This window comes from Ixodes scapularis, unplaced genomic scaffold (assembly GCF_016920785.2).
Source record: "Ixodes scapularis isolate PalLabHiFi unplaced genomic scaffold, ASM1692078v2 PGA_scaffold39__5_contigs__length_11793443, whole genome shotgun sequence".
Lineage (NCBI taxonomy): Eukaryota > Metazoa > Arthropoda > Arachnida > Ixodida > Ixodidae > Ixodes > Ixodes scapularis.
In genome coordinates, this window is record NW_024609867.1 from 170,967 (window position 1) to 315,145 (window position 144,179).

General features: G+C 54.6%; 1 protein-coding gene and 1 pseudogene across 1 annotated transcript; both read left to right on the forward strand.

Annotated features, from left to right (window-relative positions):
* The first annotated feature begins 33,697 nt into the window (after positions 1–33,697).
* On the forward strand, positions 33,698–36,864 carry LOC121836997. Its single transcript, XM_042292199.1, has 5 exons — positions 33,698–33,734; positions 33,878–34,056; positions 35,322–35,555; positions 36,377–36,612; positions 36,714–36,864. The coding sequence occupies exons 1-5, from the start codon at positions 33,698–33,700 to the stop codon at positions 36,862–36,864; spliced, it is 837 nt and encodes a 278-aa protein (XP_042148133.1).
* A 14-nt stretch (positions 36,865–36,878) lies between these two features.
* On the forward strand, positions 36,879–115,820 carry LOC121836998 (annotated as a pseudogene).
* Positions 115,821–144,179: the final 28,359 nt, after the last annotated feature.

The following is a 144,179-nucleotide window of genomic DNA, read 5'->3' on the forward strand; positions in this document are numbered from 1 at the left end:
CGTTGGACACGGAAACAGGCGAAGAGGACATCATGGAAAAAATATATATCTTCTCTAAATAGCTTTGTCCCAGGTAAAGAAGTTTGGGATCGCCTGCGGAAAGTTCGAGGAGATTACCAATCTTTCCGAACTCCTCTGTTTTCTTCCCCCTCTGTATCGCTAAAACATCATGCAAATGTTCTCGGGGAGCATTTCCATCTTATTAGTAGTTCCTCTAATCTTAGCGAAAAATTCAAGAAGTTCCAGTCGACAGTTTAAAAGCAGCCGATCTCGATGTCGGAGGGTGGTTCATATTTTTGCAATAGACCATTCAGAATGTGTGAACTCAAGGTCGCTCTTAGTTCAAAGAAGCAGTCTGCACCTGGGCCAGACAGACTCCACTATAAAATGTTGAGGAAACTGTCCCCTGAATCTATGAACGGTCTGTTAACTTTTTTTAATCATCTATGGCAAGCCGCTGCCTTTCCTCGTTGCTGGAAACACGCCCACATAATCCCTTTTTTAGAGCGCAGCTCTTAGGCGCCCGTTTCCGGCTTGAGCGGCGTCGACATCGCCGTCGGCGTAGCCAAGGTCACCCCAAGGTCACGCGACCCCCAGGTCACGTGATCCCTTCCAGGGTCACCTCAAGGTCACGTGACCCCCAAGGTGACCCCCACGTGACCCCCAATGTCACTTCAAGGTCACGTGACCCCCAGGTCACGTGATCCCCCCAAGTTCACGTGATCCCCCGAGGTCACGTGGCCCCCTCCCCGAGGTCACGTGACCCCCTCCCCCCCCCCCCCGAAGTCACGTGACACACACCCTACCCGAGGTCACGTGCCCCCTCCCCCCGAGGTCAGGTTATCCCCCCGGAGCATATTAAGGAATAAGGGTAGGAGGAGGAGGAGGGGTCTACCCTCCCCTCAGTACCCTTCCCTCCTCCTGCTCAAGAGCTGCGCTCCAATTCGGCGTTACAAGGAGTTGTGAACGGCTTTCACTTTTTGAAACCTGGGAAAGACCCTTCCATTCCTACGAACTTCGTCCCATCGCACTCACAAGTTGCTTAGGGAAGACTTATGAGCGGCTTGTGAACCGTTGTCTTGTTCATTTCTTAGAGGCTGATCATTTTTTTTATGTAAACCAGTCCGGCTTTCGGGAGGGACGAGCGACCATCGGCAGCATTGTGTCTGTGTTTTTTTATTTGCACAAAGCATATAATACCACATGGAGGTATGCAATACCTCGTGACTTATACAACTGTGGTGTGCGGGGCCGCATGCTTCAGTGCATACAGAGCTTTCTCAGCGAAAGAACCTTTCAAGTCCGATTGGGCTCCACACTGTCAGATGTTTTCTCTCAAGAAAATGGTGTTCCTCAAGGAGGAATGTTGAGCGTTGCACTCTTTGCTGTAAAGATTAACAGTCAAGCTAAGGTTATGCCATCATCAGTTACTTACTCTCTATATGTGGATGATGTGTAAATCTCTTTCTTCCTGTAACCTCTTCAGTTGTGAACGACAGTTGCAACTTACAATCAATAGAATGTGTAAGTGGGCAGACGGAAGTGGCTTGAAATTTTCCCCTGAAAAAAAAGTCTGCGTTCCTTTTTCATTACGCCGGGGATTGTCTCTTGATCCTTCCTTGCATCTTAATAGCATTGAGATATCAGTCCAACAACAACACAAATTTTTGGGTGTTATTTTTGACAAGAAGCGTACCTTTGTGCCCCATCTGAAGAATTTGAAACGGAAATGCTTGATGTCATCAAGCATCGTAAAGGTGCTATCGCATATGTCGTGGGGTGCTGATAGGCGCTGTCTCCTACGACTGTATAACTCCTTAGTTTGATCTCGCCTCGACTATGGTGCAGTAGTATATGGGTCAGCGAAGCCATCCGTTCTTAACATGCTTGACCCAATACATCACCTTGGACTACGACTTTCTACAGGTGCATTTCGCACATCTCCTGTGAAAAGTCTGTATGCTGACACGCATGAAATGTCCTTTGAGAAACGGAGGGATGTTTTCGATTTTCAAATCCAAAACATCCCTCCTACAGTGCCCTCTATACTTGCAGAAGTTCACACCTTTTCGAAAACAAGCCGAACATTGTTAGACCATTAAGCCTCCGTTTGCTAGGTACTTGTCAGTCCCTTAATATACCCCTCCATGAGATTCCCTTGGTTAAAAAAACTCATGGGGTAGCTCCATGGGATGTTCTGCCGATTTTCTGTGACTGGTCACTCGCAAAATACAGTAAGAGGGTCATTTCACCACAAATCCTCCGGCAGGAGTTCCTCTCCTTGCAACAAAAATATGCAGAGTACCTGGAGTTTTATACAGATTTGTCCAAATCGTCGTCTTTTGTAGGGTTTGCTTTCTATTCCGCCTCCTACAGCGAAGCCACACAAGTTGACTGTAGGAAAAGCATCTTCACCGCAGAGCTTTATGCTCTTTTACTAGCGGTCAAACATATACTCCACAATAGTATAATGAAAGCTGTAATTTTTGTCGTCTCACAAAGTGCCTTATTGGCTGTGTCCTCCCTGATGCCCACAATGAACCGCCTTGCACAACATCTACATAGTAAGATCAATAGCGCCCTGCGACGCGGTCGGGACATTAAGTTCTGCTGGGTGCCAAGCCACGTTAGGATTTTGGGTAATGAAGAGGCGGATAAATGTGCCGTGTCTGCCGGAGGCTCGTCTATAATATTCAATTGCTTACCTTACCAAGATTTGAAAGCCCTTCTGAGGAAATCTATTTTTCTTAAATGGCAGCTGGAATGGGATAGATAGAGCAACAACAAACTTCACATTATCAAGCCCGTTCTGGGCGTTTGGGAGAGCTCTTACAACAGGGAACGTCGTGTGGAGGTTCTTCTGTGCCGTCTAAGAATAGGTCACTCCCGCGTGACACATCAGTATCTGCTTCGTGGTGAGGATGTTACACTATGTGAACATTGTGGAGAGCTTCGGACCGTGTTGCATATTTTGTGGCATTGTACGTCCCATCAACCACTCCGTCAATTATATTTTCTCGAACTTTTTAGGGATCATCTCCCGTTTCATCCCTCTTTTTTGCTTGGTGATAAATCTTTGGTTCCATTCAGCCGTGTCTTAGACTTTTTAAAACCAACTGGATACTTATACCATTTATAAATATGTAGCCTCAAAGTAAACTTTTGTTATAATATGCTCGAAATACGTTAAGTTTAGCGCATTATGGCCCTCGTTGCTGCTGCGCCAATAAACTCATAATCATCATCATCATCAACTCCCCCCTATTTTTTTTACATAAGCTTAGCGCAACGGCGGTATTTAAGAAAGCTGCTGTTGAAACAGGCAGTAGAGGCAGTACATACACGCGAATTTCTTCTGGAATTCACGTCCAAGTTCATTTGTACGAAGCGCTCAGAAGAGCATTTTCTAATTGTTTTCTATGGTAAAACCTGTCAATATTCTCTGATCGGCAATCTACCGTTCGATAAAATTGTACTCTATTTCGGTTTAGAGAAACCTTTCGGAACACTAATTGATGTTTGACTTTCCAATTCATGGAGTATACTGACCAGCGTACTTGCGGAGTTAAAATACTAATGTTTTTTCTTTCATCAAAAAAGCAGGCGGTACACTAACAGATTCAATGTCATGCACTGTTGCCAGCTATACTCTTGGAATTATTGAACTTATGATTCATCAGTTGCATGCTTTTTTGTAGTCCCTAGAGTTAGAAACTCAGAGACATATAACATTTACCTTCAGGATTTGATCTTCTGGGTGGAGTGAGCGTCGAGTATATGCACGCCGTTCTTCAAGGAGCAGCAAAGCGGTTTACAGAAAGGCTGCTTTCTTCATCATACTCTAAAAAACGGTTCTACATAAGTATGTCGTACAGTACCAAAATGTCTCATTTCCAGTTACAAGTTGGCGCATAAGTTGCTCTTTTCATAATTTGTGGCATCTCTTCGACCTCTTTTTACCTTAATGGTGTTTACCAGGCCAATTCATGACTTAAATCTTCACATGCTAGTACTATTCGCGTTTCCTGCTCGTTACTTGCCCACTCAGCAGAAGCAGGGAGTTCTCCAGTGAGGGTCCCCCCTGGTTACTAGCTCCACAGTAAGGGCAAACCTAGAGGTGTTGCAAACCTCCCAAGGTTCGAGTGCGAAAGTTTGAAGATATTGAATACTTTGAACCTTGCGACCTCGAACTTCCAGTCCGAGCTCGCAAGGTACAAATTTTATGGGTTCTGAGTTTCGCAGTCTCAAATTCATCTTCACGTTAATAATACTTTTTATCAGAACATCTTCTAGGCGTAACCCTATATATATATCAGCATTTTCGTCCACTTTAACGCTGACACGATAGCCATTAGTGATTGGCCAAGGTTTTGCGAAATCTCCAGATCCAGAAAATCAGAATTTTAGCTTAACCTTCAAGAATATTAGGCATAGATTTGGCAAAATAGAATTCCCAGGCTGGTTGACCGATTTTGATTAGCTCTACAGCTGATTGTCACATTTTTTAATGTGTATATAAAACTAAGTATATTTACAGATACATATTAACATAACAATCCCTAAGCAAAATGTTACCCATACGGGTGTCTTTGTTAGCTGCTCCAATTTTAAAAAAAAAATAGAACGAGCAATAGGGCAATATGAGCCCTAAGGCAGTGTTAATAGCCGTAGTGGCTACTAGAAAAAAGGCGAAATTAAATAACAGGTTAGCTGATTAACTCAAATCTTTCTATTAACTTTTCAGTTTTTCACTTGAGTGCACCTAATATGTCTAGATGATGGAGGCTTGACCTCAATATGGTCTAACGGTGCCATTAAATTTTGATTAAAGAATTTGTGGTAGGCACTATGGGGTCGAGAAACGTCACGGTACTGAGCACAAATTCTTTAATCAACATTTAATGTGCCATTAAATTTTGATTAAAGAATTTGTGGTAGGCACTATGGGGTCGAGAAATGTCACGGTATTGAGCATCGGACTGAAACTAAGTGGACAATCGCACCGGTGGTGTCATCGATTTGCATGACACTGCTGACGTCACCTGTGACGGGGCACGTGAATCGACGTTATTGCAGCCGGCTTCACTTTAACAAGCCAAGCCGGCCGCGATAGCTCCAACCCACGTACCCACACTGCAGCTGACATCAGCAGTGTGACACAAAGTAATGAAGTTGGCGGCGCTTTTGCTCGCTTAGTTTCAATTTGGCACCGTGTACCAGTGTGACATTTCTCGACCCTGTAGCGTTCACAAATTTTTAACGAGAATTTGACGGCACGGCTAAACCATTACAAGGTCAAGCTTGAGTTCTCCAAATACATTATGTGCCCTGAAGTGAAAAAATAAAAGGATAATTGAAAAGTTTTAGTTCATTAGCTAACTAATTACCCAACTTTGCCTTTTTTCTAGTGGCCACCATGCCCCGTGCCCAATTTACCCTACCTCCAATTTTCTTCTTTTTTTTAAAATTTTGTTGCAGCTAAGAAAAACATTACGTATAGTAATGGTAACAGTGTCATTTTAGCGTGTTTATTTACAAAACGACGGTGATTTTCTTTAAAATGGTCACGGCATTCAATTTTAGTTTGCGGATTGCAAAATCGTAACATGGGTGCCCATCTTTGATGGCCAGAGAGCATGCAATATATACTTTATGTCCACTGTATTTTGCTGTTTTTAATAAGAAAACGTTTAGCGGAAATGTGTTTTCGCATTTGTCACTATTTGTACTTGCACGGCGCACTGCAGATGCTTGATCTGTGGCTTTTGAAACCACCCACAACCACACTCGCAGAAGCTGACAAACATACAGTGCTGTCGCGACTTGTTAACCTGTAGCGTAAGCTTCTACTCCGCTGTGAAATGGACTTCCTATACCACGTCGCTTTGGCCATGGCGAAATCAGATCAAACATCGAGCTGACCTGTCGTCTGATGTGCTTGTTCCTATGTTCGTATAGTCTGCATGCATGAACATACAGGTACAATTCTTTGCGAAAGCTTTGCCCAATCGAAACGGGTAAAACTGATTTCATTACAGCCTGGCGTGGGAGAAATTCGACTGACCTTCAAGGTTCATTGAGCTTTTTAAATTCAAAAGTTTGAAAATTGTCAAATTTTTTAGCGTTTTTGATTCTTAAATTTCTCAGACCCCTTTAAACCTCGGGGTTTGACTTTTCACTTTTGAACCTCGGGTTTCAGCCTCAACATTCTGGGGAAGCGAACTTTCATGAATGCATTTTTGAGTGGTTGTACTTTTTGTACACAGCCTCATATATGGTTGTTAAAGCAAGATAAATTAATCATGTGCCCAGTCACTTATGTTGCTTACGGGAGCACCATCTGCGTGGCACGGGTCAACGGCCGCCTCCTCCAGATCAACCCACCACACTGTGTGACAATGCTGCCTCGTTCACTCAGGGAACGCAGTTTCTGCAAAGCGTCAGAGTGGAGACTCCGGCTTCTGTTCTACGCTGTTCCTTGCCTCATGGACGTTCTGCCTCTGGAGTATTGGAAACACCTCTCCAAGCTCTCGCAAGCAATACACATCTTTCTACGTGAGACCATCACTGCCGACGAGATCAAGCGTGCAGGTAAGCTTCATACTTTCTTTTTCCTATTTGCCTCATAAAGGTCTTTTTTATACCGTATGACAGTCTCATGGGAGTGTCAAGATCTCCCGGCACTGATTAGACAGAATGTTCTGTGTAAATTCTCGGAGCATGCAAATTAGGTAACTGTGGTAGGAAATCACACCCAAAATCACCCGATGAGCTGCACGGCATTTGAAATTTCAGTTAATGTTATGCATTAATTTTATAGTCTGAGATTGTATCCTGTGCATGCTTATTTTTTTGTTTTCAGAAAATCTGCTGATCGACTGCGTTGGTCACTGTGAGGCCTTGTATGGAGTGACTTCGCTTACGTTCAACGTGCACCAGCTCCTCCCCCTGCCAAACTCCGTGCGCCAGTTGGGACCACTTTGGGCGCAATCCGCATTTGTTTTCGAGGGCAGATACGGAAAGTTGGTGAAGGTGGTCTCTGTAGCTAGAGGACTTCCGGATCAAATCGTAGAGCGAGCCGTAATGACGCAGCAGCTTGAATGCCTTCTGGCAGATAGCAACGTGGCAATCACTGCCAATGAGCGGTCTGTGTGTGAAAGATTTCTTGATTATTCACAGCTTCCAGAATGCCTGCTATGTTGATGAAGCATGCTTGCTGGGACGTGAAAAAGCTGCCGTTCTAACAGCTATCGAGGAACGTGCGCTAGAGGTCTACGGTGGGACAGGCACAGTTGGCAGCGCTTTGGAATACCAGCGTTTTGTGTACAAGGGGCAGGTGTTCCATAGCACTGCCTACACAAGAGCTTCAAAGAGTGACACCACTGTAGTGTCAACTGCTGATGGGGAGTATTTCAGAATTAAGAGAATTCTTCATGTCGCTGGTCTCGGGTGCACGCTCCTTTCAAGGGGGCTGGTATTACGGGAGACACCACTCTTTCCTGAGCATATAAAGGAATGTTTTGCTTCGCAGGTAGACATCTGTAAGGTGCTGAAACCCGAGGGCATTAAGGCCAATTGCCTTTTCATGGTGTTTCCGGCTGACAGCAAGTGCTTTGTATGCGACATGCCGAACAAAATTGAGAGGGACTAAAGTTCTTTAACATGTATACACGGCTTTTTTTTTCCCTCATTTTTTACAGAATTTAAAAAAGCAAGTGTTGGGTACATAGATTCCGTCTTCTCTGTATACTTCTGGGGCTCGGCAGACATTAGATGAGTGGATAAACGTCACAATATTTTAACTAATTAATCAAAATGTGTTGATTAATGTTTTAATTAACAGCTTAATAGGCCACATACACTATCAGTTTTAAAGAGCGCAATGTCTATCTGCCATTTAAGTGATGCGACAGGTCTCTACGCTGTAGATGAGCAATTTAGCCAGTGCAGTACAACCGCTAGACTCGGGTCTTTAATGTGCATCATGCAGTAATAATACACGAACATGTGCCAGCACGTTGCTCATCCAGATCGAAATGGGTAGGGGTTGTGGATAGAACCCAAGAATATTACCGCTTGCATGTGGACGCACAAACTTCAATACTTTTCTCCTTCAAACTTAAAATGCATTTGGTGGTGCATATTTGTGAACTTTTTGGCTTGAGCTTGCTGTGTTGTGCTTGAGCAGACTTCTGAAGAGGGTAATACCTTCTTTTGGGTAATGATGCAGACTCGTTGCATTTCATGCTTGGTCATTGTTGAACTTCACTGTCATCAACCATGTTCTATTTATGTCCTTTGCTGCTTGTTTTCGATGCTATATTCTGTCAAAATGGTTTTATTATGTAAAGCACTGCATATTATCAAATGCACTAAAGTGGAAAGAAAAATAAAGCACTACTGCCTGATTGCACAAGGGATAAAGACCACTACCGGGTGGTCTGTGTGTCGGGCCCAGACTTAAATAGACCTAAAAAGTTTGATTTTTGAGGTACAACACTGTAATTTACCACACAAGTTGAGCTAGGTGGTGGAAATTTCATATCTGATAATAGTGATGAAACTTGCTCGAGTCAAAAGTTACAAATAAAAACATAAAAAGTTGCACGGGCTGACATGTGGTTAAGCCTTTTTCTCTCAAAGCTAGAAAACGTTCTGGTCCACTGGAACGCTTGATGAACAAAAACGGGGAACAGCAGTAAGAGGAGAGCTTTTTCTTTCCCTTGCACTTTTTTTTAAATAAAACGTCACAATGGCCCACGATGATGCTTTTTTGGTTTCGGAATGCTTAAGAGTATTCTTGTGTATTCCTTCGTAACTTTTGATTGAGCCAAGTATTTTTTATCATATCACTAATGAAATCCACGACCTTGCCAAACGTATGCAGATAAGTACAGTGCCATAGTTTACAGGTCCGATTTTTGCTAAAGGTCTCGGATCGACATATGCTGTTATATGAAAGTATTGATGTTGGGTAGCTCAAAGTATGGTAATTAAGTGAGTGATTTATTTTCACTTAAATTGGTGCGTACACGGCGGCGTGCCAGGTAAAGCAGATATGCAAAAACCCTTAGGCGTGTGCGTCTGCTGCCGCTGTATGCGTTGGGAGTTATAGTACTACCCAGCTTTAGAAGCATTAAAATTATGATGGCAGCGATGATGGAGGTGGTGGTGATGACGATGATGTAGCTGATGGCGGTGCCAATGGTGATGATTCAAGAGGAAGAGGGGGTGAGGGAGTGAAGATCATGATGGCAGCAGACGCGAAGGCATTCGTCTCGCTAATACCTTGCAAAGTTCCCGGGATTCATTGTGTGTTGTGGGCAGAGGGCTACGAGAAGCTAATGGGATGGTCAAAAAGTCTCTAATGGCGGCGGGCAGTAGAGATTCGCTGTGACGAACGGTCCTGCCTCGAAGAAGTTCGGGCTGACCGATCTTCTACCGAGACGCACGGCGGCCGATAGGCGAGTCCCCGAAAGAGATCCGTCGAGCAATCGGCACAGCACGCGAACTCGAGAAATCATTCGTCTCTGATCGCGAGGGGCCGCCAGCCAAGGGTTATGAGCCGTGCGTGGTACGGCAAGTCGGTCGTGCCAGGGGACCATATTCCAATGAAGGCAGGACTAAGGATGTATATAGTGCCTGCAGAACCGCCGGCCCACCTGGCCTTGCGACGCGGGTGATGAAGCCAAGCGTCCTGCGGGACTTCGCAATAACACCGGCAATATGTGCGGAAAAATACAAGTTTTGGAAAAACGTGACACCCAAGATAGACAGGTGGTCTGATGTGTGTAATGGAGTGCCTTCTAAAGTATATACAGGGCAATTGTCTGTTTTTTGCAGTTTGAGAAACGTATCACGGAACTCTTGGAAGCGCTCAGGCTTAGGTGTTGTCTCAAAATCCATCTCTCTGTGTCTTCTAGATAGTTTTGCAAGTGACGTGCGGCTGACTGGGACGAAATTGTCGTCGCGATCGATGTATCGTCTGCGTATTGCACTAGGATGCACTTGTCGTTGCGTGGCATGTCGTTCACGTTAATGAGAAAGAGCGTCGGAGCGAGGACAGAGCCCTGTGGCACTCCTGATGAAATGACCCTCTCTGTAGAGCGTGCCCCACACTACACAACTTGTTGGCTGCTATTCCGCAGAAAGCTTGATATCCTGGTGAATAGGAAGCCGTGTATGCCTGCGTGTGTGAGCTTCTCATGTAGGAGGTTAATGTCGAGCATATCGAACGCATTGCTTAGGTCAAGTTGGATTAGATCTGTCATCGTTCGCTTATCCATGTAATCACTGATAACATGGGTCATAGTTGCCAGTGCTGATTCGCAGCTGCAACCTGTTCGAAAGCCGTGCTGACTGTCGGAGATATAGCCGGATTCTTCAACGTGGTTGACAAACTGACTGTTAACTATCCTTTCAAATGTTCGACAGACAATCGAGGTGATTGACACAGGACGGTAATGTTTTGGTTCATTCGTCGGCTTCCCTTTTCCCTTGTGTAGCGGAGTGACCAAAGCTCGTTGCCACGTTCCTGGCACAGCACCACTGTCGAACAGACCTTGCAGAATCTGGCAGGTGATCGGCAGCATTAGCGGACAGAGCCTTTTGAACCACGTCGGCGGGGTTCAAAGTTCAAAGAAAGTAATGCAATTGTGAAATTGCATTACTTTCTAAATGTAATCTAAATTGCAATGAATTACTTTTTGTCCAGTTGTTCTAATTGCAACAACCTTATTTCGGACAAAGGTATAGTTTTGTTTGTTTAGACCACAGCTCTGGGAAGCTGGAGCAAATGGCGGCAAACGTTGTAACTATAATTCAATTACATTTACGAAGTAATTTACCAAAGTGTGCTGCTAGGCAGATTATAAAAAAAACCTTTCTTCGGTATACATACACGATTTTGAACAGTTCCACTGCATGTTAGAGTAGCTCAATTTCCAATTTGAACAGTTTGACTACCAGTTTGAGCAGTTAGCTACAAGTTTGAACAGTTGATTTGATTATCAGTTGTAACCAGTTCAGTCACCATTTTTAACAGTTTGAATACCAGTTCTGCTATCACCACCTGTCTAGCACTCAGTTTAGCCTGTTTGGCAACTTCAGCTGTCTGTTTCCCCAGTTTGGCTGCCTGTTTGGCAAGTTTTGCTTCCTATTTGGCAAGTTCGGCTACCTGTTTCGCAAGTTTGCTTCCTCTTTGGCAAATTCGGCAGCCTGTTTTGCCAGTTTTGTTTCCTGTTTGGCCTGTTCGGGGACCTGTTTTGCATGTTTGGCTGCCTGTTTGGCACATTGTCTGCATGTTTGGCAAGTTTGGCTGCCTGTTTGGCAGGCTAAGGTGCCAGTTTGCCTTGTTAATGTTCCAATGCGGCCAGTTTGTTTCCTATATCGCCAGTTTAACCAGTTCGATTTACATATTGCCCAGCTCAAATTCGGGTATACCGGGTTCAGGATCATACTTTTTTTCAATAGGGTCGCAGTCTAATGTTTTTCTAAAAAAAGATAACCCTACTGAAAAAAACCATTTGAAATTCAAACGGGTGGAAAACTGGTCGCCCGTTTGAATCAAACTTGTCGATCCGTTTGGATCAAACGTGATTATGGGATACGGGTACCCGTTTGGAAACGGTACCCGTTCGAAACGGTACCCGTTTGATACAGGTGCCCGTTTGATACGGGTGCCGTATGGTACGAGTACCCGTTCGACATGGCACGTGACCACACGTTTGAACGTGCCATTCGAATTGGCAAATTATGCGCTAGCCCTAAATGGGTATCGTCTGGGAGGTTGGTTATCTTAAACATATTTAAGACGTCCCGAAACTCATAAACGTATTTATAACATGGAGAAAACACGTAGAACAAATGCACTCGCGTAGGTGTTTGTAAGTGGACAGGAAAACCGACACAAAAGATTGTTTTCAATTCTCCTCGAAGTTTATTACCTCTTCTGTAGACAAGTACAAACGTGCAAGCGATCTGTGAACACTATACAGGTAGACTTTCGGGGAAATTATTCTCCTGGCTGCCGCGCGAATAGGCGCTGCATAATTCTTTAGATAATCTAGAAGAGTACGCGTAGAAGAACGGTCAATCGTTGCCAACACGTAGGTTGCAGTGCACTTACCATAACAATAGCGGACTTGAAAGATGTAATCCGTGATATTTGTCGACACGGTCAAAGCAGGACAACGACACAAACACAAACGAGAGGGAACGGCTCCTTGGAAGTTTTAACACGATGCGGCGCACAAGCTGTCATTTGCCGAACCCAACCAAACCGCGAGAATTTGCGACTTCTTTGAAGAATCGCTCGTTGCCGACATACACGTGGGTCTTTTCGAACACTGATAGCTTTGGTGCACATCCAATACGTTGTCGAGAGACATCCCAATAAGACCGCAGGGTTAGGCGACAGATTGAAGCAGGTAGGACGAGCGAACTTCGATCAGCAACTGACAACAAGCAGACAAAGAAAAAAGCGGCTGCAAGGCGCGCCCTTCCGGATCTCGATGCTTATCAGCGTGTGGCTCACGCGCTGCTGTGGGTCACGTGACAGCGGTGACAAGAGAGGAGGGAGGGGGCGAGGTCAAGGCGCTGGGACCACCGGCACAGCCCCTCTCCCTCTCCCCAGGCACTCCAGGGAGATGCGTTTTTGTAGTCCCGAAGAACAAACGCGCGCGCGCGCGCGCGCGCTCGAACTGTGGAAATGGCGGCGGGGCGGCCAGAAGCTCGGCTTGCGCCCGAGCGAAGAAAGTACGCAGCGCAAGCTCGTAGTTTGAGTGCTGCAACGGCGGGCGTGCTGTCGCAATGCTCGATGTTCTTGCAGCCGCGTGTACGCGTGCTACCTTCGCTGCGTCTTGAATTAAAATGAAACGGAGTCTAGACGTACATTCTTTCACGCGGTCGCGTCTTATGCGAGAGAGATTCGAGCTGAATAAGTAAATAGAGGCAACAAAGATGGACAAAGTATTAAAGGTCTGTCGAAAATATCGGCTCACCAACGTCGCGCGTTTACGTAAAACAAAAAAAAAAGGTGTTAGTTTTAGTTGCAGTATAATCGAAAATCAGCGCAATTGAAATATAAATATAATTACTTGCATTACGCGGACGATCTGAAATCGATGAACCGGCGCTCCTAGCCTTCCGGAAAACATTGGCTGCCACGGCTGAAACGCTAGGCGTGCCCACGCCGCCGATCTGTACTTTCAATATCAAACGGGCTCCGGAGAGCCGTTTGATTAAACCGGTGCAGTTTGCAACATGGTCGCAGGTTTGAGCAAACGTGCGACAACTTTGCCCAAACGAGTCGCCCATTTGCCCAGACGAGCGACCCGTTTGCCAAATAGCTGACCGTTATGGCTCATACGGGCGACCCCTTTGACAAACTGGTGACCAGTATGGTTAAACGGTTACCGGTATGGAACCGTTTATTTTCATATGGGCGCCAAATGGTTTTTTCAGTAGGGAAGAGGAGCCCACAGTTAGTCTGGAAGCACGCAGAAGGTCCTGCGGGCGGTCCTGCGAGCGGGCCTGCGAGTGGAGCCTCCCCCAAAACTTGCGGGGATTAGCAGACATTTTTGACGGGGAGCATGTTACTGTAGAACCTCCATAGTGTGAATATATCAGAAACCACCAAGGGCGCTAGGTGACCGTAACAAGATCACTTTTTATTTTTTCATATATTAAAAACAATGAGGGAGATAGGGCCTCTTCATTTCAGTTTTGCGCTCGGAGCTTCACATTCTTAAAGCTCGAGCTAGTCGAACTGTGACCCCTCAACAGCCTATAGCACTGAAAATTTCGAAAGCCTTGGAATATTTTATTCTATTAATTTTGTCTTAGCAGATTGCAACTTCGGAAGCCATCAGGCTCGAATGTATCGCCAAGCATGAGGTATCTGTGAGAAGTGGGCTCTTAGCGCTGACTGCTGCCAACTTATAGTCCGTTGCAACCTAAGAATGAAGGGCGAGGGTAAGACGGGCCTGGGAGGAGGAAGCAGACGGAACGCTAAAGAGAGAAGGAGGTTTCCCCCTCTCTTCTCCAGCGTTCCGTCCGCTTCCTCCTCCCTGGCCCGTCTTACCCTCGGCCTTCGTTCTTAGGTTGCAACGGACTATAGGTGCATTCAGGGCCCTCTTGGCCACGGCGCCCTAGAAGCGCCGGCATGGCACCCCAGTCATACTTCGACCATGCAGGTTCTCCCGGGCGAAGACCACCTTTTTGGCCTTTTTAACGAACATAGAGTCTTTCCGGGCTCCCATGACTTAAGACAGCTTGTCCTTTTGCACCAAGATACCATGACCAAGATGGACCTAGAAATAGATTCATGAATAGGTTAAATAGCATATACACTCTAAGAAAAAAAGGAGGAGAAAGGTAGCAACAGCGACCGTTCCTCCTTGTTGCGGACAAGTTGCCCAGAGAAGGGAGGAACGGCAGTTCAGATGAAAGGAGGAGGGCGAGTTCCTCCTTGTTCAGTTGGCGCAGGGGTAAAACATCGCGCTACTGACCCAAGTGGTCAAAGGTTCAATCCCCAGAAAAGCGTTTTTTTTTTCTTTTTCGTAAAGTGCTTTTTTATTTTTATTTACCAAAACACACATAAACAAACCCAGACCGATGAAAGGAAAATTAAAGTCCTTATTATTCACCGAGACGTTTTACTCCTTCTCCAGGCAGACCGGAGAAAGCTTTCGCCCTCCCGACTCATCTTCTTTCGGTTTCGTTTTTCGAGCACATCGCGCACGTTGTTTAGTAAATTAATGTTGAGTTGATTGAGCTTCAGCGGCAGCGAAGGCCGCCTGTAATGCCGTCTTCTAGTCCAAACGTGCAGAACATTTCGGTTGTATTGACGTTTTTATCACTAAATTTATCAAACGAGATAGCGAAGCCGCTAGAAACAGCGAAGTTCCGGAGCAATGCCAGCAGCGCTACATACACTGGTAAGACGGCCGTCTCCGATTTGCTGGACACACGCGGAACTACAGCAGCGAAACCACGAGGAACTGTGTCGACGTTTTCGACGTTATGGAAATCGCGGGAACTGCGTCCAAGGCAGGCAGGTTTTCCTGCCGGCTGCCTGGGTGCCTTTCGTGCTGAGTTTGGTTCTGTTGTCCCGTGCTGAGTGCCAACCGGCGTTCAACGTGATTTTGTATTTATGCGTGTCAGCAACATCGTCAACGTGGTTCTGTATTTCTGCGTGTCAGCGACATCGTGATGGCAGTGTTGTGGGTTGTGAACAGAAGACTGAAATTATCGCCGATGTGACCGTGTGTTCGCGTATCAATGGTGTAACAACAAAATGAGATGACGTAAACTGTCGGGCATTGATGCCGCTGGTCGGGCCGTTATCGGAGGGGCGGGGTGTCGCGGGATGACATTCCGCTTTACATTAAAGAGTTTAATACCACTCGAGGGATTAGGTGCAGTCGATCGACGTGTGGATAGTCATGTTGGAACGCTGATCTGAACGGTAAGCTCCTATCGTACAGTGGCCAATGTGACTGTCGGTCCCCGAGAGCGATTGCGCTCTGGGAAAAAGACTGAGCAGTACTAAAGTATGACGGAAAGTACGTATATTTACAGTGGAAGTTTAGCATAGAAAAAAAAAAAGACAGGTAAAATCGAGAAAAAAAACGCTATGGTTTATTTTACTGTTTAAATACATTACGGTTCCTGTAGAAACTGCTCTCCAAGTGGCGCGCTGGGATGAGCGCTAGAAGTTTTCGAGCTCGCAACGGCGTAGCTCCGTACACTTAACAGTTGCCGCAAGTCGCGGCTTTGACTGCATTCAAGTTGATCGAAAAGCGATTTCTCTGCCCGTGAAGCATCACTTCCAGCTGAGTGAATATCCGCTCTACAGAGATTAATTCAAGACGGCAATTGCAGCCGTGCGCGAACAGTACAAATAGAAAAACAAAGCCTACAATATAAACACTGGCTACGAAGGGCCGTGCGGGAAAATAAACTCATGGCTTGGAACCACATTGGAGCGGCTCGATTTATTGGCTTTCAAATAATTACAGCATGATCGAGCGTTTTCTTTTTAATAAGAGATTCATCCCCAGAGCCATTAAAAATAGTCTCAGATGTATGACATTGCTGGGAAAAAATGAACATGTTCGGAATATTTTTTATTGCTTAGGGAGTCACCGAAAAATTCCGCAAGTTCAAAACGACCAGTATAAAAGACGGAAACGCAGGGCTTGGGAGTAGCGATCGGGTTAGTATGTTGTTGTATTGATGTTTGTATGTGCGATGCCTGTATATGCGCTTCAATGTATGTTCACCTGATGCTTGTAGTGTGCCTAACGTGTCTACATGTGTCAGAGATTCCCGCAGTAAAGGAAACGTAATTGTGGCGTAAGAAAATAAAAAATATTTTTTTGTAAAACATGAATTGGGCGGTACCTAGCGCCACCTAGCCTAGCTACTTGCGATTACTCTGATTGACCCTGCCATCTGGTGGCAAGCGATTTAACATCCTTTTACGCTACGCGGCTACGCCATAGAGTAATATACACAAGGTAAAGAGCGGACACTGCCATAGGCCCCAGCGGCCCAGATAGACCAGTGACAGGTAGCGCTCCTAGCGGGCGGTATTAAGTATAATCTGATTCCGTTTCCGGTCAAGTTAGTTTCGGTTTCGATTTGGGCGTTTTTGCTCCGGTTCTCCAATACCCTTCTCTCTCTCTTTCCTCCCCGCCTCGCTCATCTCTCGGGAGCACATTGACTCTCGAAACCGCTGTTTTTTTTTTTTTTTTTCGTTTTCAATACTGACGCATTTTTGCTTTATTTTTTACGATAGAGTCCGTGCAAAATGTGTCAAACAATATTTCAACTTACTTCACAAAGAAGCAGAAGTATATATATTTCTTGTTCTTTTTATATTGTAAAGCATTGAAGTTACACAATCACCGCATTGACTCCTGGGTGGTGGAGCATTTTGGGGTCAACAACAGTAAGTGGTTCGAACACATTTTATTGGACCACATTCATGTACACATGATTTACTTCAGAAGCTCTGTATGTTTTATACGAAAAAGATCGATACTCACAAAAATAAATGAATATGAAGGACTTCGGCGTTCGTACACTTCGTAATAGATTCTTAGCAGAACCAAGTTAACAAAACCCTTCCACGGAGAACATGCTGTATGATACATTCACTTTCACGCCGACTCGGGTACGGAAAGTAAGTGCAAAAATAAATAAGACATCGCTATCATTACCAGTCATAAGAGTATTATAACAGTGCGAAGCACATGCCGGATAGTACAAAGTCCCGATTTCCGGCAAATATAAAAAAACACCAATTTGCTTAGCCTCAACCTCACTGCGGGCGAGCCATTACCAAAAAATTAGAACTCTATTCGAACTCTGACAAGATTCAACGTCCCTAAATATTCCCCGAAATTGTTCAGAAAAGAAATATGGCTTCAGAAAAAAGCGGCTAAAAAACTATGGACAGTGGATACAAAAGTGGATACATTTCCTTTCAGATATTGTTAGCCTCTATACACTATTTTCTATCGAATTTTTTTAGAAAGTGGACAAATATTTTTGCTAGGGAGCCGTGATACACATTCGCTGGAAAAAGGGGAAACAAATATTTGGAAAGCAAGCTGCACCACCCGCTTAATCATTTTTTGTTTTTGGTTAACATTTATTTTATTAACAAATTTTTTTATTAACAAAGGCGCAACCGCCTTTGTTAATACGCTATTAACAATTAAACCTGTCTCGTTCTTACTAGCCACTGAAGAGTGCAACCGAACTTTGTACGAATTCCGGTTAAGAAATCAAACATGTCAACACAAGCGTATTGTGCAAAACAATTTTAAAAACCCTTTGTGGTACTCCTCTGGGCAAAGGTGAAAACCACCCAGACCTCAAAGTGCGCTATACAAGGCGGCACACACTCCTCGAACATGTGTCACACTCTCTATTATGGGAAGAAAGTGATTTTTTAGTTGCTGAATGAAATGAAAGGCAGCCTGTGATGGTACTACTAAGTTCCCGAAGAATTTTCCAGGCACGTGGTATGCTTTAGGAACAAGACAGTACTGGTGAGGCCTGGTCAAGTTATTAGACTCATCCGATAGCAGCTGAGAACAGCCACAGCTGTAAGTTGTCTGTTCAAGCAAAGGCTTGATCAAATAGCCCCAAACGTAATAAAAACGTGGACGAGTAATCAATTATGTTAGACCTGATGTCTGATGCCAGCTCAGAAATATCCTCTAGTGGCGGGAAGTTATCAATTGGAAGACATTCCACAATGTCTGAAATTAAACTTTCATGGTGCGAAGATATTTGCAACTCCTTTAGAAGGTCAGCCTTTTTCATGTTCTACGTTTTCATTGTCCGACAGTTTGAACAGTTTCTTTATCCAGAGGTGTTTTAGTCCTGAGGTGAACTGATGCACATTTGGGTTTGTGTTGCAGCCCAGCATTTGTCGTATATAGCTCCAAAAACGTTCTCAAGTGTGTCTTGCTGCAGGCGTTGTGTAAGTAAGAACTTAAAAGTCATGGCTGCTTGAAAGCTCATCCTAGAGCATGAGGACACTTTTTATAGTAACTTGCCACCCAATGATGCCTTATGGCTGCCTCCTACTTTGGAACTGCCATGCTGAAATCCATCCGAGTTACTGGTGGAGAAAATCAAGTATTTGAGATTCTCCCTTCAGAATGGCATGACGCAACTTCTGCCCTGTCTACTTGAATTTTTTAGCTATTTAGACAATCAAAAAGTATGCACATCCTATCACAGAAATAGGCTGTTGCCATGGCTGCCTCAGGAAGTTCCTTTTCATAAACAAGAGATAGGATTACAAGAAAGATTGAGGCACTCAGTACCTGTGGGGCACAATTTTCTTCCATGTTACAGAAAGGTTTTTGAATAAATGTGTCTCTCAGTAAGTTTCGGAGTCAATTGCAAGCTCATCTCATGGATAGAACAATGAAGTTCAACAATAGAAGGCCGCTCAATGACCTCATTTCCAATGCAAAGTTTGTGGGCTTGGAGATTGCTCTTGGTTGTTTTGGGAAGGTGCGGAACATCAAAGACAAAGTAAACCTGTTCGTTGTCAACTTCAAAAAAATGGCTTATCACCACACACGCCAAGCTTACGTTTGAAGCCCCCAAACCACAGACCACAGCCTTTACTGTGAAGCCAACAGTCTTAAAGGGGCGATGCACTGATGTTTGTATTTTGCGCAAATACCGCTTAGAACGAATCCCTGACGTTAATGATCTGTAAAATATACCCGTTCGTTTTCACCACACGCAATCGAAGTCGCAGAAAAAAATAAAGAAAAACGAGCAGAGTTCACTCCCTCAACTCGCAGCCAGAACAAGCAGCCCCGTGATCTGGAGCCGATTATATGCCGCCAATGTTGATCATAGTCATGCGCTGGGGTTGGCAAGGCACAGGACATGCGCTGAGTTCCAGACATTGTTATGGTTCGGCTGTTGTCGTCATTGCAGCGATTTGACGCAGGACACTACCCGAATGTTTCTCGAGCTATCGATTATCACGAGCCCAAATCGAGTGTCCCTGCCATGCTCGGGTCCAATCTATGAGCCGTATTCAAATATCGTCACTGGGCGGTACTGATACCGTCCAACTATGTCATCAGGTTTTCCGAAGGAGAGATTGAATAAAAACACTGGGTTTTGTCCTCGAAATTACAGCGCAACAGAGGAGTTTCTTGGTCAGTGGCGTTGCGTGCGAGTACCCTTGAGTCCCACTTGTGCCAGTAAGCTCGTGTAAAGTGAAAAACATTCCAATTAAATATCATTGCACCGCCCCTTTAAGCTCCCGAATGAGAGAAATGAGGAGACTGCGTTAAACAGAAGACGTTGTTGGAGTGTGCACAACAGTGTGTGCAAACGCACCTCCTGGAAATTTCAGACAGCATAACAACCAATTAAGGCTCTATCTGCAATGTTAGAGGTTCGTTCAACACCGTCATCTGTTAGCCCATGGACAATGTCGTGTGCAAGGTCGTAAGTTAAATTCTTTTTTTTTAAACAACCTCATCGAAAATTAACATGCACACACGTTCAAGTGCAGCCAGACAGCCCGGCAGAAACAACAGCGCGAGAAGCTCGAACCGATCGGCTTCACGAATTCACGCCGAGCATGCGAGCACGCGGGCGCTCATGCGTCACCTTGATTGATGCAAAGTCGACCGAACATGATGCAGCAGAAAGCACAGATGGACGGCACGCACGGCACAGACGAACGACGCAGGGACGAGCAGAGGCCATGCAGAATGATGCAGAGGCGACGGCGTGCAGGCAGGCAGGCCATGGCAGGCGCCTTTAAAATTGCTTAAAATTGCTTTAAAATTGTTTAAAGTACTTAAAACGACTAAATAGATTAAATCAAATACGTCGCAAAAACCACGTGATGAATTCACGTGGTTTTTGCGACGTATTTGATTTAATCTATTTAGTCGTTTTAGGTACTTTAAACAATTTTAAAGCATTGCCATTTAAAAAATAAATACTTTTCACAGAAAGAGTTTTAATTAATTTTAACCAAATTGTAGAAAAGCGCCACGTAGCGGAGGCTATGAAACGCACTATCTGGGCCGTGAATCGGCTCCTGTGTCCTCTCTTTACGTTTACTATATTACTCTATGGCTACGCCATAATTTCGTGTTACCGTGCTGAGGTAAGCCAAGAGGTTGCTTCGGATTTGCTTTTTTTTTTTTAGAGCGGCTTTTGGTTTTGCGGGCGAATGATTTTCACTCCTGCGTGATGTGCGCTTGACGCAACGGTTGACGAAGGAATTGTTTCTCAAGGAATAGCAAAGGTAAGGCATAAAGTGCGCGAACTGGGTGCCGGTTGTCTCCGTTGAACATCGCAGCGCTGACGATGAGAAGACTGAGTGACTGCATGCTTTCGAAACGTAAGTTTCTTTGCCTGCAGGGGTAAAGAAACTTCGGAAATAAATACAGTTCGCGGAAAGCTCGTGTTACGTTTTTATTTGCTGCTACTCTCGCTCCGTACAATAGACTTAGTCTTCTCGTTAAGCCTTATTGAGCTCGATTTGCTCGATTCGTGGCCGCCGTAATGATATGCAGTCGACGGAGGAACTTTTGCTCCCCTGCTTAAGGGACGAAAGTTTCTCCCTTTTCTGAAGGAACATATGTGTCAAGAGCGTTCCTCCCTTTAGGGTGGGCTATACTGACCTTTTTTTCTAAGAGTGTACCACATCAATCTGTTGCTGTGATGGACATTTGGATGGAGGAACTGGATGAATCAATTTCCTAACAGATTGATTGTGATTAATTCTAGTGCACTTTTTCCTTATAGTTTGGATGCAAACACCTTACGACATAGGTCAAAGGTCTCCAAACCAATACCGCCCCCGAAAGTCTTTCGACTGGCCCGAAAATGGACTCGGTATTTCAATTAAAGCCCGGCTTGCGGCCCGCTTCCGGCAGACCCGCTGCTAGCGGCACAGAAAACAGTGGGCGTTAAGAAATGACGGCGCGACGCACTCTTAATGCACAAACTAAGATACCAGAAAGAACGAAAGAAACTGCATTGCAACAAGGGTCCTCTCACCATATGATAATTTAACATTGTCATCACTAGCATTACCGTTTTTAGCCCCCGCTTGCCACTTTGTGCCACTTTGTTGAAACTCCATTGCACTCTCATATATATTGTGGTTAGCTTCCTCTGCCAGAACTATTGCATATTCTCAACATTAGTTCTATCGTTCTTCTTAGTCTCCAGCACTGCGTGAATGTGCCAACGTTCCCGTGCACTTTGATGTATGCCTGATGAGCTTTCATGGTCACAACTGCTGTGTAATATAATAATTAGCTAAATATTAAATGGTAATTTGATGTATGCTTACTCACCATCAACCTTAAAGTTTTTTTAACATTTACTCTAACAGTAAATTGTGTGTTTAAATTTCTATCTAGGTTTATTTACCTAAATTTTCTTCGATTGTAAGTAGTATTTTCTTCGAGCCCTCCAGACTGCGACAGATTGCTAATCCGGCACCTTAACTTAAAGGATTTTGACACCACTGACGTAGACAAAGGGGAGAAACTGTCAGTCAATTGAATTTCAAACATTGGAAGAACAACAAAAAGGGCCGACAAACAACTTTTTGTGGCTTTGTGATTGTCAGTCTTTTTTAATTCTCCTCCTCATGTTTGATTCTCGATATCCACAGGCTCGTCCTGTCCAATTGCATTTCATTTGCATCCCATGCAATTTTCAGTCACAATAAATGCCAAAATGCTATTTAATGGTTTTACTAAAAATAAGCTTAGATGTTCGTTCTTCCGTAAGAAAAAGCCTTCTTTTCTTTCTTTCGGGTGAGATAATTTTTTTATAATCTTTAACTCCATATCAAAGTTTACCTCAGTTAAAAATTGGAAGTCCCAGCGGGAGTCCATAGATCCACGCGTGCGCTTGTTTTTTTTTTAAGGGGCATTCATATGGGCAGCATATGCAATTGCAAGCTTGCCAGGTATATTCCCCTGCATGTGAGACCAGTTGTGACATGTTTTCCCGACCTTTTTGAAAATATAGAGAGTGTGTTTGCATAGCTTTGATGGGTGCAAACGGGGTGCGAGAGTGGGGATTCTGAGATCTCTGGGTATGACGTCACGCTCGGGGGAAAGAGGGCTTCAACGCTATTTTGAAAACAATTTTCTAGACACTCCCTGCACCAACATAAATTTTTTTTTTTATTTTTGTTTTTTTGGAGGTTAAATACACATAGATGACGTGTGTGTTTCTTCTGTTGGGTACAGAACCACTGTGTCTTCCTTTTAAGCGAGTTCAAAGTAAAGAGGGCGAGCGAAAGAAAAAAAAAGAGAACATTAATAAAAAGAAACCAGTGCCCCAGATAGCGCATTGAAAAGCTCGCTCAAATACGGATGCCCCATGGTACAAGCTTTGCTCTGAAAGCACAAGGTGCCAGGTTTACGCTAATGTTTATGCGTGATTACTGTGCCACAACGCGGTTCTGAAACGAAGCTTCGGAGTTGTGGTACTCAGGGAACGTAGCTGGTGCCACATCACTCTGACCCCCGCCCCTCTCCCCTCTCCCCCCCTCCCTCACACACCTCCCTGGTGAAATAAAACAGATGAGAAACTTCCAGGTTTACTGCTCTTCTCACCAACTTTGCATGTGCTAAAAGTAGGAAGAGTTTTGGGCGGGGCACATTTTCTCAGTCATTTCAGTCCAGCGTTCTTGACCTATTAATGACCACAGTTTTATTGCAAGCTGCCGGTGAAGTATCACTACGAAAAAATAAATGCAGTCGTGTGGAGCTATTAACTTCCATTGCAACTGTACATTGTTAAGTGCATAGTTTTGTTGTTTCTCAAATTGTATACCTGAACAATCATTGAAAGCAATTCAAGGATTCAGCAATTGACTGAAAGGTACTAATTATACCATAATTTAACAATTGGCTATTGGGTACATGATTTATGAAAAAGCTAAAAATAAAACGAAAACACCAAATCGAAAACGTCACAGAAAAGCGCCAATTAATTAAGAAGAAATATCTTATCGATGGCTTTTTACATTCATCGGCATTTTGAAGCAGAATGATTGTTCAATTTAATGAAGCATACAAATAACCAAATTCAAGGACATGGGGAAACCACAAAATTCAGTCACTTGCCCAATATCTGGACTGAATATTCCATTAAATTCTTAACTTACCTCGCCATCGACCTCTGCAAGCACTGGCACAAACACAGGAGGTGCCCCCGGTGGGCCTGCTGCAAGATCCGCTGCTGGAGCAGCAGCATCAGCGGCCGGTACGGGTCGAGCGTGAGCCACACCAGCTCGCACAACGTGAACTGGAGCAGGAGCACCAGCTGCAGGAACTGCTGCTGGGCAAGCCGGAAAAGCTGGCCCAAGATCGCCAGGCGGGACATTGTCCTTTGCAACATAATAAAACTGCTTAAAAACAAGACCATTTCTCCTGCAAGCCAAAGCTCCGCAAATGGACTAAACACGGAACAGTAGTCGACTGATTTTTCGGGCGCCGAAAATTCAGATATGCTTGGTTATTCGGACTTCAACACTTTCCTCGCGCGTTGACGGCATGAGGGCTTAAAGGTCAGATCCAAAGAATTTTTTTTTAAACATCTTAGATGGAAAAAGGATGTCATAAAATAATTTTACAACGAAGAAAAAAAATTTAGAGCTATATTTCCGGCGCTATACGAATTTGTAGTTGGCGCCCGCGGGTGCCGCGGAAAAGTGGTCCATATTTATCATGTGACTGGTCTTTATTTATCACGCCGTGCTTGAGCTCTTTCACAAGCTTCCTATGGCCTCCAAAAGTAACTTATTCATCTTTGAAATATAACAAAATATTAAGATTAATAAGCAACCTTAAAAGCCAAAAGGAAACTCCTGAAAAAGCGCAAGCAGACGTGATGGACTTGTGCGCCCCGAAGCAGACGAACTTGTGCGGCGGCGGCGACGGCGGAGTGGAGAAATGCGTTTAAGCGGCGTCGCACAACGCTCAGCGTGCCAAACCAACGTTTCTCTTTGCGGCTGTAGGTCGTGCGCGCCCCGGATGTGACGTATTTCGTGACGTCGCGCCGGTTCTTCGCTCCTTCCGGGCGCGCATAAAAAAGTTGGTTGATTTCAACTTCTTTCTCAACGCGCACAAAAACGCGCGGTGACGTAGTAGGGCGCTCCTGTCTCCCGGCCAATCGGTGGAGGGCATGCTCCGCGTATCTCCACCGTCCTGGCGAAGCCAGCGCAGCGGCGGAGCCGCCGTAGCCGAAGCAGATCTGCGAGTATGGCGGTATGGCCCGTATTGCTGCATCTATGAACTTCCTCCTTTTCCGACGCGATGAAGGTGACCGAAAAGAAGGCTGCTACGGACGCGCAGAGGCAAGAAGAAGCTGCGCAGAAGGCCGTAGACACTGCCGTCTTTGATGACCAAAGCAAGTGCTTTCAGTTGCTCGAGCTCGTCCAGAACTACCCTTGGCTGTACGGGAAGCTTCGGCGCGACGACAAAGACAACCCGAAACGGGACAACGTCTCGGAGGAGATCGCCCGTCTGTTCGACATCGTGCGCTGTAAGTGCAATTTTGCATCCCCTGACATCGTGTTTTCGCACTTTTTGTTGCGCGTATGGTTTACTTGATATGTGATGATGTTGAGTTGATTTTGTAACAATATTGCGAAAAAACAAATCATTCAAAAATCGACAGACGAAGACGGTAATATTCGTAAATACACAAATGTTGTTTTGTTCTTTTAGAACAAGTTTAAAAGTACTTGCAACGAAGTACTTCTAAATACGATGCAATTTTTTAGCAAACTCTATGCACTTTAGGCGTCCGTTGGTTGGTGGATTTGTAACTGCTTTTGAGATGAGCATGGGCTGGCACATTATAATTCAGAAAAGTGCCTAGGACACTTCGGAACAATATGAAATAGGTTTGTTGAAAGCTAGAGAGGCAAGTAGCAACACGAGGACCATCGAAGCGAATGAAAAGATTCAAGAGAGGAAACTTCGGCTGCAACGTAAGCAGAACGCCAAACAGATGAGGACGTTTGCGATACTGGAAAAGAGATGCAAGTTCGAGTACAGCGAGACTGAAAAGCAGGTAAGGACGTCTTGTAAGACTAAAGAGGGTCACCTTCACATATGATGTGATTGAGACACTAAGCAGAAGAGAATGTCTCTTGAAACTGAAGAGGGACAACTTCAGCTACAGCACAATCGAGATCAGGAGTGGCCAAGCTGCGGCTCTTTGTGTATTAAAGTGCCGCTTGCGGTTCGCTTTGATCCTTTTATAGAGCGTATCTACCCTCCGCACGTGTGCACCAGAATAGCAAGCAATTAAAAAAAATGTCTATACAAATAGTTCTGACCAGCCATCATGAATGGACACAGTTAGTCATGAAGCAAGCAAAATGCAAGGTATTCTTGAGCACAACCGAGGAATTTTACCCACAATTACTGCTCAGTGGCGCCCTATGTTGGGCTTTTGTGTCCCCTTTTCTAAAGATAATGGAAGTGCAGTATGCTGCCGATTTGAAAAAGGGACACAAAAGACAAACATAATGCCCCTGGTTTTGAACAGAGTCCAAGGATGAGGTAAGAAAGACAGTACAAGGCGCACATATACCTCGGACCTTGAGTTCAATATCAGGGGTACGGCCACGTGCTGCTTCTTCAAGGCTGCAGCCATCTCTCGTATTTCTGTAAAACAAAACATGCACATTGAGTTACGTCTCAAAGTCCTTGTGTTTGTCCCTCTTCTCACCCCCCTGTATCGGGGTTTATAACTATGACCGTCCACCAGCTAGCCTGCGCTATAACCCTTATCTCAACAAGTCTTTTTTATATACTTTTTCAAATTAAATGCGCCACCTAGTCGAACTTATGTGGTAAATTTGTCGTAGCTTACAAACCCGATGTGTTAAGATTTATTTTATGTGTCGCGGCTGCCATCTGGACCACCCTGTAGTTCAACGATGTAAAACCCTTTGCTTTCGCCACCCATTCCTTTGCAAATAGGGCGCAAGGACACTTCGTGCCCACCGAATTTCGCGAATTCTAGTCGCCGGAACGGGGGACGTCGGAACGGGGGCCCACCGAATTTCCGCTATCCATCTGTCCTTTAATTTCGCTGATTTTCGGACGCTTGAAATTCGCCAAAAAATTAAGGGCTTGCGAACATTAACGGTTTGCAGTGAACGTTGTGCTTCGAGCCCGTGATGCATAGGAAACAACTTCTTACCACAAAGCATCTGGATCTTGGCTTTGTTGTAGCCTTCCCCAGCGCACGCTCCAGTAGCCTTCCAGGGACGCTTTTTGGCACGTCGGGGTCAACATAGTCAACACTCGCGGGCTTGGGCTTCTTAATACAGTTCACGCTGACGATTGCCTTCGCGCCATCAACATAAATCACGTACGCGTAGTACATATCGAAACCAATACACACCGGTCGAGATAGTCCTAACGCCCAGGCGGCTTTGGCAGCTTTGGTCCAGAGCACTGGTCAGCTGGCGTGGACGGCGTGGGTACGTAAAGGTTGAATTGGATTAAGTTAACATTCTCCCCTAGTTTATATTAGTACTATTAATACTCAAATATTTTTTACATTCAAAATGATAAAAGGAATTCGCCATGTTTAGTTTATTTCTTATTAAAAAGAGCATTGTTTGTCCGGCGTTTCTTGTTTTTAGGGGTGTTGCGAACCGGCCGACGTACGAATTCGACCATGTTCGACTTTTTTTTTAATTTTCGCTGGAAAGTTTTTCGAACCTTGTGTGGTAAGAAGTGCTATCTGCACCGGATAAGTTGAAGAAGCTCTGTCCGAAGATCAACAACACGCAGATACTACATGCACAATGTGGAGTAAACCATCGACACAAATACGTGGACTGCAGCTGTGGCGTAATCTACGAGATACCGTTAACATGCGGAAATGTGTATGTGGGCCAGACAGGGAGATGTGTTAATGACCGTCTTCGAGAACATGCTCTTGCACTAAAGTCTACACCAGCAGGACACCTAGCCGTGCATGTACGAGACTGTCACTGCTCGCCTTTGCTGAACAACACCAAAGTGCTGAGACGTTACGGCGAAAAAAGAGCTTGAGACATTTTCGAGGCGCAAGCCGTCATCACGCGCGGGAACTCCTGCATCAGTGCCCCTTCGGTGACCCTTTCACCAAAAGAACTTCACTATCTTGGACTCCACCAGTAACGATCCATACGCCACAAGAAGTGTGTAGTGTACATGAAGATAGAATTTTAACTTTTGTTTCACATTAGGTCCGACGAAGTGTTCAACATCTGAACGTTCTAGCTTTGTATCGGGGTTCGAATTCTGTGCGCATGCGTGACAGGCTGACCAGTTGGCTTCGGATTGGATGGTGATGGCCAAGGGATCAATTAAGGACAGCGCTGATTGGTTATGTGAGTTAATACACTACAAAAATTAAGCTATTAACTTCTTCAATGATTAAAATTAGTTTCTTTTAATTGCAGCTGTTCACAAAATTAAAATAACCCTTTGCATAAAAAAAAAAATTCTCCAAACCTAGATATGCTGCTGTCAATGTCTGGCCACACTGTCCACAAAGTCAAACCGGTCGAATCTGGTGAAAAGTCGAAGGTTCGTCGAACCGGTGCGACCCAGTCGAACCCCGAAAGTTCGGCCAAGAAATCCGGTTCTACAAAAGTTCGCGACACCCCTAGTTGTTATCGTAGAGCCGATTCGTATACATGCCTTGCAAGTGACGTCACGCTAGGGAAGAACGGGGCCCCGCACCATATTGGTGGTTTACTTCACACCGCGCGGATGCGCTTACCAAGGCGTAGGATGCCGCTAACTGCCCGGACATGCGCTGACATGCACCATATTTTCAACAAAGGTACCCGTTGTGTTCTGTGTGAACTTGAAAAAACTTGCCGAGCTTGCGATGATGACGTTTAGCCAGTACGTGCAGAAATCTTCAGCATTGGTGCGATCGCGCTACGAGCGGAAAGTTTTAAAACCAAAAAAAAAACCAAAAAAACAACTGTCGTGTCGCAAAAAGAAAAAAAAGCAAAGCTGAATTGCGTGCTTCAACATTTGACGAGCAACCCTAGGAGTCGCTTGTAGAAAAATTGTTACGATTTGGCGAAATACTGGTAAACAACGCAAGGCTACCGTCATAATCCAAACCCTGAGGCAAGGACCAATCAAATAAGGAAGAGTTTACAATATGATGTTTCCTAACCGACTCGCCTGGATACTTTCGCTCCGTGCAGTTGTTACCGTCTCGCGGACGGCACGAACCGATGTCCCGATGGCGGTGTCTCGGCGAGCTTGCACACGGGGGCCGCCGCCGACCGATCGCCGTCTGGCCGGGCTCGCTTTGCGAGAATCGCCCGTACCCAGCCGGGATCCCCGAAGGTGCGCTTGAAGCGTGGAAACGATGTTATATAACGAAAGCCAAAGGCCATCTACACCACGAGCGGGCAACAGCCGATGCAACGGCGTGCGTGAACGTAAACAACGATAGAAAAGTGCCGTCGCCCGCCGTTATGAACTGCATCCCGAAAATTCGGTAATCCGCGGCCGCATCCCCTTCCTGCCGCTCGTACTTTCGCCAACTTCACAGCAACTCTGTTTCGCGGGACAAGCCGACTATTCAATGGGACGATCGTCTGGATAAGTAGTAATTGCTACTGCCGAGCGCGGCGTAGTTTACCATTGCTCTCGCTGCGAAAGGCCGTTGAGTCAACCACCAGCATGGTGGATACCGGTGTTCGACGTCATCATGTGACGTAGATGCAAGGCATGCATATGGAGAGAGTTTTGCCAGTCTAAGATCTCGCCGCCGTAACGCCCTTCTCCCCAGTGAGCCAATCAGCTCGCGGCGCAGAGCGAGAGGCGTGAGCGCATGCTCCTGAACTCGGCTGCTCCTAGCCGAGTGTAGAGGGCCACCATTTTCCTTCATTCGCCCGGCGGAATGCATGGGATCGACATCCAAATTTCGATTCTTTACTTTTATTTGGCAGGCTCTGGGTAGAAAATCATATAGTGGTATTCCTCGGTGGCTCAAAAAGCTAATGAATTAAGTTTCTTCACTTTTAAACTCAAATTTTAATTCAAGCGAAAAAGGAATAAGCCCGTAGCAGACGACGCGTGGCCTCAACAGTGCTCCGCGCCGACAGAGTTGCGACAAAATGGCGGTCGTCTCCTCGTTGTTCCCTTCTTTCTCTCTCGCTCCTTCGGCGCTCTCCTCCCTTTCCTTCACCTTTCTCCTCTCCGGCGCCTTCTTCGCCACAGCCACGGGTCAAACTCTCCTAATATATGGCTCTGTCATAGAGTTATTATAATGTACGCTAGAGGGTCAACTCCTTACTGATTACCACCTGAACGTTAGGAAAAGCTATGAACAGAGAAAGAAACACACTTCTTGACTATCAAGCCTTTTAATAAACTTCCTTTTCCTCAACCCAATCCTAAAAGGGTAGCTTCTTCTTCTTCAGTCAGAGCTTAGACATAAACTTCCTTTTTCTCCTCAAGAACCGTGGAGTTCTCTTCTTCGACTTTCGGATCTTGAAAAACTTCCTTCTTTTTGTCTTTTATACTTCCGGTGGTGTCACCCTCGTTTTACTCGGTCGGATCTTGGAGTCACAAGGTCCGACCTTGGTTCATCCGAGGTGCCGCTTTCCTCAGATACATTTTTTCTTTGGGCAAGAGCGCAATGGAGGCAACACTCACGCATTCTCTCTCCCCCTTCTCAATGGCCAACGCCTCAAGGAGCTCCCTTCCAAGCTGCTTTCGGTGTTTTGCTAAGACGGTAAGGCTTGTGAAATCAGGAGCACATTTGGAGGCCAGACAGTGCGACGAAAGGAGGCCCGCCGACGTTAGTGCGGTCACAGAGGCTGCATGTTCTATGGTGCGGTCGTTGATGCACCTCCCTGTTTGTCCTATATAGCTTTTGCCACATGACATAGGGATCTTGTAAACAACTCCTTTTTCGCATGGGGCGTAGGGTGTTCGATGCGCAGTGCTGCAGGTCGTCGTCCCGTTCTGGGCGGTTTTCCGGTTCACCCTACGGCACATGGCGTACGCCTTGTGGGGGGCGGAGCACACAACGTTGATGCCTTGTCGGCCGGCGATCTTTTTTAACCGATGAGTAATGCCGTGAACATACGGGACCACTGCGAAAGGCTTTGGGGGCTTCTTTTGCGTTGTTTGATTCTGCTCAAGATTTTGTCGCACTTGCTTACAAAGCTTTTCACATACCGGTATGAGGAGGGTACTCGAGTACCCAGAATCCTGGAGTCGACCCAGCTGTCCTTGAAAGCAGCGCCCCACCTTATGGGGGCAGGACTTCTGTAGCGCCGAGACTAAAGCTTTGGTGACCAGCCCCCGTTTCACGTTTTGGAATGCTCCGAGGTAAACGGAAGGAACCGCTTACATGTACGGGGTTCATAACTCCAGCACACGTGGGAAAGTTGAAACTCCAATGAGAGGTCTAAAAACCGTATGGAATTGTTGACGGGAAGTTCATGGGTAAAAGCCAATCCGTGGCAGCTGTGTTTGAAGCTGCGCATGACCACGTCTAAGCACCCGTTACTCTCCTCATTTGCATCAGAGTTGCTGAGTATGAGGAAGTCGTCAACATACCGAAAGATGGCCTCGATCCTTTAACTGGTCTTGAATGTCCTTCCCGCACTCTGCTAGGAACAAATCGCTCAAGTAGGGGGCCACTCGAGAAGCTATGCACACCCCGGTTTTCTGTAAGAATTGCTGATCCTGGTGCGACACCACCGTCGCAGAAAGATATGCCGTCAGGAGTTCCAATAAGCTGTCGAGGCTCATCCCTGGTGAATTTTGAAACCCTTGAAGACCCTGCTCCTCAATGGTTTCTCGGAGTACTTTGAGGAGAGCCGCGTGGGGAATGGAATAGTAGAGGTCTTGGATGTTTAAGGAAAAGCCTGATACAATATCAGAACCTTTCTTCTGAAGAAGCCGAATCACTGCTTCGGAGTTTGGTATCCGGAAAGGATCTTTTACTTAAACTTGTGATAGGTATTTCGCCAACCAAAGTGAAACCTGCCCTTGCCAGGTGTGTTGCTCTGAGACAATGGCACGAAAAGGGACCCCATCTTTATGTGTGTTTGCCGAGAAGAAGACACTTAGGTCCCCTCGTTGGGCTCCTCTGATTTTTGTGACTAGCCCACGGCTTTGTTCTTTTTTGACTATCTTGAGTGTGGCTCGTTTGGCTGGTTTGACTTGAACTGGATTCAGTTGTTTGAAGTTCTTCGCTAAAGTTTGTGTTGCTCTGTCTCCATACGACCCAGAGTCCAGAACTACAAACCCTCCCTCCTTGTCCGAGAGACATAATCGAAGGTCCTTGCGACGCAATCCCTCCACCGTTGAGGCAAAACTCAACTGTGGAGGTCCCGGGCTCTTTATGCCTGCCGAACACTCAAGACGCTCGTTGATGATTTGTGAGGTTGCTTACTGAAACGCCTTAGATGCGATTTCTCGTACCATTAGGACCTTATTGACATCACTTAGCCTTGGTGGAAGGGCGAACTTCGGACGCTGCTCAAGCACCCTCCGGGCTGATGCTGAAAGGGACACATCTCCGATGATCTGGAGTGGCGTGCTTTTGGGTTCTGTCGTAACCCCTCGGGCGAGATGGTGTTTCCAAACTGGGAGAAAACAAACCTTCCACAGGTGCTCTGTGAGGGATCTTGCTACGTTCAATTTGCAGCAGCACTAGTGTGCTGCTGCAAATTGAAGCAGACAGCAACCCGTCTAAAACTGGCTTCCGGTAATGTCATTCTAGGGAATAAAGCGCACTCATTTTGTCTCTCCGCTCGGTTATATGAGAAAATATTAAAAAGAAATCAAACCTGATAAATAGTTTATAAGCATATCTCAATCACATACACAAATAAATGTCATTTACAGATGTTTTTTCTGTTGATTTCATGGCATAAAGCAGAGTGCTAAAGAAGCTAAGTATACGTGTATACTAGACCATTATTTTCGAGATTTTTGCCGCAGCCTCCAGATTTACCGTGGTATTTACCTATGAAAACGGAACCAAAAATCGTATATAGTTAAATAAACTGCTGATAATCCCCAGGCGAAAGCGACGCTAATGTGTCATGTCGGTAGACTCAGATGGCAAAAACGAAAACAGCTCCAATGGCTCAACGTATCAACTCTGCAAATAAGTATGTTTTTTTCTTTATCGGATGCACGAATGCAAGCATAGTCTTGTGGTATCGTTCAATATATCTTCATATATTCCAAAACATTCAAAAATACCGGGAGGCACCTGCACTGTGCTCCTTGCCCGGTGGCTACCGGTGCGCGGTACGGCGGGGGTGGTCAATGGCGGCCGCAGCTTATGAAATAAGAATAATATTAATACCGTCTGTTAGTACGCATACGTTTTTTGTTTTGCCTTTTTTTCTTTCACTGATTGCAGATTTGTCCAAGGAGAACAGATCAAATAAAAATTACATGAGGTCTGATATGTCGCCTGCTTTCTGCTTTCCCGCTCGCGCGGTTAAATTTAAGAGTAAAGCTATACGCACTCCGGAGTGCGCTTCGCGCGGAAATGCCTATACGCACTCCTCCGAGAGATCATGCCGCTCGGGCCACCCTTTTTGAACGGCGCGTGAATCACTGGGGCGCTCGTTAACACAGCCCCCCGCCTGCGTTCACGCCGCTTCGCGGCGACAGTATCGGCTGCTAATTACTAAGAGTAACCAGTACACGCCGCGAACCAGCCGGCAATCCAAGCCCCGCTGTCCCCGATCGCACCTCCGGAAAGGGAGCCCGATACCATTTAGTTCTGCAAAATTTCTCGACAACATTCGATTTTTTTTTTTTTTTACTGTTGATTGCAAAAAAGGAAATGTCGTAAATATCGCCAAGTGCCTCAACAAAACAAAATGTTTGAGAAAAAGAAAAAAAAAAAAGTAGGCCAACCGCGGATCGAACCCGCGTCCACTTGCGTATGAAGCGGACACCCTAACCACTACGCCATGGCACCGCTTAGGAAACTCGTTGTGTGCACTCTTTTTATACGAGAAAAGCGGAGTGCGTATAGCCATTTCCGTCCGAAGCGCACTCCGGAGTGCGTATAGCTTTACTCTAAATTTAATCGAGGCGCAAACGCTTTACGTCGCTAAAATACAGGAATGCCGAGGTTGTGCGCAGCGCTGAATTGCAAGAACCGTGAGGGAAGAACCTCAGGATTATCATGTCACACGTAAGTAGCAATCACACGTGATTACTACATATCACTAAGAATCAAATTATAGAGCGCGACCCCTCGTACGTATATGGCCAGCATTGGAGCATTTCGTTTGATATTCCAGGTTCCCTAAAAAATGACAATCTTCTGCAGAAGTGGTTGAAAGTTTGTCCCGACAACTTTACTCCTGCTCCCCATCGTGTCCTTTGCTCACGGCACTTCGAGCTCCAGTGCTTTAAGGATGAGTTGTATGTGAAAGCAAGACTGAAGGAAGATGCAGCACCCACCGTTTGCTCTGTCAAGGTATGTACATATATACTGAAGTGAAAATAGGTTGAATTCAGTAGCAACTGTTATGCATGATTTCCTTGTAAACTTTGAGTTCATCCGTCATTGTGCTAAGTGCAAAGATAATATATAGACGCTTTACACACGCGCCAAATTACAGCCGCCATTGCTGACCTTCTCTTGTCTTACCGAGATGCCGAGCAACTGAAACGGTAGTTGACGATCCTCTAAAAAGGCCGATGCCTTAGAAAAGGACACAGTTGAACCTAATATGGCAATATCCTGGCCAGCTATGGTAATGATGAAGTGAAATGAACGAAATAAAAGGAAACCAAAACTGAAGGTCAGTTATGGCGGCGTCCATGCACAGCTGCTGCAAAGCGTCTATAGCAGCAAAAAAGTTTGTAATGTCACTTTTATTTCCAGTCCTTAGATCATATACATTAGAACAAAATGTATGCGTTAATCCATACCAACTGGTCTCTTTCTTATAGGCACCGAGGAAGCGTCCAGCACCACGGATCGCCGATGACGCAGCACCAAGACCATGCTCCAGCAACCACACCTATTTCGATGGAGAGTCCCCAAAAGGTAAACGACGTCGTATGAACAAGAGAATAGATTTGGCCAAAAAGACAATTCACTCAGTGCAACGGACCCTGCAAAGAAACAAACAAAAAGCTAGAAATCTCCAATCACTTTTAAAATGACTAAATGAGAAGCATGCACTGAAAGATGAGCTCCAACTAAGGATGGAAGCACTTGGGGAAATCCCGCAACAACTACTAAAAGGCTTAAAAAAATCGCCAGCAGGAATATGATTGGCAGAAGGTACAGCAAAATAACAAAAAAATTCGCACCCACCCTGCACTACTAGCCCCTAGCCTATGTCTGCATTAGCACGCTCTTCCCCCTTCCTTCTGTGAGCTGCCTCAGGTGTTGGTTGAAAGTTTTTGGAGCATCGCCTGGATTCACCAAGGAAGCACTAGGAGAGCTGGAGTGACGACATGCAAACTCTTCTGAACGAAAGAGGCTGTGTGTCGTGATGCTGGACGGGATGTGCATAAAAAAGAAGTAAGCTTGGATGTCCCAAAGGGTAGGTTCATCGGGTACGTCGATTTCGGCTAATGACTTGGCTCGGTCGGGACTGACGAAGTGCCCATGGCAACAGAGATCTTGCTTCACCCTGGAAGATACCGTTTGGCTATTTCCTGACAAATGAAGTGTCAGGGTTGTTCCTTAAGAGCCTTTTTGAAAACAGCATCGTCGCCTTTCAATAGTGCGGTCTCCACGTTAAGGCCGTAATGTGCGATGGACTGGGTGCAAACGTCACCATGGCAGAGCTGCTGGGCTGCCATGTTCACGAAATCAGCTATGAAGACACAAAGACGACGTTCGAGCACCCGACTCGACCCACCGAGAAGGTGCATTTCATTTTCGATGCCTCGCACGCCCTCAAGCTTCTCCATAACCTGCTTGGAGACAAGAAGGTGCTGCACTCAGCTGCCTATGCGGTAAATAGTAGCTAATGGCTTTTTAAAACATAGAAGTACCACTAAATCAGAAAAAAAAAAAGACGGACTATGAACCCCGTGAACTGTGAAAAAGCACACACAGCCACTAAACTGAGTGTAGTTTGGGACCTCATTCCTTATGTCCCAGTCTTGAGGTTCCAAATTCAGTTGTAAAGTAACTATCGTAAAACACGAGGTAAAACAAGAACCAATTGACAATTTTTCATTGCTTGTGTCTATTCCATGCAGTTCTTAATGGGATGCTAAGCAGCACCGTAATGTCAACCGCGCAGACTCTTTGAGCCGAACATCATAATGTAAAAAAACAAAACTTAATGTACAGTCATAAAAAGAGCAATCTGAAACAACCAAGCAGCAACTAAGAAGTACCAGTGTCGTGTTCCTAGATGACAAGCTGAACTAGTTCAAAAATAACTTGTGGCACATCAGAACAGATCATCGGTATCAATACTACCACACAAATAGTTCAGTAGTTGTGCAGTAGGCCATTTTTAAAATCTTGAAATGCTTAGAGGCATGCTGGGAGTCAGGATCCACCTGCTCTGTGTGCTAGCCACTTGAGACGTAGTAAACCTTTAAAGAAGGAATCTGCAAAAAAAATAAATAAAAGCTTTTTGCAAGCATTGCATCAGTTACAAAGTGATATAGAATATATATTCCTGAAGATTAGAAGAGCCCAGAGCACTTCACATGTGGGCACCTACTCCAAATGTGCCTATACACCTTCAAGCTAATGTTACCAGATAAAGTACTTCAATTGATACAATTATGTTCCTTCCAATGGTTCCAATTTGCGGCAGATCCAGTGGCACTTCATTAAGCAGTTGCACCAGCTGCAAATGTTTGAAGGCCTCCGCGCTGCCAACAAGCTCACACAGGCCCACATCGAATTCTGTCGACAGAGGATGAAGGTCAAGCTGGCTGCTCAAACCCTCAGCAGTTCCGTCGCCAAGGCCCTTCTGTTTGCCAAACAGCTTGGGCTCCCAGAGTTCAGCAACTGCGAGGTAACATGCAAGTTCATTCAGGACACTGATAGGTAAGTTTTGAAGCTCATTATTGGTGTTTATGGTATAGTGAGGCAGCACTTAATGTTCCATGTGTTAACTGCAGAAAACAATGGTTTTGCATGTCATGTAGGTGTTTTGAACTGCCGAGCTCACGGAGTCCTGTGGCCCGCACCTACAAGCGTCCCTTCAACCAGGCGAACATCCAGGGGAGTAGCCAGATGATCAAGGGGGTCGGCCAGAACCTCATGCAGCTGGAGCTATCCAGCGCCAACCTGCAGTGACGGACGGCAGGCGCATGCCTGTCATTGCGTTTGCTTTCGCCCTGAAGAGCGTGGCAAGCCTCGCAACTCAACTGCTCACCAGTGGTGAAGTTAGGTTAGTGCAAGTGCAGAACGGAACTATACCCGATCGCATTTATTGTCTGCTGTAGGTTAAGGAAAGCAGGAAAATTCCCTTCGAGAAGCTCTGCGCTCACCGCGATTGCCGGTTTTCTCTTCTCCACTCACCCTCTCCTCCAACATTATTTTGCTAATTTGAAAAATGTGGCGGGCTTTCCCTGGAAAAAGCTTGTTCTGCATTCCTTAATCTGCAGCAGACTATTGACTACACGACTTCTCTTTCTAAACAAAATGTCTTCTCTGGTGTCTTTCTTTTTTAGCTATCTGTGTTCCTACCGGGCAAGCCAGGACCACCTGGAGATGTTCTTCAGATGTGCGCGGCAAAGGGGCGGCTGGAACAATAACCAGTCAGCTACCCAGTTTCAGCAGGCCTACAGGAAGCAGCTGGTACACGCTGGTGTTCAAGCCCCCAACTCCGACAACGTGGCTGCTGACCTTGAAAGGGAAATCCTAACGGTCAGCCAGGGTGACGATCTGGCCGCGGTGTATGGGTTGGGCGAGGATACCCTGTCAGAGTTCACCTCTGAAGTTGTGAAGTACATTGGGGGCTTTGGCAGACACCAGATCAAAGACGCTGAGCTGCGCATCCTGTGTGAGTATGCTCCTGATTGATATCGTGACAGGAGTCCTCTTTAGCATCAGGGACAATGGCAAAATACGATAGTAATGCCAATGAATTACTTGAAAAGCTTAACATACCGCTCAACAGGCTATACCTCAATAAACTTGGACCGCTAGTTCATGCAAAAGGAATAAATAGCTTTGGTTTAACTCCCTCAAATCTAACGGGCTATAACCTAAGGGCAATGTCAGCTAATAAACTCTACTACGAACTAGAACGAATTATGGCAACCAAAAGATCAGCTTCCAAGTACCCCAGCTCTTAAACGCTCTAGGCTACAACGTATCGCTTGCCGGCCCCACAGGGGCTTTTAATCAAAAGCTTCGCTCCTTCTTGGTCAAACATGAGATACGTATTATATAATTGTATTATTGGTTTTTAATCTTGACTGCATATGTTGCCCTTATTGTGTTCAAGATGAATTATGGGCAAGGAGGTTTTTCCTGACCGTTTTTTATTTGTCACTGTTTTAGATTGTCCTTTTGACTGACGACCGTAGAATATATGGTATTTTTTTAATCGTGTAATCCCTATTGAAAAATATTTTTTACCGGAATGTCATTTCCAGTAAAAGTCTATTTTACTGGATTATGGGACTGTTTTCACTTCCAGTAAAGCCGTAGTTTACCGGAACGTCACCGGGTTCTTTACTGGAATGTTACCGGTTGATTTACAGGAATGTTACAGGATTTTTATGATGATGGCACCAGATTTTTTACCAAAATGTCACCGGATTTTACCGGAAGTATATTTCCAGTAAAAATCTATTTTACTGGATTATGGGACTCTTTTCACTTCCAGTAAAGCCACAATTTAGCAGAAGATCACCAGATTGGCCGGGATTTACCGTGTTTTTTTGTCTTTTTTCGGACGTCAACGGAAGGCACTTAGGAGGAAGCTGGTGAACTGTGGTTGGTGTACCCTACCTAAAAATCCGGTATAACTTTTCGCTATCCGGATTATGGAACCGGAAAGCTATCTGGACTCTATCCGGATTCTATCTGGAGTTTAGGTTTTCAGAAATTATTCCTTTGTCTACAATCTGGATTTTGGGTATCCAGAAACAAATTTCCGGTTCCATAATCCGGATAGGGAAAAGTTATACCGGATTTTTCGGTAGGGTATGTTTGCCAGATGCTGGACGATTCGCTAACAATTAAAGTGGTTAGTCCATATAGACCTGAGGGTTCTATGCATTTATTTAACAGGGTCGATACCAGTGAAACAATTTGCAGAGCTGTAGGCAAAACCAATCAGACCAAATAGGAACAACCAAGTCCTTTGCCGCAAAAGATATCTTTCAAGGTACTCACAATGCCGCTGGGTAAATTCCTAGACGCACGGTAGTTCAACTAATAAAACCGCGCAGGTGCACCACACGGACACACACACGTATACTGTCAGTAGCACGCTTAGCGAAAAACCGCGCGGAACGAACATCCGCCGCCGTAGAGAAATCCCGGGCACACTCACGATGTCGTCCCTGATGCCGTCGCCGCGGGTGCGCCAGGCGTCAGTAGCACGCTTAGCGAAAACCACGACCGCGCGGAACGAACATCCGCTGCCGTAGAGAAATCCCGGGCACAACACTCACGATGTCGTCCCTGATGCCGTCGCCACGGGTGCAGCAGGCGTCAGTTGCACGCTTAGCGAAAACCACGACCGCGCGGAACCAACATCCGCTGCCGTAGAGAAATCCCGGGCACAACACTCACGATGTCGTCCCTGATGCCGTCGCCACGGGTGCGCCAGGCGTCAGTAGCACGCTTAGCGAAAACCACGACCGCGCGGAACGAACATCCGCTGCCGTAGAGAAATCCCGGGCACAACACTCACGATGTCGTCCCTGATGCCGTCGCCACGGGTGCAGCAGGCGTCAGTAGCACGCTTAGCGAAAACCACGACCGCGCGGAGCGAACATCCGCTGCCGTAGAGAAATCCCGGGCACAACACTCACGATGTCGTCCCTGATGCCGTCGCCACGGGTGCAGCAGGCGTCAGTAGCACGCTTAGCGAAAACCACGACCGCGCGGAGCGAACATCCGCTGCCGTAGAGAAATCCCGGGCACAACACTCACGATGTCGTCCCTGATGCCGTCGCCACGGGTGCAGCAGGCGTCAGTAGCACGCTTAGCGAAAACCACGACCGCGCGGAGCGAACATCCGCTGCCGTAGAGAAATCCCGGGCACAACACTCACGATGTCGTCCCTGATGCCGTCGCCACGGGTGCACCAGGCGTCAGTAGCACGCTTAGCGAAAACCACGACCGCGCGGAGCGAACATCCGCTGCCGTAGAGAAATCCCGGGCACAACACTCACGATGTCGTCCCTGATGCCGTCGCCACGGGTGCACCAGGCGTCAGTAGCACGCTTAGCGAAAACCACGACCGCGCGGAACGAACATCCGCTGCCGTGGAGAAATCCCGGGCACAACACTCACGATGTCGTCCCTGATGCCGTCGCCACGGGTGCGCCAGGCGTCAGTAGCACGCTTAGCGAAAACCACGACCGCGCGGAACGAACATCCGCTGCCGTAGAGAAATCCCGGGCACAACACTCACGATGTCGTCCCTGATGCCGTCGCCACGGGTGCGCCAGGCGTCAGTAGCACGCTTAGCGAAAACCACGACCGCGCGGAACGAACATCCGCTGCCGTAGAGAAATCCCGGGCACAACACTCACGATGTCGTCCCTGATGCCGTCGCCACGGGTGCAGCAGGCGTCAGTAGCACGCTTAGCGAAAACCACGACCGCGCGGAGCGAACATCCGCTGCCGTAGAGAAATCCCGGGCACAACACTCACGATGTCGTCCCTGATGCCGTCGCCACGGGTGCAGCAGGCGTCAGTAGCACGCTTAGCGAAAACCACGACCGCGCGGAGCGAACATCCGCTGCCGTAGAGAAATCCCGGGCACAACACTCACGATGTCGTCCCTGATGCCGTCGCCACGGGTGCAGCAGGCGTCAGTAGCACGCTTAGCGAAAACCACGACCGCGCGGAACGAACATCCGCTGCCGTAGAGAAATCCCGGGCACAACACTCACGATGTCGTCCCTGATGCCGTCGCCACGGGTGCAGCAGGCGTCAGTAGCACGCTTAGCGAAAACCACGACCGCGCGGAGCGAACATCCGCTGCCGTAGAGAAATCCCGGGCACAACACTCACGATGTCGTCCCTGATGCCGTCGCCACGGGTGCAGCAGGCGTCAGTAGCACGCTTAGCGAAAACCACGACCGCGCGGAGCGAACATCCGCTGCCGTAGAGAAATCCCGGGCACAACACTCACGATGTCGTCCCTGATGCCGTCGCCACGGGTGCAGCAGGCGTCAGTAGCACGCTTAGCGAAAACCACGACCGCGCGGAGCGAACATCCGCTGCCGTAGAGAAATCCCGGGCACAACACTCACGATGTCGTCCCTGATGCCGTCGCCACGGGTGCAGCAGGCGTCAGTAGCACGCTTAGCGAAAACCACGACCGCGCGGAGCGAACATCCGCTGCCGTAGAGAAATCCCGGGCACAACACTCACGATGTCGTCCCTGATGCCGTCGCCACGGGTGCAGCAGGCGTCAGTAGCACGCTTAGCGAAAACCACGACCGCGCGGAGCGAACATCCGCTGCCGTAGAGAAATCCCGGGCACAACACTCACGATGTCGTCCCTGATGCCGTCGCCAGGGGTGCAGCAGGCGTCAGTAGCACGCTTAGCGAAAACCACGACCGCGCGGAGCGAACATCCGCTACCGTAGAGAAATCCCGGGCACAACACTCACGATGTCGTCCCCGATGCCGTCGCCACGGGTGCGGCAGGCGTCAGTAGCACGCTTAGCGAAAACCACGACCGCGCGGAGCGAACATCCGCTGCCGTAGAGAAATTCCGGGCACAACACTCACGATGTCGTCCCTGATGCCGTCGCCACGGGTGCAGCAGGCGTCAGTAGCACGCTTAGCGAAAACCACGACCGCGCGGAGCGAACATCCGCTGCCGTAGAGAAATCCCGGGCACAACACTCACGATGTCGTCCCTGATGCCGTCGCCACGGGTGCAGCAGGCGTCAGTAGCACGCTTAGCGAAAACCACGACCGCGCGGAGCGAACATCCGCTGCCGTAGAGAAATCCCGGGCACAACACTCACGATGTCGTCCCTGATACCGTCGCCACGGGTGCAGCAGGCGTCAGTAGCACGCTTAGCGAAAACCACGACCGCGCGGAGCGAACATCCGCTGCCGTAGAGAAATCCCGGGCACAACACTCACGATGTCGTCCCTGATGCCGTCGCCACGGGTGCAGCAGGCGTCAGTAGCACGCTTAGCGAAAACCACGACCGCGCGGAGCGAACATCCGCTGCCGTAGAGAAATCCCGGGCACAACACTCACGATGTCGTCCCTGATGCCGTCGCCACGGGTGCAGCAGGCGTCAGTAGCACGCTTAGCGAAAACCACGACCGCGCGGAGCGAACATCCGCTGCCGTAGAGAAATCCCGGGCACAACACTCACGATGTCGTCCCTGATGCCGTCGCCACGGGTGCAGCAGGCGTCAGTAGCACGCTTAGCGAAAACCACGACCGCGCGGAGCGAACATCCGCTGCCGTAGAGAAATCCCGGGCACAACACTCACGATGTCGTCCCTGATGCCGTCGCCACGGGTGCAGCAGGCGTCAGTAGCACGCTTAGCGAAAACCACGACCGCGCGGAGCGAACATCCGCTGCCGTAGAGAAATCCCGGGCACAACACTCACGATGTCGTCCCTGATGCCGTCGCCACGGGTGCAGCAGGCGTCAGTAGCACGCTTAGCGAAAACCACGACCGCGCGGAGCGAACATCCGCTGCCGTAGAGAAATCCCGGGCACAACACTCACGATGTCGTCCCTGATGCCGTCGCCACGGGTGCAGCAGGCGTCAGTAGCACGCTTAGCGAAAACCACGACCGCGCGGAGCGAACATCCGCTGCCGTAGAGAAATCCCGGGCACAACACTCACGATGTCGTCCCTGATGCCGTCGCCACGGGTGCAGCAGGCGTCAGTAGCACGCTTAGCGAAAACCACGACCGCGCGGAGCGAACATCCGCTGCCGTAGAGAAATCCCGGGCACAACACTCACGATGTCGTCCCTGATGCCGTCGCCACGGGTGCAGCAGGCGTCAGTAGCACGCTTAGCGAAAACCACGACCGCGCGGAACGAACATCCGCTGCCGTAGAGAAATCCCGGGCACAACACTCACGATGTCGTCCCTGATGCCGTCGCCACGGGTGCAGCAGGCGTCAGTAGCACGCTTAGCGAAAACCACGACCGCGCGGAACGAACATCCGCTGCCGTAGAGAAATCCCGGGCACAACACTCACGATGTCGTCCCTGATGCCGTCGCCACGGGTGCAGCAGGCGTCAGTAGCACGCTTAGCGAAAACCACGACCGCGCGGAGCGAACATCCGCTGCCGTAGAGAAATCCCGGGCACAACACTCACGATGTCGTCCCTGATGCCGTCGCCACGGGTGCAGCAGGCGTCAGTAGCACGCTTAGCGAAAACCACGACCGCGCGGAACGAACATCCGCTGCCGTAGAGAAATCCCGGGCACAACACTCACGATGTCGTCCCTGATGCCGTCGCCACGGGTGCGCCAGGCGTCAGTAGCACGCTTAGCGAAAACCACGACCGCGCGGAACGAACATCCGCTGCCGTAGAGAAATCCCGGGCACAACACTCACGATGTCGTCCCTGATGCCGTCGCCACGGGTGCGCCAGGCGTCAGTAGCACGCTTAGCGAAAACCACGACCGCGCGGAACGAACATCCGCTGCCGTAGAGAAATCCCGGGCACAACACTCACGATGTCGTCCCTGATGCCGTCGCCACGGGTGCAGCAGGCGTCAGTAGCACGCTTAGCGAAAACTACGACCGCGCGGAGCGAACATCCGCTGCCGTAGAGAAATCCCGGGCACAACACTCACGATGTCGTCCCTGATGCCGTCGCCACGGGTGCAGCAGGCGTCAGTAGCACGCTTAGCGAAAACCACGACCGCGCGGAACGAACATCCGCTGCCGTAGAGAAATCCCGGGCACAACACTCACGATGTCGTCCCTGATGCCGTCGCCACGGGTGCGCCAGGCGTCAGTAGCACGCTTAGCGAAAACCACGACCGCGCGGAACGAACATCCGCTGCCGTAGAGAAATCCCGGGCACAACACTCACGATGTCGTCCCTGATGCCGTCGCCACGGGTGCAGCAGGCGTCAGTAGCACGCTTAGCGAAAACCACGACCGCGCGGAGCGAACATCCGCTGCCGTAGAGAAATCCCGGGCACAACACTCACGATGTCGTCCCTGATGCCGTCGCCACGGGTGCAGCAGGCGTCAGTAGCACGCTTAGCGAAAACCACGACCGCGCGGAACGAACATCCGCTGCCGTAGAGAAATCCCGGGCACAACACTCACGATGTCGTCCCTGATGCCGTCGCCACGGGTGCGCCAGGCGTCAGTAGCACGCTTAGCGAAAACCACGACCGCGCGGAACGAACATCCGCTGCCGTAGAGAAATCCCGGGCACAACACTCACGATGTCGTCCCTGATGCCGTCGCCACGGGTGCGCCAGGCGTCAGTAGCACGCTTAGCGAAAACCACGACCGCGCGGAACGAACATCCGCTGCCGTAGAGAAATCCCGGGCACAACACTCACGATGTCGTCCCTGATGCCGTCGCCACGGGTGCAGCAGGCGTCAGTAGCACGCTTAGCGAAAACCACGACCGCGCGGAGCGAACATCCGCTGCCGTAGAGAAATCCCGGGCACAACACTCACGATGTCGTCCCTGATGTCGTCGCCACGGGTGCACCAGGCGTCAGTAGCACGCTTAGCGAAAACCACGACCGCGCGGAACGAACATCCGCTGCCGTAGAGAAATCCCGGGCACAACACTCACGATGTCGTCCCTGATGCCGTCGCCACGGGTGCGCCAGGCGTCAGTAGCACGCTTAGCGAAAACCACGACCGCGCGGAACGAACATCCGCTGCCGTAGAGAAATCCCGGGCACAACACTCACGATGTCGTCCCTGATGCCGTCGCCACGGGTGCGCCAGGCGTCAGTAGCACGCTTAGCGAAAACCACGACCGCGCGGAACGAACATCCGCTGCCGTAGAGAAATCCCGGGCACAACACTCACGATGTCGTCCCTGATGCCGTCGCCACGGGTGCAGCAGGCGTCAGTAGCACGCTTAGCGAAAACCACGACCGCGCGGAGCGAACATCCGCTGCCGTAGAGAAATCCCGGGCACAACACTCACGATGTCGTCCCTGATGCCGTCGCCACGGGTGCAGCAGGCGTCAGTAGCACGCTTAGCGAAAACCACGACCGCGCGGAGCGAACATCCGCTGCCGTAGAGAAATCCCGGGCACAACACTCACGATGTCGTCCCTGATGCCGTCGCCACGGGTGCAGCAGGCGTCAGTAGCACGCTTAGCGAAAACCACGACCGCGCGGAACGAACATCCGCTGCCGTAGAGAAATCCCGGGCACAACACTCACGATGTCGTCCCTGATGCCGTCGCCACGGGTGCGCCAGGCGTCAGTAGCACGCTTAGCGAAAACCACGACCGCGCGGAACGAACATCCGCTGCCGTAGAGAAATCCCGGGCACAACACTCACGATGTCGTCCCTGATGCCGTCGCCACGGGTGCGCCAGGCGTCAGTAGCACGCTTAGCGAAAACCACGACCGCGCGGAGCGAACATCCGCTGCCGTAGAGAAATCCCGGGCACAACACTCACGATGTCGTCCCTGATGCCGTCGCCACGGGTGCAGCAGGCGTCAGTAGCACGCTTAGCGAAAACCACGACCGCGCGGAGCGAACATCCGCTGCCGTAGAGAAATCCCGGGCACAACACTCACGATGTCGTCCCTGATGCCGTCGCCACGGGTGCAGCAGGCGTCAGTAGTACGCTTAGCGAAAACCACGACCGCGCGGAACGAACATCCGCTGCCGTAGAGAAATCCCGGGCACAACACTCACGATGTCGTCCCTGATGCCGTCGCCACGGGTGCGCCAGGCGTCAGTAGCACGCTTAGCGAAAACCACGACCGCGCGGAACGAACATCCGCTGCCGTAGAGAAATCCCGGGCACAACACTCACGATGTCGTCCCTGATGCCGTCGCCACGGGTGCAGCAGGCGTCAGTAGCACGCTTAGCGAAATCCACGACCGCGCGGAGCGAACATCCGCTGCCGTAGAGAAATCCCGGGCACAACACTCACGATGTCGTCCCTGATGCCGTCGCCACGGGTGCAGCAGGCGTCAGTAGCACGCTTAGCGAAAACCACGACCGCGCGGAACGAACATCCGCTGCCGTAGAGAAATCCCGGGCACAACACTCACGATGTCGTCCCTGATGCCGTCGCCACGGGTGCGCCAGGCGTCAGTAGCACGCTTAGCGAAAACCACGACCGCGCGGAACGAACATCCGCTGCCGTAGAGAAATCCCGGGCACAACACTCACGATGTCGTCCCTGATGCCGTCGCCACGGGTGCAGCAGGCGTCAGTAGCACGCTTAGCGAAAACCACGACCGCGCGGAACGAACATCCGCTGCCGTAGAGAAATCCCGGGCACAACACTCACGATGTCGTCCCTGATGCCGTCGCCACGGGTGCGCCAGGCGTCAGTAGCACGCTTAGCGAAAACCACGACCGCGCGGAACGAACATCCGCTGCCGTAGAGAAATCCCGGGCACAACACTCACGATGTCGTCCCTGATGCCGTCGCCACGGGTGCGCCAGGCGTCAGTAGCACGCTTAGCGAAAACCACGACCGCGCGGAACGAACATCCGCTGCCGTAGAGAAATCCCGGGCACAACACTCACGATGTCGTCCCTGATGCCGTCGCCACGGTTGCAGCAGGCGTCAGTAGCACGCTTAGCGAAAACCACGACCGCGCGGAGCGAACATCCGCTGCCGTAGAGAAATCCCGGGCACAACACTCACGATGTCGTCCCTGATGCCGTCGCCACGGGTGCACCAGGCGTCAGTAGCACGCTTAGCGAAAACCACGACCGCGCGGAGCGAACATCCGCTGCCGTAGAGAAATCCCGGGCACAACACTCACGATGTCGTCCCTGATGCCGTCGCCACGGGTGCGCCAGGCGTCAGTAGCACGCTTAGCGAAAACCACGACCGCGCGGAACGAACATCCGCTGCCGTAGAGAAATCCCGGGCACAACACTCACGATGTCGTCCCTGATGCCGTCGCCACGGGTGCGCCAGGCGTCAGTAGCACGCTTAGCGAAAACCACGACCGCGCGGAACGAACATCCGCTGCCGTAGAGAAATCCCGGGCACAACACTCACGATGTCGTCCCTGATGCCGTCGCCACGGGTGCAGCAGGCGTCAGTAGCACGCTTAGCGAAAACCACGACCGCGCGGAGCGAACATCCGCTGCCGTAGAGAAATCCCGGGCACAACACTCACGATGTCGTCCCTGATGCCGTCGCCACGGGTGCAGCAGGCGTCAGTAGCACGCTTAGCGAAAACCACGACCGCGCGGAGCGAACATCCGCTGCCGTAGAGAAATCCCGGGCACAACACTCACGATGTCGTCCCTGATGCCGTCGCCACGGGTGCAGCAGGCGTCAGTAGCACGCTTAGCGAAAACCACGACCGCGCGGAACGAACATCCGCTGCCGTAGAGAAATCCCGGGCACAACACTCACGATGTCGTCCCTGATGCCGTCGCCACGGGTGCGCCAGGCGTCAGTAGCACGCTTAGCGAAAACCACGACCGCGCGGAGCGAACATCCGCTGCCGTAGAGAAATCCCGGGCACAACACTCACGATGTCGTCCCTGATGCCGTCGCCACGGGTGCGCCAGGCGTCAGTAGCACGCTTAGCGAAAACCACGACCGCGCGGAGCGAACATCCGCTGCCGTAGAGAAATCCCGGGCACAACACTCACGATGTCGTCCCTGATGCCGTCGCCACGGGTGCGCCAGGCGTCAGTAGCACGCTTAGCGAAATCCACGACCGCGCGGAGCGAACATCCGCTGCCGTAGAGAAATGCCGGGCACAACACTCACGATGTCGTCCCTGATGCCGTCGCCACGGGTGCGCCAGGCGTCAGTAGCACGCTTAGCGAAAACCACGACCGCGCGGAGCGAACATCCGCTGCCGTAGAGAAATCCCGGGCACAACACTCACGATGTCGTCCCTGATGCCGTCGCCACGGGTGCGCCAGGCGTCAGTAGCACGCTTAGCGAAAACCACGACCGCGCGGAGCGAACATCCGCTGCCGTAGAGAAATCCCGGGCACAACACTCACGATGTCGTCCCTGATGCCGTCGCCACGGGTGCGCCAGGCGTCAGTAGCACGCTTAGCGAAAACCACGACCGCGCGGAGCGAACATCCGCTGCCGTAGAGAAATCCCGGGCACAACACTCACGATGTCGTCCCTGATGCCGTCGCCACGGGTGCGCCAGGCGTCAGTAGCACGCTTAGCGAAATCCACGACCGCGCGGAGCGAACATCCGCTGCCGTAGAGAAATCCCGGGCACAACACTCACGATGTCGTCCCTGATGCCGTCGCCACGGGTGCGCCAGGCGTCAGTAGCACGCTTAGCGAAATCCACGACCGCGCGGAGCGAACATCCGCTGCCGTAGAGAAATCCCGGGCACAAGACTCACGATGTCGTCCCTGATGCCGTCGCCACGGGTGCGCCAGGCGTCAGTAGCACGCTTAGCGAAATCCACGACCGCGCGGAGCGAACATCCGCTGCCGTAGAGAAATCCCGGGCACAACACTCACGATGTCGTCCCTGATGCCGTCGCCACGGGTGCGCCAGGCGTCAGTAGCACGCTTAGCGAAAACCACGACCGCGCGGAGCGAACATCCGCTGCCGTAGAGAAATCCCGGGCACAACACTCACGATGTCGTCCCTGATGCCGTCGCCACGGGTGCGCCAGGCGTCAGTAGCACGCTTAGCGAAAACCACGACCGCGCGGAGCGAACATCCGCTGCCGTAGAGAAATCCCGGGCACAACACTCACGATGTCGTCCCTGATGCCGTCGCCACGGGTGCGCCAGGCGTCAGTAGCACGCTTAGCGAAAACCACGACCGCGCGGAGCGAACATCCGCTGCCGTAGAGAAATCCAGGGCACAACACTCACGATGTCGTCCCTGATGCCGTCGCCACGGGTGCGCCAGGCGTCAGTAGCACGCTTAGCGAAATCCACGACCGCGCGGAGCGAACATCCGCTGCCGTAGAGAAATCCCGGGCACAACACTCACGATGTCGTCCCTGATGCCGTCGCCACGGGTGCGCCAGGCGTCAGTAGCACGCTTAGCGAAATCCACGACCGCGCGGAGCGAACATCCGCTGCCGTAGAGAAATCCCGGGCACAACACTCACGATGTCGTCCCTGATGCCGTCGCCACGGGTGCGCCAGGCGTCAGTAGCACGCTTAGCGAAATCCACGACCGCGCGGAGCGAACATCCGCTGCCGTAGAGAAATCCCGGGCACAACACTCACGATGTCGTCCCTGATGCCGTCGCCACGGGTGCGCCAGGCGTCAGTAGCACGCTTAGCGAAAACCACGACCGCGCGGAGCGAACATCCGCTGCCGTAGAGAAATCCCGGGCACAACACTCACGATGTCGTCCCTGATGCCGTCGCCACGGGTGCGCCAGGCGTCAGTAGCACGCTTAGCGAAAACCACGACCGCGCGGAGCGAACATCCGCTGCCGTAGAGAAATCCCGGGCACAACACTCACGATGTCGTCCCTGATGCCGTCGCCACGGGTGCGCCAGGCGTCAGTAGCACGCTTAGCGAAAACCACGACCGCGCGGAGCGAACATCCGCTGCCGTAGAGAAATCCCGGGCACAACACTCACGATGTCGTCCCTGATGCCGTCGCCACGGGTGCGTTAGGCGTCAGTAGCACGCTTAGCGAAATCCACGACCGCGCGGAGCGAACATCCGCTGCCGTAGAGAAATCCCGGGCACAACACTCACGATGTCGTCCCTGATGCCGTCGCCACGGGTGCGCCAGGCGTCAGTAGCACGCTTAGCGAAATCCACGACCGCGCGGAGCGAACATCCGCTGCCGTAGAGAAATCCCGGGCACAACACTCACGATGTCGTCCCTGATGCCGTCGCCACGGGTGCGCCAGGCGTCAGTAGCACGCTTAGCGAAAACCACGACCGCGCGGAGCGAACATCCGCTGCCGTAGAGAAATCCCGGGCACAACACTCACGATGTCGTCCCTGATGCCGTCGCCACGGGTGCAGCAGGCGTCAGTAGCACGCTTAGCGAAAACCACGACCGCGCGGAGCGAACATCCGCTGCCGTAGAGAAATCCCGGGCACAACACTCACGATGTCGTCCCTGATGCCGTCGCCACGGGTGCAGCAGGCGTCAGTAGCACGCTTAGCGAAAACCACGACCGCGCGGAACGAACATCCGCTGCCGTAGAGAAATCCCGGGCACAACACTCACGATGTCGTCCCTGATGCCGTCGCCACGGGTGCGCCAGGCGTCAGTAGCACGCTTAGCGAAAACCACGACCGCGCGGAGCGAACATCCGCTGCCGTAGAGAAATCCCGGGCACAACACTCACGATGTCGTCCCTGATGCCGTCGCCACGGGTGCAGCAGGCGTCAGTAGCACGCTTAGCGAAATCCACGACCGCGCGGAGCGAACATCCGCTGCCGTAGAGAAATCCCGGGCACAACACTCACGATGTCGTCCCTGATGCCGTCGCCACGGGTGCAGCAGGCGTCAGTAGCACGCTTAGCGAAAACCACGACCGCGCGGAACGAACATCCGCTGCCGTAGAGAAATCCCGGGCACAACACTCACGATGTCGTCCCTGATGCCGTCGCCACGGGTGCGCCAGGCGTCAGTAGCACGCTTAGCGAAAACCACGACCGCGCGGAACGAACATCCGCTGCCGTAGAGAAATCCCGGGCACAACACTCACGATGTCGTCCCTGATGCCGTCGCCACGGGTGCAGCAGGCGTCAGTAGCACGCTTAGCGAAAACCACGACCGCGCGGAACGAACATCCGCTGCCGTAGAGAAATCCCGGGCACAACACTCACGATGTCGTCCCTGATGCCGTCGCCACGGGTGCGCCAGGCGTCAGTAGCACGCTTAGCGAAAACCACGACCGCGCGGAACGAACATCCGCTGCCGTAGAGAAATCCCGGGCACAACACTCACGATGTCGTCCCTGATGCCGTCGCCACGGGTGCGCCAGGCGTCAGTAGCACGCTTAGCGAAAACCACGACCGCGCGGAACGAACATCCGCTGCCGTAGAGAAATCCCGGGCACAACACTCACGATGTCGTCCCTGATGCCGTCGCCACGGTTGCAGCAGGCGTCAGTAGCACGCTTAGCGAAAACCACGACCGCGCGGAGCGAACATCCGCTGCCGTAGAGAAATCCCGGGCACAACACTCACGATGTCGTCCCTGATGCCGTCGCCACGGGTGCACCAGGCGTCAGTAGCACGCTTAGCGAAAACCACGACCGCGCGGAGCGAACATCCGCTGCCGTAGAGAAATCCCGGGCACAACACTCACGATGTCGTCCCTGATGCCGTCGCCACGGGTGCGCCAGGCGTCAGTAGCACGCTTAGCGAAAACCACGACCGCGCGGAACGAACATCCGCTGCCGTAGAGAAATCCCGGGCACAACACTCACGATGTCGTCCCTGATGCCGTCGCCACGGGTGCGCCAGGCGTCAGTAGCACGCTTAGCGAAAACCACGACCGCGCGGAACGAACATCCGCTGCCGTAGAGAAATCCCGGGCACAACACTCACGATGTCGTCCCTGATGCCGTCGCCACGGGTGCAGCAGGCGTCAGTAGCACGCTTAGCGAAAACCACGACCGCGCGGAGCGAACATCCGCTGCCGTAGAGAAATCCCGGGCACAACACTCACGATGTCGTCCCTGATGCCGTCGCCACGGGTGCAGCAGGCGTCAGTAGCACGCTTAGCGAAAACCACGACCGCGCGGAGCGAACATCCGCTGCCGTAGAGAAATCCCGGGCACAACACTCACGATGTCGTCCCTGATGCCGTCGCCACGGGTGCAGCAGGCGTCAGTAGCACGCTTAGCGAAAACCACGACCGCGCGGAACGAACATCCGCTGCCGTAGAGAAATCCCGGGCACAACACTCACGATGTCGTCCCTGATGCCGTCGCCACGGGTGCACCAGGCGTCAGTAGCACGCTTAGCGAAAACCACGACCGCGCGGAACGAACATCCGCTGCCGTAGAGAAATCCCGGGCACAACACTCACGATGTCGTCCCTGATGCCGTCGCCACGGGTGCACCAGGCGTCAGTAGCACGCTTAGCGAAAACCACGACCGCGCGGAACGAACATCCGCTGCCGTAGAGAAATCCCGGGCACAACACTCACGATGTCGTCCCTGATGCCTTCGCCACGGGTGCGCCAGGCGTCAGTACCACGCTTAGCGAAAACCACGACCGCGCGGAACGAACATCCGCTGCCGTAGAGAAATCCCGGGCACAACACTCACGATGTCGTCCCTGATGCCGTCGCCACGGGTGCAGCAGGCGTCAGTAGCACGCTTAGCGAAAACCACGACCGCGCGGAGCGAACATCCGCTGCCGTAGAGAAATCCCGGGCACAACACTCACGATGTCGTCCCTGATGCCGTCGCCACGGGTGCAGCAGGCGTCAGTAGCACGCTTAGCGAAAACCACGACCGCGCGGAGCGAACATCCGCTGCCGTAGAGAAATCCCGGGCACAACACTCACGATGTCGTCCCTGATGCCGTCGCCACGGGTGCAGCAGGCGTCAGTAGCACGCTTAGCGAAAACCACGACCGCGCGGAACGAACATCCGCTGCCGTAGAGAAATCCCGGGCACAACACTCACGATGTCGTCCCTGATGCCGTCGCCACGGGTGCGCCAGGCGTCAGTAGCACGCTTAGCGAAAACCACGACCGCGCGGAGCGAACATCCGCTGCCGTAGAGAAATCCCGGGCACAACACTCACGATGTCGTCCCTGATGCCGTCGCCACGGGTGCAGCAGGCGTCAGTAGCACGCTTAGCGAAAACCACGACCGCGCGGAACGAACATCCGCTGCCGTAGAGAAATCCCGGGCACAACACTCACGATGTCGTCCCTGATGCCGTCGCCACGGGTGCAGCAGGCGTCAGTAGCACGCTTAGCGAAAACCACGACCGCGCGGAGGGAACATCCGCTGCCGTAGAGAAATCCCGGGCACAACACTCACGATGTCGTCCCTGATGCCGTCGCCACGGGTGCAGCAGGCGTCAGTAGCACGCTTGGCGAAAACCACGACCGCGCGGAGCGAACATCCGCTGCCGTAGAGAAATCCCGGGCACAACACTCACGATGTCGTCCCTGATGCCGTCGCCACGGGTGCGCCAGGCGTCAGTAGCACGCTTAGCGAAAACCACGACCGCGCGGAACGAACATCCGCTGCCGTAGAGAAATCCCGGGCACAACACTCACGATGTCGTCTCTGATGCCGTCGCCACGGGTGCACCAGGCGTCAGTAGCACGCTTAGCGAAAACCACGACCGCGCGGAGCGAACATCCGCTGCCGTAGAGAAATCCCGGGCACAACACTCACGATGTCGTCCCTGATGCCGTCGCCACGGGTGCAGCAGGCGTCAGTAGCACGCTTAGCGAAAACCACGACCGCGCGGAGCGAACATCCGCTGCCGTAGAGAAATCCCGGGCACAACACTCACGATGTCGTCCCTGATGCCGTCGCCACGGGTGCGCCAGGCGTCAGTAGCACGCTTAGCGAAAACCACGACCGCGCGGAACGAACATCCGCTGCCGTAGAGAAATCCCGGGCACAACACTCACGATGTCGTCCCTGATGCCGTCGCCACGGGTGCAGCAGGCGTCAGTAGCACGCTTAGCGAAAACCACGACCGCGCGGAGCGAACATCCGCTGCCGTAGAGAAATCCCGGGCACAACACTCACGATGTCGTCCCTGATGCCGTCGCCACGGGTGCAGCAGGCGTCAGTAGCACGCTTAGCGAAAACCACGACCGCGCGGAACGAACATCCGCTGCCGTAGAGAAGTCCCGGGCACAACACTCACGACGTCGTCCCTGATGCCGTCGCCACGGGTGCAGCAGGCGTCAGTAGCACGCTTAGCGAAAACCACGACCGCGCGGAACGAACATCCGCTGCCGTAGAGAAATCCCGGGCACAACACTCACGATGTCGTCCCTGATGCCGTCGCCACGGGTGCGCCAGGCGTCAGTAGCACGCTTAGCGTAAACCACGACCGCACGGAACGAACATCCGCTGCCGTAGAGAAATCCCGGGCACAACACTCACGATGTCGTCCCTGATGCCGTCGCCACGGGTGCAGCAGGCGTCAGTAGCACGCTTAGCGAAAACCACGACCGCGCGGAGCGAACATCCGCTGCCGTAGAGAAATCCCGGGCACAACACTCACGATGTCGTCCCTGATGCCGTCGCCACGGGTGCAGCAGGCGTCAGTAGCACGCTTAGCGAAAACCACGACCGCGCGGAACGAACATCCGCTGCCGTAGAGAAATCCCGGGCACAACACTCACGATGTCGTCCCTGATGCCGTCGCCACGGGTGCGCCAGGCGTCAGTAGCACGCTTAGCGAAAACCACGACCGCGCGGAACGAACATCCGCTGCCGTAGAGAAATCCCGGGCACAACACTCACGATGTCGTCCCTGATGCCGTCGCCACGGGTGCAGCAGGCGTCAGTAGCACGCTTAGCGAAAACCACGACCGCGCGGAACGAACATCCGCTGCCGTAGAGAAATCCCGGACACAACACTCACGATGTCGTCCCTGATGCCGTCGCCACGGGTGCAGCAGGCGTCAGTAGCACGCTTAGCGAAAACCACGACCGCGCGGAACGAACATCCGCTGCCGTAGAGAAATCCCGGGCACAACACTCACGATGTCGTCCCTGATGCCGTCGCCACGGGTGCAGCAGGCGTCAGTAGCACGCTTAGCGAAAACCACGACCGCGCGGAACGAACATCCGCTGCCGTAGAGAAATCCCGGGCACAACACTCACGATGTCGTCCCTGATGCCGTCGCCACGGGTGCGCCAGGCGTCAGTAGCACGCTTAGCGAAAACCACGACCGCGCGGAGCGAACATCCGCTGCCGTAGAGAAATCCCGGGCACAACACTCACGATGTCGTCCCTGATGCCGTCGCCACGGGTGCGCCAGGCGTCAGTAGCACGCTTAGCGAAAACCACGACCGCGCGGAACGAACATCCGCTGCCGTAGAGAAATCCCGGGCACAACACTCACGATGTCGTCCCTGATGCCGTCGCCACGGGTGCAGCAGGCGTCAGTAGCACGCTTAGCGAAAACCACGACCGCGCGGAACGAACATCCGCTGCCGTAGAGAAATCCCGGGCACAACACTCACGATGTCGTCCCTGATGCCGTCGCCACGGGTGCGCCAGGCGTCAGTAGCACGCTTAGCGAAAACCACGACCGCGCGGAACGAACATCCGCTGCCGTAGAGAAATCCCGGGCACAACACTCACGATGTCGTCCCTGATGCCGTCGCCACGGGTGCAGCAGGCGTCAGTAGCACGCTTAGCGAAAACCACGACCGCGCGGAACGAACATCCGCTGCCATAGAGAAATCCCGGGCACAACACTCACGATGTCGTCCCTGATGCCGTCGCCACGGGTGCGCCAGGCGTCAGTAGCACGCTTAGCGAAAACCACGACCGCGCGGAACGAACATCCGCTGCCGTAGAGAAATCCCGGGCACAACACTCACGATGTCGTCCCTGATGCCGTCGCCACGGGTGCGCCAGGCGTCAGTAGCACGCTTAGCGAAAACCACGACCGCGCGGAACGAACATCCGCTGCCGTAGAGAAATCCCGGGCACAACACTCACGATGTCGTCCCTGATGCCGTCGCCACGGGTGCAGCAGGCGTCAGTAGCACGCTTAGCGAAAACCACGACCGCGCGGAACGAACATCCGCTGCCGTAGAGAAATCCCGGGCACAACACTCACGATGTCGTCCCTGATGCCGTCGCCACGGGTGCGCCAGGCGTCAGTAGCACGCTTAGCGAAAACCACGACCGCGCGGAACGAACATCCGCTGCCGTAGAGAAATCCCGGGCACAACACTCACGATGTCGTCCCTGATGCCGTCGCCACGGGTGCAGCAGGCGTCAGTAGCACGCTTAGCGAAAACCACGACCGCGCGGAACGAACATCCGCTGCCGTAGAGAAATCCCGGGCACAACACTCACGATGTCGTCCCTGATGCCGTCGCCACGGGTGCAGCAGGCGTCAGTAGCACGCTTAGCGAAAACCACGACCGCGCGGAACGAACATCCGCTGCCGTAGAGAAATCCCGGGCACAACACTCACGATGTCGTCCCTGATGCCGTCGCCACGGGTGCGCCAGGCGTCAGTAGCACGCTTAGCGAAAACCACGACCGCGCGGAACGAACATCCGCTGCCGTAGAGAAATCCCGGGCACAACACTCACGATGTCGTCCCTGATGCCGTCGCCACGGGTGCAGCAGGCGTCAGTAGCACGCTTAGCGAAAACCACGACCGCGCGGAACGAACATCCGCTGCCGTAGAGAAATCCCGGGCACAACACTCACGATGTCGTCCCTGATGCCGTCGCCACGGGTGCAGCAGGCGTCAGTAGCACGCTTAGCGAAAACCACGACCGCGCGGAACGAACATCCGCTGCCGTAGAGAAATCCCGGGCACAACACTCACGATGTCGTCCCTGATGCCGTCGCCACGGGTGCAGCAGGCGTCAGTAGCACGCTTAGCGAAAACCACGACCGCGCGGAACGAACATCCGCTGCCGTAGAGAAATCCCGGGCACAACACTCACGATGTCGTCCCTGATGCCGTCGCCACGGGTGCGCCAGGCGTCAGTAGCACGCTTAGCGAAAACCACGACCGCGCGGAACGAACATCCGCTGCCGTAGAGAAATCCCGGGCACAACACTCACGATGTCGTCCCTGATGCCGTCGCCACGGGTGCGCCAGGCGTCAGTAGCACGCTTAGCGAAAACCACGACCGCGCGGAACGAACATCCGCTGCCGTAGAGAAATCCCGGGCACAACACTCACGATGTCGTCCCTGATGCCGTCGCCACGGGTGCAGCAGGCGTCAGTAGCACGCTTAGCGAAAACCACGACTGCGCGGAACGAACATCCGCTGCCGTAGAGAAATCCCGGGCACAACACTCACGATGTCGTCCCTGATGCCGTCGCCACGGGTGCAGCAGGCGTCAGTAGCACGCTTAGCGAAAACCACGACCGCGCGGAACGAACATCCGCTGCCGTAGAGAAATCCCGGGCACAACACTCACGATGTCGTCCCTGATGCCGTCGCCACGGGTGCGCCAGGCGTCAGTAGGACGCTTAGCGAAAACCACGACCGCGCGGAACGAACATCCGCTGCCGTAGAGAAATCCCGGGCACAACACTCACGATGTCGTCCCTGATGCCGTCGCCACGGGTGCGCCAGGCGTCAGTAGCACGCTTAGCGAAAACCACGACCGCGTGGAACGAACATCCGCTGCCGTAGAGAAATCCCGGGCACAACACTCACGATGTCGTCCCTGATGCCGTCGCCACGGGTGCAGCAGGCGTCAGTAGCACGCTTAGCGAAAACCACGACCGCGCGGAACGAACATCCGCTGCCGTAGAGAAATCCCGGGCACAACACTCACGATGTCGTCCCTGATGCCGTCGCCACGGGTGCAGCAGGCGTCAGTAGCACGCTTAGCGAAAACCACGACCGCGCGGAACGAACATCCGCTGCCGTAGAGAAATCCCGGGCACAACACTCACGATGTCGTCCCTGATGCCGTCGCCACGGGTGCGCCAGGCGTCAGTAGCACGCTTAGCGAAAACCACGACCGCGCGGAACGAACATCCGCTGCCGTAGAGAAATCCCGGGCACAACACTCACGATGTCGTCCCTGATGCCGTCGCCACGGGTGCAGCAGGCGTCAGTAGCACGCTTAGCGAAAACCACGACCGCGCGGAACGAACATCCGCTGCCGTAGAGAAATCCCGGGCACAACACTCACGATGTCGTCCCTGATGCCGTCGCCACGGGTGCGCCAGGCGTCAGTAGCACGCTTAGCGAAAACCACGACCGCGCGGAACGAACATCCGCTGCCGTAGAGAAATCCCGGGCACAACACTCACGATGTCGTCCCTGATGCCGTCGCCACGGGTGCAGCAGGCGTCAGTAGCACGCTTAGCGAAAACCACGACCGCGCGGAACGAACATCCGCTGCCGTAGAGAAATCCCGGGCACAACACTCACGATGTCGTCCCTGATGCCGTCGCCACGGGTGCGCCAGGCGTCAGTAGCACGCTTAGCGAAAACCACGACCGCGCGGAACGAACATCCGCTGCCGTAGAGAAATCCCGGGCACAACACTCACGATGTCGTCCCTGATGCCGTCGCCACGGGTGCAGCAGGCGTCAGTAGCACGCTTAGCGAAAACCACGACCGCGCGGAGCGAACATCCGCTGCCGTAGAGAAATCCCGGGCACAACACTCACGATGTCGTCCCTGATGCCGTCGCCACGGGTGCAGCAGGCGTCAGTAGCACGCTTAGCGAAAACCACGACCGCGCGGAACGAACATCCGCTGCCGTAGAGAAATCCCGGGCACAACACTCACGATGTCGTCCCTGATGCCGTCGCCACGGGTGCGCCAGGCGTCAGTAGCACGCTTAGCGAAAACCACGACCGCGCGGAACGAACATCCGCTGCCGTAGAGAAATCCCGGGCACAACACTCACGATGTCGTCCCTGATGCCGTCGCCACGGGTGCAGCAGGCGTCAGTAGCACGCTTAGCGAAAACCACGACCGCGCGGAACGAACATCCGCTGCCGTAGAGAAATCCCGGGCACAACACTCACGATGTCGTCCCTGATGCCGTCGCCACGGGTGCAGCAGGCGTCAGTAGCACGCTTAGCGAAAACCACGACCGCGCGGAACGAACATCCGCTGCCGTAGAGAAATCCCGGGCACAACACTCACGATGTCGTCCCTGATGCCGTCGCCACGGGTGCGCCAGGCGTCAGTAGCACGCTTAGCGAAAACCACGACCGCGCGGAGCGAACATCCGCTGCCGTAGAGAAATCCCGGGCACAACACTCACGATGTCGTCCCTGATGCCGTCGCCACGGATGCAGCAGGCGTCAGTAGCACGCTTAGCGAAAACCATGACCGCGCGGAGCGAACATCCGCTGCCGTAGAGAAATCCCGGGCACAACACTCACGATGTCGTCCCTGATGCCGTCGCCACGGGTGCAGCAGGCGTCAGTAGCACGCTTAGCGAAAACCACGACCGCGCGGAACGAACATCCGCTGCCGTAGAGAAATCCCGGGCACAACACTCACGATGTCGTCCCTGATGCCGTCGCCACGGGTGCAGCAGGCGTCAGTAGCACGCTTAGCGAAAACCACGACCGCGCGGAACGAACATCCGCTGCCGTAGAGAAATCCCGGGCACAACACTCACGATGTCGTCCCTGATGCCGTCGCCACGGGTGCGCCAGGCGTCAGTAGCACGCTTAGCGAAAACCACGACCGCGCGGAGCGAACATCCGCTGCCGTAGAGAAATCCCGGGCACAACACTCACGATGTCGTCCCTGATGCCGTCGCCACGGGTGCAGCAGGCGTCAGTAGCACGCTTAGCGAAAACCACGACCGCGCGGAAAGAACATCCGCTGCCGTAGAGAAATCCCGGGCACAACACTCACGATGTCGTCCCTGATGCCGTCGCCACGGGTGCAGCAGGCGTCAGTAGCACGCTTAGCGAAAACCACGACCGCGCGGAACGAACATCCGCTGCCGTAGAGAAATCCCGGGCACAACACTCACGATGTCGTCCCTGATGCCGTCGCCACGGGTGCAGCAGGCGTCAGTAGCACGCTTAGCGAAAACCACGACCGCGCGGAGCGAACATCCGCTGCCGTAGAGAAATCCCGGGCACAACACTCACGATGTCGTCCCTGATGCCGTCGCCACGGGTGCAGCAGGCGTCAGTAGCACGCTTAGCCAAAACCACGACCGCGCGGAACGAACATCCGCTGCCGTAGAGAAATCCCGGGCACAACACTCACGATGTCGTCCCTGATGCCGTCGCCACGGGTGCAGCAGGCGTCAGTAGCACGCTTAGCGAAAACCACGACCGCGCGGAGCGAACATCCGCTGCCGTAGAGAAATCCCGGGCACAACACTCACGATGTCGTCCCTGATGCCGATGCCACGGGTGCAGCAGGCGTCAGTAGCACGCTTAGCGAAAACCACGACCGCGCGGAGCGAACATCCGCTGCCGTAGAGAAATCCCGGGCACAACACTCACGATGTCGTCCCTGATGCCGTCGCCACGGGTGCAGCAGGCGTCAGTAGCACGCTTAGCGAAAACCACGACCGCGCGGAACGAACATCCGCTGCCGTAGAGAAATCCCGGGCAGAACACTCACGATGTCGTCCCTGATGCCGTCGCCACGGGTGCGCCAGGCGTCAGTAGCACGCTTAGCGAAAACCACGACCGCGCGGAGCGAACATCCGCTGCCGTAGAGAAATCCCGGGCACAACACTCACGATGTCGTCCCTGATGCCGTCGCCACGGGTGCAGCAGGCGTCAGTAGCACGCTTAGCGAAAACCACGACCGCGCGGAACGAACATCCGCTGCCGTAGAGAAATCCCGGGCACAACACTCACGATGTCGTCCCTGATGCCGTCGCCACGGGTGCAGCAGGCGTCAGTAGCACGCTTAGCGAAAACCACGACCGCGCGGAGCGAACATCCGCTGCCGTAGAGAAATCCCGGGCACAACACTCACGATGTCGTCCCTGATGCCGTCGCCAAGGGTGCAGCAGGCGTCAGTAGCACGCTTAGCGAAAACCACGACCGCGCGGAGCGAACATCCGCTGCCGTAGAGAAATCCCGGGCACAACACTCACGATGTCGTCCCTGATGCCGTCGCCACGGGTGCGCCAGGCGTCAGTAGCACGCTTAGCGAAAACCACGACCGCGCGGAGCGAACATCCGCTGCCGTAGTGAAATCCCGGGCACAACACTCACGATGTCGTCCCTGATGCCGTCGCCACGGGTGCAGCAGGCGTCAGTAGCACGCTTAGCGAAAACCACGACCGCGCGGAACGAACATCCGCTGCCGTAGAGAAATCCCGGGCACAACACTCACGATGTCGTCCCTGATGCCGTCGCCACGGGTGCAGCAGGCGTCAGTAGCACGCTTAGCGAAAACCACGACCGCGCGGAGCGAACATCCGCTGCCGTAGAGAAATCCCGGGCACAACACTCACGATGTCGTCCCTGATGCCGTCGCCACGGGTGCAGCAGGCGTCAGTAGCACGCTTAGCGAAAACCACGACCGCGCGGAGCGAACATCCGCTGCCGTAGAGAAATCCCGGGCACAACACTCACGATGTCGTCCCTGATGCCGTCGCCACGGGTGCAGCAGGCGTCAGTAGCACGCTTAGCGAAAACCACGACCGCGCGGAACGAACATCCGCTGCCGTAGAGAAATCCCGGGCACAACACTCACGATGTCGTCCCTGATGCCGTCGCCACAGGTGCAGCAGGCGTCATAGCACGCTTAGCGAAAACAACGACCGCGCGGAACGAACATCCGCTGCCGTAGAGAAATCCCGGGCACAACACTCACGATGTCGTCCCTGATGCCGTCGCCACGGGTGCGCCAGGCGTCAGTAGCACGCTTAGCGAAAACCACGACCGCGCGGAGCGAACATCCGCTGCCGTAGAGAAATCCCGGGCACAACACTCACGATGTCGTCCCTGATGCCGTCGCCACGGGTGCAGCAGGCGTCAGTAGCACGCTTAGCGAAAACCATGACCGCGCGGAGCGAACATCCGCTGCCGTAGAGAAATCCCGGGCACAACACTCACGATGTCGTCCCTGATGCCGTCGCCACGGGTGCAGCAGGCGTCAGTAGCACGCTTAGCGAAAACCACGACCGCGCGGAACGAACATCCGCTGCCGTAGAGAAATCCCGGGCACAACACTCACGATGTCGTCCCTGATGCCGTCGCCACGGGTGCAGCAGGCGTCAGTAGCACGCTTAGCGAAAACCACGACCGCGCGGAACGAACATCCGCTGCCGTAGAGAAATCCCGGGCACAACACTCACGATGTCGTCCCTGATGCCGTCGCCACGGGTGCGCCAGGCGTCAGTAGCACGCTTAGCGAAAACCACGACCGCGCGGAGCGAACATCCGCTGCCGTAGAGAAATCCCGGGCACAACACTCACGATGTCGTCCCTGATGCCGTCGCCACGGGTGCAGCAGGCGTCAGTAGCACGCTTAGCGAAAACCACGACCGCGCGGAACGAACATCCGCTGCCGTAGAGAAATCCCGGGCACAACACTCACGATGTCGTCCCTGATGCCGTCGCCACGGGTGCAGCAGGCGTCAGTAGCACGCTTAGCGAAAACCACGACCGCGCGGAGCGAACATCCGCTGCCGTAGAGAAATCCCGGGCACAACACTCACGATGTCGTCCCTGATGCCGTCGCCACGGGTGCAGCAGGCGTCAGTAGCACGCTTAGCGAAAACCACGACCGCGCGGAACGAACATCCGCTGCCGTAGAGAAATCCCGGGCACAACACTCACGATGTCGTCCCTGATGCCGTCGCCACGGGTGCAGCAGGCGTCAGTAGCACGCTTAGCGAAAACCACGACCGCGCGGAGCGAACATCCGCTGCCGTAGAGAAATCCCGGGCACAACACTCACGATGTCGTCCCTGATGCCGACGCCACGGGTGCAGCAGGCGTCAGTAGCACGCTTAGCGAAAACCACGACCGCGCGGAGCGAACATCCGCTGCCGTAGAGAAATCCCGGGCACAACACTCACGATGTCGTCCCTGATGCCGTCGCCACGGGTGCAGCAGGCGTCAGTAGCACGCTTAGCGAAAACCACGACCGCGCGGAACGAACATCCGCTGCCGTAGAGAAATCCCGGGCACAACACTCACGATGTCGTCCCTGATGCCGTCGCCACGGGTGCGCCAGGCGTCAGTAGCACGCTTAGCGAAAACCACGACCGCGCGGAGCGAACATCCGCTGCCGTAGAGAAATCCCGGGCACAACACTCACGATGTCGTCCCTGATGCCGTCGCCACGGGTGCAGCAGGCGTCAGTAGCACGCTTAGCGAAAACCACGACCGCGCGGAACGAACATCCGCTGCCGTAGAGAAATCCCGGGCACAACACTCACGATGTCGTCCCTGATGCCGTCGCCACGGGTGCAGCAGGCGTCAGTAGCACGCTTAGCGAAAACCACGACCGCGCGGAGCGAACATCCGCTGCCGTAGAGAAATCCCGGGCACAACACTCACGATGTCGTCCCTGATGCCGTCGCCAAGGGTGCAGCAGGCGTCAGTAGCACGCTTTGCGAAAACCACGACCGCGCGGAGCGAACATCCGCTGCCGTAGAGAAATCCCGGGCACAACACTCACGATGTCGTCCCTGATGCCGTCGCCACGGGTGCGCCAGGCGTCAGTAGCACGCTTAGCGAAAACCACGACCGCGCGGAGCGAACATCCGCTGCCGTAGAGAAATCCCGGGCACAACACTCACGATGTCGTCCCTGATGCCGTCGCCACGGGTGCAGCAGGCGTCAGTAGCACGCTTAGCGAAAACCACGACCGCGCGGAACGAACATCCGCTGCCGTAGAGAAATCCCGGGCACAACACTCACGATGTCGTCCCTGATGCCGTCGCCACGGGTGCAGCAGGCGTCAGTAGCACGCTTAGCGAAAACCACGACCGCGCGGAGCGAACATCCGCTGCCGTAGAGAAATCCCGGGCACAACACTCACGATGTCGTCCCTGATGCCGTCGCCACGGGTGCAGCAGGCGTCAGTAGCACGCTTAGCGAAAACCACGACCGCGCGGAGCGAACATCCGCTGCCGTAGAGAAATCCCGGGCACAACACTCACGATGTCGTCCCTGATGCCGTCGCCACGGGTGCAGCAGGCGTCAGTAGCACGCTTAGCGAAAACCACGACCGCGCGGAACGAACATCCGCTGCCGTAGAGAAATCCCGGGCACAACACTCACGATGTCGTCCCTGATGCCGTCGCCACGGGTGCAGCAGGCGTCAGTAGCACGCTTAGCGAAAACCACGACCGCGCGGAACGAACATCCGCTGCCGTAGAGAAATCCCGGGCACAACACTCACGATGTCGTCCCTGATGCCGTCGCCACGGGTGCGCCAGGCGTCAGTAGCACGCTTAGCGAAAACCACGACCGCGCGGAGCGAACATCCGCTGCCGTAGAGAAATCCCGGGCACAACACTCACGATGTCGTCCCTGATGCCGTCGCCACGGGTGCAGCAGGCGTCAGTAGCACGCTTAGCGAAAACCACGACCGCGCGGAACGAACATCCGCTGCCGTAGAGAAATCCCGGGCACAACACTCACGATGTCGTCCCTGATGCCGTCGCCACGGGTGCGCCAGGCGTCAGTAGCACGCTTAGCGAAAACCACGACCGCGCGGAGCGAACATCCGCTGCCGTAGAGAAATCCCGGGCACAACACTCACGATGTCGTCCCTGATGCCGTCGCCACGGGTGCAGCAGGCGTCAGTAGCACGCTTAGCGAAAACCATGACCGCGCGGAGCGAACATCCGCTGCCGTAGAGAAATCCCGGGCACAACACTCACGATGTCGTCCCTGGTGCCGTCGCCACGGGTGCAGCAGGCGTCAGTAGCACGCTTAGCGAAAACCACGACCGCGCGGAACGAACATCCGCTGCCGTAGAGAAATCCCGGGCACAACACTCACGATGTCGTCCCTGATGCCGTCGCCACGGGTGCAGCAGGCGTCAGTAGCACGCTTAGCGAAAACCATGACCGCGCGGAACGAACATCCGCTGCCGTAGAGAAATCCCGGGCACAACACTCACGATGTCGTCCCTGATGCCGTCGCCACGGGTGCAGCAGGCGTCAGTAGCACGCTTAGCGAAAACCACGACCGCGCGGAACGAACATCCGCTGCCGTAGAGAAATCCCGGGCACAACACTCACGATGTCGTCCCTGATGCCGTCGCCACGGGTGCGCCAGGCGTCAGTAGCACGCTTAGCGAAAACCACGACCGCGCGGAGCGAACATCCGCTGCCGTAGAGAAATCCCGGGCACAACACTCACGATGTCGTCCCTGATGCCGTCGCCACGGGTGCAGCAGGCGTCAGTAGCACGCTTAGCGAAAACCACGACCGCGCGGAACGAACATCCGCTGCCGTAGAGAAATCCCGGGCACAACACTCACGATGTCGTCCCTGATGCCGTCGCCACGGGTGCGCCAGGCGTCAGTAGCACGCTTAGCGAAAACCACGACCGCGCGGAACGAACATCCGCTGCCGTAGAGAAATCCCGGGCACAACACTCACGATGTCGTCCCTGATGCCGTCGCCACGGGTGCGCCAGGCGTCAGTAGCACGCTTAGCGAAAACCACGACCGCGCGGAACGAACATCCGCTGCCGTAGAGAAATCCCGGGCACAACACTCACGATGTCGTCCCTGATGCCGTCGCCACGGGTGCAGCAGGCGTCAGTAGCACGCTTAGCGAAAACCACGACCGCGCGGAACGAACATCCGCTGCCGTAGAGAAATCCCGGGCACAACACTCACGATGTCGTCCCTGATGCCGTCGCCACGGGTGCAGCAGGCGTCAGTAGCACGCTTAGCGAAAACCACGACCGCGCGGAACGAACATCCGCTGCCGTAGAGAAATCCCGGGCACAACACTCACGATGTCGTCCCTGATGCCGTCGCCACGGGTGCAGCAGGCGTCAGTAGCACGCTTAGCGAAAACCACGACCGCGCGGAACGAACATCCGCTGCCGTAGAGAAATCCCGGGCACAACACTCACGATGTCGTCCCTGATGCCGTCGCCACAGGTGCAGCAGGCGTCAGTAGCACGCTTAGCGAAAACCACGACCGCGCGGAGCGAACATCCGCTGCCGTAGAGAAATCCCGGGCACAACACTCACGATGTCGTCCCTGATGCCGTCGCCACGGGTGCAGCAGGCGTCAGTAGCACGCTTAGCGAAAACCACGACCGCGCGGAACGAACATCCGCTGCCGTAGAGAAATCCCAGGCACAACACTCACGATGTCGTCCCTGATGCCGTCGCCACGGGTGCAGCAGGCGTCAGTAGCACGCTTAGCGAAAACCACGACCGCGCGGAGCGAACATCCGCTGCCGTAGAGAAATCCCGGGCACAACACTCACGATGTCGTCCCTGATGCCGTCGCCACGGGTGCAGCAGGCGTCAGTAGCACGCTTAGCGAAAACCACGACCGCGCGGAGCGAACATCCGCTGCCGTAGAGAAATCCCGGGCACAACACTCACGATGTCGTCCCTGATGCCGTCGCCACGGGTGCAGCAGGCGTCAGTAGCACGCTTAGCGAAAACCACGACCGCGCGGAACGAACATCCGCTGCCGTAGAGAAATCCCGGGCACAACACTCACGATGTCGTCCCTGATGCCGTCGCCACGGGTGCGCCAGGCGTCAGTAGCACGCTTAGCGAAAACCACGACCGCGCGGAGCGAACATCCGCTGCCGTAGAGAAATCCCGGGCACAACACTCACGATGTCGTCCCTGATGCCGTCGCCACGGGTGCAGCAGGCGTCAGTAGCACGCTTAGCGAAAACCACGACCGCGCGGAACGAACATCCGCTGCCGTAGAGAAATCCCGGGCACAACACTCACGATGTCGTCCCTGATGCCGTCGCCACGGGTGCAGCAGGCGTCAGTAGCACGCTTAGCGAAAACCACGACCGCGTGGAACGAACATCCGCTGCCGTAGAGAAATCCCGGGCACAACACTCACGATGTCGTCCCTGATGCCGTCGCCACGGGTGCGCCAGGCGTCAGTAGCACGCTTAGCGAAAACCACGACCGCGCGGAACGAACATCCGCTGCCGTAGAGAAATCCCGGGCACAACACTCACGATGTCGTCCCTGATGCCGTCGCCACGGGTGCGCCAGGCGTCAGTAGCACGCTTAGCGAAAACCACGACCGCGCGGAACGGACATCCGCTGCCGTAGAGAAATCCCGGGCACAACACTCACGATGTCGTCCCTGATGCCGTCGCCACGGGTGCAGCAGGCGTCAGTAGCACGCTTAGCGAAAACCACGACCGCGCGGAACGAACATCCGCTGCCGTAGAGAAATCCCGGGCACAACACTCACGATGTCGTCCCTGATGCCGTCGCCACGGGTGCAGCAGGCGTCAGTAGCACGCTTAGCGAAAACCACGACCGCGCGGAACGAACATCCGCTGCCGTAGAGAAATCCCGGGCACAACACTCACGATGTCGTCCCTGATGCCGTCGCCACGGGTGCAGCAGGCGTCAGTAGCACGCTTAGCGAAAACCACGACCGCGCGGAACGAACATCCGCTGCCGTAGAGAAATCCCGGGCACAACACTCACGATGTCGTCCCTGATGCCGTCGCCACGGGTGCAGCAGGCGTCAGTAGCACGCTTAGCGAAAACCACGACCGCGCGGAGCGAACATCCGCTGCCGTAGAGAAATCCCGGGCACAACACTCACGATGTCGTCCCTGATGCCGTCGCCACGGGTGCAGCAGGCGTCAGTAGCACGCTTAGCGAAAACCACGACCGCGCGGAACGAACATCCGCTGCCGTAGAGAAATCCCGGGCACAACACTCACGATGTCGTCCCTGATGCCGTCGCCACGGGTGCAGCAGGCGTCAGTAGCACGCTTAGCGAAAACCACGACCGCGCGGAGCGAACATCCGCTGCCGTAGAGAAATCCCGGGCACAACACTCACGATGTCGTCCCTGATGCCGTCGCCACGGGTGCAGCAGGCGTCAGTAGCACGCTTAGCGAAAACCACGACCGCGCGGAGCGAACATCCGCTGCCGTAGAGAAATCCCGGGCACAACACTCACGATGTCGTCCCTGATGCCGTCGCCACGGGTGCAGCAGGCGTCAGTAGCACGCTTAGCGAAAACCACGACCGCGCGGAACGAACATCCGCTGCCGTAGAGAAATCCCGGGCACAACACTCACGATGTCGTCCCTGATGCCGTCGCCACGGGTGCGCCAGGCGTCAGTAGCACGCTTAGCGAAAACCACGACCGCGCGGAGCGAACATCCGCTGCCGTAGAGAAATCCCGGGCACAACACTCACGATGTCGTCCCTGATGCCGTCGCCACGGGTGCAGCAGGCGTCAGTAGCACGCTTAGCGAAAACCACGACCGCGCGGAACGAACATCCGCTGCCGTAGAGAAATCCCGGGCACAACACTCACGATGTCGTCCCTGAGGCCGTCGCCACGGGTGCAGCAGGCGTCAGTAGCACGCTTAGCGAAAACCACGACCGCGCGGAGCGAACATCCGCTGCCGTAGAGAAATCCCGGGCACAACACTCACGATGTCGTCCCTGATACCGTCGCCACGGGTGCGCCAGGCGTCAGTAGCACGCTTAGCGAAAACCACGACCGCGCGGAGCGAACATCCGCTGCCGTAGAGAAATCCCGGGCACAACACTCACGATGTCGTCCCTGATGCCGTCGCCACGGGTGCAGCAGGCGTCAGTAGCACGCTTAGCGAAAACCACGACCGCGCGGAACGAACATCCGCTGCCGTAGAGAAATCCCGGGCACAACACTCACGATGTCGTCCCTGATGCCGTCGCCACGGGTGCAGCAGGCGTCAGTAGCACGCTTAGCGAAAACCACGACCGCGCGGAGCGAACATCCGCTGCCGTAGAGAAATCCCGGGCACAACACTCACGATGTCGTCCCTGATGCCGTCGCCACGGGTGCAGCAGGCGTCAGTAGCACGCTTAGCGAAAACCACGACCGCGCGGAACGAACATCCGCTGCCGTAGAGAAATCCCGGGCACAACACTCACGATGTCGTCCCTGATGCCGTCGCCACGGGTGCGCCAGGCGTCAGTAGCACGCTTAGCGAAAACCACGACCGCGCGGAGCGAACATCCGCTGCCGTAGAGAAATCCCGGGCACAACACTCACGATGTCGTCCCTGATGCCGTCGCCACGGGTGCAGCAGGCGTCAGTAGCACGCTTAGCGAAAACCACGACCGCGCGGAACGAACATCCGCTGCCGTAGAGAAATCCCGGGCACAACACTCACGATGTCGTCCCTGAGGCCGTCGCCACGGGTGCAGCAGGCGTCAGTAGCACGCTTAGCGAAAACCACGACCGCGCGGAGCGAACATCCGCTGCCGTAGAGAAATCCCGGGCACAACACTCACGATGTCGTCCCTGATGCCGTCGCCACGGGTGCGCCAGGCGTCAGTAGCACGCTTAGCGAAAACCACGACCGCGCGGAGCGAACATCCGCTGCCGTAGAGAAATCCCGGGCACAACACTCACGATGTCGTCCCTGATGCCGTCGCCACGGGTGCAGCAGGCGTCAGTAGCACGCTTAGCGAAAACCACGACCGCGCGGAACGAACATCCGCTGCCGTAGAGAAATCCCGGGCACAACACTCACGATGTCGTCCCTGATGCCGTCGCCACGGGTGCAGCAGGCGTCAGTAGCACGCTTAGCGAAAACCACGACCGCGCGGAGCGAACATCCGCTGCCGTAGAGAAATCCCGGGCACAACACTCACGATGTCGTCCCTGATGCCGTCGCCACGGGTGCAGCAGGCGTCAGTAGCACGCTTAGCGAAAACCACGACCGCGCGGAGCGAACATCCGCTGCCGTAGAGAAATCCCGGGCACAACACTCACGATGTCGTCCCTGATGCCGACGCCACGGGTGCAGCAGGCGTCAGTAGCACGCTTAGCGAAAACCACGACCGCGCGGAGCGAACATCCGCTGCCGTAGAGAAATCCCGGGCACAACACTCACGATGTCGTCCCTGATGCCGTCGCCACGGGTGCAGCAGGCGTCAGTAGCACGCTTAGCGAAAACCACGACCGCGCGGAACGAACATCCGCTGCCGTAGAGAAATCCCGGGCACAACACTCACGATGTCGTCCCTGATGCCGTCGCCACGGGTGCGCCAGGCGTCAGTAGCACGCTTAGCGAAAACCACGACCGCGCGGAGCGAACATCCGCTGCCGTAGAGAAATCCCGGGCACAACACTCACGATGTCGTCCCTGATGCCGTCGCCACGGGTGCAGCAGGCGTCAGTAGCACGCTTAGCGAAAACCACGACCGCGCGGAACGAACATCCGCTGCCGTAGAGAAATCCCGGGCACAACACTCACGATGTCGTCCCTGATGCCGTCGCCACGGGTGCAGCAGGCGTCAGTAGCACGCTTAGCGAAAACCACGACCGCGCGGAGCGAACATCCGCTGCCGTAGAGAAATCCCGTGCACAACACTCACGATGTCGTCCCTGATGCCGTCGCCAAGGGTGCAGCAGGCGTCAGTAGCACGCTTTGCGAAAACCACGACCGCGCGGAGCGAACATCCGCTGCCGTAGAGAAATCCCGGGCACAACACTCACGATGTCGTCCCTGATGCCGTCGCCACGGGTGCGCCAGGCGTCAGTAGCACGCTTAGCGAAAACCACGACCGCGCGGAGCGAACATCCGCTGCCGTAGAGAAATCCCGGGCACAACACTCACGATGTCGTCCCTGATGCCGTCGCCACGGGTGCAGCAGGCGTCAGTAGCACGCTTAGCGAAAACCACGACCGCGCGGAGCGAACATCCGCTGCCGTAGTGAAATCCCGGGCACAACACTCACGATGTCGTCCCTGATGCCGTCGCCACGGGTGCAGCAGGCGTCAGTAGCACGCTTAGCGAAAACCACGACCGCGCGGAACGAACATCCGCTGCCGTAGAGAAATCCCGGGCACAACACTCACGATGTCGTCCCTGATGCCGTCGCCACGGGTGCAGCAGGCGTCAGTAGCACGCTTAGCGAAAACCACGACCGCGCGGAGCGAACATCCGCTGCCGTAGAGAAATCCCGGGCACAACACTCACGATGTCGTCCCTGATGCCGTCGCCACGGGTGCAGCAGGCGTCAGTAGCACGCTTAGCGAAAACCACGACCGCGCGGAGCGAACATCCGCTGCCGTAGAGAAATCCCGGGCACAACACTCACGATGTCGTCCCTGATGCCGTCGCCACGGGTGCAGCAGGCGTCAGTAGCACGCTTAGCGAAAACCACGACCGCGCGGAACGAACATCCGCTGCCGTAGAGAAATCCCGGGCACAACACTCACGATGTCGTCCCTGATGCCGTCGCCACAGGTGCAGCAGGCGTCATAGCACGCTTAGCGAAAACAACGACCGCGCGGAACGAACATCCGCTGCCGTAGAGAAATCCCGGGCACAACACTCACGATGTCGTCCCTGATGCCGTCGCCACGGGTGCGCCAGGCGTCAGTAGCACGCTTAGCGAAAACCACGACCGCGCGGAGCGAACATCCGCTGCCGTAGAGAAATCCCGGGCACAACACTCACGATGTCGTCCCTGATGCCGTCGCCACGGGTGCAGCAGGCGTCAGTAGCACGCTTAGCGAAAACCATGACCGCGCGGAGCGAACATCCGCTGCCGTAGAGAAATCCCGGGCACAACACTCACGATGTCGTCCCTGATGCCGTCGCCACGGGTGCAGCAGGCGTCAGTAGCACGCTTAGCGAAAACCACGACCGCGCGGAACGAACATCCGCTGCCGTAGAGAAATCCCGGGCACAACACTCACGATGTCGTCCCTGATGCCGTCGCCACGGGTGCAGCAGGCGTCAGTAGCACGCTTAGCGAAAACCACGACCGCGCGGAACGAACATCCGCTGCCGTAGAGAAATCCCGGGCACAACACTCACGATGTCGTCCCTGATGCCGTCGCCACGGGTGCGCCAGGCGTCAGTAGCACGCTTAGCGAAAACCACGACCGCGCGGAGCGAACATCCGCTGCCGTAGAGAAATCCCGGGCACAACACTCACGATGTCGTCCCTGATGCCGTCGCCACGGGTGCAGCAGGCGTCAGTAGCACGCTTAGCGAAAACCACGACCGCGCGGAACGAACATCCGCTGCCGTAGAGAAATCCCGGGCACAACACTCACGATGTCGTCCCTGATGCCGTCGCCACGGGTGCAGCAGGCGTCAGTAGCACGCTTAGCGAAAACCACGACCGCGCGGAGCGAACATCCGCTGCCGTAGAGAAATCCCGGGCACAACACTCACGATGTCGTCCCTGATGCCGTCGCCACGGGTGCAGCAGGCGTCAGTAGCACGCTTAGCGAAAACCACGACCGCGCGGAACGAACATCCGCTGCCGTAGAGAAATCCCGGGCACAACACTCACGATGTCGTCCCTGATGCCGTCGCCACGGGTGCAGCAGGCGTCAGTAGCACGCTTAGCGAAAACCACGACCGCGCGGAGCGAACATCCGCTGCCGTAGAGAAATCCCGGGCACAACACTCACGATGTCGTCCCTGATGCCGACGCCACGGGTGCAGCAGGCGTCAGTAGCACGCTTAGCGAAAACCACGACCGCGCGGAGCGAACATCCGCTGCCGTAGAGAAATCCCGGGCACAACACTCACGATGTCGTCCCTGATGCCGTCGCCACGGGTGCAGCAGGCGTCAGTAGCACGCTTAGCGAAAACCACGACCGCGCGGAACGAACATCCGCTGCCGTAGAGAAATCCCGGGCACAACACTCACGATGTCGTCCCTGATGCCGTCGCCACGGGTGCGCCAGGCGTCAGTAGCACGCTTAGCGAAAACCACGACCGCGCGGAGCGAACATCCGCTGCCGTAGAGAAATCCCGGGCACAACACTCACGATGTCGTCCCTGATGCCGTCGCCACGGGTGCAGCAGGCGTCAGTAGCACGCTTAGCGAAAACCACGACCGCGCGGAACGAACATCCGCTGCCGTAGAGAAATCCCGGGCACAACACTCACGATGTCGTCCCTGATGCCGTCGCCACGGGTGCAGCAGGCGTCAGTAGCACGCTTAGCGAAAACCACGACCGCGCGGAGCGAACATCCGCTGCCGTAGAGAAATCCCGGGCACAACACTCACGATGTCGTCCCTGATGCCGTCGCCAAGGGTGCAGCAGGCGTCAGTAGCACGCTTTGCGAAAACCACGACCGCGCGGAGCGAACATCCGCTGCCGTAGAGAAATCCCGGGCACAACACTCACGATGTCGTCCCTGATGCCGTCGCCACGGGTGCGCCAGGCGTCAGTAGCACGCTTAGCGAAAACCACGACCGCGCGGAGCGAACATCCGCTGCCGTAGAGAAATCCCGGGCACAACACTCACGATGTCGTCCCTGATGCCGTCGCCACGGGTGCAGCAGGCGTCAGTAGCACGCTTAGCGAAAACCACGACCGCGCGGAACGAACATCCGCTGCCGTAGAGAAATCCCGGGCACAACACTCACGATGTCGTCCCTGATGCCGTCGCCACGGGTGCAGCAGGCGTCAGTAGCACGCTTAGCGAAAACCACGACCGCGCGGAGCGAACATCCGCTGCCGTAGAGAAATCCCGGGCACAACACTCACGATGTCGTCCCTGATGCCGTCGCCACGGGTGCAGCAGGCGTCAGTAGCACGCTTAGCGAAAACCACGACCGCGCGGAGCGAACATCCGCTGCCGTAGAGAAATCCCGGGCACAACACTCACGATGTCGTCCCTGATGCCGTCGCCACGGGTGCAGCAGGCGTCAGTAGCACGCTTAGCGAAAACCACGACCGCGCGGAACGAACATCCGCTGCCGTAGAGAAATCCCGGGCACAACACTCACGATGTCGTCCCTGATGCCGTCGCCACGGGTGCAGCAGGCGTCAGTAGCACGCTTAGCGAAAACCACGACCGCGCGGAACGAACATCCGCTGCCGTAGAGAAATCCCGGGCACAACACTCACGATGTCGTCCCTGATGCCGTCGCCACGGGTGCGCCAGGCGTCAGTAGCACGCTTAGCGAAAACCACGACCGCGCGGAGCGAACATCCGCTGCCGTAGAGAAATCCCGGGCACAACACTCACGATGTCGTCCCTGATGCCGTCGCCACGGGTGCAGCAGGCGTCAGTAGCACGCTTAGCGAAAACCACGACCGCGCGGAACGAACATCCGCTGCCGTAGAGAAATCCCGGGCACAACACTCACGATGTCGTCCCTGATGCCGTCGCCACGGGTGCGCCAGGCGTCAGTAGCACGCTTAGCGAAAACCACGACCGCGCGGAGCGAACATCCGCTGCCGTAGAGAAATCCCGGGCACAACACTCACGATGTCGTCCCTGATGCCGTCGCCACGGGTGCAGCAGGCGTCAGTAGCACGCTTAGCGAAAACCATGACCGCGCGGAGCGAACATCCGCTGCCGTAGAGAAATCCCGGGCACAACACTCACGATGTCGTCCCTGGTGCCGTCGCCACGGGTGCAGCAGGCGTCAGTAGCACGCTTAGCGAAAACCACGACCGCGCGGAACGAACATCCGCTGCCGTAGAGAAATCCCGGGCACAACACTCACGATGTCGTCCCTGATGCCGTCGCCACGGGTGCAGCAGGCGTCAGTAGCACGCTTAGCGAAAACCATGACCGCGCGGAACGAACATCCGCTGCCGTAGAGAAATCCCGGGCACAACACTCACGATGTCGTCCCTGATGCCGTCGCCACGGGTGCAGCAGGCGTCAGTAGCACGCTTAGCGAAAACCACGACCGCGCGGAACGAACATCCGCTGCCGTAGAGAAATCCCGGGCACAACACTCACGATGTCGTCCCTGATGCCGTCGCCACGGGTGCGCCAGGCGTCAGTAGCACGCTTAGCGAAAACCACGACCGCGCGGAGCGAACATCCGCTGCCGTAGAGAAATCCCGGGCACAACACTCACGATGTCGTCCCTGATGCCGTCGCCACGGGTGCAGCAGGCGTCAGTAGCACGCTTAGCGAAAACCACGACCGCGCGGAACGAACATCCGCTGCCGTAGAGAAATCCCGGGCACAACACTCACGATGTCGTCCCTGATGCCGTCGCCACGGGTGCGCCAGGCGTCAGTAGCACGCTTAGCGAAAACCACGACCGCGCGGAACGAACATCCGCTGCCGTAGAGAAATCCCGGGCACAACACTCACGATGTCGTCCCTGATGCCGTCGCCACGGGTGCGCCAGGCGTCAGTAGCACGCTTAGCGAAAACCACGACCGCGCGGAACGAACATCCGCTGCCGTAGAGAAATCCCGGGCACAACACTCACGATGTCGTCCCTGATGCCGTCGCCACGGGTGCAGCAGGCGTCAGTAGCACGCTTAGCGAAAACCACGACCGCGCGGAACGAACATCCGCTGCCGTAGAGAAATCCCGGGCACAACACTCACGATGTCGTCCCTGATGCCGTCGCCACGGGTGCAGCAGGCGTCAGTAGCACGCTTAGCGAAAACCACGACCGCGCGGAACGAACATCCGCTGCCGTAGAGAAATCCCGGGCACAACACTCACGATGTCGTCCCTGATGCCGTCGCCACGGGTGCAGCAGGCGTCAGTAGCACGCTTAGCGAAAACCACGACCGCGCGGAACGAACATCCGCTGCCGTAGAGAAATCCCGGGCACAACACTCACGATGTCGTCCCTGATGCCGTCGCCACAGGTGCAGCAGGCGTCAGTAGCACGCTTAGCGAAAACCACGACCGCGCGGAGCGAACATCCGCTGCCGTAGAGAAATCCCGGGCACAACACTCACGATGTCGTCCCTGATGCCGTCGCCACGGGTGCAGCAGGCGTCAGTAGCACGCTTAGCGAAAACCACGACCGCGCGGAACGAACATCCGCTGCCGTAGAGAAATCCCAGGCACAACACTCACGATGTCGTCCCTGATGCCGTCGCCACGGGTGCAGCAGGCGTCAGTAGCACGCTTAGCGAAAACCACGACCGCGCGGAGCGAACATCCGCTGCCGTAGAGAAATCCCGGGCACAACACTCACGATGTCGTCCCTGATGCCGTCGCCACGGGTGCAGCAGGCGTCAGTAGCACGCTTAGCGAAAACCACGACCGCGCGGAGCGAACATCCGCTGCCGTAGAGAAATCCCGGGCACAACACTCACGATGTCGTCCCTGATGCCGTCGCCACGGGTGCAGCAGGCGTCAGTAGCACGCTTAGCGAAAACCACGACCGCGCGGAACGAACATCCGCTGCCGTAGAGAAATCCCGGGCACAACACTCACGATGTCGTCCCTGATGCCGTCGCCACGGGTGCGCCAGGCGTCAGTAGCACGCTTAGCGAAAACCACGACCGCGCGGAGCGAACATCCGCTGCCGTAGAGAAATCCCGGGCACAACACTCACGATGTCGTCCCTGATGCCGTCGCCACGGGTGCAGCAGGCGTCAGTAGCACGCTTAGCGAAAACCACGACCGCGCGGAACGAACATCCGCTGCCGTAGAGAAATCCCGGGCACAACACTCACGATGTCGTCCCTGATGCCGTCGCCACGGGTGCAGCAGGCGTCAGTAGCACGCTTAGCGAAAACCACGACCGCGTGGAACGAACATCCGCTGCCGTAGAGAAATCCCGGGCACAACACTCACGATGTCGTCCCTGATGCCGTCGCCACGGGTGCGCCAGGCGTCAGTAGCACGCTTAGCGAAAACCACGACCGCGCGGAACGAACATCCGCTGCCGTAGAGAAATCCCGGGCACAACACTCACGATGTCGTCCCTGATGCCGTCGCCACGGGTGCGCCAGGCGTCAGTAGCACGCTTAGCGAAAACCACGACCGCGCGGAACGGACATCCGCTGCCGTAGAGAAATCCCGGGCACAACACTCACGATGTCGTCCCTGATGCCGTCGCCACGGGTGCAGCAGGCGTCAGTAGCACGCTTAGCGAAAACCACGACCGCGCGGAACGAACATCCGCTGCCGTAGAGAAATCCCGGGCACAACACTCACGATGTCGTCCCTGATGCCGTCGCCACGGGTGCAGCAGGCGTCAGTAGCACGCTTAGCGAAAACCACGACCGCGCGGAACGAACATCCGCTGCCGTAGAGAAATCCCGGGCACAACACTCACGATGTCGTCCCTGATGCCGTCGCCACGGGTGCAGCAGGCGTCAGTAGCACGCTTAGCGAAAACCACGACCGCGCGGAACGAACATCCGCTGCCGTAGAGAAATCCCGGGCACAACACTCACGATGTCGTCCCTGATGCCGTCGCCACGGGTGCAGCAGGCGTCAGTAGCACGCTTAGCGAAAACCACGACCGCGCGGAGCGAACATCCGCTGCCGTAGAGAAATCCCGGGCACAACACTCACGATGTCGTCCCTGATGCCGTCGCCACGGGTGCAGCAGGCGTCAGTAGCACGCTTAGCGAAAACCACGACCGCGCGGAACGAACATCCGCTGCCGTAGAGAAATCCCGGGCACAACACTCACGATGTCGTCCCTGATGCCGTCGCCACGGGTGCAGCAGGAGTCAGTAGCACGCTTAGCGAAAACCACGACCGCGCGGAGCGAACATCCGCTGCCGTAGAGAAATCCCGGGCACAACACTCACGATGTCGTCCCTGATGCCGTCGCCACGGGTGCAGCAGGCGTCAGTAGCACGCTTAGCGAAAACCACGACCGCGCGGAGCGAACATCCGCTGCCGTAGAGAAATCCCGGGCACAACACTCACGATGTCGTCCCTGATGCCGTCGCCACGGGTGCAGCAGGCGTCAGTAGCACGCTTAGCGAAAACCACGACCGCGCGGAACGAACATCCGCTGCCGTAGAGAAATCCCGGGCACAACACTCACGATGTCGTCCCTGATGCCGTCGCCACGGGTGCGCCAGGCGTCAGTAGCACGCTTAGCGAAAACCACGACCGCGCGGAGCGAACATCCGCTGCCGTAGAGAAATCCCGGGCACAACACTCACGATGTCGTCCCTGATGCCGTCGCCACGGGTGCAGCAGGCGTCAGTAGCACGCTTAGCGAAAACCACGACCGCGCGGAACGAACATCCGCTGCCGTAGAGAAATCCCGGGCACAACACTCACGATGTCGTCCCTGAGGCCGTCGCCACGGGTGCAGCAGGCGTCAGTAGCACGCTTAGCGAAAACCACGACCGCGCGGAGCGAACATCCGCTGCCGTAGAGAAATCCCGGGCACAACACTCACGATGTCGTCCCTGATGCCGTCGCCACGGGTGCGCCAGGCGTCAGTAGCACGCTTAGCGAAAACCACGACCGCGCGGAGCGAACATCCGCTGCCGTAGAGAAATCCCGGGCACAACACTCACGATGTCGTCCCTGATGCCGTCGCCACGGGTGCAGCAGGCGTCAGTAGCACGCTTAGCGAAAACCACGACCGCGCGGAACGAACATCCGCTGCCGTAGAGAAATCCCGGGCACAACACTCACGATGTCGTCCCTGATGCCGTCGCCACGGGTGCAGCAGGCGTCAGTAGCACGCTTAGCGAAAACCACGACCGCGCGGAGCGAACATCCGCTGCCGTAGAGAAATCCCGGGCACAACACTCACGATGTCGTCCCTGATGCCGTCGCCACGGGTGCAGCAGGCGTCAGTAGCACGCTTAGCGAAAACCACGACCGCGCGGAACGAACATCCGCTGCCGTAGAGAAATCCCGGGCACAACACTCACGATGTCGTCCCTGATGCCGTCGCCACGGGTGCGCCAGGCGTCAGTAGCACGCTTAGCGAAAACCACGACCGCGCGGAGCGAACATCCGCTGCCGTAGAGAAATCCCGGGCACAACACTCACGATGTCGTCCCTGATGCCGTCGCCACGGGTGCAGCAGGCGTCAGTAGCACGCTTAGCGAAAACCACGACCGCGCGGAACGAACATCCGCTGCCGTAGAGAAATCCCGGGCACAACACTCACGATGTCGTCCCTGAGGCCGTCGCCACGGGTGCAGCAGGCGTCAGTAGCACGCTTAGCGAAAACCACGACCGCGCGGAGCGAACATCCGCTGCCGTAGAGAAATCCCGGGCACAACACTCACGATGTCGTCCCTGATGCCGTCGCCACGGGTGCGCCAGGCGTCAGTAGCACGCTTAGCGAAAACCACGACCGCGCGGAGCGAACATCCGCTGCCGTAGAGAAATCCCGGGCACAACACTCACGATGTCGTCCCTGATGCCGTCGCCACGGGTGCAGCAGGCGTCAGTAGCACGCTTAGCGAAAACCACGACCGCGCGGAACGAACATCCGCTGCCGTAGAGAAATCCCGGGCACAACACTCACGATGTCGTCCCTGATGCCGTCGCCACGGGTGCAGCAGGCGTCAGTAGCACGCTTAGCGAAAACCACGACCGCGCGGAGCGAACATCCGCTGCCGTAGAGAAATCCCGGGCACAACACTCACGATGTCGTCCCTGATGCCGTCGCCACGGGTGCAGCAGGCGTCAGTAGCACGCTTAGCGAAAACCACGACCGCGCGGAGCGAACATCCGCTGCCGTAGAGAAATCCCGGGCACAACACTCACGATGTCGTCCCTGATGCCGACGCCACGGGTGCAGCAGGCGTCAGTAGCACGCTTAGCGAAAACCACGACCGCGCGGAGCGAACATCCGCTGCCGTAGAGAAATCCCGGGCACAACACTCACGATGTCGTCCCTGATGCCGTCGCCACGGGTGCAGCAGGCGTCAGTAGCACGCTTAGCGAAAACCACGACCGCGCGGAACGAACATCCGCTGCCGTAGAGAAATCCCGGGCACAACACTCACGATGTCGTCCCTGATGCCGTCGCCACGGGTGCGCCAGGCGTCAGTAGCACGCTTAGCGAAAACCACGACCGCGCGGAGCGAACATCCGCTGCCGTAGAGAAATCCCGGGCACAACACTCACGATGTCGTCCCTGATGCCGTCGCCACGGGTGCAGCAGGCGTCAGTAGCACGCTTAGCGAAAACCACGACCGCGCGGAACGAACATCCGCTGCCGTAGAGAAATCCCGGGCACAACACTCACGATGTCGTCCCTGATGCCGTCGCCACGGGTGCAGCAGGCGTCAGTAGCACGCTTAGCGAAAACCACGACCGCGCGGAGCGAACATCCGCTGCCGTAGAGAAATCCCGTGCACAACACTCACGATGTCGTCCCTGATGCCGTCGCCAAGGGTGCAGCAGGCGTCAGTAGCACGCTTTGCGAAAACCACGACCGCGCGGAGCGAACATCCGCTGCCGTAGAGAAATCCCGGGCACAACACTCACGATGTCGTCCCTGATGCCGTCGCCACGGGTGCGCCAGGCGTCAGTAGCACGCTTAGCGAAAACCACGACCGCGCGGAGCGAACATCCGCTGCCGTAGAGAAATCCCGGGCACAACACTCACGATGTCGTCCCTGATGCCGTCGCCACGGGTGCAGCAGGCGTCAGTAGCACGCTTAGCGAAAACCACGACCGCGCGGAACGAACATCCGCTGCCGTAGAGAAATCCCGGGCACAACACTCACGATGTCGTCCCTGATGCCGTCGCCACGGGTGCAGCAGGCGTCAGTAGCACGCTTAGCGAAAACCACGACCGCGCGGAGCGAACATCCGCTGCCGTAGAGAAATCCCGGGCACAACACTCACGATGTCGTCCCTGATGCCGTCGCCACGGGTGCAGCAGGCGTCAGTAGCACGCTTAGCGAAAACCACGACCGCGCGGAGCGAACATCCGCTGCCGTAGAGAAATCCCGGGCACAACACTCACGATGTCGTCCCTGATGCCGTCGCCACGGGTGCAGCAGGCGTCAGTAGCACGCTTAGCGAAAACCACGACCGCGCGGAACGAACATCCGCTGCCGTAGAGAAATCCCGGGCACAACACTCACGATGTCGTCCCTGATGCCGTCGCCACGGGTGCAGCAGGCGTCAGTAGCACGCTTAGCGAAAACCACGACCGCGCGGAACGAACATCCGCTGCCGTAGAGAAATCCCGGGCACAACACTCACGATGTCGTCCCTGATGCCGTCGCCACGGGTGCGCCAGGCGTCAGTAGCACGCTTAGCGAAAACCACGACCGCGCGGAGCGAACATCCGCTGCCGTAGAGAAATCCCGGGCACAACACTCACGATGTCGTCCCTGATGCCGTCGCCACGGGTGCAGCAGGCGTCAGTAGCACGCTTAGCGAAAACCACGACCGCGCGGAACGAACATCCGCTGCCGTAGAGAAATCCCGGGCACAACACTCACGATGTCGTCCCTGATGCCGTCGCCACGGGTGCGCCAGGCGTCAGTAGCACGCTTAGCGAAAACCACGACCGCGCGGAGCGAACATCCGCTGCCGTAGAGAAATCCCGGGCACAACACTCACGATGTCGTCCCTGATGCCGTCGCCACGGGTGCAGCAGGCGTCAGTAGCACGCTTAGCGAAAACCATGACCGCGCGGAGCGAACATCCGCTGCCGTAGAGAAATCCCGGGCACAACACTCACGATGTCGTCCCTGGTGCCGTCGCCACGGGTGCAGCAGGCGTCAGTAGCACGCTTAGCGAAAACCACGACCGCGCGGAACGAACATCCGCTGCCGTAGAGAAATCCCGGGCACAACACTCACGATGTCGTCCCTGATGCCGTCGCCACGGGTGCAGCAGGCGTCAGTAGCACGCTTAGCGAAAACCATGACCGCGCGGAACGAACATCCGCTGCCGTAGAGAAATCCCGGGCACAACACTCACGATGTCGTCCCTGATGCCGTCGCCACGGGTGCAGCAGGCGTCAGTAGCACGCTTAGCGAAAACCACGACCGCGCGGAACGAACATCCGCTGCCGTAGAGAAATCCCGGGCACAACACTCACGATGTCGTCCCTGATGCCGTCGCCACGGGTGCGCCAGGCGTCAGTAGCACGCTTAGCGAAAACCACGACCGCGCGGAGCGAACATCCGCTGCCGTAGAGAAATCCCGGGCACAACACTCACGATGTCGTCCCTGATGCCGTCGCCACGGGTGCAGCAGGCGTCAGTAGCACGCTTAGCGAAAACCACGACCGCGCGGAACGAACATCCGCTGCCGTAGAGAAATCCCGGGCACAACACTCACGATGTCGTCCCTGATGCCGTCGCCACGGGTGCGCCAGGCGTCAGTAGCACGCTTAGCGAAAACCACGACCGCGCGGAACGAACATCCGCTGCCGTAGAGAAATCCCGGGCACAACACTCACGATGTCGTCCCTGATGCCGTCGCCACGGGTGCGCCAGGCGTCAGTAGCACGCTTAGCGAAAACCACGACCGCGCGGAACGAACATCCGCTGCCGTAGAGAAATCCCGGGCACAACACTCACGATGTCGTCCCTGATGCCGTCGCCACGGGTGCAGCAGGCGTCAGTAGCACGCTTAGCGAAAACCGCGACCGCGCGGAACGAACATCCGCTGCCGTAGAGAAATCCCGGGCACAACACTCACGATGTCGTCCCTGATGCCGTCGCCACGGGTGCAGCAGGCGTCAGTAGCACGCTTAGCGAAAACCACGACCGCGCGGAACGAACATCCGCTGCCGTAGAGAAATCCCGGGCACAACACTCACGATGTCATCCCTGATGCCGTCGCCACGGGTGCAGCAGGCGTCAGTAGCACGCTTAGCGAAAACCACGACCGCGCGGAACGAACATCCGCTGCCGTAGAGAAATCCCGGGCACAACACTCACGATGTCGTCCCTGATGCCGTCGCCACGGGTGCAGCAGGCGTCAGTAGCACGCTTAGCGAAAACCACGACCGCGCGGAGCGAACATCCGCTGCCGTAGAGAAATCCCGGGCACAACACTCACGATGTCGTCCCTGATGCCGTCGCCACGGGTGCAGCAGGCGTCAGTAGCACGCTTAGCGAAAACCACGACCGCGCGGAACGAACATCCGCTGCCGTAGAGAAATCCCGGGCACAACACTCACGATGTCGTCCCTGATGCCGTCGCCACGGGTGCAGCAGGCGTCAGTAGCACGCTTAGCGAAAACCACGACCGCGCGGAGCGAACATCCGCTGCCGTAGAGAAATCCCGGGCACAACACTCACGATGTCGTCCCTGATGCCGTCGCCACGGGTGCAGCAGGCGTCAGTAGCACGCTTAGCGAAAACCACGACCGCGCGGAGCGAACATCCGCTGCCGTAGAGAAATCCCGGGCACAACACTCACGATGTCGTCCCTGATGCCGTCGCCACGGGTGCAGCAGGCGTCAGTAGCACGCTTAGCGAAAACCACGACCGCGCGGAACGAACATCCGCTGCCGTAGAGAAATCCCGGGCACAACACTCACGATGTCGTCCCTGATGCCGTCGCCACGGGTGCGCCAGGCGTCAGTAGCACGCTTAGCGAAAACCACGACCGCGCGGAGCGAACATCCGCTGCCGTAGAGAAATCCCGGGCACAACACTCACGATGTCGTCCCTGATGCCGTCGCCACGGGTGCAGCAGGCGTCAGTAGCACGCTTAGCGAAAACCACGACCGCGCGGAACGAACATCCGCTGCCGTAGAGAAATCCCGGGCACAACACTCACGATGTCGTCCCTGATGCCGTCGCCACGGGTGCGCCAGGCGTCAGTAGCACGCTTAGCGAAAACCACGACCGCGCGGAACGAACATCCGCTGCCGTAGAGAAATCCCGGGCACAACACTCACGATGTCGTCCCTGATGCCGTCGCCACGGGTGCGCCAGGCGTCAGTAGCACGCTTAGCGAAAACCACGACCGCGCGGAACGAACATCCGCTGCCGTAGAGAAATCCCGGGCACAACACTCACGATGTCGTCCCTGATGCCGTCGCCACGGGTGCAGCAGGCGTCAGTAGCACGCTTAGCGAAAACCACGACCGCGCGGAACGAACATCCGCTGCCGTAGAGAAATCCCGGGCACAACACTCACGATGTCGTCCCTGATGCCGTCGCCACGGGTGCAGCAGGCGTCAGTAGCACGCTTAGCGAAAACCACGACCGCGCGGAACGAACATCCGCTGCCGTAGAGAAATCCCGGGCACAACACTCACGATGTCGTCCCTGATGCCGTCGCCACGGGTGCAGCAGGCGTCAGTAGCACGCTTAGCGAAAACCACGACCGCGCGGAACGAACATCCGCTGCCGTAGAGAAATCCCGGGCACAACACTCACGATGTCGTCCCTGATGCCGTCGCCACGGGTGCAGCAGGCGTCAGTAGCACGCTTAGCGAAAACCACGACCGCGCGGAGCGAACATCCGCTGCCGTAGAGAAATCCCGGGCACAACACTCACGATGTCGTCCCTGATGCCGTCGCCACGGGTGCAGCAGGCGTCAGTAGCACGCTTAGCGAAAACCACGACCGCGCGGAACGAACATCCGCTGCCGTAGAGAAATCCCGGGCACAACACTCACGATGTCGTCCCTGATGCCGTCGCCACGGGTGCAGCAGGCGTCAGTAGCACGCTTAGCGAAAACCACGACCGCGCGGAGCGAACATCCGCTGCCGTAGAGAAATCCCGGGCACAACACTCACGATGTCGTCCCTGATGCCGTCGCCACGGGTGCAGCAGGCGTCAGTAGCACGCTTAGCGAAAACCACGACCGCGCGGAGCGAACATCCGCTGCCGTAGAGAAATCCCGGGCACAACACTCACGATGTCGTCCCTGATGCCGTCGCCACGGGTGCAGCAGGCGTCAGTAGCACGCTTAGCGAAAACCACGACCGCGCGGAACGAACATCCGCTGCCGTAGAGAAATCCCGGGCACAACACTCACGATGTCGTCCCTGATGCCGTCGCCACGGGTGCGCCAGGCGTCAGTAGCACGCTTAGCGAAAACCACGACCGCGCGGAGCGAACATCCGCTGCCGTAGAGAAATCCCGGGCACAACACTCACGATGTCGTCCCTGATGCCGTCGCCACGGGTGCAGCAGGCGTCAGTAGCACGCTTAGCGAAAACCACGACCGCGCGGAACGAACATCCGCTGCCGTAGAGAAATCCCGGGCACAACACTCACGATGTCGTCCCTGATGCCGTCGCCACGGGTGCAGCAGGCGTCAGTAGCACGCTTAGCGAAAACCACGACCGCGTGGAACGAACATCCGCTGCCGTAGAGAAATCCCGGGCACAACACTCACGATGTCGTCCCTGATGCCGTCGCCACGGGTGCGCCAGGCGTCAGTAGCACGCTTAGCGAAAACCACGACCGCGCGGAACGAACATCCGCTGCCGTAGAGAAATCCCGGGCACAACACTCACGATGTCGTCCCTGATGCCGTCGCCACGGGTGCGCCAGGCGTCAGTAGCACGCTTAGCGAAAACCACGACCGCGCGGAACGGACATCCGCTGCCGTAGAGAAATCCCGGGCACAACACTCACGATGTCGTCCCTGATGCCGTCGCCACGGGTGCAGCAGGCGTCAGTAGCACGCTTAGCGAAAACCACGACCGCGCGGAACGAACATCCGCTGCCGTAGAGAAATCCCGGGCACAACACTCACGATGTCGTCCCTGATGCCGTCGCCACGGGTGCAGCAGGCGTCAGTAGCACGCTTAGCGAAAACCACGACCGCGCGGAACGAACATCCGCTGCCGTAGAGAAATCCCGGGCACAACACTCACGATGTCGTCCCTGATGCCGTCGCCACGGGTGCAGCAGGCGTCAGTAGCACGCTTAGCGAAAACCACGACCGCGCGGAACGAACATCCGCTGCCGTAGAGAAATCCCGGGCACAACACTCACGATGTCGTCCCTGATGCCGTCGCCACGGGTGCAGCAGGCGTCAGTAGCACGCTTAGCGAAAACCACGACCGCGCGGAGCGAACATCCGCTGCCGTAGAGAAATCCCGGGCACAACACTCACGATGTCGTCCCTGATGCCGTCGCCACGGGTGCAGCAGGCGTCAGTAGCACGCTTAGCGAAAACCACGACCGCGCGGAACGAACATCCGCTGCCGTAGAGAAATCCCGGGCACAACACTCACGATGTCGTCCCTGATGCCGTCGCCACGGGTGCAGCAGGCGTCAGTAGCACGCTTAGCGAAAACCACGACCGCGCGGAGCGAACATCCGCTGCCGTAGAGAAATCCCGGGCACAACACTCACGATGTCGTCCCTGATGCCGTCGCCACGGGTGCAGCAGGCGTCAGTAGCACGCTTAGCGAAAACCACGACCGCGCGGAGCGAACATCCGCTGCCGTAGAGAAATCCCGGGCACAACACTCACGATGTCGTCCCTGATGCCGTCGCCACGGGTGCAGCAGGCGTCAGTAGCACGCTTAGCGAAAACCACGACCGCGCGGAACGAACATCCGCTGCCGTAGAGAAATCCCGGGCACAACACTCACGATGTCGTCCCTGATGCCGTCGCCACGGGTGCGCCAGGCGTCAGTAGCACGCTTAGCGAAAACCACGACCGCGCGGAGCGAACATCCGCTGCCGTAGAGAAATCCCGGGCACAACACTCACGATGTCGTCCCTGATGCCGTCGCCACGGGTGCAGCAGGCGTCAGTAGCACGCTTAGCGAAAACCACGACCGCGCGGAACGAACATCCGCTGCCGTAGAGAAATCCCGGGCACAACACTCACGATGTCGTCCCTGAGGCCGTCGCCACGGGTGCAGCAGGCGTCAGTAGCACGCTTAGCGAAAACCACGACCGCGCGGAGCGAACATCCGCTGCCGTAGAGAAATCCCGGGCACAACACTCACGATGTCGTCCCTGATGCCGTCGCCACGGGTGCGCCAGGCGTCAGTAGCACGCTTAGCGAAAACCACGACCGCGCGGAGCGAACATCCGCTGCCGTAGAGAAATCCCGGGCACAACACTCACGATGTCGTCCCTGATGCCGTCGCCACGGGTGCAGCAGGCGTCAGTAGCACGCTTAGCGAAAACCACGACCGCGCGGAACGAACATCCGCTGCCGTAGAGAAATCCCGGGCACAACACTCACGATGTCGTCCCTGATGCCGTCGCCACGGGTGCAGCAGGCGTCAGTAGCACGCTTAGCGAAAACCACGACCGCGCGGAGCGAACATCCGCTGCCGTAGAGAAATCCCGGGCACAACACTCACGATGTCGTCCCTGATGCCGTCGCCACGGGTGCAGCAGGCGTCAGTAGCACGCTTAGCGAAAACCACGACCGCGCGGAACGAACATCCGCTGCCGTAGAGAAATCCCGGGCACAACACTCACGATGTCGTCCCTGATGCCGTCGCCACGGGTGCGCCAGGCGTCAGTAGCACGCTTAGCGAAAACCACGACCGCGCGGAGCGAACACCCGCTGCCGTAGAGAAATCCCGGGCACAACACTCACGATGTCGTCCCTGATGCCGTCGCCACGGGTGCAGCAGGCGTCAGTAGCACGCTTAGCGAAAACCACGACCGCGCGGAACGAAAATCCGCTGCCGTAGAGAAATCCCGGGCACAACACTCACGATGTCGTCCCTGAGGCCGTCGCCACGGGTGCAGCAGGCGTCAGTAGCACGCTTAGCGAAAACCACGACCGCGCGGAGCGAACATCCGCTGCCGTAGAGAAATCCCGGGCACAACACTCACGATGTCGTCCCTGATGCCGTCGCCACGGGTGCGCCAGGCGTCAGTAGCACGCTTAGCGAAAACCACGACCGCGCGGAGCGAACATCCGCTGCCGTAGAGAAATCCCGGGCACAACACTCACGATGTCGTCCCTGATGCCGTCGCCACGGGTGCAGCAGGCGTCAGTAGCACGCTTAGCGAAAACCACGACCGCGCGGAACGAACATCCGCTGCCGTAGAGAAATCCCGGGCACAACACTCACGATGTCGTCCCTGATGCCGTCGCCACGGGTGCAGCAGGCGTCAGTAGCACGCTTAGCGAAAACCACGACCGCGCGGAGCGAACATCCGCTGCCGTAGAGAAATCCCGGGCACAACACTCACGATGTCGTCCCTGATGCCGTCGCCACGGGTGCAGCAGGCGTCAGTAGCACGCTTAGCGAAAACCACGACCGCGCGGAGCGAACATCCGCTGCCGTAGAGAAATCCCGGGCACAACACTCACGATGTCGTCCCTGATGCCGTCGCCACGGGTGCAGCAGGCGTCAGTAGCACGCTTAGCGAAAACCACGACCGCGCGGAACGAACATCCGCTGCCGTAGAGAAATCCCGGGCACAACACTCACGATGTCGTCCCTGATGCCGTCGCCACGGGTGCAGCAGGCGTCAGTAGCACGCTTAGCGAAAACCACGACCGCGCGGAACGAACATCCGCTGCCGTAGAGAAATCCCGGGCACAACACTCACGATGTCGTCCCTGATGCCGTCGCCACGGGTGCGCCAGGCGTCAGTAGCACGCTTAGCGAAAACCACGACCGCGCGGAGCGAACATCCGCTGCCGTAGAGAAATCCCGGGCACAACACTCACGATGTCGTCCCTGATGCCGTCGCCACGGGTGCAGCAGGCGTCAGTAGCACGCTTAGCGAAAACCATGACCGCGCGGAGCGAACATCCGCTGCCGTAGAGAAATCCCGGGCACAACACTCACGATGTCGTCCCTGATGCCGTCGCCACGGGTGCAGCAGGCGTCAGTAGCACGCTTAGCGAAAACCACGACCGCGCGGAACGAACATCCGCTGCCGTAGAGAAATCCCGGGCACAACACTCACGATGTCGTCCCTGATGCCGTCGCCACGGGTGCAGCAGGCGTCAGTAGCACGCTTAGCGAAAACCACGACCGCGCGGAACGAACATCCGCTGCCGTAGAGAAATCCCGGGCACAACACTCACGATGTCGTCCCTGATGCCGTCGCCACGGGTGCGCCAGGCGTCAGTAGCACGCTTAGCGAAAACCACGACCGCGCGGAGCGAACATCCGCTGCCGTAGAGAAATCCCGGGCACAACACTCACGATGTCGTCCCTGATGCCGTCGCCACGGGTGCAGCAGGCGTCAGTAGCACGCTTAGCGAAAACCACGACCGCGCGGAACGAACATCCGCTGCCGTAGAGAAATCCCGGGCACAACACTCACGATGTCGTCCCTGATGCCGTCGCCACGGGTGCAGCAGGCGTCAGTAGCACGCTTAGCGAAAACCACGACCGCGCGGAGCGAACATCCGCTGCCGTAGAGAAATCCCGGGCACAACACTCACGATGTCGTCCCTGATGCCGTCGCCACGGGTGCAGCAGGCGTCAGTAGCACGCTTAGCGAAAACCACGACCGCGCGGAACGAACATCCGCTGCCGTAGAGAAATCCCGGGCACAACACTCACGATGTCGTCCCTGATGCCGTCGCCACGGGTGCAGCAGGCGTCAGTAGCACGCTTAGCGAAAACCACGACCGCGCGGAGCGAACATCCGCTGCCGTAGAGAAATCCCGGGCACAACACTCACGATGTCGTCCCTGATGCCGACGCCACGGGTGCAGCAGGCGTCAGTAGCACGCTTAGCGAAAACCACGACCGCGCGGAGCGAACATCCGCTGCCGTAGAGAAATCCCGGGCACAACACTCACGATGTCGTCCCTGATGCCGTCGCCACGGGTGCAGCAGGCGTCAGTAGCACGCTTAGCGAAAACCACGACCGCGCGGAACGAACATCCGCTGCCGTAGAGAAATCCCGGGCACAACACTCACGATGTCGTCCCTGATACCGTCGCCACGGGTGCGCCAGGCGTCAGTAGCACGCTTAGCGAAAACCACGACCGCGCGGAGCGAACATCCGCTGCCGTAGAGAAATCCCGGGCACAACACTCACGATGTCGTCCCTGATGCCGTCGCCACGGGTGCAGCAGGCGTCAGTAGCACGCTTAGCGAAAACCACGACCGCGCGGAACGAACATCCGCTGCCGTAGAGAAATCCCGGGCACAACACTCACGATGTCGTCCCTGATGCCGTCGCCACGGGTGCAGCAGGCGTCAGTAGCACGCTTAGCGAAAACCACGACCGCGCGGAGCGAACATCCGCTGCCGTAGAGAAATCCCGGGCACAACACTCACGATGTCGTCCCTGATGCCGTCGCCAAGGGTGCAGCAGGCGTCAGTAGCACGCTTAGCGAAAACCACGACCGCGCGGAGCCAACATCCGCTGCCGTAGAGAAATCCCGGGCACAACACTCACGATGTCGTCCCTGATGCCGTCGCCACGGGTGCGCCAGGCGTCAGTAGCACGCTTAGCGAAAACCACGACCGCGCGGAGCGAACATCCGCTGCCGTAGAGAAATCCCGGGCACAACACTCACGATGTCGTCCCTGATGCCGTCGCCACGGGTGCAGCAGGCGTCAGTAGCACGCTTAGCGAAAACCACGACCGCGCGGAACGAACATCCGCTGCCGTAGAGAAATCCCGGGCACAACACTCACGATGTCGTCCCTGATGCCGTCGCCACGGGTGCAGCAGGCGTCAGTAGCACGCTTAGCGAAAACCACGACCGCGCGGAGCGAACATCCGCTGCCGTAGAGAAATCCCGGGCACAACACTCACGATGTCGTCCCTGATGCCGTCGCCACGGGTGCAGCAGGCGTCAGTAGCACGCTTAGCGAAAACCACGACCGCGCGGAGCGAACATCCGCTGCCGTAGAGAAATCCCGGGCACAACACTCACGATGTCGTCCCTGATGCCGTCGCCACGGGTGCAGCAGGCGTCAGTAGCACGCTTAGCGAAAACCACGACCGCGCGGAACGAACATCCGCTGCCGTAGAGAAATCCCGGGCACAACACTCACGATGTCGTCCCTGATGCCGTCGCCACGGGTGCAGCAGGCGTCAGTAGCACGCTTAGCGAAAACCACGACCGCGCGGAACGAACATCCGCTGCCGTAGAGAAATCCCGGGCACAACACTCACGATGTCGTCCCTGATGCCGTCGCCACGGGTGCGCCAGGCGTCAGTAGCACGCTTAGCGAAAACCACGACCGCGCGGAGCGAACATCCGCTGCCGTAGAGAAATCCCGGGCACAACACTCACGATGTCGTCCCTGATGCCGTCGCCACGGGTGCAGCAGGCGTCAGTAGCACGCTTAGCGAAAACCACGACCGCGCGGAACGAACATCCGCTGCCGTAGAGAAATCCCGGGCACAACACTCACGATGTCGTCCCTGATGCCGTCGCCACGGGTGCGCCAGGCGTCAGTAGCACGCTTAGCGAAAACCACGACCGCGCGGAGCGAACATCCGCTGCCGTAGAGAAATCCCGGGCACAACACTCACGATGTCGTCCCTGATGCCGTCGCCACGGGTGCAGCAGGCGTCAGTAGCACGCTTAGCGAAAACCACGACCGCGCGGAACGAACATCCGCTGCCGTAGAGAAATCCCGGGCACAACACTCACGATGTCGTCCCTGATGCCGTCGCCACGGGTGCGCCAGGCGTCAGTAGCACGCTTAGCGAAAACCACGACCGCGCGGAGCGAACATCCGCTGCCGTAGAGAAATCCCGGGCACAACACTCACGATGTCGTCCCTGATGCCGTCGCCACGGGTGCAGCAGGCGTCAGTAGCACGCTTAGCGAAAACCACGACCGCGCGGAACGAACATCCGCTGCCGTAGAGAAATCCCGGGCACAACACTCACGATGTCGTCCCTGATGCCGTCGCCACGGGTGCGCCAGGCGTCAGTAGCACGCTTAGCGAAAACCACGACCGCGCGGAGCGAACATCCGCTGCCGTAGAGAAATCCCGGGCACAACACTCACGATGTCGTCCCTGATGCCGTCGCCACGGGTGCAGCAGGCGTCAGTAGCACGCTTAGCGAAAACCACGACCGCGCGGAACGAACATCCGCTGCCGTAGAGAAATCCCGGGCACAACACTCACGATGTCGTCCCTGATGCCGTCGCCACGGGTGCGCCAGGCGTCAGTAGCACGCTTAGCGAAAACCACGACCGCGCGGAGCGAACATCCGCTGCCGTAGAGAAATCCCGGGCACAACACTCACGATGTCGTCCCTGATGCCGTCGCCACGGGTGCAGCAGGCGTCAGTAGCACGCTTAGCGAAAACCACGACCGCGCGGAACGAACATCCGCTGCCGTAGAGAAATTCCGGGCACAACACTCACGATGTCGTCCCTGATGCCGTCGCCACGGGTGCGCCAGGCGTCAGTAGCACGCTTAGCGAAAACCACGACCGCGCGGAGCGAACATCCGCTGCCGTAGAGAAATCCCGGGCACAACACTCACGATGTCGTCCCTGATGCCGTCGCCACGGGTGCAGCAGGCGTCAGTAGCACGCTTAGCGAAAACCATGACCGCGCGGAGCGAACATCCGCTGCCGTAGAGAAATCCCGGGCACAACACTCACGATGTCGTCCCTGGTGCCGTCGCCACGGGTGCAGCAGGCGTCAGTAGCACGCTTAGCGAAAACCACGACCGCGCGGAACGAACATCCGCTGCCGTAGAGAAATCCCGGGCACAACACTCACGATGTCGTCCCTGATGCCGTCGCCACGGGTGCAGCAGGCGTCAGTAGCACGCTTAGCGAAAACCATGACCGCGCGGAACGAACATCCGCTGCCGTAGAGAAATCCCGGGCACAACACTCACGATGTCGTCCCTGATGCCGTCGCCACGGGTGCAGCAGGCGTCAGTAGCACGCTTAGCGAAAACCACGACCGCGCGGAACGAACATCCGCTGCCGTAGAGAAATCCCGGGCACAACACTCACGATGTCGTCCCTGATGCCGTCGCCACGGGTGCGCCAGGCGTCAGTAGCACGCTTAGCGAAAACCACGACCGCGCGGAGCGAACATCCGCTGCCGTAGAGAAATCCCGGGCACAACACTCACGATGTCGTCCCTGATGCCGTCGCCACGGGTGCAGCAGGCGTCAGTAGCACGCTTAGCGAAAACCACGACCGCGCGGAACGAACATCCGCTGCCGTAGAGAAATCCCGGGCACAACACTCACGATGTCGTCCCTGATGCCGTCGCCACGGGTGCGCCAGGCGTCAGTAGCACGCTTAGCGAAAACCACGACCGCGCGGAACGAACATCCGCTGCCGTAGAGAAATCCCGGGCACAACACTCACGATGTCGTCCCTGATGCCGTCGCCACGGGTGCGCCAGGCGTCAGTAGCACGCTTAGCGAAAACCACGACCGCGCGGAACGAACATCCGCTGCCGTAGAGAAATCCCGGGCACAACACTCACGATGTCGTCCCTGATGCCGTCGCCACGGGTGCAGCAGGCGTCAGTAGCACGCTTAGCGAAAACCACGACCGCGCGGAACGAACATCCGCTGCCGTAGAGAAATCCCGGGCACAACACTCACGATGTCGTCCCTGATGCCGTCGCCACGGGTGCAGCAGGCGTCAGTAGCACGCTTAGCGAAAACCACGACCGCGCGGAGCGAACATCCGCTGCCGTAGAGAAATCCCGGGCACAACACTCACGATGTCGTCCCTGATGCCGTCGCCAAGGGTGCAGCAGGCGTCAGTAGCACGCTTAGCGAAAACCACGACCGCGCGGAGCGAACATCCGCTGCCGTAGAGAAATCCCGGGCACAACACTCACGATGTCGTCCCTGATGCCGTCGCCACGGGTGCGCCAGGCGTCAGTAGCACGCTTAGCGAAAACCACGACCGCGCGGAGCGAACATCCGCTGCCGTAGAGAAATCCCGGCCACAACACTCACGATGTCGTCCCTGATGCCGTCGCCACGGGTGCAGCAGGCGTCAGTAGCACGCTTAGCGAAAACCACGACCGCGCGGAACGAACATCCGCTGCCGTAGAGACATCCCGGGCACAACACTCACGATGTCGTCCCTGATGCCGTCGCCACGGGTGCAGCAGGCGTCAGTAGCACGCTTAGCGAAAACCACGACCGCGCGGAGCGAACATCCGCTGCCGTAGAGAAATCCCGGGCACAACACTCACGATGTCGTCCCTGATGCCGTCGCCACGGGTGCAGCAGGCGTCAGTAGCACGCTTAGCGAAAACCACGACCGCGCGGAGCGAACATCCGCTGCCGTAGAGAAATCCCGGGCACAACACTCACGATGTCGTCCCTGATGCCGTCGCCACGGGTGCAGCAGGCGTCAGTAGCACGCTTAGCGAAAACCACGACCGCGCGGAACGAACATCCGCTGCCGTAGAGAAATCCCGGGCACAACACTCACGATGTCGTCCCTGATGCCGTCGCCACGGGTGCAGCAGGCGTCAGTAGCACGCTTAGCGAAAACCACGACCGCGCGGAACGAACATCCGCTGCCGTAGAGAAATCCCGGGCACAACACTCACGATGTCGTCCCTGATGCCGTCGCCACGGGTGCGCCAGGCGTCAGTAGCACGCTTAGCGAAAACCACGACCGCGCGGAGCGAACATCCGCTGCCGTAGAGAAATCCCGGGCACAACACTCACGATGTCGTCCCTGATGCCGTCGCCACGGGTGCAGCAGGCGTCAGTAGCACGCTTAGCGAAAACCACGACCGCGCGGAACGAACATCCGCTGCCGTAGAGAAATCCCGGGCACAACACTCACGATGTCGTCCCTGATGCCGTCGCCACGGGTGCGCCAGGCGTCAGTAGCACGCTTAGCGAAAACCACGACCGCGCGGAGCGAACATCCGCTGCCGTAGAGAAATCCCGGGCACAACACTCACGATGTCGTCCCTGATGCCGTCGCCACGGGTGCAGCAGGCGTCAGTAGCACGCTTAGCGAAAACCATGACCGCGCGGAGCGAACATCCGCTGCCGTAGAGAAATCCCGGGCACAACACTCACGATGTCGTCCCTGGTGCCGTCGCCACGGGTGCAGCAGGCGTCAGTAGCACGCTTAGCGAAAACCACGACCGCGCGGAACGAACATCCGCTGCCGTAGAGAAATCCCGGGCACAACACTCACGATGTCGTCCCTGATGCCGTCGCCACGGGTGCAGCAGGCGTCAGTAGCACGCTTAGCGAAAACCATGACCGCGCGGAACGAACATCCGCTGCCGTAGAGAAATCCCGGGCACAACACTCACGATGTCGTCCCTGATGCCGTCGCCACGGGTGCAGCAGGCGTCAGTAGCACGCTTAGCGAAAACCACGACCGCGCGGAACGAACATCCGCTGCCGTAGAGAAATCCCGGGCACAACACTCACGATGTCGTCCCTGATGCCGTCGCCACGGGTGCGCCAGGCGTCAGTAGCACGCTTAGCGAAAACCACGACCGCGCGGAGCGAACATCCGCTGCCGTAGAGAAATCCCGGGCACAACACTCACGATGTCGTCCCTGATGCCGTCGCCACGGGTGCAGCAGGCGTCAGTAGCACGCTTAGCGAAAACCACGACCGCGCGGAACGAACATCCGCTGCCGTAGAGAAATCCCGGGCACAACACTCACGATGTCGTCCCTGATGCCGTCGCCACGGGTGCGCCAGGCGTCAGTAGCACGCTTAGCGAAAACCACGACCGCGCGGAACGAACATCCGCTGCCGTAGAGAAATCCCGGGCACAACACTCACGATGTCGTCCCTGATGCCGTCGCCACGGGTGCGCCAGGCGTCAGTAGCACGCTTAGCGAAAACCACGACCGCGCGGAACGAACATCCGCTGCCGTAGAGAAATCCCGGGCACAACACTCACGATGTCGTCCCTGATGCCGTCGCCACGGGTGCAGCAGGCGTCAGTAGCACGCTTAGCGAAAACCACGACCGCGCGGAACGAACATCCGCTGCCGTAGAGAAATCCCGGGCACAACACTCACGATGTCGTCCCTGATGCCGTCGCCACGGGTGCAGCAGGCGTCAGTAGCACGCTTAGCGAAAACCACGACCGCGCGGAACGAACATCCGCTGCCGTAGAGAAATCCCGGGCACAACACTCACGATGTCGTCCCTGATGCCGTCGCCACGGGTGCAGCAGGCGTCAGTAGCACGCTTAGCGAAAACCACGACCGCGCGGAACGAACATCCGCTGCCGTAGAGAAATCCCGGGCACAACACTCACGATGTCGTCCCTGATGCCGTCGCCACGGGTGCAGCAGGCGTCAGTAGCACGCTTAGCGAAAACCACGACCGCGCGGAGCGAACATCCGCTGCCGTAGAGAAATCCCGGGCACAACACTCACGATGTCGTCCCTGATGCCGTCGCCACGGGTGCAGCAGGCGTCAGTAGCACGCTTAGCGAAAACCACGACCGCGCGGAACGAACATCCGCTGCCGTAGAGAAATCCCGGGCACAACACTCACGATGTCGTCCCTGATGCCGTCGCCACGGGTGCAGCAGGCGTCAGTAGCACGCTTAGCGAAAACCACGACCGCGCGGAGCGAACATCCGCTGCCGTAGAGAAATCCCGGGCACAACACTCACGATGTCGTCCCTGATGCCGTCGCCACGGGTGCAGCAGGCGTCAGTAGCACGCTTAGCGAAAACCACGACCGCGCGGAGCGAACATCCGCTGCCGTAGAGAAATCCCGGGCACAACACTCACGATGTCGTCCCTGATGCCGTCGCCACGGGTGCAGCAGGCGTCAGTAGCACGCTTAGCGAAAACCACGACCGCGCGGAACGAACATCCGCTGCCGTAGAGAAATCCCGGGCACAACACTCACGATGTCGTCCCTGATGCCGTCGCCACGGGTGCGCCAGGCGTCAGTAGCACGCTTAGCGAAAACCACGACCGCGCGGAGCGAACATCCGCTGCCGTAGAGAAATCCCGGGCACAACACTCACGATGTCGTCCCTGATGCCGTCGCCACGGGTGCAGCAGGCGTCAGTAGCACGCTTAGCGAAAACCACGACCGCGCGGAACGAACATCCGCTGCCGTAGAGAAATCCCGGGCACAACACTCACGATGTCGTCCCTGATGCCGTCGCCACGGGTGCAGCAGGCGTCAGTAGCACGCTTAGCGAAAACCACGACCGCGTGGAACGAACATCCGCTGCCGTAGAGAAATCCCGGGCACAACACTCACGATGTCGTCCCTGATGCCGTCGCCACGGGTGCGCCAGGCGTCAGTAGCACGCTTAGCGAAAACCACGACCGCGCGGAACGAACATCCGCTGCCGTAGAGAAATCCCGGGCACAACACTCACGATGTCGTCCCTGATGCCGTCGCCACGGGTGCGCCAGGCGTCAGTAGCACGCTTAGCGAAAACCACGACCGCGCGGAACGGACATCCGCTGCCGTAGAGAAATCCCGGGCACAACACTCACGATGTCGTCCCTGATGCCGTCGCCACGGGTGCAGCAGGCGTCAGTAGCACGCTTAGCGAAAACCACGACCGCGCGGAACGAACATCCGCTGCCGTAGAGAAATCCCGGGCACAACACTCACGATGTCGTCCCTGATGCCGTCGCCACGGGTGCAGCAGGCGTCAGTAGCACGCTTAGCGAAAACCACGACCGCGCGGAACGAACATCCGCTGCCGTAGAGAAATCCCGGGCACAACACTCACGATGTCGTCCCTGATGCCGTCGCCACGGGTGCAGCAGGCGTCAGTAGCACGCTTAGCGAAAACCACGACCGCGCGGAACGAACATCCGCTGCCGTAGAGAAATCCCGGGCACAACACTCACGATGTCGTCCCTGATGCCGTCGCCACGGGTGCAGCAGGCGTCAGTAGCACGCTTAGCGAAAACCACGACCGCGCGGAGCGAACATCCGCTGCCGTAGAGAAATCCCGGGCACAACACTCACGATGTCGTCCCTGATGCCGTCGCCACGGGTGCAGCAGGCGTCAGTAGCACGCTTAGCGAAAACCACGACCGCGCGGAACGAACATCCGCTGCCGTAGAGAAATCCCGGGCACAACACTCACGATGTCGTCCCTGATGCCGTCGCCACGGGTGCAGCAGGCGTCAGTAGCACGCTTAGCGAAAACCACGACCGCGCGGAGCGAACATCCGCTGCCGTAGAGAAATCCCGGGCACAACACTCACGATGTCGTCCCTGATGCCGTCGCCACGGGTGCAGCAGGCGTCAGTAGCACGCTTAGCGAAAACCACGACCGCGCGGAGCGAACATCCGCTGCCGTAGAGAAATCCCGGGCACAACACTCACGATGTCGTCCCTGATGCCGTCGCCACGGGTGCAGCAGGCGTCAGTAGCACGCTTAGCGAAAACCACGACCGCGCGGAACGAACATCCGCTGCCGTAGAGAAATCCCGGGCACAACACTCACGATGTCGTCCCTGATGCCGTCGCCACGGGTGCGCCAGGCGTCAGTAGCACGCTTAGCGAAAACCACGACCGCGCGGAGCGAACATCCGCTGCCGTAGAGAAATCCCGGGCACAACACTCACGATGTCGTCCCTGATGCCGTCGCCACGGGTGCAGCAGGCGTCAGTAGCACGCTTAGCGAAAACCACGACCGCGCGGAACGAACATCCGCTGCCGTAGAGAAATCCCGGGCACAACACTCACGATGTCGTCCCTGAGGCCGTCGCCACGGGTGCAGCAGGCGTCAGTAGCACGCTTAGCGAAAACCACGACCGCGCGGAGCGAACATCCGCTGCCGTAGAGAAATCCCGGGCACAACACTCACGATGTCGTCCCTGATGCCGTCGCCAAGGGTGCAGCAGGCGTCAGTAGCACGCTTAGCGAAAACCACGACCGCGCGGAGCGAACATCCACTGCCGTAGAGAAATCCCGGGCACAACACTCACGATGTCGTCCCTGATGCCGTCGCCACGGGTGCGCCAGGCGTCAGTAGCACGCTTAGCGAAAACCACGACCGCGCGGAGCGAACATCCGCTGCCGTAGAGAAATCCCGGGCACAACACTCACGATGTCGTCCCTGATGCCGTCGCCACGGGTGCAGCAGGCGTCAGTAGCACGCTTAGCGAAAACCACGACCGCGCGGAACGAACATCCGCTGCCGTAGAGAAATCCCGGGCACAACACTCACGATGTCGTCCCTGATCCCGTCGCCACGGGTGCAGCAGGCGTCAGTAGCACGCTTAGCGAAAACCACGACCGCGCGGAGCGAACATCCGCTGCCGTAGAGAAATCCCGGGCACAACACTCACGATGTCGTCCCTGATGCCGTCGCCACGGGTGCAGCAGGCGTCAGTAGCACGCTTAGCGAAAACCACGACCGCGCGGAGCGAACATCCGCTGCCGTAGAGAAATCCCGGGCACAACACTCACGATGTCGTCCCTGATGCCGTCGCCACGGGTGCAGCAGGCGTCAGTAGCACGCTTAGCGAAAACCACGACCGCGCGGAACGAACATCCGCTGCCGTAGAGAAATCCCGGGCACAACACTCACGATGTCGTCCCTGATGCCGTCGCCACGGGTGCAGCAGGCGTCAGTAGCACGCTTAGCGAAAACCACGACCGCGCGGAACGAAAATCCGCTGCCGTAGAGAAATCCCGGGCACAACACTCACGATGTCGTCCCTGATGCCGTCGCCACGGGTGCGCCAGGCGTCAGTAGCACGCTTAGCGAAAACCACGACCGCGCGGAGCGAACATCCGCTGCCGTAGAGAAATCCCGGGCACAACACTCACGATGTCGTCCCTGATGCCGTTGCCACGGGTGCAGCAGGCGTCAGTAGCACGCTTAGCGAAAACCACGACCGCGCGGAACGAACATCCGCTGCCGTAGAGAAATCCCGGGCACAACACTCACGATGTCGTCCCTGATGCCGTCGCCACGGGTGCAGCAGGCGTCAGTAGCACGCTTAGCGAAAACCACGACCGCGCGGAGCGAACATCCGCTGCCGTAGAGAAATCCCGGGCACAACACTCACGATGTCGTCCCTGATGCCGTCGCCACGGGTGCAGCAGGCGTCAGTAGCACGCTTAGCGAAAACCATGACCGCGCGGAGCGAACATCCGCTGCCGTAGAGAAATCCCGGGCACAACACTCACGATGTCGTCCCTGATGCCGTCGCCACGGGTGCGCCAGGCGTCAGTAGCACGCTTAGCGAAAACCACGACCGCGCGGAGCGAACATCCGCTGCCGTAGAGAAATCCCGGGCACAACACTCGCGATGTCGTCCTTGATGCCGTCGCCACGGGTGCAGCAGGCGTCAGTAGCACGCTTAGCGAAAACCACGACCGCGCGGAGCGAACATCCGCTGCCGTAGAGAAATCCCGGGCACAACACTCACGATGTCGTCCCTGATGCCGTCGCCACGGGTGCAGCAGGCGTCAGTAGCACGCTTAGCGAAAACCACGACCGCGCGGAACGAACATCCGCTGCCGTAGAGAAATCCCGGGCACAACACTCACGATGTCGTCCCTGATGCCGTCGCCACGAGTGCAGCAGGCGTCAGTAGCACGCTTAGCGAAAACCACGACCGCGCGGAGCGAACATCCGCTGCCGTAGAGAAATCCCGGGCACAACACTCACGATGTCGTCCCTGATGCCGTCGCCACGGGTGCGCCAGGCGTCAGTAGCACGCTTAGCGAAAACCACGACCGCGCGGAGCGAACATCCGCTGCCGTAGAGAAATCCCGGGCACAACACTCACGATGTCGTCCCTGATGCCGTCGCCACGGGTGCAGCAGGCGTCAGTAGCACGCTTAGCGAAAACCACGACCGCGCGGAACGAACATCCGCTGCCGTAGAGAAATCCCGGGCACAACACTCACGATGTCGTCCCTGATGCCGTCGCCACGGGTGCAGCAGGCGTCAGTAGCACGCTTAGCGAAAACCACGACCGCGCGGAGCGAACATCCGCTGCCGTAGAGAAATCCCGGGCACAACACTCACGAGGTCGTCCCTGATGCCGTCGCCACGGGTGCAGCAGGCGTCAGTAGCACGCTTAGCGAAAACCACGACCGCGCGGAACGAACATCCGCTGCCGTAGAGAAATCCCGGGCACAACACTCACGATGTCGTCCCTGATGCCGTCGCCACGGGTGCAGCAGGCGTCAGTAGCACGCTTAGCGAAAACCACGACCGCGCGGAACGAACATCCGCTGCCGTAGAGAAATCCCGGGCACAACACTCACGATGTCGTCCCTGATGCCGTCGCCACGGGTGCGCCAGGCGTCAGTAGCACGCTTAGCGAAAACCACGACCGCGCGGAGCGAACATCCGCTGCCGTAGAGAAATCCCGGGCACAACACTCACGATGTCGTCCCTGATGCCGTCGCCACGGGTGCAGCAGGCGTCAGTAGCACGCTTAGCGAAAACCACGACCGCGCGGAACGAACATCCGCTGCCGTAGAGAAATCCCGGGCACAACACTCACGATGTCGTCCCTGATGCCGTCGCCACGGGTGCAGCAGGCGTCAGTAGCACGCTTAGCGAAAACCACGACCGCGCGGAGCGAACATCCGCTGCCGTAGAGAAATCCCGGGCACAACACTCACGATGTCGTCCCTGATGCCGTCGCCACGGGTGCAGCAGGCGTCAGTAGCACGCTTAGCGAAAACCACGACCGCGCGGAGCGAACATCCGCTGCCGTAGAGAAATCCCGGGCACAACACTCACGATGTCGTCCCTGATGCCGTCGCCATGGGTGCGCCAGGCGTCAGTAGCACGCTTAGCGAAAACCACGACCGCGCGGAGCGAACATCCGCTGCCGTAGAGAAATCCCGGGCACAACACTCGCGATGTCGTCCTTGATGCCGTCGCCACGGGTGCAGCAGGCGTCAGTAGCACGCTTAGCGAAAACCACGACCGCGCGGAGCGAACATCCGCTGCCGTAGAGAAATCCCGGGCACAACACTCACGATGTCGTCCCTGATGCCGTCGCCACGGGTGCAGCAGGCGTCAGTAGCACGCTTAGCGAAAACCACGACCGCGCGGAGCGAACATCCGCTGCCGTAGAGAAATCCCGGGCACAACACTCACGATGTCGTCCCTGATGCCGTCGCCACGGGTGCAGCAGGCGTCAGTAGCACGCTTAGCGAAAACCACGACCGCGCGGAGCGAACATCCGCTGCCGTAGAGAAATCCCGGGCACAACACTCACGATGTCGTCCCTGATGCCGTCGCCACGGGTGCGCCAGGCGTCAGTAGCACCCTTAGCGAAAACCACGACCGCGCGGAGCGAACATCCGCTGCCGTAGAGAAATCCCGGGCACAACACTCACGATGTCGTCCTTGATGCCGTCGCCACGGGTGCAGCAGGCGTCAGTAGCACGCTTAGCGAAAACCACGACCGCGCGGAGCGAACATCCGCTGCCGTAGAGAAATCCCGGGCACAACACTCACGATGTCGTCCCTGATGCCGTCGCCACGGGTGCAGCAGGCGTCAGTAGCACGCTTAGCGAAAACCACGACCGCGCGGAACGAACATCCGCTGCCGTAGAGAAATCCCGGGCACAACACTCACGATGTCGTCCCTGATGCCGTCGCCACGGGTGCAGCAGGCGTCAGTAGCACGCTTAGCGAAAACCACGACCGCGCGGAACGAACATCCGCTGCCGTAGAGAAATCCCGGGCACAACACTCACGATGTCGTCCCTGATGCCGTCGCCACGGGTGCGCCAGGCGTCAGTAGCACGCTTAGCGAAAACCACGACCGCGCGGAGCGAACATCCGCTGCCGTAGAGAAATCCCGGGCACAACACTCACGATGTCGTCCCTGATGCCGTCGCCACGGGTGCAGCAGGCGTCAGTAGCACGCTTAGCGAAAACCACGACCGCGCGGAACGAACATCCGCTGCCGTAGAGAAATCCCGGGCACAACACTCACGATGTCGTCCCTGATGCCGTCGCCACGGGTGCAGCAGGCGTCAGTAGCACGCTTAGCGAAAACCACGACCGCGCGGAGCGAACATCCGCTGCCGTAGAGAAATCCCGGGCACAACACTCACGATGTCGTCCCTGATGCCGTCGCCACGGGTGCAGCAGGCGTCAGTAGCACGCTTAGCGAAAACCACGACCGCGCGGAGCGAACATCCGCTGCCGTAGAGAAATCCCGGGCACAACACTCACGATGTCGTCCCTGATGCCGTCGCCATGGGTGCGCCAGGCGTCAGTAGCACGCTTAGCGAAAACCACGACCGCGCGGAGCGAACATCCGCTGCCGTAGAGAAATCCCGGGCACAACACTCGCGATGTCGTCCTTGATGCCGTCGCCACGGGTGCAGCAGGCGTCAGTAGCACGCTTAGCGAAAACCACGATCGCGCGGAGCGAACATCCGCTGCCGTAGAGAAATCCCGGGCACAACACTCACGATGTCGTCCCTGATGCCGTCGCCACGGGTGCAGCAGGCGTCAGTAGCACGCTTAGCGAAAACCACGACCGCGCGGAGCGAACATCCGCTGCCGTAGAGAAATCCCGGGCACAACACTCACGATGTCGTCCCTGATGCCGTCGCCACGGGTGCAGCAGGCGTCAGTAGCACGCTTAGCGAAAACCACGACCGCGCGGAGCGAACATCCGCTGCCGTAGAGAAATCCCGGGCACAACACTCACGATGTCGTCCCTGATGCCGTCGCCACGGGTGCGCCAGGCGTCAGTAGCACCCTTAGCGAAAACCACGACCGCGCGGAGCGAACATCCGCTGCCGTAGAGAAATCCCGGGCACAACACTCACGATGTCGTCCTTGATGCCGTCGCCACGGGTGCAGCAGGCGTCAGTAGCACGCTTAGCGAAAACCACGACCGCGCGGAGCGAACATCCGCTGCCGTAGAGAAATCCCGGGCACAACACTCACGATGTCGTCCCTGATGCCGTCGCCACGGGTGCAGCAGGCGTCAGTAGCACGCTTAGCGAAAACCACGACCGCGCGGAACGAACATCCGCTGCCGTAGAGAAATCCCGGGCACAACACTCACGATGTCGTCCCTGATGCCGTCGCCACGGGTGCAGCAGGCGTCAGTAGCACGCTTAGTGAAAACCACGACCGCGCGGAGCGAACATCCGCTGCCGTAGAGAAATCCCGGGCACAACACTCACGATGTCGTCCCTGATGCCGTCGCCACGAGTGCAGCAGGCGTCAGTAGCACGCTTAGCGAAAACCACGACCGCGCGGAACGAACATCCGCTGCCGTAGAGAAATCCCGGGCACAACACTCACGATGTCGTCCCTGATGCCGTCGCCACGAGTGCAGCAGGCGTCAGTAGCACGCTTAGCGAAAACCACGACCGCGCGGAGCGAACATCCGCTGCCGTAGAGAAATCCCGGGCACAACACTCACGATGTCGTCCCTGATGCCGTCGCCACGGGTGCGCCAGGCGTCAGTAGCACGCTTAGCGAAAACCACGACCGCGCGGAGCGAACATCCGCTGCCGTAGAGAAATCCCGGGCACAACACTCACGATGTCGTCCCTGATGCCGTCGCCACGGGTGCAGCAGGCGTCAGTAGCACGCTTAGCGAAAACCACGACCGCGCGGAACGAACATCCGCTGCCGTAGAGAAATCCCGGGCACAACACTCACGATGTCGTCCCTGATGCCGTCGCCACGGGTGCAGCAGGCGTCAGTAGCACGCTTAGCGAAAACCACGACCGCGCGGAGCGAACATCCGCTGCCGTAGAGAAATCCCGGGCACAACACTCACGATGTCGTCCCTGATGCCGTCGCCACGGGTGCGCCAGGCGTCAGTAGCACGCTTAGCGAAAACCACGACCGCGCGGAGCGAACATCCGCTGCCGTAGAGAAATCCCGGGCACAACACTCACGATGTCGTCCTTGATGCCGTCGCCACGGGTGCAGCAGGCGTCAGTAGCACGCTTAGCGAAAACCACGACCGCGCGGAGCGAACATCCGCTGCCGTAGAGAAATCCCGGGCACAACACTCACGATTTCGTCCCTGATGCCGTCGCCACGGGTGCAGCAGGCGTCAGTAGCACGCTTAGCGAAAACCACGACCGCGCGGAGCGAACATCCGCTGCCGTAGAGAAATCCCGGGCACAACACTCACGATGTCGTCCCTGATGCCGTCGCCACGGGTGCAGCAGGCGTCAGTAGCACGCTTAGCGAAAACCACGACCGCGCGGAGCGAACATCCGCTGCCGTAGAGAAATCCCGGGCACAACACTCACGATGTCGTCCCTGATGCCGTCGCCACGGGTGCAGCAGGCGTCAGTAGCACGCTTAGCGAAAACCACGACCGCGCGGAGCGAACATCCGCTGCCGTAGAGAAATCCCGGGCACAACACTCACGATGTCGTCCCTGATTCCGTCGCCACGGGTGCGCCAGGCGTCAGTAGCACGCTTAGCGAAAACCACGACCGCGCGGAGCGAACATCCGCTGCCGTAGAGAAATCCCGGGAACAACACTCACGATGTCGTCCCTGATGCCGTCGCCACGGGTGCAGCAGGCGTCAGTAGCACGCTTAGCGAAAACCACGACCGCGCGGAGCGAACATCCGCTGCCGTAGAGAAATCCCGGGCACAACACTCACGATGTCGTCCCTGATGCCGTCGCCACGGGTGCAGCAGGCGTCAGTAGCACGCTTAGCGAAAACCACGACCGCGCGGAACGAACATCCGCTGCCGTAGAGAAATCCCGGGCACAACACTCACGATGTCGTCCCTGATGCCGTCGCCACGGGTGCAGCAGGCGTCAGTAGCACGCTTAGCGAAAACCACGACCGCGCGGAGCGAACATCCGCTGCCGTAGAGAAATCCCGGGCACAACACTCACGATGTCGTCCCTGATGCCGTCGCCACGGGTGCGCCAGGCGTCAGTAGCACGCTTAGCGAAAACCACGACCGCGCGGAGCGAACATCCGCTGCCGTAGAGAAATCCCGGGCACAACACTCGCGATGTCGTCCTTGATGCCGTCGCCACGGGTGCAGCAGGCGTCAGTAGCACGCTTAGCGAAAACCACGACCGCGCGGAGCGAACATCCGCTGCCGTAGAGAAATCCCGGGCACAACACTCACGATGTCGTCCCTGATGCCGTCGCCACGGGTGCAGCAGGCGTCAGTAGCACGCTTAGCGAAAACCACGACCGCGCGGAGCGAACATCCGCTGCCGTAGAGAAATCCCGGGCACAACACTCACGATGTCGTCCCTGATGCCGTCGCCACGGGTGCAGCAGGCGTCAGTAGCACGCTTAGCGAAAACCACGACCGCGCGGAGCGAACATCCGCTGCCGTAGAGAAATCCCGGGCACAACACTCACGATGTCGTCCCTGATGCCGTCGCCACGGGTGCGCCAGGCGTCAGTAGCACCCTTAGCGAAAACCACGACCGCGCGGAGCGAACATCCGCTGCCGTAGAGAAATCCCGGGCACAACACTCACGATGTCGTCCTTGATGCCGTCGCCACGGGTGCAGCAGGCGTCAGTAGCACGCTTAGCGAAAACCACGACCGCGCGGAGCGAACATCCGCTGCCGTAGAGAAATCCCGGGCACAACACTCACGATGTCGTCCCTGATGCCGTCGCCACGGGTGCAGCAGGCGTCAGTAGCACGCTTAGCGAAAACCACGACCGCGCGGAGCGAACATCCGCTGCCGTAGAGAAATCCCGGGCACAACACTCGCGATGTCGTCCTTGATGCCGTCGCCACGGGTGCAGCAGGCGTCAGTAGCACGCTTAGCGAAAACCACGACCGCGCGGAGCGAACATCCGCTGCCGTAGAGAAATCCCGGGCACAACACTCACGATGTCGTCCCTGATGCCGTCGCCACGGGTGCAGCAGGCGTCAGTAGCACGCTTAGCGAAAACCACGACCGCGCGGAGCGAACATCCGCTGCCGTAGAGAAATCCCGGGCACAACACTCACGATGTCGTCCCTGATGCCGTCGCCACGGGTGCAGCAGGCGTCAGTAGCACGCTTAGCGAAAACCACGACCGCGCGGAGCGAACATCCGCTGCCGTAGAGAAATCCCGGGCACAACACTCACGATGTCGTCCCTGATGCCGTCGCCACGGGTGCGCCAGGCGTCAGTAGCACCCTTAGCGAAAACCACGACCGCGCGGAGCGAACATCCGCTGCCGTAGAGAAATCCCGGGCACAACACTCACGATGTCGTCCTTGATGCCGTCGCCACGGGTGCAGCAGGCGTCAGTAGCACGCTTAGCGAAAACCACGACCGCGCGGAGCGAACATCCGCTGCCGTAGAGAAATCCCGGGCACAACACTCACGATGTCGTCCCTGATGCCGTCGCCACGGGTGCAGCAGGCGTCAGTAGCACGCTTAGTGAAAACCACGACCGCGCGGAGCGAACATCCGCTGCCGTAGAGAAATCCCGGGCACAACACTCACGATGTCGTCCCTGATGCCGTCGCCACGAGTGCAGCAGGCGTCAGTAGCACGCTTAGCGAAAACCACGACCGCGCGGAACGAACATCCGCTGCCGTAGAGAAATCCCGGGCACAACACTCACGATGTCGTCCCTGATGCCGTCGCCACGAGTGCAGCAGGCGTCAGTAGCACGCTTAGCGAAAACCACGACCGCGCGGAGCGAACATCCGCTGCCGTAGAGAAATCCCGGGCACAACACTCACGATGTCGTCCCTGATGCCGTCGCCACGGGTGCGCCAGGCGTCAGTAGCATGCTTAGCGAAAACCACGACCGCGCGGAGCGAACATCCGCTGCCGTAGAGAAATCCCGGGCACAACACTCACGATGTCGTCCCTGATGCCGTCGCCACGGGTGCAGCAGGCGTCAGTAGCACGCTTAGCGAAAACCACGACCGCGCGGAACGAACATCCGCTGCCGTAGAGAAATCCCGGGCACAACACTCACGATGTCGTCCCTGATTCCGTCGCCACGGGTGCGCCAGGCGTCAGTAGCACGCTTAGCGAAAACCACGACCGCGCGGAGCGAACATCCGCTGCCGTAGAGAAATCCCGGGAACAACACTCACGATGTCGTCCCTGATGCCGTCGCCACGGGTGCAGCAGGCGTCAGTAGCACGCTTAGCGAAAACCACGACCGCGCGGAGCGAACATCCGCTGCCGTAGAGAAATCCCGGGCACAACACTCACGATGTCGTCCCTGATGCCGTCGCCACGGGTGCAGCAGGCGTCAGTAGCACGCTTAGCGAAAACCACGACCGCGCGGAGCGAACATCCGCTGCCGTAGAGAAATCCCGGGCACAACACTCACGATGTCGTCCCTGATGCCGTCGCCACGGGTGCAGCAGGCGTCAGTAGCACGCTTAGCGAAAACCACGACCGCGCGGAGCGAACATCCGCTGCCGTAGAGAAATCCCGGGCACAACACTCACGATGTCGTCCCTGATGCCGTCGCCACGGGTGCGCCAGGCGTCAGTAGCACGCTTAGCAAAAACCACGACCGCGCGGAGCGAACATCCGCTGCCGTAGAGAAATCCCGGGCACAACACTCACGATGTCGTCCCTGATGCCGTCGCCACGGGTGCAGCAGGCGTCAGTAGCACGCTTAGCGAAAACCACGACCGCGCGGAGCGAACATCCGCTGCCGTAGAGAAATCCCGGGCACAACACTCACGATGTCGTCCCTGATGCCGTCGCCACGGGTGCAGCAGGCGTCAGTAGCACGCTTAGCGAAAACCACGACCGCGCGGAGCGAACATCCGCTGCCGTAGAGAAATCCCGGGCACAACACTCACGATGTCGTCCCTGATGCCGTCGCCACGGGTGCAGCAGGCGTCAGTAGCACGCTTAGCGAAAACCACGACCGCGCGGAGCGAACATCCGCTGCCGTAGAGAAATCCCGGGCACAACACTCACGATGTCGTCCCTGATGCCGTCGCCACGGGTGCAGCAGGCGTCAGAAGCACGCTTAGCGAAAACCACGACCGCGCGGAGCGAACATCCGCTGCCGTAGAGAAATCCCGGGCACAACACCCACGATGTCGTCCCTGATGCCGTCGCCACGGGTGCAGCAGGCGTCAGTAGCACGCTTAGCGAAAACCACGACCGCGCGGAGCGAACATCCGCTGCCGTAGAGAAATCCCGGGCACAACACTCACGATGTCGTCCCTGATGCCGTCGCCACGGGTGCAGCAGGCGTCAGTAGCACGCTTAGCGAAAACCACGACCGCGCGGAGCGAACATCCGCTGCCGTAGAGAAATCCCGAGCACAACACTCACGATGTCGTCCCTGATGCCGTCGCCACGGGTGCAGCAGGCGTCAGTAGCACGCTTAGCGAAAACCACGACCGCGCGGAGCGAACATCCGCTGCCGTAGAGAAATGCCGGGCACAACACTCACGATGTCGTCCCTGATGCCGTCGCCACGGGTGCAGCAGGCGTCAGTAGCACGCTTAGCGAAAACCACGACCGCGCGGAGCGAACATCCGCTGCCGTAGAGAAATCCCGGGCACAACACTCACGATGTCGTCCCTGATGCCGTCGCCACGGGTGCAGCAGGCGTCAGTAGCACGCTTAGCGAAAACCACGACCGCGCGGAGCGAACATCCGCTGCCGTAGAGAAATGCCGGGCACAACACTCACGATGTCGTCCCTGATGCCGTCGCCACGGGTGCAGCAGGCGTCAGTAGCACGCTTAGCGAAAACCACGACCGCGCGGAGCGAACATCCGCTGCCGTAGAGAAATCCCGGGCACAACACTCACGATGTCGTCCCTGATGCCGTCGCCACGGGTGCAGCAGGCGTCAGTAGCACGCTTAGCGAAAACCACGACCGCGCGGAGCGAACATCCGCTGCCGTAGAGAAATCCCGGGCACAACACTCACGATGTCGTCCCTGATGCCGTCGCCACGGGTGCAGCAGGCGTCAGTAGCACGCTTAGCGAAAACCACGACCGCGCGGAGCGAACATCCGCTGCCGTAGAGAAATCCCGGGCACAACACTCACGATGTCGTCCCTGATGCCGTCTCCACGGGTGCAGCAGGCGTCAGTAGCACGCTTAGCGAAAACCACGACCGCGCGGAGCGAACATCCGCTGCCGTAGAGAAATCCCGGGCACAACACTCACGATGTCGTCCCTGATGCCGTCGCCACGGGTGCAGCAGGCGTCAGTAGCACGCTTAGCGAAAACCACGACCGCGCGGAGCGAACATCCGCTGCCGTAGAGAAATGCCGGGCACAACACTCACGATGTCGTCCCTGATGCCGTCGCCACGGGTGCAGCAGGCGTCAGTAGCACGCTTAGCGAAAACCACGACCGCGCGGAGCGAACATCCGCTGCCGTAGAGAAATCCCGGGCACAACACTCACGATGTCGTCCCTGATGCCGTCGCCACGGGTGCAGCAGGCGTCAGTAGCACGCTTAGCGAAAACCACGACCGCGCGGAGCGAACATCCGCTGCCGTAGAGAAATCCCGGGCACAACACTCACGATGTCGTCCCTGATGCCGTCGCCACGGGTGCAGCAGGCGTCAGTAGCACGCTTAGCGAAAACCACGACCGCGCGGAGCGAACATCCGCTGCCGTAGAGAAATCCCGGGCACAACACTCACGATGTCGTCCCTGATGCCGTCGCCACGGGTGCAGCAGGCGTCAGTAGCACGCTTAGCGAAAACCACGACCGCGCGGAGCGAACATCCGCTGCCGTAGAGAAATCCCGGGCACAACACTCACGATGTCGTCCCTGATGCCGTCGCCACGGTTGCAGCAGGCGTCAGTAGCACGCTTAGCGAAAACCACGACCGCGCGGAGCGAACATCCGCTGCCGTAGAGAAATCCCGAGCACAACACTCACGATGTCGTCCCTGATGCCGTCGCCACGGGTGCAGCAGGCGTCAGTAGCACGCTTAGCGAAAACCACGACCGCGCGGAGCGAACATCCGCTGCCGTAGAGAAATGCCGGGCACAACACTCACGATGTCGTCCCTGATGCCGTCGCCACGGGTGCTGCAGGCGTCAGTAGCACGCTTAGCGAAAACCACGACCGCGCGGAGCGAACATCCGCTGCCGTAGAGAAATCCCGGGCACAACACTCACGATGTCGTCCCTGATGCCGTCGCCACGGGTGCAGCAGGCGTCAGTAGCACGCTTAGCGAAAACCACGACCGCGCGGAGCGAACATCCGCTGCCGTAGAGAAATGCCGGGCACAACACTCACGATGTCGTCCCTGATGCCGTCGCCACGGGTGCAGCAGGCGTCAGTAGCACGCTTAGCGAAAACCACGACCGCGCGGAGCGAACATCCGCTGCCGTAGAGAAATCCCGGGCACAACACTCACGATGTCGTCCCTGATGCCGTCGCCACGGGTGCGCCAGGCGTCAGTAGCACGCTTAGCGAAAACTACGACCGCGCGGAACGAACATCCGCTGCCGTAGAGAAATCCCGGGCACAACACTCACGATGTCGTCCCTGATGCCGTCGCCACGGGTGCAGCAGGCGTCAGTAGCACGCTTAGCGAAAACCACGACCGCGCGGAACGAACATCCGCTGCCGTAGAGAAATCCCGGGCACAACACTCACGATGTCGTCCCTGATGCCGTCGCCACGGGTGCAGCAGGCGTCAGTAGCACGCTTAGCGAAAACCACGACCGCGCGGAACGAACATCCGCTGCCGTAGAGAAATCCCGGGCACAACACTCACGATGTCGTCCCTGATGCCGTCGCCACGGGTGCAGCAGGCGTCAGTTGCACGCTTAGCGAAAACCACGACCGCGCGGAGCGAACACCCGCCGCCGTAGAAAGATCCCGGGCACACTCACGATGTCGTCCCTGCTGCCGTCGCCGCTGGTGCACCAGGCGTCAGTAGCACGCTTAGCGAAAACCACGACCGCGCGGAGCGAACATCCGCCTCCCGTGAAAAATCCTGGGCACACTCACGATGTCGTCCCTGATGCCGTCGCCGCGGGTGCACCAGGCGTCAGTAGCGCGCTTCGCGAAAACCACGAATTCGCGAAACGAACATCCGCCGACGTTGAGAAATCTTGTGCAGTCTTTTTCGCTCGCTGGATGCTTCTGAAGGCGGACGGACAGAGGCGTAAGAAGCAGGTCACTGAAAAATATATTCTTTCCATCTGCACACCCAGCTGCTTTGGAAGATATAGGCCCCCCACATACAGTAAAAGCTCGTTAATGCGAACCGCAAGAAGAAGCCGCCTCAATTCGAATTAACAGAAGTTGGAACAAACGAAAGTGAAGTAACGGCCTTTCCTTCTCCCGACACAGCACGGAAAACAAAGTCGTAACGCTCGTGGAATCGGTGCAGCCACCCATCTGAAGCAGCAAAGTCGTCGTAAACCAGCTGCTGGGCGAAGTCCGCTGCCTCGCCAGCATGACAGGGCCGCTCAGTGGAATATCGTGTGCACGCATGTCCTTAATTCAAAGCAGAAGCGTTTTCTCGAGGTCGGGATACTTTCCGGGCCGCATCCTCTTCCTTTCGTTGGCAACTTCTGCCGCCATAGCGTGTTTTTCGGTATTGCACGCTTCTTCGCAATTTCTTGCTTGGACAAGATTCCGGCGTCCGCTTCCCGCAGGATGTCACTCTTGTTTTGGCACGGTATTTGCCGCGGGCACACGCCATCGTCAAGTCGCAGCTCTGGGTCCGGCGCCACACCACCGATGTCCGCCGAAACAAACTTTAGCCGAGGCTTAACAACACCACAAGGAATCGCGACGGCGGCGACGGCCGCTACTCCCAAAGCTGAAAACAAACACGTCCGACGGAGACTGCCGAGACAGACGTGCGTGTGTGTGTGTGTGTGTAGGTGTTCTAAAAGAGGGGGGGGGGGGGGGAGGGGAGGGGAGGAGAGGGCCAATTGCGTGTGCGCACCGGAAAGTTTTTTTTTTTTTTTTTTTTTTTTTTTTTATCGGCGGGTCGGCGCACGCAAGGAGTCTCGGACGTCACGTGCACGTAGCACGGAGAGGAGGCAGCCGCCGCTGCCTTCTGGCCGCCTCCGCGCCGGTCCTTCTCTCGCCGTTCTCTCCGTTTCGGAGGCGACGCAGCCTCCTGTGTAGGGTAAGTTTCTAGGAAATCCGGGTCGTCTGGTGTATGAAAGTGGCTGCCGGGGACATCCCAGCGAAATCTGTTTGCCGGCAAATAATCGACCAAAGACATGGTAAATTGGTTTCGGATGAAAACGGGTGAAAGTGCCCACTTTTTTGGATCGTCAAATCAGTTCACTGCACGTACTTTTTGAGGATTGCAACGTCGTCCCGAGCTAAAACTCGCACTCACGAGAATGCCGCTCAAGTGGTCTCGTACCTGCTCCGGCCCAGACTTTTGCCTGTCGCAAATATCAAGTTGCCGGTGATCGCTGCCCACCGTTTTGGGTCGTCAAAACAGTTCGCTGCACGCACTTCTTGCAGAATTGCAACGTCGTTTCGAGCTAAAACACGCACTCACGAGAATGCCGCTGTATTGGCGGCCGCCATTACAAACTCTGTCCCCTTGCTCGTCTTGGCCTCCTTGACTTAAGCGGTTCCCCTTGCGTCGGTTTCCAGTGATGTTTGGTGTCCGGCAAACGAGAGTGGCTTCCGGTAGGATTCCAGCGGCGGGTAATCGAAAGTGGTTCTGGTAAGCTTCCAGCGAAAGTGGCTACACTGGTTTCTGATGAAAATGAGTGGCAATTAACCCGTTCCCGCCGAATGTTACTGGAAGTTTTTGCCGGATTTTAACCGTCAGCGGCTCCGGCAAAAGGTCCAGCGAAATCTGGTCACTGGAAGTGGCGGCCGGTAATGTTTCCACCAAAAAACTGGTCAACTACGCTGGTTTCTGGTGAAAGTGAGGGGAAATTAGCCCGTTTCCACCAAATGTCACTGGAAGTTTTTGCCGGAATTTTCAATAGGGATGCTTTCCATACACAAGCATTATACTAATTTTTACACTATGTATTTTATATTATGTACTTGATGCTTATAATAATTTTACATAGTGTACTTTATAGGCCATTTTTTGCTGTCTTATTTCAAGATTCATGGTAATAAAACCCGAGACTCAGGAACACAGAAGGGGACGAACACAACACAATGTCTCAAATACAGCTGAACGTTTATTTTTCAGACCCTCGTTTAAAAAAACGAGCCCCCCCGGTGCCCCCACCCGACATCCACAGTCCCGAAGGTCAAGCCGCTTCCTCCCGTCCAGTCCACGTCAGCAGCCCTTCTCGCACACACAGCCATCGACATGCCCTAGGCGCCACAGGGTCGATGAGAACGTCCACGCAGTTGACTTATCACCGTCCACTGTCACCACTGCTAATCCCCCACTCCCTCGCAACGCTTCCTTGCCCCCCGCCGACGAATCGTACACAAGCACAGCACACAGATATACCCCCTTCCCGTCCCCCCTTTACAGTTGCCGGCATAAACACAAACCTCGAAAACACATGGGGAGGCCCACCCAGTGAGCTCAAATCCGCCGCAAAGTAATCTCAAAGCCTTACAGTTTGTGCCGCTAACCGTCGATCCCCCCCTTTTTTTCTTTTTTTTTTCTTTTATATGTACTTCCTCATGTTTAATTACTGTTACCAGCTCGCTCGTTTTGTACTTACTTATCCCCGACCTTCCCAACCCCCCCCCCCTCTTTTCCTTTATTTCCGTCTCCTTCCAATGCCCTAAAAAAAAGAAAAAGAAAAGAAAAAAAGATTAATTTTTACTGAGTCTTTGGGTTGGAACTCACCCGCCATGGAGGCGAAATTCCGTTTCTGATATAGGACCAGGTTAGGTTGTCTAACGAAACGGAAGGATTGCTTATGCAGTTCCCAATACTCCCTATTCTAATGGTTTCCCTCAATATTCTTTTAGTCGCATCTTTTTCACTGTAGATAATTTCTGTTCTGGCCCACTCCGGGTTGCACCCATTGCACTCTTCAACATGTCTGGCTACTTCTGAATTTTGAGCCCTCATTTCTACTGCTTTTTTGTGCTCTAATAACCGGTCGTTTACACATCTTCCTGTTTGGGCAACGTAAGTAAAACCACATGTCAATGGTATACCATAAACTACCCCGTCCCGACACTCGACTTCTCTATTTCTGTGTTTTTTTCGGCACCCGCTCACCCCTCCCGTGAATGGGGTTAGTCTGCTGAGGGAAACCATTAGAATAGGGAGTATTGGGAACTGCATAAGCAATCCTTCCTTTTCGTTAGACAACCTTACCTGGTCCTATATCAGAAACGGAATTTCGCCTCCATGACGGGTGAGTTCCAACCCAAAAGCTCAGTAAAAATTAATATTTTTTTTTAGGACATTGGAAGGAGACGGAAATAAGGGGAAAGAGGGGGGGGGGGGGTTTGGGAAGGTCGGGGATAAGTAAGTACAAAACGAGCGTGTTGGTAACAGTAATTAAACATGAGAAAGTACATATAAAAAAAATGAAAGAAAGAAAGGGGGGATCGACGGTTAGCGGCACAAACTGTAAGGCTTTGAGATTACTTTGCGGCGCATTTGAGCTCACTGGGTGGCCCTCCCCATGTGTTTTCGAGGTTTGTGTTTACGCCGGCAACTGTAAAGCGTGGGGGGGGGGGGGGGGAAGGGGGTATATCTGTGTGGTGTGCTTGTGTACGATTCGTCGGCGGGGGGCAAGGAAGCGTTGCGAGGGAATGGGGGATTAGCAGTGGTGGCAGTGGAGGGTGATCATTCAACTGCGTGGACGTTCTCATCGACTCTGTGGCGCCTAGGGCATGTCGATGGCTGTGTGTGCGAGAAGGGCTGCTGACGTGGACTAGACGGGAGGAAGCCCCTTGACCTTCGGGACTGTAAATGTCGGGTGGGGGCACCGGGGGGGGGGGGGGGGGGGGCTCTCCTTTTTAAACGAGGGTCTGAAAAATAAACGTTCAGCTGTGTTTGAGACATTGTGTTGTGTTCGTCCCCTTCTGTGTTCCTGAGTCTCGGGTTTTATTACCATGAATCTTCACCAGCTCGCTTGTTTTTCAGGTATTATTTCAGTTTTTTCAAGATCATGTTTCTTCTCTTTAACTCCCTGACAAAGTCTAATGACGGGCGGTGTGATTTATTGTGCTTCCTGGTGTTGTTTGTACGCATATGTAATTTTTATTTTACCTTGTATGATGTCTGAGTGTTATTACGATATTTTGTTGCTGTAGGTTTCTGCATGCGCGGATTTTTTATTTCTTTATTTTTTTGTTTCTGTATTTGCCTCTGGATTTTGTCGTCCTTACGGGCCGCTGATACCTCGTCGAAAACATGTTTGCCTTTTGTGCCAGCGGACCGTTCAAGTCTAATTTGTATTTTACTTGAAAAAATAAGGTTGATTGATTGATTGATTGATTATTTGTTTGTTTGTTTGCTTGTGTACCCCTCTGGGCTCGTTTGCCTGGTCCTGCAGGAAACCGAAAAACAAAAACAAGATGCCCACTGAAGATGAAGCCGCAAAAATGAATGCAACTCTCCTGACTGTTCTAGCATAAGGGCATTTTACGACAAACACGCAAAGAGTTTTAAGAACCAGGTGCATGCCAATGATAAGCCAAAGCGCGCAGTGTGACTTGCCAAGGCAGTCGTTAAGAAATATGTCGCACTGCGGTTGCGACACCTGGCCCGCACCATTAAGGAAAGATCCCGTGGGGCCGATGTGCGTCAAACCTTGACCAAACGAGTCCTCTTTTGCCACCAGTAATCCTGAAACCATGCCTTCTTTTTTCTTTCTTTTTTTCAGATTTTTGCATTTGTTTCTTGATATGATGTTTGATTCATTTAGTATTAGAACTTGCTGGTGGATGTAAATATGTTTGTAACCACAATTTCTCTGCAATATTTATGAGCTGTGTATCTCGCAAGTCTTATTTCTTTCATCGATCGTTATTTATGGTATATGTTTAACGTATGTGATATGCCAAAAGGCGCATAAATGCGGGAGTTCGTCTCTCCTGTTGTCTTTCGCCGGGGTGTTATTGTGCGTTACTCTTTATTTTTTACGACGAATGTCATTAAACTTTATCATAAATCACACACGGTGTTTCGCCTAAGTACAGGTCATTTCACTTGAAAATTCGTTCTCAACTAAAACGAACGAAACGGCGTTTACTAGCCCATGTACGCCGTTTATTTCCAAGTGTCGTATACGCAGATGAAGGCAGTAAACCGCTCGCATTGAAGATTACGTTCTTAATTAGGACGACGCCCAAGATTTTAAATGGAGATGCAAATATGAGTCGCCAATCCTTCTTTCGCTAATGGATCCACCCTCGTCGCCTCCGGCCGTGTTTGTCTTCAAAGTTCCTCGGCACACGCTTCCACGCTCGATGTCCAGTCTTGGCTGTTTACTTCGTCGCTAAAAACAATATCAATTCCACACGACTGAATCCCGGTTAGGGTTTTGGTGACTCTACATGTTAGCGAATTTTGAACACACTCTACATTCTATTTGGCAATTTTTTTTTTTTTTTTTTTGATGCGCCAATGTCTTTGAACAAACGCCGTTGGGCATAGGCAGGGTCCTGAAATATTTATTTATTTATTTATTCATATTACCCCTAAAGGCCCTCGTGAGAGGGTATTACATAGGAAGGGTACATAAATCGTTCCAATAGGAACTAGTGCACAGTGAACAACATATGAGAATACTAGCAAACAATCAATACACTTAATAATAAAAAGAAAATAAAGGATACACTCAAAAACGAATAAAAAACATACACTCACTCATCACACTGCAATAAAGCTGAGTCAAGGTAAAAAGAAAATAGTACACATTTGCTCTGCACGTTTCGGAAAAGAGGAAACAACAATGTAGAACAGCAAAAGTTAGATGGCATCAGTATTTTGAATTTGTTCTTGAAACTTCGTGGTGTCTTTTTCTGAGGCAATGTGCGATGGTAGATTATTCCAATCGATTGTGGTACGTGGAATGAATGACCGGGAAAAAGCAGGTGACTTACAGGTTACGCGTTTAACTTTGTAGGGGTGATCGCGGCGTGGAAAAATAACGGCAGGTGGCTCGAAGAAATCACCGTGAAGTGACGCGTGGTGATAAAGTTTATGAAAAGAGATAGGCGTGAAAGTTTGCGACGATGGAGTAGTTCGGGTAGCTCTGCTGGGCATTTTAGTGCTGTGACGCTGGAATGACGTGAATAATCTGAAAATATGAAGCGAGCGGCACGATTTTGCAGTGATTCAATGTCGTTTATGATGTAAGCATGTTCGGTATACCAAATGGCTGATGCATATTCTAATTTCGAACGTATTAGTGTGGAAAAGGCAAGCTTGCGTATGTTAGGAGGAGCCTGTTTAAGGTTACGCTTGAGAAATCCGAAAGAGCGGTTAGCAGCCGCCAGGGTGAGCTTTATATGGTAGTGCCATGACAGATCAGGTTGCAAATGAATTCCAAAATATTAGTCAAGTTAAACATCCGTCACTGGTCAGAAAAATACAACTAAAGCAATTACACTTTTGAATTATTAATAAAGGTTCATACTATTCGGTACGACCCAAATAACAAAAGGTTTCGATGTTGTTTTCCTTAGAAGAGACAAAATGCACGCGCGTTTTCCATAGGAATGCACAGGAGCACCGCAAAAGTAGACTGGCTGCTGTCTGTTTCAACTTGCGTCACGGAAGTTGCATAGACACTAGCGCCAGTTGAAGCTCTAGCGTACATTATAAAAATTCTATGATTGTTATACTGCAGTCTGGCTTGCAGCTATGAAAGCCAAACCAATCCGATTTAAAATAAACAGAAACTAAGTTATTGTTTGCTGAAATTCGAAGAATATCCGAGTGGGTATCATTTGCAGTAGGTATGAAATTGATATCGGTCACATTACGTGAGAAACAAATTGTACAGGCCGCCGCGCTACATAACTCAAAACCATACCGATAAAAAAAAAGAAAAACAAATCCCCTTTATTCTGGTTTTGCTTTGCACGGATTTGGCACTTTTGGGAAAAAAAAAAGTCTTATGTGCGTGCGCTCCGTGCGCAAGGTGTGACGAGTGCTACGTAGTTTTTCGTTAGGATATTGCCAGCGTTGCTGGTGATATTCGTCGTGGCCTCTAATTGATTCCATTTTCGTGGCCTCGAATCACCAGCGATGCTGGTGATTCGAGGCCACGACAATGGAATCAGCACCCAAGGAAAAGCGCAGGAAGAACTGTTTAGAAAAGGGTGAGCTGTTCATAATCCCGAGTTCAACGAAATGCCAGAGCCGGACCGAGCGCGGTTGTTGCCTGGATTGAAACATTGTGCCCGGCGGCGAGGCTTCACCTTCTCCTTCTACGTGTGGATACGGACAGCCAACATTGTACACTTCTGACGACCCTGCTGAAGTTCCGAGTGACCAACTCGAAACGGATGCTTGCTTCGATGAGTCGTTGTATGAATGCAGCAGCATGGAGACTGAACTTGATCTTGGCCATCCCTGCCAGCAGGACGACATCATCAGTGAAGAACATGACGTTCCCGGCAGTGTGTCGCCTCCCGCTTACGATGAAGCACATGTCTCGCCGACAGCTTTGCGGAATACGGGAATTCCACACTCTCCCCCTCAACGACAACCAAAGCAGAGGCTGTAGCACTCATGTCCTTCCTGACGTCGGAAAACTGACTTGGTCAGCGCTGGACAAACTACTGCGCATGGTGAACGCAATGCTGGATGTTGGAAGTGACGTGTTTCCGCGGAGCAAATACCTGCTCCGCAAGCTTTGGGCGCCCAAAACTTAACGTGTGGTAAAGTACCATTACTACTGTCAAGGCTGTGGATCGTTGCTTGATTCAAGCGAGCATAAAACCACTCAAGTCTACGCCAAGTGTGCAATGACATGCGATCTCGCAAAGGTAAAAAGCGATGGTTGCCTTTTCATCACAGTGAGTCTGCAACATCAAGTGCAGCAGATAATAAGTGAAACAAATCATGTGCTTTACGAAAACTCGGTGCGGCATCAGGGTGGAAGCCCAGGCGCCCTGTGATATAATTCGGGACATCACAAGCGGAGCCGACTACAAGTACCTTCAGCAGAGAGGTGTACTTGAGTGGATTGATCTAACACATCTATTACGGACGGCAGCCCATTGCATAATTCTGTAGGACCCTCGGTCTACCCAATCCAGCTTGTTATCAATGAGCTGCCACTAAGTGTGCGGTTCGGTCACTGTGCCCTGACAGGACTTTCGTTTGGCTCCAGCCACCCAAATATGGGCCTCTTTACGAGACCGTTTGTTGAAGAGGTGATGGCTCTCGACACTGTCAACCTGGGAGCACGACTCCACTGTCATGACTTCCAAGGTCTACACCCTCTGCTTTTGCGGGGATGCGCCAGCTCGGGCTGGAGTTCGCAACAACACCCACTTCACTGGGTACTTTGGGTGACCCTGGTGCTTGGCTAGTGGAGAGTACACGGGGGGTAAGTCTCTTGTTGTCGCGTTCTGTACACTGTTTGCTTATCTTAACTTCCTGTTGGTTGCGCTCATTGCTTTTGGACTCTATTTATATCTGCCGAGTCGAACTCTGCTGCTTTTGTTTTACACTTTTAGAAATCCTGCGTTATCGAGGCGGTGTACCAGGTGAAGAGAGGGCACCGGAAGGAGAGCTCAGAGACATGAAGCTGGCCCTGCAAAGTGGGGTGTCAGTCAACGGGGTCAACGCATCTTCTCCTTTCGCCACCCTGCCCAACTTGAACCTGGTGTGGGGTTTCAATGTAGACTATATGGATTGTGTCTGGTTATAAATGCTCGTCAGTTCACGGAGTACTTGCTCAACTCAACTAACTGCCACGAGGACTTTTACATTGGTATGTTTGAGATACACATATATAGCGTGGGAGTCGCACGCTATCTGAAACAACAGTTTGAACTGTTGTTTCACGCACGGGTTCAAATTTTATCTACGCACCACCAACCTGCAAGCACGTGACATCACCGGCACTCTCCACCAATTGCGCCTTCTAAACATTAATGCCAGAAGCATAATAAACAAAACTGCGGAGCTTGAAAGAGTAATGCTTTGTCACGATCCTCACGTGACAGTATTAACTGAGACGTGGCTAAGCGATGAAATCAATGACCGTGACATAGTTGCTGGTTCATACAGTGTATACCGAAGAGATAGGCCTTCCCGTGGTGGCGGTGTAGCCGTCATTTTAAAAATACAGCCTATCTGCTCTAGTACTAGATCAAATGACTGATCATGAAAGCCTGTGTCTTCGCGTTACTTACGGGAAGGATTCATTCATCTTGATCGCTGTATATCGCTCACCCTCATCAAGCAATGAATACCTGCCTAGGCTTTATGATTATATACTCAAGTATTCCAAGAGCTGCATGCTATTGGTTGGTGATTTTAATTTACCTAACGTTGATTAGCATAATTCATCATCCTCCTCACCCCTCTGACCAAACTATCTTCGACATTGCGTTTGCCTGTGACCTTTCTCAAGCAGTTAATGTACCCACACGCGTCCAGAGGGATTCATCGTCCATTTTAGATCTTGTCCTTTATAGTAGGTCTCCGTCTGAAGTACAGGTATCAGTGGAGGATGGTTTGTCCGACCATAAGCTTGTTTCTTTCTCCTGCCTCATGGGCAGCTCGGATGATTTTGTGGCCCAGAAGCGCAGAACTATTAAAGACTTTCTAGGGAGAATGACGAATCTGTTCTAGATTAACTTGAGTTATCCTTAGATACATTTTCTGGGAACGACGTTAATTATTTGTGGAATAAATTTAAATCTATCTGTCATTTTTGTCTTCGAAACTTTATTCCTAATAAAAGTAAATACGAGTATGTGCGCCGCAAAAAACCCTGGATGACACGCGAAATAATTCATCCAGTACGGAAAGTAAAAAGAAACCGTAGAAGTCGAGTTCACAGTTTTTCCCTCCCCTGCCTAAAGCGAGCACTAGCAGCTAAAATTCGCACAAGTAAACAGTTCTATCATTTCAATACACTCACACGATTCCTTAAGACAGATCCAGCGAAGTTCTGGCGACACCTCAGCTCAAATCAACAAAAAACTGTCGATTACGTCAAAATTGGGGAAATGTTGGTTCACGACAAACAACAAATATCTACGGGGTTTGATCTTTTCTTTCAGTCAGTGTTCTCGAAGTCTTACACTAGACATTCCTCCTTTAACGAAGAAACTGAAATAAGCTCAGAGTTCATCACGTTTGAAGGTATCTTTTCTATGCTACTTAACCTCAAACCTAAATCGTCAAATGGTCCCGATGATATACCAAATGCATTTCTTCGTCGTTACGCTGAGTGGATTTCTAGATTCCTTGTTGTTATCTTCCAGATGTCATTTTCATTTGGCGTTGTTCCCTCAGATTGGCGAATTTCTCGAGTTGTACCGGTTTTCAAAAAAGGAGACCGTACAATGTTAACGAATTATCGCCCGATTTCACTCACCAGCTCTTCGTGTAAACTACTGGAACATATAATTTCTAATTACATCAATGATTTCCTCGATAAACATGAAATAATCTCGCCTTTTCAGCATGGGTTCCGAAAGGGACTTTCTATTACTACTCAGCTCATTTCAACTATTCATTTTTTTGCTTCTATAGTAGATAGGCCTGGTCATGTCGACGTCATCTTCCTTGATTTTAGCAAAGCCTTCGACAGAGTTCCTCATTCCGGTCTTATATACAAACTAAATGAGATTGCCCTTCCCAGCACAGTTGTTCAATGGATTTCAGCTTATCTGCAAATGCGAAAACAATTCGTCGATGTAGACGGTCTCCATTCTGATCCTCTTCCTGTAATTTCCGGTGTTCCGCAAGGGAGTGTCCTTAGCCCTCTTCTTTTTTCAATTTTTATTAATGACCTCACTTTTTGTATAGATAAAAGCGTGAGTATTCGTTTATTTGCGGACGACTGTCTATTGTTCAAGGATATTAACTCTACTAGGGACCAAGTTGTTCTGAACGAAAGTCTTAATGCAGCTTCAAGCTGGTGCGATCGTTGAGAGATGAAGCTTTACCAAGAAAAGTCCTTGTACATGCGCATCACTAACAAAAAAGTCCTCTCATCAATATGAATACTTTATTGGTGATATATACATCTCTCGGACGATGAGCTTTAAATATCTTGGTATAACAATTTCTAGCAACTTATCTTGGTCCTCACACATTGAACACGTTTGTGCAGCTGCCCGTCGAAAACTAGGTATGATAAGGCACACGCTTAAGAACGTGCCTTCTCATGTGAAACTTTTAGCCTATAACACATTGATAAGAACTAAGTTGGAATACGCCTGTACAGTCTGGGATCCATTCACAAAAAAATATATCAAGATACTGGAAGATGTTCAAAAGCAAGCAGCTCGTTTTATATTTAATCGCTACCACCCGCATGACTCACCTGCTGCCTTAATTCAAAGTAACAACATCATCTCTCTTGAATCACGAAGGAAGCTAGCTAGACTAAAATTTTTTTATCAACTCTGGTTTAAAAAACTACGGCTTGAATCGTCGTCCTTTCCTCACCCATCCTCGACTAGGCGCTCAAAGCATGACCATCCGCATAAAATAACTCCAGTATTCGCTCGAACAAATGCATTTAAAAACTCCTTCTTTCCCAGAACCATAACAGAATGGAACAGCCTACCTCATCACATATTTATATCTGACAATGTTTTGGAGTCGATTGAGCGTTTGTTTGATGTGTAACTCTTTGCATTGTGTTTTATTTTCCTGTTCCCCACTACCGCCACCCCTCCCAACTTTGTTGTGAGCTATTGCATGTGCTTTATTACAATTTTTGCATAATTTTTCCCTGTTCCACTCTACCTTTTTACGGATTACCTGGTTTTGCGCTTTTTTACTCCACTTTTGTAACCCCCAATCCTGCTTGGGCCGCAATTGGCCTGCAGTATTCCTAAATAAATAAATAAAATAAATAAAGAGCGCCGGCGGACTGCACCCCCGTAGGTAGGTCCCCTCGGCTTCCGCTCTCCGGTAGCGGTCCTTTACTGGCAGACGCGCAAATTGCAGCCATAGTCCGCGACTGCCGGGAGTTGGTGCTTAAAGGGACCATGAAATGACTTTTTTACTTTTTCCAGATAACTTTTACAATAAACCGTCAATGTTCACTGAATGCCGAACAGGCATCCGTTTTCGTCTCGGTTTATTAACTTCTACACAAAAAATTAATGAAATATCGACTTTTTCTTGACCGCAAAACAAGCCGTGACGTACGATGTTTCCGGAACCGGAAGTTCTCTCTGCAGTAGGAGATGGGAGCGTTAGCGAGTTGGGGTGCGCCGGTGGGTTTTACTGCGCCGATGTCACCGACGTATTTTCTGAATCGGCGCCTCTCATCGCCGCATCGCAGCTGAGCGAAATTCAATGAGATACGTTGCGCTACAGCGACAGCATGGGACTAGTCCCATACGCCGGTATGCCTGTTGGGAAGTGCAGATGGGAACAATTTGCCGCGGCGTTTTTCGCGGTCTCGGAGATGCAGGAGCGAGCCGACGTTAAAAAAGATACGTGTGAACTGTCAGCAAGAGCCACGTAAATACCTGTTCACTCTCGGAGCGGACGCGCGCGTTTGATGAAGTGCTGTATTCGCGCTGTTGGTAAGCGCTTCGGGACCGATCTTTTACAATTGCAACTCGATACTGACGCGACACTCGGCAAAGAAAGGTTGGACCGGTATTGCACGTATACCTCCCACGAACTGTTACAGCTCGACAGTGACGTGCAGTCTGTCAGAATAAAAATGGCATACCAATAACAAAGTGTACATACCGTGCTACGAAGGTAATCCATACAGCGTTTATTTCAGCTCTGTATCACGCAAAACAAGGAGAGGATCGACGAGGGTCCCTTTTCGACGAGTGTTCGTCAACATTGCCTCGGAAAACAAGGGGAAGAGATTGACCTCACCTCTTAACCTAAAATTGAGGTCAGCGATCAAACTATAATACGGAAGGGTCCACAAGGGTAGCGCGGGCATATTCCATTCAGTACGCCAGCCGGTCGTAGGCAGACGGTCTTGCGACGAAGCAACGCTGCGCCGAGTCGGAGTGCCTGCTAGGCCTATATTCTGAGAGCTTCGTCGGAGCGGGATTCGCGTCTGTTGTCGCTCTTCTCGGGTGTTTGTGGATCCAGCGTTCTTGTTCGTCGTGGTTTGTTTTAAGTACATTTCTTTCTTGCTGCTTGAAGTCGGCACGCGCGAGATGAACACGTAGAAAAATAAACGTTCAGTCAGTCAGAGTTTTGAGAGGAAGGAAACCAAAGGAAATAACCGTTCTGAACTTGGCCCTGCCCTACTGCGCACGCGCAGTAGTTGCTTCGTTTACCACACGATAGATGGCGCTTGGCTCTCAGCATTATCAAATTTGGCAATTTTCGCCACACATCTCTAATTATGCTACAAAATGTGGATCTGAATATTATTTAACAAAACTTTTAGGAAACATTCGCCGGCTATTTATTGTTTACGATCGCGGTGCTGGTGAGGTAGGCTCTTACCCAATAGGCGATGTGGATTCGGCTGACGTGCACCGTTTCTGCGTATGCATCGTAGTGAAAAGGCAGAGCTTTCGAAGGAAAGAAGTCGCAAAAGAGTCCAGTTTTCTTTTAAAAGTTCTATAGCAAATAATTTTTTTTGGCTCCCTAGTCTTGTGTTTTTGTGTTCCTTTTCACACCTTTTACGACGTGCGGTGGATGAAATTCGATTTTAAAATCATTTCATGGTCCCTTTAACTTCCCACAACACACGCGCTGGGACGTCTGAAGCTTGCCACCCTTAACAGTGTAAGCCTGATCGCCCAACAGCGGAAACAGTAAGTCCTTAACATGCTTTTGCAAAAAAAAAAAAAAAAAAAGAAAATAGAAATTGCTTTTTTGAAAGAAACCAAACTTAGTACTGATAAGCAAGTGGAAGACATGGCTCATTTTGTCAGAAACCACTATGACTGCTTTACTTCCAAGGCGAATGCATAGAGTGGCGGGGCGGCTATATTCATAAAAAAATCCAGAGGCATCACAATTTGCCCTGAATGGGAAAATGAACTTAACGGTCGGGTCTATGCGGTGGAAGTTCTGTACCAGGGAAAACTACACAAGCTTGTTTCGGTCTATGCCCCAAACGAGATTGCTGAGAGAAAGCAGTTTTTCTCTACCCTCCGGCAATACGTTGACACATCGTGCAAAATTGTATTGGCTGGCGATTTTAATTGCGTATTGCATGTCGGAGACAGCTCGAAGGTTTTGCGGTCGTATAGCAGCCGCGTGGAACTTCGTAAGATAATATGGGACTTCGATTTGCAAGACGCAAATGAATTTGCTGCGGGCTCATGCTTAGAGTACACCCACTGGCAGGGTACATGCCATGCAAGGCTGGACAGAATTTACGTTTCAAGTGAACTTCCGGAAACCAGCTCGGCATACGAGGTTCTACGGCTGGCTTTCTCCGACCACGCCCTTGTAACGGCTGCTGTTGGGAAGGTGGCTTTCCAGGCAAACAGGGCGTCATGGTGGAGTGGATGAAAATTGAATGAAAGCCTTTTAAAATATGAGCTGCTGCGCGCAAAAATTAAGAGCGTAATTGGGGAGAAAAGCGACGGGAAGGTTGTGGACGGAGTGATCTGGCAGGAGTTCAAACAAGATATTGTCACGAATGACAATGGATGAGGCGGTGATAACTGAAGAAATTAAACGTTTAATAGGGCGAACTTGCGCGCGAGAATAAAAGGAAACAAGATAAATACAAAGCGTCGCGGGCGTCGACGTCGGCGTAACAGCAGGTTCGAGCGCTGGGGCGAGACTGACTCCGGTTCGCCACGCGGAGCCCCTTATGTACAAGCGTGAGCTTCTGGAATAATCGGCGCAGAATGTTCGGCGCGTAGAACATTCGGACTTCGAACACGCAAAGGGATTCTCGAATCTACCGGAAAACTAAATTGCAGGAATAACAAAAGATGCGTCGCTCCCAGGAATCGAACCATGGCTTTTCGCGTTGGAGGCAGGCGCGATAACCGTTAGGCCACGCGCGCGCTGCCTACTTGGCCAGCTGCGCGCGCGGCATTACTCCCCCCTTTAAAAAATTCATCGCCCCGATGCAGCTCAAAACAAAACAACAAACAAATCCACAAGAAAAGGACAGCAGAATCGCGAGCCGCAGTTCACAGTTCGCGGTTCACAGTTCACGGTTCACAGTTCGCAGTTCACTCATCGACGAGGGCGGAAAGTTTTATCGTCCGTAATACGGCTTTAGCCGGACGACGTGCACCACCTGGGGGCGCGGCTGACGTCTTGCAGATGGGCGCGTTCCGTCGGGAAGGACTTCGTAGTTCAGATCGCCGAGGCGTCGGATGATCTTGTAGGGTCCGAAATAGCGTTTCAGAAGCTTCTCGCTGAGACCGCGGCGCCTTACTGGTGTCCAAACCCATACCCGGTCTCCGGGTTGGAAGTGGACGGCGCGGTGACGAAGATTGTACCGGCGAGCGTCGACACACTGTTGATCGTGGAATCGAAGGCGGGCTAGTTGGCATGCTTCTTCTTCTCTCTGACTGACCGCATGGGCATCGTCGCATCCGTCGTCCACAGGCCCATGGGGCAGCATTGCATCTAGCATGGTTGTCACTTTTCTTCCATGCACCAGCTCGAATGGTGTAAACCCGGTTGTTTCTTGAGCTGCGGTGTTGTAGGCGAACGTGATGTATGGTAATACCTCGTTTCACGTCTTGTGCTCGACGTCGACGTACATGGAGATCATATCGGCAATCGTCTTGTTGAGTCGCTCCGTTAGCCCGTTGGTCTGCGGATGGTACGCGGTGGTCCGACGATGGCTGGTGTGGCTGAGCCGAAGGATCTCTTGCGTGAGCTGGGCCAAGAACGATGACCGTCGGTCGATTATCAAGACTTCGGTGGCGCCATGTCGAAGAAGAATAGACTCGACAAAAAACTTGACGACTTCCACCGCTGTTCCCCACGGAAGGGCTTTCGACTCCCCGTACCGGGTAAGGTAATCCGTGGCAACGACTATCCAGCGGTTCCCCGACGTCGATGGCGGAAAGGGCCCAAGCAAATCCATTCCATTTTGTTGGAAAGGCGTAGTAGGGGTCGATATCGGTTGCAGGAGTCCCGCAGGTCTCGTTGGAGGTTTTTTACGCCGTTGGCACTCGGGACATGACCGTGTGTTCAGATGAACAGTCTTCGAGTGTCTTGGCCAGTAGTTCTTGTCATGAATCCGGGCAAGGGTCCCGCTGTAGCCGAGATGTCCGGCCGTTGGGTCGTCATGGCACGCTTGAAAAATTTCTGGTGGGGACAACCAGTAGCCAGGTAGTTTGGCTGGTTCGGAAATTCTTTCTAAATAGCACGCCTCGCCGAAGGACCAAGCTCGGTAGGTCCCAAGAAAAGACCTGTAGGACAGAGCCTCCTCGGCCTTCGAGGTGGTCGATCGCGGAGCGAAGTTCCGTGTCTTCGCGTTGCAGTGCCGTCATGTCGGTAGCGTTAACTGCGCTTAGAAAACGGGTGTCGTCATCGTCGTTGGCGCCGGAGATTGGAGGTTCGACTGGAGCCCTAGACAAACGGTCAGCGTCATTATGCTTGCGGCCAGATTTATGCACAATGGTTACATCGAATTCTTGCAGTCGAAGGCTCCAGCGGGCGAGGCGACCTGACGGATCCTTGAGGTTTGCGAGCCAGCAGAGGGCGTGGTGGTCGGTGAAAACGCGGAACGGGATCCCGTACAAGTAGGGACGGAACTTGGTTGTCGCCCAGACGACTGCCAGACATTCCTTGTCGGTCGTTGAATAATTTTGTTCTGCCTTGGACAGCGCCCGGCTTGCGTGAGCGATTACTCTCTATGTTCCTTCTTGTCGCTGAACGAGTACGGCACCGGTACCGGTATTGCTGGCGTCCGTGTGGATTTCTGTCACTGCAGACTGAACAAATTGCCCGAGGATAGGGAGCGACTGGAGCCTTCGCTTGAGTTCGTCAAAGGCTTGTTCTTGCTCCCTTTCCCACTGGAACTGCACGTCGTCCTTCGTCAGATGCGTCAGTGGTGCAGAAATTTGTGCAAAGTCACGAACGAAACGTCTGTAGTACGCGCACAGCCCAAGGAACCTTCGGACGACCTTCTTTTCAGATGGTTTCGGAAATTCAGTGACAGCCGACGTCTTTGTAGGATCGGGGCTTATACACCCTGAGCGCTCACAACGTGTACCAAGAATTTCAGCTCACCATAGGCAAATCGACACTTGGAAGGCTTGAGTGTTAGCTCAGCAGTCTTCATAGCCTGTAGCACGGATCGCAGTCGTCTCAGGTGCTCGTCTAATTCGCTTGCGAACACCACAATGACGTCGAGGTACACGAGACAGCTCTGCCATTTCAAACCAGAAAGGACGGTGTCTATAACGCGTTGGAAGGTTGCCGGCGCTGTGCACAGTCCGAACGGCATTACTTTAAATTCATACAGTCCGTCCGGCGTGACGAAGGCCGTCTTCTCCCGATCGCGTTCGTCGACCTCTATCTGCCAGTATCCGCTCTTCAAGTCCATCGACGAAAAGTAACGGGTGTGGCGCAGCCGATCCAGGTTGTCGTCAATGCGAGGCAGCGGAAAGAGGTCCTTTTTTGTTACTGCGTTCTGCCGGCGATAGTGCACACAGAACCTCAGGGTTCCGTCTTTGTTCTTCTCCAGGGCTACTGGGGAAGCCCACGGACTGTTAGAGGGCTGGACGATGTCGTCATCAAGCATTTCCTGAACTTGCTTCTGGATGATTTCCCCTTTTTTCACGGAAACTCGATACGGAGGCCGATGCACAGGAAGTACGTTGTCATCAGTAACAATTCGATGTTTCGTGACCGTCGTTTGGCGCACCTTTGACGACGTGGAGAAGCACTCACTGAACTCGGCGAGAAGGTCACTGAGTTGTCGTCGTTGTGAGGCTGGGAGGGTCGGGTCGATGTCGAGCTCTGATGGCGTTTTTCTCTTGGGCTGCGTCGGAGATGCGTCTTCTGAGATCACGGCGATCGCGGCTGAGTCCTGAATTTCCTCGACGTAGCCCACACCTGTACCCCTGGTAAGGTGCTGTGACTCTTGCCGGAAGTTGGTGACAAGGGCTACGGTACACCCGTCCTGGAGCTCGGTTACGCCTCTCGCAATGCCGATCCCTCGTCCAACGAGAAGTTGGACGCTTCCTTCCAGCACCCCGCAGGGGGCACCTGTGAAAGCAGGTGTTTGGAGAGTGGCGTGTTCACGGATCCCGAGCCCCGCAGGGGGCACGTGCACCTTAGGTGCTAGGTGCTTGTTGAGTAGCGTCACCACGGGCCCCAGCCACGTGGGCCACCATACCCGCACGCAGGGGGAACCTACTTTAGGAGGTGCTTGGTGAGTGGCGTCACTACGAACCCCGAGTCATGTGGGTTCGCCCACCCATGTCTGGCTGTGCGTGGCGTACCCGTGTCCGGGAAAAGGGGACCCTGGTGGTTGAGCTGAGCCCGGGGTATGTTTGGACCCTTCGGGGCCCCCCAGGCAAGGCAATACACCGCTCCGGCCCCTGTTTCTCGTAGACGGGTGTCCTGGCTTGGCCCGACCAGGATAATTCAGTCAATATCCTCTTCTACCCTATTCTTCCTTCTTTCACTTTTCCTCCCACCTGTTTCTCTTTTCTTCTACACTCTCTTCCTTCCATTTTCACCTCCTTAGGCGGCAAGGGCGAACCTTGAGTGGAAACAGGACCTATCCCTGCAACCCCACTAGGGTATAGTGCCCGGGCAGCACTGGTAGAGTAATTGTGTCAGCCAAGCCTTTGTTGCTGTGGCACATTACCTACCCCGTTGTTGGGCTCCGTGGTGGGCGGTGCACCCGGGCACTGAACTTCTTCTCCCGTTTCTATGGGTTTCAAACACAACAAAACTTCCGATCGGTCCCTGAAAAAGGTCCGCACCGAAGCTCTGTCCAGTTTCCTTAGTATAAAAAAACTCAAGTGACCACTTTACAAAATTCTTCGTCTTGCACTCTGAAGAAAACTCCAAACCACTCTCTAAGTTTTCTCCATTCATTGTTGCGAAGGTGCTTGAAGGCATCTTAGAAGCTAAATTTGAAGCAAAAAAGCTCTTCTCAGGTGATCTCCTCGTACATGTGAATGAAAAATACCAAGCTACGGCCTTACTCAACCTTGAAACCATCCAAGATATCAAGGTCACTGTGTCCGCCCATCGTACACTAAACACGGTGCGCGGTGTGATTTCGGAGGATGACCTAATGGACAGTCCTGAGCATGAAATTCTGGAGGGCCTTCAATCCCAAGGGGTTGTGCCTGCAAAACGCATTAATATCCGAAGGTACGGCAAGGAACAACCCACCAAGCATGTTGTATTGATTTTCGAAAGGAACATTTTGCTACCTTTTGTTAAGGCCTGTTCCATCGACTGTAAGGTGCGGCCCTATGTCCCAAACCTCTTCGCTGCTTTCGTTGCCAGCGGTATGGACATGGTTCGCGCACTTGCCGCGGTCGCGAGATATGCGCCAGGTGTAGCGGCACCGAGCACACTGCTGACAACTGCAACGCATATTACAAATGTGCAAATTGCAATGGCAACCACCCAGCCTATTCGAGAACATGCGACCAATTTAAAAAGACGAAAGAAATTCTCACACTTAAGGTCAAAGAAAACATATCCTAGCATGACGCGAAGCGTCGCCTCTCCGCTTTTCAGACAGGTTCCTATGCCGAGGCAGTGTCCAGCAGGGGACCTGCACCGCCTAAGGTATCAGTGGCGACCCAGGTGTCCCTTGGGAACCCTGGGAAACCACTCCAGTCCTTGACGCCCAGGTTGAAGCTCCCTCTTGCTGGGCATTCCCTCTCGACTGCGACAGCAGCTAAGGCACCCAGTCATGCCAAAGACTCGGGTGCAACAGAGGCGATGGATGTAACTCTATCGCCCACTCCTCGCAGGTCGTCTTCCCAAGAGGGGCGAGCCCCCCGCTCCTCCTCTTAGAGGAGGACTTCCTCACCACGGAAACAGCACGTTCCACGTGCAGCGCTTGCAGTATCTGTAGAACCCGACCAGATGGACGGATGGGTGGTTCGGCCTTGCACGTCGACCACTCGCCCTAAAGTGTTAAGCAGAGGCCGGGGTGCGCCCCCCAAAAACACTGACTATTCGAGGTCTTCTGACATGCTTGCTGACAAGAAAACATCGAAAACAGAAGCAACGGTAGACGGCGAAGAACTTTCTGCCCCTGACACAGACCTCGAGGAGATGGAGGTTCAGACCTTAAAGCAAAAAGCTAAAAAGCCGGTCACTCTACCTTGATAATACCCTATAGGAGCAAGGCTTTCATACTCCTACACAACCACAACAAATTATGTGTGACTCCTCCATGCAGCTAAGATAGCCAAGAGCCAATATTAGCTTGGCTAATCTTATGAGCATCATACTGTGGAATTGGCGAAGGCCTACTTTGTAACTACGATGATGTCTACAATTTGTTGGAGGAACATACCCTATAGCTCTTTGCCTTCAGGAGACATACCTACAAGAAAGCCACTCAAACCCACTAAAGCGCTTCCAGCTATTCCGGAAGGATAGGCAATATGGATCACACGCTTGTGGTGGCGTTGCCATAATAGTCCGAAGATCAACTCCGTGTGTTGAGGTGTGCCTGGACACCAAACTGGAAGCAGTTGCTGCAAAAGTTTTAACTGATCGTGCAATAACTATATGTTCATTATATATACCTCCTAATTATTCATTGAAATATGAAGAACTTGAAGCCCTTGTTAGACAACTTCCACATCCATTTCTTATCCTTGGTGACCTAAATGCCCACAATCCCTTGTGGGGAACCACGGTGGAAGTTCCACAAAGCTAATTGGAAAGGTTTTATTCAGTCCTCACTTCTAGCTTGCACATCACTTGACCAGCTCTCAATTGACGAGCTAAACGAACTGCTCACACAACATATCCTTGCCACGGCCATGCACTACATACCTATAACATCCACGTGCCTCCCCAGGCGCACAAAACCCTGGTGGAATCAGGATTGCCGCGAGGCAAAGACGAACCAAAACCGAGCGTGAGGAAACTTAGACGTTATCCTACTCCAAGTAATGTGATTGAATTTTAGAAGATGAAAGCCCAAGCTAGATTTATCCCCAGGCGCTCCAAACGTCAGAGTTTTCAGAAGTATGCCTCCTCAATTAACAGTACCACAACACCCAAAGAAATGTGGGACAGAATTCATAAAGTGAATGGCACCTATCGTGCTTTCTCTGTTCCCCTTTTTACCAGAAATGGGTACTGCCCTGCAAATTGGGAGGAGCAGGCCGATAATCTGGGGGAGCACTCTCAATTTGTCTCCAGCTCTCAACATTACCCAGCTGTATTCCAACGACATAAGCTCCAAGCAGAAAGACAAATTGTAAAAACATCTGGAGGTGAGAGGGAACATTACAATTCCCTTTTGACATTGCATGAACTCCAGCTGATATTGAAACATACTAAACTTTAAGCTGCTGGTCCTGATGGCATCCATTATGAAATGCTGAAATATCTTCACCTTTCTACACTAGATTTAATTGTATACCTTTTTAACCGAATCTGGAGGGAAGGATGTTTTCCACTTCAGTGGAGGTTAGCTAACATAATTCCCTTTTTTTAAAACCTGGAAAGGACCTCTCTAAGGTAGCCAGTTACTGACCTATAGTCTTAACAAGTTGTCTGGGAAAAACCCTGGAACGAATGATTAACCAAAGACTAACATATGTCCTTGAAGGAAAAAACTTACTTGCAAAGTATCACTGTGGTGGCCGTTCCTCTAGGTCTACTCTTGACCATCTTGTTAGGCTTGAAACGACTGTACGTGAGGCTTTTGCAAATAGACAGTTTTGTTTGTCAGCGTATTTTTATTTAGAAAAAGCATATGACACAACTTGGAGATATGGCATTATAAATGATCTATATAACGTTGGCATTCGTGGTCGAATGCTGGGTGCTATTCAGGGCTATTTAGAAAGACGCACATTTCATGTCAAGTCGGGAACTACTCTTTCTAGAGAATTCCTACAAGAAAATGGCGTACCCCAAGGTGGTGTCCTCAGTGCTACTCTTTTTTTATTAAAAATAAATTCCATTTCGCAAGTAATTCCCCCTTCAGTCCAATATTCCTTGTATGTCGACGACCTTCTAATTTCTGTGTCATCTTGCAATTTTTGTATTTGTGAACGAAGAGTTCAGTTAACATTTAACAATATGGTAAAGTGGGCAAATAATAACGAATTTACGTATGACAACTCGGATGTGAAAAGAAGCACAGAACGAAATTTGTCGACTGTACAGATGGCGTGGTTTACCGCATTCCGTTGTCCTGTGGCAGCCACTACGTCGGGCAGACGGGGTGCTGCCTAAATGATCGGCTTCGCGAGCACAATAACAACGTGCAAAAAAGGAACGGTGGCTTTCTTGACTTGCATTACGGGACATGCGGTTGTACCCCACTGTTGGATGAATGCGTAAAAATTGGGAAATGCAAGTCAGCGGTAACACGCGAAATCATAGAAGCCGAGCACATTGATTATTTAGGAGACATGTGTGTTGCTATGCCGTCGATCGCATTATCGGAGAAGGAATTGTTTTTCCTGAGAACGAGATAGTGTTGTTTCCCAGTTATGCTCTGTCATGGTGTTTTTCCCCTTTTTTTTCCCTTTACTTTTGTCTTTTTGTTGTCATTGTAACGATGGTTGAGACTATATATATACCGGAACACGTTTTCAATAAAATTCAGTTGAAAGTTGCGCCTTGTTGTGTCCTCTTCTCTGCTTTTGTCCTCGTCTTTGTTGCGCACAAGATTGTATAAGATGTCAAACCAACTCGCCCAAACAACCACTCTTCTTACGTATTCCACCGAGAAAACATCTTGTGTCCTCTTTTCTCGAAAACCTGGACCTGCCCCAGAGCCCGCCTTGACCATGTATGACGTTTCCATCCAGAACAAAGCGATGCAGAAATTTCTTGGACTTACCTTTGATAGCAAATTGTCCTTCAGCTTCCATATAATCAATCTAAATAGAAAATGCCATAAAGTACTGAACGTCCTGAAGGTCCTTTCTCTCAGGTCATGGGGTTCTGATCGGGTATGTCGATTGGGAATCTACCCCTCACTTGTATGAACCCGACTTGATTCTGGAAGTACAGTGTATGGATCGGCAAGGGAATCAACATTAAAGATGTTAGATGCTGTTCACCATAAGGGAATACGTCTCGCCACTGATGCTTTCCGCACATACCCGGTCTTGAGCCTTTATGCTGAATCCAATGAGCTATCTCTTGAGAAAAGGCGATTTTGTTTAGGCTTCAAGTACACACATAGAATTCGTTCAGTACCGCAACATCCACGTCGGGGAGTTGTAGAACAATCACGTTTCGAAAGAACTTTCCTCAATAAACCCTCAATCATTCCTCCTTTTTCAATGAGAAATAAATCGGAAGCCGGCTCGGCAGGTCTTGACATCAACATACCTGTTGCTTCGGTTTTAAGAACAATAGCTTCATGGCAATGTTTGCCTGTTGTAGATTTGTCTTTGAGCCAATACAATAAGAACGACATCCCCCATGAAGTGTTAAGGCAAGAATTCTTTCAACTGCAAGAGAAGTATAACAAGTACATCAGCTTTTACACTGATGGCACAAAAAGTAACTCCTCGGTCGATTGCTCCGCGATCGGGCCTTCATATGAATGTGTGCAGAGAATTATTAGCAACACGACAATTTTAACGGCAGAGCTTTATGGTTTACTTCTCGCCACAAATCACATCACAAAAAATAGACTTCCATGCTCCATAGCTTACACTGACTCCCTTAGTGCTCTAAGAGCACTCGCATCGCTTGAAGCAACAAAAAATCCCCTTGTTACTGATTTGCAGTTCAAAGTGAGTATTGCATTGGAAAACAATATTCAAAGAGTCTTCTGCTGGGTTCCAAGCCACGTATGAATTGCCGGAAATGAAGAGGCTGGCCGTGCTGCAAACAAATGTAGTGAAAGAAATGTGGATATTGAAAACCTACCGGACGGAGACTACCGTGCAGCCCTAAGGAAACACATCAGATATAAATGGCAACAAGAATGGAACAGTGAAGTCAACAACAAACTCTATTCTGTAAAGCCTATTTTACAGGAATGGGCGAGTGCCCGGCACCGGGACCGGCACCGGGCTTCTTCGAGGTAATCCTGTGCCGGTTAAGAATTGGCCACACGCATCTCACGGATGGGTATTTGTTTTCGTCAAGAGGATCCACCCATGTGTGAGCACTGTACAGAACCACTAACCGTGGTGCACATTCTCCTCGAATGCCCTGCATATGACAGTAATCGCCAATTTCACTTCTCCCAGTTTTATAGAGCCCGCCTCCCTTTACACATTGCTTTGTTGCTTGGGGACAAACCTTTCATTAACCATATTCACGTTTTTAATTTTCTAAAAGACCTCGGCCTTTTACACCGACTGTAGTTTAAGCCGTAAGTTTTATATTATCACTTACATAATTATGCACACCGTGTCATGCTCATCATTTTATTCATTCATCAGCTACTAAAGCTCTTTTCCTCCTTCTAAACCTTTTCCTGCAATAGTACGATGTTTGGCGCTTTATGGCCTAAGGTGCCTTTGTGCCAATAAACCCCAATCAAACAATCAAGCTTCCTTCCAACAGTGCTACACCGCAGGTGCCTTTTTCTGTCCCGACGGGTACAAAGACACTCAACAGCGGCGGCAGGTTCACGTGGCTGGCAGGGACTCGCACTGCAGCTAACGTCGCTTTGGGATTTTCCGTCGTTGGGACAGGCTTCCGAAGCGTCAGCTTGTTCTCCGCAAGGTTGATGATGGCGCCGTATTCACATAAGAAGTCCATTCCGAGAATGACGTCCCTCGAACAGTCTTGCAGAACGACGAACTTCACAGGGCATGTTCACCGTGAATCTCGACGCGAGGAGTGCATCTCCCGACTGGTGTGATGAGGTGTCCTTCGCCAGTTCGTATTTGGGGTCCCTCAGACGGCGTCATGACTTTTCGCAGGCGGCGGGAGAGCCTCCCACTCAAAACGGAGTAGTCTGCTCCGGTGTCGACGAGTGCCGTCGCGTCGTGGCCATGAATTATACGTTGAGGTTATTCGAAACTCTTACAGGACCGTCGTTTCGGGGCGTTGCGGCGTTAGAGTGGGAAAGCTCCGACAATCTTGGAGGATCTTGGCATCGTTCGTCATCGGCAACGCCACCTCCCGGCATTGCCTCGCCTAGTTTTCCCGGCGGGAAGCGATGGGTGACAGGCTGTCACGACGAGACCGGCGGAAGAGCGATGGCGAGCGTCGTGGAGATGGTGAACGGAATACTCGGCGGGGAGACGACTCAGGCGATGAAGAGCGGCGGAGGTAGTGCTCGATGTCCCGGGGTCGCTCTCCAGGACGTGGTCGAGGGTCGTTGGGCGCAAACCCCCGTAGGCCCAGCTGGCGGTAGGCGCATCGTCGGTAGATGTGATCCGCTTCACCACAGTGGTAGCACAGGGGGCATCGATCGGCCGTCCTCCAAACGTCGGTCTTCCTCGCACCACGCTGCTCTGGGTGTGGAGCATACTGCGGCGCCGGTGCCTCACGTCTGGGAGCTGGCTGGTAGTGTCCTGTGACGGGAGGTGCTCTCTTGGCGGTGCCGGCGTAGGTCAGGACCGGCTGTTCGGGAGCCACTGCGACGGGGACCTCTGGCAAGAGGGCCCGGTGTACCTCCTCGCGAACAGCCTCGGCGATTGAAACAGCGGCGGGTCGTTCTGGAGAAGGAGCAACCGCTTCAGTTCTTCTCGAACCACATCCCGAATGACCTCCCGAAGGTTCTCGATGCCGACTTCGCCGAGGTCAGGGAGGGAAGATGGAAGTGGTTAGGTGGCAGCTACGCCGGCGAGTCTCTGATCATGACTCGCCCTGGCCGACAGCGCTCGTTCAATGTTCGTTGCCTCAGCAACAAATTCATCCACGGTTGTCGGTGGATTGCGAACGAGGCTGCCAAAAATCTCGCTTTCAAAAATCTCATGAGGACGTGCAGCTTCTTGTCTTCGGCAGCTCCAGGGTCGGCAGGGGCGCACAGGCGCCGGACAACTTCAGTGAAGCTTGTCACGCTTTCGCTGAGACCATGGCACCTTCTTTGAAAGATGTCCTCGGCTCGTTGACGTTGGTGCTGGTTTGTGAAGGTGCGCTTTAGCTCCTCCACGCATGTCTCCCACGTCGTGAGGGAAGCTTCGTGGCTCTCAAACCATTGTTTTGCCGTTCGCTCCAGTGCGGAGTAAATGTTTTGGAGGCGCTGTTCTGGCCGTCCACGCGTTGTAGCGGGCCACACGTTCGTAGTGCTGTAGCCAGTCTTCTACGTCCTCGTAAATTTCACCGTGAAACGGCGTCGGCACACGGGGGGGGGGGGGGGGGGGGGGGGACCGCGGGCAGGAACACGTAGGACGGTGCTGCTTGGGGGTTTTTCGTCGGCTGGGCCGTGAAGTTAATCGTCGGCGTCGGTGGCTTCTTTGCTTTGTCCGGCAGTGGACCAAGCCCTGGGGGACCCCGCACCTCCACTAAAATGTCACGAATGACAATGGATGAGGCGGTGATCACTGAAGAAATTAAACGTTTAATTGGGCGAACTTGTGCCCGAAAATAAAAGGGAACAGAAGATAAGAACAAAGCGTCGCGGGCGTCGAAGTCGGCGTAACAGCAGGTTCGACTGCTGGGGCGAGACTGACTCCGGTTCGCCACGCGGAGCCTCTTATGTACATGCGTGAGCTTCTAGATTAATCGCCGTAGAATGTTCGACACATAGAACATTTGGACCTCGAACACGCCCAACAGGATTCTCGAATCTTCCAGAAAACTAAATTGCAGGAATAACAAAAGGTGCGTCGCTCCCAGGAATCGAACCCTGCCTTTTCGCGTGGGAGGCAGGCGTGATAACCGTTGGGCCAGCCGCGCGCTACCTGCTTGGCCAGCTCCGCGCGCGGAAATATCAAACTGGCAGCCTTTAGGTTCAGCCAAGGGAAAGCCGCCCGAAAAATAGCGGTGAAGCGTTCCTTGACAGAGAGTCTATGCACTCTTATAGTTGAGGAAAACAAAACGCCTGGAGTGTTCACGAGCGACATTAGAGAGTGCAAAGGCCGAATTCTTGAGCTCCTTGAACACGACTATAAATGTGCCATGATTCGAAGTAGAACCCAGACCCTGGAAAGGGACGACGAGCCCCGTAAGATATTCTAGACGCGAGAAAGACACCACGCAAGTCGTAACCAGATCACCAAGCTACAAGTCGGCCACGGCACAGTTGCGCGGCAAGAGGAAATCGAGGCTGCCTTTGTGAGTGCTTACACCACACTGTTTACAGCGGGCGGATACGAGCAAACATTAGAAATATACAAAGGATCGTTGCCAAAGGCCTCAGAGTCTGTAAGAAAGGAAATCAACCAAGAGATTATGGCACCCGAAGTGGAGAGGGCAATCAAGGAGTTTGCCCCTCGCAAATCGCCCGGTGTGGACGGCCTTGGGAACTTCTTTTACAAAACCTTCGCTGAGCAACTGGCCCGATTCTTCGGAACGTGTTCGCCGACATCCTGCGCCGGGCACTGCTCCCTCCTTCGATGCGTCAAGCGGTTACCGTGCTAATTAATAAAAAAGAACGTCGCATGACCCCTTGGAGTTGGTCACTTTCGACCGATCAGTCTGCTAACCTGCGATTACAAGATCCGGGCAAAGATTCTCGCGAAGCAGCTGAAGTCAGGACTTCGCAGCGTCATTGGAGACCGCCAGACCTACGGCATCAAAGGAAGAACGATTGCGACGAGACTGCATGCAATGCGTGTAGTGTGCGAAACGGCAGAGGGGCTACAGTGTCCGCTGGCAGTGCTGCAGGTTGACCTGAGCAAGGACTTTGACAGAGTGTGTCATTCTTTTCTTTTTTCTCTTCTGGAGTCGTGCAATATTGGTGCGGGCTTGCTGCGATATGTGCAAAACTCTGCTACCGGGGATTCTCAACGACTCTAATTGTGAACGGGAACAACACCGTTCCCATTTCTGTGAGCAGATCAGTAAGGCAGGGCTGTCCACTCTCGCCAAGCTTGTTCGCACTGTACCTGGAGTCACTCTGCAGAACGATTGTGCGCGATGCGAGCATCAGAGGGTTGGTGCTGTCCTCAGGCTTACTTAGACTCCTGGCAGACGCCGACGATGTGGCAGTGGTGTGTTCGTCGGCAACTCAGGTCAAGGCTGTGGTGCACCATATTAGGAACTTTCGCACCGTCTCCGGCGCGCAAATGAACCCGGGCAAGTCGGCTGGTGCCTGGCTGGGTGGCTGGGACACGAAGCCAGAGCACTTTCTTGGCACCCCGTGGACGTCCAATCTGTCTAGTAATGTGGGAGTTTGTTTAGATGTCGAACAGCTGAGTTCGGGCCGAGGCGGAGTGTACTTAAATACCCTGAGATTCAAAGCGGCAGACTGTCACGGCAGATATATTTCATTAACGCATCGGGCATTCATTTGTAACTCAGTTTTTTTTCGCCTGCATGGTATACGGCACAAGTCGTGCCGTGCGCATCTCTTCATATTCCAAAAGGGCATCGATTGTTTGCAACCTTCGTCTGGGAATCAAATTTTGAGCGCATGCGACGAAATAACCTGTTCTTCAGTCAGAGGAAGGGCGGGATCGAATTAGTAAATGTTTAGGTGAAGTTTCGAGTTCACCGCTTTTTGTTCTTTAGGGACCATAAGAGTGCTTTCATTTTGTCGTCCTTCAGAGAACTTGGAGGAGCATGCTTGAGCCCCTGGCTTGAAGGCGCAACAGGAGTCGTCCGTTCACGCGTGCTTAAGTTTTACAAAGAAATAGCGGATGCTATACAGTTTCTCGAAGCCAGGTTTATAAGGGAGTATCTCGGTAAAGTTAAAAGAAAAACATCGTACTTGGATTCACTTGAATCAATGACGCCGCCTCCATTGTATCGCATTAGTGTGGAAGGTGTATGTAAGTCTGATGTTTACCAGCGTTTTCGTCGCTATCCAGTTAAAATAGGGTCACAGAATTTTTTTCCCCCGCCTGCATTGGAAGGTACTTCCTGTGAAAACTTGGTTAGCGAAAAAAGGGTTTTGTGAACCTTGGTCTACAAATTCTGCACTTTGTCCGATGCGACAAACACTGGAGCACGTATTCTTGCACTGTACGAATGCCGAGCTGTTTTGGGCCGAGCGTCGAGCGGTGTTGCGTACAGATCTCTACATGGACTAGAAAAAGGGTAAAATACTTAGAGTTCGGCTCAGGTCCGAAAGCAGAGCCTGGGAAGTACTCGCTCTTGTTGGATTGCTTGCCTTATGGAACTCGCGGAATGATCACTTGTTTGTAGTGGAAGGAGCAAAGCCAGCTTGGCGCCACTTTGTCGAGGGTTTTATGTATGTCGACTCGATTATAGAGGCAACGCAACAACCAGGCTTGGATAGCTGGACAAAGTGGAAAGCGCGTGTGCAAAGGCGCTAGAAGGTTGTCCCTTTATTGCGAGTACAGAAGAAATTGTCAGAGAGGCCTGTAAGGGTGCGCTAATATTTGTAAGGAGCTGTACTGTGTTGGGTTGAATGCTGCAATGTTCCTACGTTGCCCTTTAATGTGAGTCAAATGGTCAAACAAGCGGAGAGTGCCGTGAGGCTTTTAACCCTGTAAATAATGTGTTTTAAATAAAATGTAAAAAAAAAAATAGAGGGCAGGGGGCGCGGGGTCGCTGCGTTGATAATGTTGCGTGGGGGCTGTTCTGCTTGTGTTATGTGTATTTTGTGTGTTCAGTGACGTATGTGTGTATTTACTATGTAGCGTTGAAATGTCGGAGGAACTTGAGCAGATTTTTTTTACAGTTGTGCTTGCTAAAGAGAGTTATAGGAAACCCACAGAGCCTCCTTTAGCAGATCCTATAAATGACTAGACACCGAAGGAAAAGCCACAGGCAGCTATAGCATGCTGGCTATGAGAGTCACCCATTAGAAAATTTGAAGAGCGCTATGGCTGGACAGTGATAGGGCCATAGACAAAGCTAAAGAGGCCTATAAAGACGACCATAAAAATTGTAAAGACAGCTATAGGAAATTCTTTAGCTAATTGGGCCATATAGCTAAAGCCGACCATACAAAGAATTTTCTGTAGCCGACCATAGGACATTTTTGTATGAGATACCTGAGCGCTCCGCCGGACACTAGCAATATTGCCGCGCGCGCAGCTGCCCAAGGATGCAGCGCGCTCATGGCCTAACGGTTATCGCGCGTGCCTTCCGCGGAAAATTCCAAGGTTCGATGCCTGGCCACGGCTACTCATCTTTGTTAACTCTGTGATGTGATGTTCTGGTAGATTTGAGAACCGTGTTGGCTGATTCGAGGTTAGAAAGTTCTACACGCCCAACCTTTTACGCCGCTTGTTCCAGAAGCCCACGTGTGTACAAAAGGGTCTCCGCGTGGCAAGCCGTGGTCAGTCCTACGCTAGCGCCGGCTTCTGCCTCTTCGCCGACATCGTCGCTCCCTTACAACACCTGTTCTTTTAGCCCTTTGTGTTGAGCACAAGCTCGCTCCATTAAACGTTTCTTCTTCCTGTTGATTTTTGGTTCCTTTGGTCACCACCCTTGACATTCTGATGGAGGTGCGGGCAGTACCTTCTCTCTCATCACCATACTCCCCCCGAGGACCCGCTCGGCAAGCCCCACTCCAAGGCGGCTATTTGTAGAAGAGATAGGCCCCGGGCAAACAAGCGTCTCCGAGGACAACCCCTATTGCTTGGACCACTGCCGGACAAGACAAAGAAGCTACCGAAGCCGACGACGAACTCCACGACCCAGGAGACAGAAAACCCGCAAGCAGCATTGTCCTATGTCTTCTTACCTGTGGTGCCCCGTGTGCCGACGCCATTGCGCGGTTGCAGCACTACGAACGTGTGGCCCGCTACAACGCGTGGAAGGCAGAACAGCGCCTCCAAAACACTTTTTTCGCACTGGAGGGAGCGGCAAGGCAACGGTTTGAGAAACTCGATGCTTCCCTTACGACGTGAAAGACATGCGAGAAGGAGGTGAAGCGCACCTTCACAAACCAACGCCCATGACCACGAGCCGAGGACATCCTTCAAAAAGGTGCCAAGGTCTGAACGAGAGCGTGACAAGCTTCACTTAAAGACCGACGACCAGTTCGCGCGTTCCACCTTTCGCCCGCTTCCTCCTCTCCCTCCTACCCTTTCTACCCACGCCCGCCCCTCTTGGTCCCTTCTTTCCATCCTTCGCTTCGCTCGCCCGAAAGCGTGGAGAGGAGGGTCTTCTGCCTTGCAGAATCTCGAGTCTGGTCGTCGGCCTTTAAAGACCGACCAACGGAACCATTTTCCGCAAGGTAGAAAAATGCCCCTCACGCCCTCCTCTTTTCACCCTCTCCCAAAAATCACGTGACGGCATGGGCTCGTTTTGTGTCGGCTTTTTCTGTAGGGATAATCCTCAAAAACCGCGAAATGAGCGGCTAGCTGCGAGCGCCACAACGACCTTGAGACGTCAAGGTGTCTTCCCTCGTTGACGCGGGCACGCTCCATCCGCGAGATTGAGGAAGCCAGCGCGACCGAACGCTTTTTCCCATGAGCTGCAGGTCCGAGGCCGCTCGGTCGGTGAAGATCGAGGGGTCTTGGTATGCTGGATTCGTTCCAGCAGCTGCTCTCTGGCATCCCGCTGCTGCTGGAGTCATTGCCGTCTCTGCACAAGGATTGGCTTGCGCAATAAAGGGTTCAGGTCGTCGATAATACATTTATTTCCGAAACTTATAAATGAAGTGGCTTTTCCTAATCTCTTCATTACTGTTTGAAACACATCTCCTCTCATAGCTTGTTCATCCCATTTTGGACTCTTTTACGTATTTATTCGTCCTTACCTCTACTTGATGACTGTTTTATAACTTGATAAAGACCTTTAAGTATTGGCGTCAGGAGGGGTTGAAGAAGCAAACCGTAATTCTTGCTTCTAATGAAGATGGCACAATCGTAAGATCGCTTTATGCTTCACTTGCCTCCACAGCGCCCCATCGTTTGCACTATCGCAACTTCTCAGTGACATAGCTGTATACCACATTCTACTGATGGTTACTATAGGTGTGGCCCCACAGGCTTTCCCGTTATCTGCGAGTCGACTTTTTAACGACCGGCGACTCTCCTGAGTGAGAATAAATAATATCACCTTCCCACAACATCCCCACCTTTCTCTTCCCCCCCCCCCCCCCTCCCTTTCCCGAGTTGGGGAAATATCAGGCCACTTCAGGAAGCAGCCTGCAGACTGCGCTTTTCGGCTACTCATTCTCAACATATTCGAGCGTGGAAGTAAACACATTGCACGAACGACGCCCAGTTTATTTGCAACCTAAATAACGTGGCTCTACTGTTGGGGCCCAATCAATTTCATCATCAACCATTTTTTGTTATGACTTCATGGTGAAAGTGTGTTCGTCGTGATGCCACAAAAGTGGTCGATTCAAAGAGAGATATAGGTACTCGTATTTATTTTGCGGAAACACGCGCTCCTGTGACGCTCTTGTGCGCAAGGTCAACGCTTCCGAGGCAGTGCGTAATAATTTAAAACTGTCGTTGACGATGAAATATATGTGGGAAGTGCATAAAATTGTTTACACCAAAAAAGCATACCGAAAGACAACAAAATATCGCAATGGCTAAAAAAAAAAAATCGCCTTGCGAAAACCGTTGCTTTCCTCTCTCTCTCTCTCTTTCGCGCCACTACGAAAGATAGCGGCCGAGCGACGAAATTCTATCAAAACCTCGCTTTTTGGAGAAAGGACAGTAGGCTATATGGTAGTGAATCTGCCAAGGAGTTTGTAGAAACAATAGGCGACCATTGAACCTAGCCTTCTGCACAAATCATGCCCGGGATATTTCCATTTTCCTTCCACGCGATTTGAAGGCAAGACGCTGGGAGAATTCATGTGCACTAACATGCTGCTTCTAAAAGAAATTACCAGATTTTGTAGAGCATGCCAATTTAGATGTAAATAGTTTAATCACTGTGCACA

What these genes read in the sequence shown, in the direction of transcription:
- LOC121836997 (XM_042292199.1), top strand. Translation starts at nt 33,698, where the DNA reads ATGCCGAGGTTGTGCGCAGCGCTGAATTGCAAGAACC. An exon ending in CCACCGTTTGCTCTGTCAAG is followed by an intron (nt 34,057 to 35,321) that starts GTATGTACATAT and finishes GCCTTTCAATAG; the next exon opens with TGCGGTCTCCACGTTAAGGC. An exon ending in TGCACTCAGCTGCCTATGCG is followed by an intron (nt 35,556 to 36,376) that starts GTAAATAGTAGC and finishes AATTTGCGGCAG; the next exon opens with ATCCAGTGGCACTTCATTAA.